The following is a 144179-nucleotide window of genomic DNA, read 5'->3' on the forward strand; positions in this document are numbered from 1 at the left end:
ATTGCTTGAGTGTAGAAGTCTTGGTGTTAAACTTGACATCTTCAGGTAATCAGATGAACTTGATGGAATAAGTGTCTTTGATTGGCATTTATTGTTCTGGGATATTTGATAGTACTGCCTTACCTTTCCTTTTAACTGAAACATTTGATCTGTTTCTGAGTAGAATATAGAGAAACAGACTCCATGCGTAAGCAGTTTCCAGTAAACCACAGATGAGCTGGAAAGGGCTGCTGATAAGAATATGTTGCACAAATTACACAGTGTATCCAAATGCTCTGCAGTTTATCTAACCCATTGAACCTGTGTGATATTTCCATGTGGTTTAAGCAAGCTCTTGCCAAAGGTTTATCCTTGCTCATGTGTACAAGGGGATGACATTCACTTCAGTGCAGTAGTAACTACTGTTAACCAAGCAGAGGGAGGTGCCTCCTGAAGTGTCCCTGTGAAGTGGAAACAGACCTCTTTAGAGTCTCTTAGTAGCAGCAGTAGCTTCCTTGGTAGCTCAGTTGGTAAAGAATCCGCCTGCAATGCAAGAGACCCCGGTTTGATTCCTGGGTCAGGAAGATCCCCTGGAAAAGGGATAATCTACAAAACTCCAGTATTTTGGGCTTTCCTCGTGGCTCAGATGGTAAAGAATCTGCCTGCAATGCCGGATTCAATCCCTGTGTTGGGAAGATGCCCTGGAGGAGGGAATGGCAACCCATTCTAGTATTCTTGTCTGGAGAATCCCCATGGACAGAGCAGCCTAGTGGGCTACAGTCCATGGGGTTGCAGAGAGTCAGACACGATGGAGTGACTAAGCACAGCACAGTAGCAGTGGTGTTTACACCTGGAAGCCGGGAATTCAACTTTTACGGTAAAACTGTTATCCTTGGGAGAGGGTTTCATTGAAGCATCACATAAATCTAAGCTAAAAGCTGAACTCTAACAGCCAATGTGCCTTCCAATCTCTCACACATAAGTGATACAAAGAGAGAAGGTATTAATTTTCTCAAAATAATCTTGCATTTGTGAAGTACTTTACCACTTACACAATATAACTTCATTCTCTTGCCACTGTAATTCAGCAAGATGGGATCTATTACTGTTCCAGCTCATCTGAGAATGGCATTGTGCTTTAAAATGGCTACAATCTGCTTCAATTCTTTAAGTGAGTGGTTTCCATGGTATATTACTGTAAAACTGTGTCTTAACTACCTTTACTATAGAAGTCGGTAAAGCTGAAAGCTTGATCTCCCAGCCTCACTTGTTCCTAGCAGTGGTCACCTGACCATATTCTGGCTATTGAGGTCTTATTCAGCTATATAGGGAGATCTTTTCAGTCAGTGGTTTCAAATTCCTCCATCAAAGTATTAGCACTGTGTCTCAAGAACCAGAGTGTGATTCTGTGTCTTTCCTGTGCTGACAGCAGGGAGGGGAAAGAATAGAGGATGTAGCTAACTCAGGCATTTGGTTGACCCTGCAATAAACTGATGAGTGAGGACTCTGACCCGTATTCCTGGAATGGGTTCAATATGAAGTCTCCTAGTGAAAGACAAGAGCTCCCCAACAGTCCTTGGTAAATATTTAAGCTATTGTAACCTTTGCAGGAGATTGCTAAATAATAAAATGCTAGATTATTGCTGGGAAATGTTATATTTTAACAAACTCCCTTCTGTTAAAAACAACTAAGTCTCACGTTCTAAGTTGTTATGCCAGTTGTGGACACACACAGGCTGTGGTGGCAGCAGCCCTCTTAGTGGGTCCTAATACAGTAGTGCTGATGAACAAGGCTCAGCCTGTATCCTCTCACTCAGTGAGGGACTTAGCCCCTCATTCGCTCTTGCTTCTCTGAATGTGCTTAATTACTAGACCTCTGCTGCTGCTGCTAAGTCGCTTCAGTCGTGTCCGACTCTGTGCGACCCCAAAGACGGCAGCCCACCAGGCTCCCTTGTCCCTGGGATTCTCCAGGCAAGAATACTGGAGTGGGTTGCCATTGCCTTCTCCAACCTCTACCATGTGCTAAAGATCATACAAGTACCAGTCTCCAGGGAGACAACCGTGGTGGCTACTCAGTGGCAAAGAAACCAGGCTTCTGTCATGACCAAAGATGACGTGGTTATACAAGAAAAGAAAAAAAACAACTCACCTTTGAAAGTCTTCATGACTGAGTTTTCCCTAACATTGGTTGTGGAGTTTTCTGTCAATTCATTTTTATTTGCTTGACTTCAGTTCAGTTAATTTCAGTGCAGTTGCTCAGTCATGTCCAACTTTTTGCAACCCCATGGACTGCAGCACGCAAGGTTTCCCAGTCCATCATCAACTCCCGGAGCCTACTCAAACTCATGTCCATTGGGTTGGTGATCCCATCCAACCATCTCATCCTCTGTCGTCCCCTTCTCCTCCCACCTTCAATCTTTCCCAGCATCAGGGTCTTTTCCCGTCAGATGGCCAAAATATTGGAGTTTCAGCTTCAGCATTAGTCCTTCCAATAAATATTCAGGACTGATTTCCTTTACAATGGACTGGTTGGATCTCCTTGCTGTCCAAGGGACTCTCAAGAGTCTTCTCCAACACCACAGTTCAAAAGCATCAATTCTTCAGCACTCAGCTTTCTTTATAGTCCAACTCTCACATCCATACATGACTACTGCAAAAACCATAGCTTGAACTAGACAGACAAAGGTCCATCTTGTCAAAGCTATGGTGGGAAAGATTCTTTTCTTGTATAACCACATCATCTTTGGTCATGACAGAAGCCCGGTTTCTTTGCCACTGAGTAGCCACCACGACCAGTGAACCTGGTTCACTGAGTCTTGATGGTGGAAACAAGAGGGCTAAAAACATGAGGAACTGCCTCTTTCTGATGAAAGACCTTGGGCAAGGCAGGCAGTTTATGGTCCTTATGTCCACTCATAATGAACAGACAATAGTAATGGAAAGGCTCATAGTGGCTAAAGTTAATAGGGGTTATTTTTTTCCTATAAAAGTCTAGACTGATGGCTGCTGATGCTGCCTCAGCAACTCAACACGACCCTCAAGGACACAGACTCTTAACTTTTCACTCCAACTTTTGTAGCTTTGGCTTTCTGTTCTTCAGTTTGTTTCTTAATGGTCACAAGATGACTGTGTAGCTCTTGAGTGGGATGTTAGCCATTCAAGGAGAGCAAAAGTGAAAAGGTGGTGCAGTCAATATCTGCTCCTCATACCAAGCATTTCAGTTTTCCCCAAGGCTTTCTAGTGGACGGCAACTATGGCTCATTGGTCAGAATGTGGTCACATGGTCACTGTGAGGTGCAAGGGAGGCTGGGAAACCATGTTTTTAGCTCTACCAGAATGGCAAACCACTCCAGTATTCGTGCCTGGAGAATCTTACGGACAGAGGAGCCTGGAGGGGGCTACAGTCCATGGGGTTGCAAAGAGTCAGATATGACTGAACAACTGAGCGCAGAACATGGTAAAGGGAGTTAAGGAAGAGGCAGCGCTGGCTGTTTCATTCGTGAGCCCCAGGGCAAAATACAAATGGAGGAATCTCCATTGTTCAAAGCAGGGTAAAAGCGCTATTAAAGGCAGTAAAATATAAAGCTCTCTCCTTTCTTATGAAATCTCTCTCTTAATATGATGTATTTTGTTTGCCATTTAATGTTGTTCTAAGTAAAGAAAAATTAAAATGTTAAAATATTAGTATGAATTTTACCTATAATCTTTAATTCATATGTGGAATCACTGAAATTATACAATTTATATTTCATAAGTCATATATGCACATGTTGCTATTGGTCAGTCCCTCAGTCATGTCCAACTCTTTGTGACCCCATGGACTGCAGCACGCCCAGCTTCCCGTCCTTCACTATCTCCTGGAATTTGCTCAAACTCATGTCCATTGAGTCAGTGATGCCATCCAATCGTCTCATCCTCTGTTGCCCCTTCTCCTGCCCTCTTTTGCATCCATTTCATTCCTACCAGAACCATTAGAAACACTGCACAAAATTAGCTCGATTGTCTTTAATTCACTTCTTGATACATGTATATCTCACCAGCATATCTCGCTTATGAGTAAAACAGACAGAAGAAAAGAAACCAAGTGTTGCCCTATCTTTTTCCTTCCTTCTATATTGTTGCTTTCAGTGTTCAGTTCAGTTCAGTCATGCAGTTGTGTCTGACTCTGCGGCCTCATGGACTGCAGCATGCCAGGCTTCCCTGTCCATCACCAGCTCCCGGAACTTACTCAAACTCTTGTCAATAGAGTCGGTGATGCCATCCAACCATCACTTGCAGCGTTACATGGATGCTAATGCACAGAAGGAACACTAGTAATAAAGTGTTCCTTTATTGATGTTTCCTGGTCATTTGTGGAGTTTTGTGTGTGGAAAATCCCATAGACAGAGAAGTCCATAGGGTTGCAGAGTCAGACATGACTGAGCACGCATGCAGGTGTGTGTTGGAAGCAAGTTCTGGTTCAGAGTGTGACCTCTCAGGGCTGTCAGTGTCACCTAGCCCCCACCCTCACTTAACCCCCCACTTACTCAGTCTTAAACATAATGTGTGTTATGTCTCACCTTATACTCACTTTTACTTTGATTCACTGAACTCCACACATCATAAATCCACTTGAATCCTTGAATCCTATGCTCACAGGGCAACATAAACACTGTGCAAATGGGGCGCCATGGAAGGAGGAGTGCACAGTGCATATTTCTTCTGCTTGTGCACATGTTCCACTTTACATCAAACTTAACTTTCAACACAAGAGTCCCAACATAAAATTCAGAATTTCAAGATGGCAGCCGCCGGAGCATTAAACCAAGCCTGAGGCCTGCCCGAGTGCTGAGCCCTGGGCTAGCTCACATGGTCTTGAAGCCAGTCCTGGCCAGAGAGCTTAGAAATGGATGATGGATTAGCTAATGTGCTTCCCACAAGCCTGGGTCATTGTTTAACCCCAAGTTGGCTGACCTCCCAAGGCAGGTGGTGGCAGTCTTTGACTCCACAACACCCTAAGGGCAGAAGAGAAGCACTTTCAGAGAGCATATTCAGCAAAGTTAATGGTGAGGCACTTTAACTAGCAACTAGAAGCTAAAGAATGCAGAGGACTAGTCTCTGTGAGTTAATACCAGGAGGTTACCAAACAGAATCAAATAGAAGGGGGCGGGGAACTACAAGTCTCTGCGTGGGAGGCTTTAATGCTAATACAAACCTAATTTGAACTCAAAGGGATGTGCCATTTCAGTTGAAGTGATCCTGAGGGGAGGACTGTGAAAATCCTGAGTAATTACTTTCTAAACGGCTTTACAATTCTTCATTTTACTTCACTGCAAGCACAACACTGCCAGACTTGAAAAGCAAGAGGAGTGGATTCAGGGATGGTCCACAGAAGTCATGGAATGATAACAGCAAACACCTACCCAGCATTTATCACAGGCAGAAGCTCTTCTGAGAGTATAACAATAAACAATTTAATTTCATGTTAATTCTATGACGTGGGCTGCTGCTACTGACTGCAAACATTTCCTAGAAAAGGACACTGAGGCACAAAGAACTTGAGTCATTGCCCAAAGTCACATAGCCAGTAAGTGGCTGAAGTGGAAACCCAACCCTGGGCCGAGTGTCCTTGCACTGAACCTCGAGTTAAACACTCCACTCCCTCCAAAAACTGGTGTCATTGTCTTTAGACTGGTGTGTCTTATGTTTACCCAGACCGTATTCTTTCTCCAGTATTTCTCTCCTCTTCCATGTCGTATAACCAAGATGTTTACAAAATTGAATGAAAAAAAAATTTTTTTTCATTCCATTTTTTCCTTTGGCTCTTTCAGAGCTCATTTTTGGGATAAAATAAATTATCACTTCAAAGTGTAAATTTTCTGGCTGTTACAAATGCAACAACCATCTTAACCTCATGCTCAGTTTATTCTAATTCAGATATTTCCCATCAGCATGTTGAAGTATTTTTAATCAGACTGCTCACAGTGAATGATGAGTTATGAGTAATATTCTTCCAATTTCTTCTACATTGAAAATAGCAAACTCTCCTGCATCATCTCATGGTCAGACCAGGTGCATGGTTCACAGTCAGTTAAGAAAGCTGTTCACACAAGTTCACACATTTTATAATAGGACTACTGTTATAAAATTGCACAACTGTTTTACAACCCAGCGTCCAGTTAATGTATCATGTTGTTCGTGAAGTGGATCAAAGCTATGGGTTGATGACAGGTGGTTTAATTATTCTTTCTTTACAGTGCTTTCTTATTCTCTCCTCCTCAGTTCTTCAGTGGTGGCAACTTTCTTCATCTTCTAATTTGATAAACACAAACTCTAGACTTATAGAGAATGGAAACTAACCAGGTGAACTCAAAGCAGGGAGATTTCTTACAGTCCATCAACGAGTCATACAAAACCCCAAGACAAGGAAAAGTCAGTAGAGAGGGAAAAAATGAAGACAATGCTGGACCAGAAACAAGATGAAGTTCCTGACTTAAATCATCTATAGCTATGGACTAGCCCCATCCCTAGAGAAGAAGGATTAGTAAAACATGTCTAGACAAGACAAAATTTTGCTTACACTATATTTAGGTGCTTCCCTGGTGGCTCAGATGGTAAAGACTCTGCGTGCAATGCAGAAACCTGGGTGGGATCCCTGGATTGGTAAGATCCCCTGGAGAAGGAAAAAGCAACCCACTCTTGTATTCTTGCCTGGAAAATTCCATGGACAGAGAAGCTGAGGGGCTACAGTGCCTGGGGTCGCAAAGAGTCAGACATGATTGAGGGACTAACACTTTCAGTCAAGTGCAGAAAGAAAAATGTATCCACATTCTTTTGTCTCTTCTTTCCTTCCTTTCTTTCTCCTTCCCTCCGTTCCTTCCCTCCTTCCTTTATTCCTATGAATCTGGTCTTCCTTACAAGTCTCCACTCTCCTGGATGCAGAGTCGGGTCCTAGAACCTCAATCCAGTCCTTAGGGTTTCTGTGCTAGGTAACACTATCTCTTTCTCATACGTACACAGTGTTTTAGATTTCTTCCCCTTCTTCCTGCTCCTCTCCATGATGCTGTTTAGTTTTCTGGGAGGTGTGAAAGGAGGTGTTGAGAAAGAAGTTTAGACCCTCAGGTAGGTCCTTAAACAATCTTCCTTCCAATATTCACAGCATTTATCTCATCTACCTCGGCACTAACATCTTGGTATCTGTAGCTAGAATTTTTGACTGAAGAATGTCGGATCTGTTCTTCTTCATGAAATTGGGGGAGTCTACAGGACCTGGTGGACCACCCTGCTGCCTGGACCCTCACCTTGGCCCTCACTGATGCTGACTCCTGAGATCTGACTGTAAATGCCTTCCTAACCCTTCTCTCAGCTCCAGAGTCACTCTGTCCTTGACACAGCAAGCCTGACACTACCCACCTCATCCCTCCTCAGGACATGCATGCATGCATGTGAAGTCACTTCAGTCGTGTCCGACTCTGTGCGACCCTATGGACTGACTGTAGCCCCCCAGGCTCCTCTGCCCATGTGGATTCTCCAGGCAAGAATACTGGAGTGGATTGCCATGCCCTCCTCCAGGGGCTCCTCCTCAGGACAAAGGGGAACAAATATCCACTGTGACACATGGCAGTCAAAGAAATTTAGGAAGCCAGATCTGTCACTCCTTCTCTGCTCAAACATACAGCACAAATACTTTTATTTCAAGTTAGCTTTTTGCCTCAAACTGAGAAAGTCTGGAAGTTGTTCTCCAGAGTTCAAAATGGCAAGGACTGAAGCATCTGTCTTTGACCTCAACCTGCTTAACATATTGGCCTCATTGTGGTCTGAAATAGTGACTCAGATCTCACATCTCCAAGCCTGCTCCTCTCACTTCTAGTTCTTTCCTTCTTATAATCTTTGAGGAACAGCATTCTCTGTACTATCGGCTGTGCTGTCCACAGTGCTTTGATATTCACAGGTAATCAATTGCTTCTGTATTTCACCATCCTCCCTGGGCATGCCTCGGTGTTCAGTCCTGAAATTGTGAAGTGTCAAGAAAGCATACTTTTATTTATTTATTTATTTTTAAGAAAGCATACTTTTAAAATAGAAAATGAAAGAGAATTTAAGATTTGCAAAGCATCATCCCTTATTCTATTTACCTGGGTTTACATACTGTTAACTAATGAGTCTGTATATAGTTTGGTCCTCAAATACAAGTTCCTTTTTGTCAAAGTCTCAGGTTCCAAAGCCAAATATATAAATACCTGAAACAAATGAAATCAACTGATCATTAAGTAACTATAAAATAACTATGAAGTAACTGCTTAACATTTCATATACTATCAGAATAGTAAGGCAATAAAAGACAAAGATGACTTTGAGATATAGAAACAGAAAAGCAGGGGAATGGTGACTCATTAATGAAATAGGGAATATAAGAAGAACTTCCTTGACAGGGACAGGGCAAGAAGTATGCATTTGACTTTAGACATGACAAGTTCAACTTAACACAAATTAAAATCCTTTTCTTAGAAGTACTTGTTAAGCTGGAAAGTAACACAATACATTTTACGTCTTTTAAAATGGTCGCTTCCAGATATCTATACTTTCAAAACAAGAACCCAGAAGATTTTGGTAAAGGAGCTTCAACAGACCACCTTTTGAGACTTCTGGTTCCAACAGACCACCTCTGGAAACTGCTGGTTCTAAATGATGGGTATAACCTTAAGAGTAGATAAGAAAAGTAGGTGGAGATTGAGGAAAGAAGGAGAATCGTAGCATCTGCTGGATGGATAAGGAGCATCTGATAGTAGCATCTGATGGACGAGGGAGTTGCTGTTCAGTCACTAATTCGTGTCTGACTCTTTGTGACCCCAAGGACGGTAGCTCGCCAGACTTCCCTGACCTTCAAGGCAGAGGAGTTAACAAATGAAAAGTGGAAGAACAGGAAATGCTGTATCATAAAAGCCAAAGAAACAGAGAACTTTCAGGCATAAGAGCAGCCAGTAGGGTCAAATGCTTCTATGAGACAAAGACAGGGCCAAAAAAATGTACCTCAGATTCAGCAATATGGAGGTCTTTAGTGGAGTAAAAGGCAGGCTGCAACAAATTGAAGGTAAAGGAAGACCATGTGGTAAAAAGACACAGGTTCAATCCCTGGGTCGGAAAGATCTCCTGGAGGAGGAAATGGCAACCCACTCCAGTATTCTTGCCTGGGAAATCTCATGTACCTTGAGGACCAAGAAGATCTTGGCAGGCTACAGTCCAGGGAATTGCAAAGATCTGGACCCAACTGAGCACAAGACCAGACGAATTAGAATAGTACCAACAGAACTGATGAGGTGGTAGGAAAAGCCTAAGATTCACCAAGTTCAAATTCCAACTACTCAGCACTGAGGGTGGGTGATGCTGGACAAATGAGGTTATCTCAGTGAAGCTCAGCTTCCTCAACTGTAAAATGGGTTATCTTGAGGATTACATGAGATGACACATACACAACCTGGCACATTAGAGAAGTTTCATAAACATTTATTCATCCTGTTCTTTGGAAGCCACCAAGTGTTACCAAATTTAAAATGTTATCATTTTCATTTCTCTGGTCCAATGCATCACGATGCCTCATTTCCTTGAGATTCACATGGGAACACAAATCTCATTTCAAAAAATGTCTGATACATGATAGCTGTTAAGGGCAAAGAAGAGTTAAAAATGCTACAGAAATGTAAGACACACTATATTTTTATAATTATTATTAATACAGTACGTTATTATTATACTTTGCCACTCCCATTACTTTGCTTCATTACATTTTTCCTGAACCATAGGGGAAAAAATAGCTTCTACAGAGCAATTCAATATTTAAACCAGTCAGCTAAGAAATACCCCTATCCATTTCCACCTCCAGTGAGTCAGTCTCCAAGGAGAGAGGTGACTTTTCAGTCTCCTGCGGCTGCTTAGTCACTTCAGTCATGTCTGACTCTGTGCAACCCTATGGACTGTAGCCTGCCAGGCTACTCTGTCCATGGATTCTTTAGTCAGGAGTACTGGAGCGGGTTGCTATGCCCTCCTCCAGGGGATCTTCCCAACCCAGGGATCGAACCAGCATCTCTTAGGTCTCAAGAATTGGCAGGTGGATTCTTTACCAATAGCACCACCTGGGAATCCCTTTCAATCTCCAGTTACATCTAATTGATCAGTCAATTATCGCAAAGTCTAATCAATTAGCTTTAAGTCTAATTAGCATAAAGCATCATTCTACAATGCCTGCTTCCAAGACCTTCTTTCCACAAATATCCTGGCAGGGTTCAGAGAGGCCATGTAAGAGAGGGGGCTCAGCACTCCTCCATTATATCTGAAAGATTTACACTATATCTACATACAGCCCACTTGTCATTAGCAAGTATTCCCAAGCAGAGTCCTTTGGGCAAAATTTATTCATCAATGTAGTTACAAGCGTCATCACACACGTTCGAATTGCCTCATTACTTAGCAATTCTACAAGATCTACATATTGACCATGTAAATTATCTACACAGCAGACTCGGGAACTGATGAAATTAATCCCATTAGAAAGCTCTTGCTCTGTATAAAAAAGAAAATAAAATTTTTAAAAGAGGGGGCAGGAAATGGTGATGAAAGTAGTTAACTCTTACGCTAGATAAGATAATAGAGAAGATGCAAAAGGTAGGCAGTACTGGAAAACCAGCTCCCCAACTCTACTCTCTGTTTTGCCAGCCTTGGTATGTACTAATGTTTGAAATTTGCCTATTTTTAATTAATGAATACTTATGAAGTCCCTTTGTTCTGTGCTGTGCTTAGTTGCTCAGTCATGTCTGACTCTTTGTAACCCCATGAACTGTAGCCCACCAGGGTCCTCTGTCCATGGAGGTTCTCCAGGTAAGAATACTGGAGTGGGTTGCCATGCCCTCCTCTAGGGGATCTTCCCAACCCAGGAGTCAAACTGGGGTCTCCTGCATTGCAGGCGGATTCTTTATCAGCTGAGCTACCAGGGAAACCCATGAAGTCCCCTTAAGTGTCAGCAAAATTTTTAAACATCAATAACATATTGTACCTCCTGTGTTTTTTCTCAAGGTGATCATTCAAAATCTCAACACTGGTCACACATTTGAATGACCCAGCAAAATTTAAAAAATACTGATGAAAGACAACCCCAGTGGCACAGTGGATAAGAATCCACCTGGCAATGCAGAGGACATGGGTTCAATCCCTGGTCCAGGAAGATTCCACATGTCATGGAACAACTAAGCCTGCGTGCCACAACTCCTGAGCCTGTGCTCTAGAGCCTGTGCTCTCAGCAAGAGAAGCCCGAGCACCAGAATGAAGAGTAGCCCCCTCTCGCCACAACTAGAGAAAGCCCAAGCAAAGCAACAAAGACCTAGCACAGCCAAATATAAATAAAATTTTAAAAAATACTGATGCAGGGTCCCATCCTGGATCAATTATTAGTATCAGGTGGGAGTGGGCTGCCATCAGTGTTTATTCACAGGTCCCCCAAGTCATTCTCTTATGCAACCAGTGTTTTAAAAGCAACTGTGATATCCCCCTTCTCCAGTACTTCCAAAATAGCCTGCCCTTTTCACAAGTTCTGAAGAATGTGAAAATGAGGGGAAAAAATTCTTTCTGATGGGTTGGAGCAAGTAATTCCATCTTAGAATCTATCTTGCTGACAGGTGTGCTTCTTAGATAAAGACACCATGTCCTTCTGAAAGACACTGGAAAGGCCTTAGGGAACGTACCTGGATTCTTCAAAATGACTCAGTTCACTTATAAAAAGATGTCGGTTTGTAAGTGCATTTTACGATCTGTCCATGTGGAAATACCATACAGTTCATCCTCAGAGGGCAACAGCTATGTCTGTAACTGTTTCTAGTCAGTGCAATTCTTTTACTAATTTTGAGTTTCTGCCTCTATAAGAATTATCCACAGACCTTTTTCCTCCAAATTACAGTCCCCCATGATCCCTCCCAGAGTCTCTGAAAATGCGAACCACTGGAGTTGTCTGTTGGGTTTTTGTTTTCAACACATCTCAGCCATTTAGCAGTCATGGGCTTCTCGCTTGAATATACAATTGATAAATATACTCTTGGCCAAAACGGTAGGCCCCAGGTTACGAAATGACTCTCCTTTGATTGGACTTTGGCACCCAGGAAGCCCAATTCTAAAGAAATCCTGAGCAAAAGCAAACAATAATTGTTCCCCAGTCCTTTGCAAATTAGTGTCTTCCAGGAACTGTCTGGGCATTCCACTCCGGGAGCTAGCTCGCTAGTGCAAATGTCTGCCGGCCAGAGGTTCGCCTTTGCAATATGCATTCTAGAAATAAGTCTCCTGAGAGCGGGGCCCACTCCCAGGTGAGTCACTTTTCTCTCTGTCTCTGGAATTTCCCTGCGGGCTTTGCCATTTCAGAGTCTGCTTCTATAGCAGTGAAGTAGGTAAAATTTTTCACTCACATTAAGGTATGGAACCAGAGAATCTAAACTTTGAAAAAGAAAGAGAAAAAGCTCAGGTATGTCTTTCAGAGTTTTTCCAGGAAACCTGCTGCCATTTCCAGGGATTTCTTTTAAACAAGGTATTTAAATGTTAAGGCTGAGATATTCTTCAAATACTGGACTTAAGAAACAAAGCTGGTTTTCACTAGGATATAATAAACCTGGGTTTATCAGTTTCTAGGGGGCTTCCCTGGTGGCTCAGCGGTAAAGAATCCGCCTGCAAAGCAGGAAATGCAGGTTTGATCCCTTGGTTGGGAAAATCCCCTGGAGGAGGGCATGGCAACCCACTCCAGTATCCTTGCCTGGAGAATTCCATGGACAGAGGAGCCTGGTGGTCTAGTCCACTGGGTCGCAAATGACTGCCACATATGCACACATCAGTATCTAGGGTCTGAGAAGTTTAAGCAAATAAATCTCTCCCTCACTCTGCCTCCATGTCTGCTGCTGCTGCTGCTAAGTCGCTTCAGTTGTGTCCGACTCTGTGCGGCCCCATAGACGGCAGCCCACCAGGCTCTCCCATCCCTGGGATTCTCCAGGCAAGAATATTGGAGTGGGTTGCTGTTTCCTTCTCCAATGCATGAAAGTGAAAAGTGAAAGGGAAGTCGCTCAGTCGTGTCCGACTCTTAGCCACCCCATGGACTTCAGCCCACCAGGCTCCTCCATCCATGGGATTTTCCAGGCAAGAGTACTGGAGTGGGGTGCCACTGCCTTCTCTGGCCTCCATGTCTAACACTCTCAATAATTGGCTACATCCTGCCTTTGCCTCCACACCAGGCAGAGGTTGGCCAATTTCCTTCTCTTCCTTGACATCCCAAGAGGTATCCAGAGGCATACATTTTGTCCTTAGGTTTAGGGGAGTGTTTTCTTCCATTCAGGAAGAATCACCATGGTGCAGACCTGTAAGCCAGGCTTCCAGCAAAGACACTTCTCTTCTTTTGCTCTGACCCTAATTGGGAACAGGAAGCCCGTTCCAAGCCAATCCAGAAAATAAACCAACCGAACAAGATGTGCTTATTGACCATCTATGTTGTAATTCAGAATGGTTAGAGAACACACAGTCCTGTGTCATCTGATACAGCATGATCCCACCTGGTGACAGTATTAAAATATCCCACCCTTTGACAATACAGCCTGGGGAAATCAACTACACTGTCCCTCTGCCCGATGTGACTGTGACCTGTATTCAATTTCCCTTCAGTCATATGGCTCAGTGGTGGTGTTCAGACGCTCAGTCATGTCCAACTTTTTGCCACCCCATGAACTATATAGCTCTATCCATAGGATTCTCCAGGCAAGGATACTGGAATGGGTTGCCAGTTCCTTCTCCAGGGGATCTTCCTGACCCTGGAGGGAATGAACTCAGGTCCCCTGCATTGGCAAGTGGATTCTTTACCACTGAGCCACCTGGGAAGCCCATTTGACTCTCAGGTTCACCAATCTGGGTGCTGGTGCCCATCTCAAGCACATCACTGCCTCTCTCCCAGCTGCCGTGGAGACTACAATTCTGTTTGGGGCCCATCAGACATGTGGAGCTTGCTCACACGGCTGCATCTTCCAGGAGGGGACACACAGACATGCTACACAGACCAGCCCATGCTTGGGGGGAATGCTTCACCAGGCTTTCCTTTATCCCATCACTACCTCTTCTCATATTATCTAAGAAGCATTATTTGCATTTACTAGACATCAGGTACAAAGGGGTTTGAGGAAGCCAGTTACTGAAAGTTGTTTTAGCCCTCTTGTGCTTACCCTGACCCTTTCTTAAGTTAAAAAATAATTTAAACAACCCACATTCTTAGATCATGACTCCTACTGATCAAGAATGAGAGGCCTTTGGGAAGGCTTCCATGGCTTTGAAGTTTGGATCCCGTAGGTTCTGGTCATGCCCTGCAGTTTCAGAGAGGACCAGAGAGGACCAGAAAAGTCCCTTGGCTGCCCCCCAGCTCTAAGCAGCTGCACTGGCTGGGGTTGGGCTGCAGTGACTCTCATTGCCATGCCCTCAGGAGGCTGGTAAGGCTGCCCCGTTCCGAACACTGTGCTCAGCCCTTTGATACAGGGTTGAAGTCAAACAGAGTGTTCAGACGAGTCATGGAGTGAGACACATAGTTCAGCCAAATAAATGTGTTTGCAAACAATTTTAAAATACAAATTTGATCAGAACAGAGCAGTCCTCTGGAGCCAGACTTTTCAAGCTCAAATTGAGGTGCCATTATTTACTTACTAACAATATAACTCTGGGCAACCTTTCTGAACTGTTACTCAACCTCTCCGTACCTTGGTTCCTTCATCTGTAAGATGGGGTGTGTGTGTGTGTGTGTGTGCACGTGTGCGCGTGCACACACGTGTGTGTGTGTGCTTAGTTGTTCAGTCATGTCTGACTCTGCAACCACATGGATTTTAGCCCACCAGGATCCTCTGTCCATGGGGATTTCCCAGGCAAGAATATTGGAGTAGGTTGCCATGCTCTCCTCCAGAGGATCTTCCTGACCCAGGGACCGAACTCACATCTCTTATGTCTTTTGCATTGGCAGGCAGGTTCTTTACCACTAGCACCACCAGGGAAGCCCCAGTGAAAATAGTGGTTCTTATCTAAGAAGGTTCGATGTAGACATTAAATCTCTATTCCTGTAATTGACTTACAGTATCTGTGCCCAGCATGCTATAAGAACTCAATAATTGTGAAGTGTTCCTTCAAGTAATAACCTTGGTATTCCTTTCACTTTGATATGCTTTCTGGTTTAGGAGAGGAAGGGAGGGACTTACTGCCAGTCTTCAGGGGAGAGACACTGCAGACACTTTATCTGAAGCGATTGCTATTGCAACTGGTGAACCATTGGGGATTTTCAGTGATCATTTGTTTGCAAACACAATCGTGCCTATGAGACCAGCTCATGGCACATCATCTCTTGTGAATCCCAAGGTAGACTAGAAATATTAAAAAAAGCAAAACAACAAAAAACATCATACAAGTAGAATAACAGCTCATACTGTAGGTTCCAGAGCCAGGCAGCTTGAGTTTGGGGTTTACAGTTTACTAGCTATGTGACCCTCGGCAAATTCCTTAACTTCTCTAAACCTGTTCCTAGCACCTGCATAAGGGAAACGCCAACGTGACCTGCTGGGAGAAAGCCGAGATAACAAATGCAACGTGCCCAGCAAAGTGATTACTAGACATCAGGTACAAAGGGGTTTGAGGAAGCCAGAGTATGGCTATTGTTAGTTTCTTCCTTTTCGTTTGTAAATACCAAAACGTGTACATGGTTCAAAGATCAAAAAAATAGCAAATAAACACTGAGAAGTGTTGACTTGTCATGAGGTTTGTGTTACATATAAAGTACTTAGAACACACCCTGCCTCACCTCACACCTTCCCAACAGGGACCCACCTTTTCAGCTTCCCGTGTGTCCTGCCAGTATGTCTTTATGTGGATTAAAGCATAGAGCCGACTATAATCCTACTCTCTCCCTTTCTTTCATAAAAGGTATCATATCATATACACTATCTTGTACTTTGCTTTTCTTCTCTTACATTTTGCAATATATCCTGGAAACTTTTCTACATCAGTCGAAAGGAACTTCCTCCTCTCACAAATGATTGATTTTCCATTGTAGGTATATACAGTTCAGAGAACTTGTCTTTTATTGACCAACACTTGGGTTGTTTCCAACATTGTATTATTAATATAAGCCATGTTGCAATGAATATCCTCATTCATAGAGCATTTTGAAAATGGATAATTGTACCTGAGGATTAATTCCCAGAAGTGACATTAATATATCACTGGGTCAAAAGGTTTTGCTTCGAGATTTTGCTGAAATTGCCGCACAGTCCCACAGGTGGGTATTATTTCGCACTTCTGTCAGCCGAGTATAAAAGTGCTTGTTTCTCTGAAGCTTTGCTGTAGGCCAAGTTTTGTATCTGCAGAACTCATAGGTAAAAAATAGTATCTTGAATAGAATTAATTTGCCTTTCTCTTCATCAGGCTATACATCTTTTCATATGTTTAAAGGCTATATGTATGGATTGTTTTGTTTTTCATTAACTGTATTCTTCGCCCATTTTTCAATTGAGTCCCTTAGAGATTTCTATGATGACTTTATATATTAGTCGTCCTTTATTTCTGGTATGAATAATAAACATCTTTCCCAGTTTTGTCATTCACCTTTTGGCTGTATATGTGGCATGTTTCTAGTTGGCATATTTACTTTATTCTTCATTTTTCTAACAGTTAAGAAATTCTAGACTGGGAGTTAGGAATCCAGAGAGTAGCTGGGTATGGCAGTTCTGGAGATGAATTGCCTGGGATTGAATCCCAGCTCTGCCACCAAGAAGCTTCTATGTAACCTGAGAATAATTACTCATTGTTACTGTGGCTTAGTTTATTATCTTTCAAGTATGATGATACTAGCAGAAGATACCTCATAAGGCTGATGTAAAAATTAAATGAGATAATAAATATAAAACTTAGAAGAGATTTTGACATAAACTAAGCACTCACAAAAGTTAGCAATTATCATTCAATTCATTTTCATTAAACCTAGCAATCTGGAAAAATACCCAAACACTCATTAATAGAAAATTTAGGCCTGACTATTAAACTGAAAATATCTGGGGAATTCCCCTGTAGTCCAGGGGGTAGGTCTCCGTGCTTTCACTGCAGGGGATGTGGGGTTAATCACTGGTTAGGAAACTAAGATCCCATAGACCATGCAGCACAGCCGAAAAAAAAAAAAAATATATATATATATATATATATATAAAATATCCAAAATCTCCTTGTTTGGCTGTATCCATCTGTGTTTTTAATATCCACATTTAATACAAGTTAATAGATATTTATTTATGAACTATTCTTGGCCAAGTATGGTCTTTTATTTATTCACTCATTTAATACAGGAGTTATTTTTTGACTTTGCAACATGGGCCGGGTGTTGCTTCAGGAGATATAGTGTAATACAGAGCCTGTTACTGAGGTCTCTGCCCTCAGTGGGCTTACAGTCTAGTGAGGAATATCAACAAGTAAATGGCTAGAGCAATTCAGCCAAATTCTCTGAGGCCCACAATGCTAAAGGCGACACGTTCCCTGAGCCTAACCAGTCACTTGTGCACTGGCTTCATCTGCTTCAGCCTCACTAAAAACTGCTCCTTTTTTTTTTTTTTTTTTTTTAACTGCTCCTTTAATTCTACCCCCTCTTGGACATCAACAGTATCTCTCTTTGTACCAAATCGTTCCCATCAGCTTTCAGACATGTTGTAACATTTCCTTTAAATGTTGTCTCAGTCCTCAGCCTTACTCCAGATGCACCACCCACTTCTAGTCTCATGGTGAGAAATGTCACCTAACCTATATTCTCACAATTCTCAGGTTTATATCTAGGATACAGATCTATTTCCTGAGCCCAGTCTCCAATTACTTAGTCAACATCTTTTCTTGAAAATATCACAAGCATCCCAAACCTAACATGTCCAGAACAGACTTACTGATTTCTCCACCCATCCCCACCCAGCCTGCACCACTGGTCACGGAGTCATGTTGTCTGTGTTGTGTGAGCTCAGTCACTCAATCATGCCCTACGCTTTGCAACCTCATGGACTAGATAGCCCACCAGGCTCCTCTGTCCATGGAATTTTCCAGGCAAGAATATTGAAGTGGGCTGCCATTTCCTACTCTAAGGGACCTTCCCAACCCAGGGATCGAACTTTCATCTCTTGTGTCTCCTGCATTGTCAAGTAGAGTCTTTACCTCTCTGCCACCAGGGAAGCCCTACTACCGAGTTACTAAGTCAAAACCTGGGAACCATATTTGATTCCTCTATTAGTGTCATTGCTACATGCAATGTAACTGCATGTCTGGTTGGTATTACCTTTAAAATATGCCTCAAATCTGCCCAATTCTCACTGTCTCTACTGTGACTACATTAGCCCAAATCACTATCCTTTCTGCCCTGCATCCACTCTCGTCCACTCTGCAATAGTCAATTACCCATCCAACAATCAGGGAAATCTTTTGAAAACGCAAATCTGAGTGTTGCTACTGTTCTCATATTCCTCTAAGGATTCCCATCAAGCTTAGGATCAAATGCAACCTCCTCGTCATAGGCAACAAGCCATGAGCTGCTCCTGCCTGTTCCTCCAGATGCATCTCACTCTCCTTTGTGGCCACTCTGCTCCATTTGCCGTACCTCCAACATGCCATCTCAGGCCCTTTGCACTTACTCCTTTAGCATAGAACACTCTTCTTCCAGACCCTCACATACCTTCTCTCTGAATTCATTCAGGTATCGAAACAAATAGCAGACCCTGTTCTCATCATTTTTTTCCTTTACTGTGTAACAAATCATTACAAAACAAGAGCTTAAAACAATACCAATTACTTCTTTGACTCGAATTCGGCATTGACGTGGCTCAGTTGAGTGGTTGTCGTGGATCTCTCATATGGATGCAGGCAAATGTGGTTGGGGCTGGGGTCATCATGACAATTTCACTCATGTTTGTCACTTGAGCTGGGAAGACCCAAGCAGCTGGGGGACTGGAGCAATTGATTCTCCTTAGGAATCTCTTGTGTATGTGTGTGTGTGTGGGTGTGTGTGTGTACTTTCCACATGGTGGGCTTAGGATAGCTGGCTTCATACATATTGGTAAAAGGTTTCCAGGGCCAGTGTCTTTAGATAAACCAGCAGACCTTGCATGGGCTTCTCTAACCTAGCCTTAAAAGTCATACAGGCTCACTTCCCCTGTGTTCTACTCATCAAAGGCATTGACAAAGACACCACCAGCTTCAAAAGGGGTCACATAGATCCCATCTTGATAGTCTTAACATGAAAAAATTTGTGAACGCATTTGTAAAGCACGACCATGGACAGAGGAGCCTGGCGGGCTATAGTCCATGGGGTCACAAAGAGTCAGACATGACTGAGTGACTGAGCACACACACACCCCTTCTCTGAGAGGGTTCAGTCACCACCCTCTGCAAAAAACCCCACCTCCACCCCAGCCTATGGCACTTTTTGTCCTCTTACCCTGGTTTATTTTCCTTCACAGCTCGCATCTCAACTGACACTGCATATTGCATTTTTAGGATACTCTTTTATTGTATCTCACCCACTGGAACATAGGCTCCATGATGGTCAAGATGTTATCTTGTGGCCCCAGTCACCAGGACAATTCCTGACCCAGAGCAGATCCTCCATAAATATTACTGAATGTTGGCTCATTGGGAGTACATGAGAGAAGCTCTTAACTAAGACTTGGGGAACCAGGAGATGATCTGAAATTTTCGAGTAGTGACCACAGCCGTTATATTTTTTTTTCGTCCTGATGAACCACAGGAACTAAACAAGCTGGAGGATCCATGGGTTAAGAATGCAATCCTGTGTTAGTTTATATTTCTTCACTCAAAGGAGCCACACTGTCTTATTTATTGACAAAAGGATTCCTTGCTACAGCAGGCGTTTTCTTGCCTGGGCCCACCACAAAGTGTCCTGGGTGTGAACTACTCTCCTGAGGTTTTCATTTTCTGAAGCTGGAAACCTCTCTTCATGGCAGGGAGATGCGACCAGGTGTACCTCAGTGGTTCTTCATTTACTGCATTTCTGGTCCAGATTTAGACCCCCTGCCAAGTTGATGTACATCTCTTTGATCTAGGAAATGACTTTCAAGCTGAGATTGAAACACTTGGAAGTAGGCTTTACTTGATAAACACATTTCATCTAAGAATCCAGAAAGTGCATTATAAATACTTCTCCACTCAGCCTAATAGCTCAGCAGGGTGAAAGGCAGGTGGTAGACTTTGTACAGACACAGTCTTTGTGCTACAAAAGATTGTCTGTCTAGTGAGTTAAAGGGTCTGAGGAGGGGGTACTGGGCACAAAAGGAGCTATCCAAGATTACTCACCTTCTTTCTTAATATTTATGGAGTGCTTTCATTTCAATAACACATTCCTCTTGCATAATCTGTTATTTCCTCCTAATAATTCCCTCAAGCCCTACCTTTATTTTGCCTCTAAATATCCAGGTATCTGGTGCAATGAAGGCAAAACATTCAGGTGTTCACACACTTTTCAGTAATTTTCAGTTTTGTTTAATTTGACAACATTTATATATTGGGTTGGCCAAAAAGTTCATTTGGGTGTGAACTTCATGGCTAACCTGAATATAAGCTTTAAAAATACATTCAGGCAAGAACTAGATTGCCTAATTGCTGACCTTTACATAGAGCTGCTATATTTAAAAAATAAATATATCCTTATTAACTTAATGTGTCTCTAAATGTCTAACAATCATCAGACTATTACATCCATAAACTGTGGAATAAGCTATGATTCTTTAGATTATTTCAAAGAGGATTTGAGATGGGGAGAAAAGATAGCATAAGAGAGGAAGCGAAAGTGTAGCTTTGGCTCAGTGGCAAAGAATACACTTGCCAATGCAGGAGACCAGGGTTCGATCCCTGGGTGGGAAAAATCCTCTGGAGAAGGAAATGGCAACCCACTCCAGTATTCTTGCCTGGAGAATTTCACAGACAGAGGAGCCTGGGGAGCTATAGTTCATGGGGTCACAAAAGAGCTGGACATGACTTAGCAATTAAATAGCAGCAAGAAAGAGTGGCGAGACAGAAATTCTTAACCCAGTTTTGCTACTAACTGTCAAACTTTGAATAAGCAGAATAATTTTCTGTTTTTAGGTTCCTGTCTGTAAAATATAACTAATAACACCTGTAGAATTTACCCTCAGTGGTAAAATAAAGGTTTTTTGAGAAAATAAGCTTTGGAAATGGTCTAGAAAAAGTAGCGGAAAACATAAGACACTGCTTAATCAAAAAACTTTTATTGAGTGTTATGGACTGAATTGTGTCCCTCTAAAATTTATATGTTGACAGTCTAACTCCCAGTACCTCAGAATGTGACGGTACTGGGGGGTCGTTAGGGCAGGCCCTAATCCATTATAATTGGTGTCCTTATAAGAGGAGTGACTGTGATCACACAAAGGTACCAAGGAAAGATCAAATGAAGACACAGGAAGAAGACCTTCACCTACAAAGCAAGGAGAGAGGCCTCAGAAGAATTCAACACTGCAGACACCTATACATTTCTGAGGTTTAAGCCTGTGTACTTTGTTATGGCAGTCCTAGCAAATGAAAAAATATGCTGAGCCTGACATTTAGAGGGGTGTAAGTCCTTCTGAGGCAAGAGTGGGATCTGTGAAGAACTACCCATGGGACCAGGTTGGATCATTCAGAGGATGAACTGAAATCACAGTCTAGGAGGGCAATAAAAAATCAAAGGCAAAGATCTGGTGCCCTGTTCTAAGTCCAATGTGAGTCAATTAGTGTGCACATTGTTAATGCGGGGCTACCATTAATGTGAAGGATTTTAGAGAAACTTCTATGATCAATGCCAGTGTCACGGGAGCAGGGTCCTAGTCACTGATGTGTGACATCAAGAACAGTCTTTCTGGTTGGTCCCCAGTACTGACTGCACTCTAGGCTTGCCAAACAAAGGACTGTAAGTCACTCTACAGTATTTGCAGTGAGTTTTACCTTCCATTCATAATCCCCAAGTCTGTACCATACTCTCTGAACTAGTTATTCACTGAAGCTGGTCTCAATGGCAGGTGAGAAAGATTAAGGTATCATGTTGTTCAGTCTCCCAGTTGTGTCCAAATCTTTGTGCCCCATGGATTGCAGCACACCAGGCCTCCCTGTCCCTCACCATCCCCTGAAATTTGCCCAAGTTCATGTCCATTTTATCTGTGATGCCGTCCAGCCATCTCATCCTCTGATGACCTCTTTTCCTTCTGCCCTCAATCTTTCCCAGCATCAGGGACTTTTCCAATGAGTCAGCTGTTCACATCAGATGACCAAAATACTGGAGCTTCAGCTTCAGCATCAGCCCTTCCAACAAGTATTCAGGGTTGATTTCCCTTAAGATTGACTTGTTGGGTCTCCTTTTTGTCCAAAGGACTTTCAGGAGTCTTCTCCAGCACCACAGTTTGAAGGCATCAATTCTTTGGCGCTCTGTCTTCTTTACAGTACAGCTCTCACACTGTACATGACCACTGGGAAGACCATAGCCTTGACTATATGGACCTTTGTCAGCAGAATAATGTCTCTGCTTTTCAACACACTATCTAGGTTTGTCGTAGCTTTCCTGTCAAGAAGCAATAGCCTTTGATTTCATGGCTCCAGTCACCATCTGCAGTGATTTTAGAGCCCAAGAGGAGGAAATTTGTCACAACTTCCCCCTTGTCCCCTTCTATTTGCCATGAAGTAATAGGGATGGATGCCATGATCTTAGTTTTTTCGATATTTAGTTTTAAGCTGACTCTTTCACTCTCTTCCTTCACCCTCATCAAGAGGCTCTTTAGTTCCTCTTCGCTTTCTGCCATTAGAGTGGTACCATCCACGTATCTGAGACTGTTGATGTTTCTCCCGCCTATCTTGTTTCCAGCTTGTAACTCATCCAGCCTGGCATTTCTCATGATGTGCTCAACATATAGGTTAAACAAACAGGGTGACAGCAGACAGCCCTGTTGTACTCCTTTCACAATCTTGAACCAATCAGTCGTTCCACACAGGGTTCTAACCGTTGCTTCTTGACCCACACACAGGTTTCTCAGGAGACAGGTGAGACAGTCTGGTATTCCCATCTCTTTAAGAGCTTTCCACCATTTGTTATGATCCACACAGTCAAAAACTTTAGCATAGTGGATGAAAAAGAGGTGGATGTTTTTCTGGAATTCCCTTGCTTTCTCTATGATCCAGCAAATGTTGGCAACTTGATCTCTGGTTCCTCTGCCTTTTCTAAACCCAGTTTGGACATCTGGAAGTTCTTGATTCACATAATGCTGAAGCCTAGCATGCCAGATTTTAAGCAAGACCTTACTAGCATGGAAGATGAGTGCAATTGTCTAATTGCAGTTAGAACTTTCTTTAGTAATACCCTTCTTAGGAATTGGGATGAGGATTGACCTTTTCCAGTACTGTGGCCATTGCTGGGTCTTCCAGATTTGTTGACATATTGGGTGCATAATGTGTCATACCACTGGTATATTTAGGGTGTTATTTCTAAAACCAAGGAATTAATCTCTTTGGGAAAGACACTGAAACAAAATGCTAACATGATATTATAAGTGATAAATACAAAAAAGATAGGAACAAATAATCCAGTTGAATGCACCAGGCCTAACTAATACTAGAAAAGCTAGATTTGTAGATTACAAAGATCCGTAAGTACATTAGTAGGTAAAGCCTAGAGTGATTCCTAAAACCAGTGATAAACCAATGCAGTGACTCGGGTCAGTGGTGATCTCAAGCTTGGGTTATGCAATGTAATGGACACCCCCTTACACCCCAAATTTTATAGATATCCTCTAGATAGTGCCAAGCTGTTTTTCTCAACTTCATGTGAATGTGAGAATAATCTGGGATACTTTTAAAAAACATTGGTGCCTGAAGCCCATCCTTAGAAAGCTTGATTTAATTAGTGTGGAATGGGGGATTATAACTTTACAATTCCTATTTTCACTATTGGAGGATTATGATATGTAATCAATAGTGAGACCTTCCTGTTTCTCTAGGTCATAAAGGTGCATCCACCATTGCCTCTTGATTAGGGCTGGTCAGTTCCAGACAAGGATTTAGTTTAATGGAAAAGTTCTCGAAGAGAATTTTTCAGCCACGTGATCTTAAATAGATGTAAATATTCAAACTTCCATGAAATCAGGTTCTTTAAGGAGTTTTGGCAGCTTGTCTTAAATGTTTTTAACCTGTACTTTTAGAATACTGAAGTTTATCAAGTGTCCTGATTTTCTGAATGATATAGGCAAAGGTCAGACTTACAAAAATGGTATCTTCAGTCATGAAGGTTGCTGAATGACAAGCAAGTCTTGTAAGAATATAATATAAGTGGTTCACCAGATCAGAGCCTAGAGAAACACAGACCTGAGTCTGTCCTAGACCAAAGATCAAGAACTTTCTTCATCTTCATGTACTTATTCATTTATTCATTCATAAAACATTTGCTGAGTACCTATTATGTTCCAGACACTTGATATGCAAGCTGAGCAAGATTGAGAATTTCCTTAGCTCACTGATGTTTTTATCTAGGACATAAGTTCTGTTAGTTGGAAGATCATGGTTTCTATTTTTGGTTGTTTTGCATACCATTGTATCCTTAAAGCCTAGAAAACAGTTGACAATAAATATTTGATGAATGAATAAAAAAGTGAATATATAAATTGATTAAATGAAATATGTTATTGCAGAGGCACTTATGATATAGGGAAGAATAAGATGCTATAAGAATATGTACATGGAAAAGTAAACTACATGAAGGGTTAGGGGAAGTTCTCTGAGGAAAAAATCTATGTTGAAAATAAGATCAGTGTGGTGAATAGGAAACAGTAGATTTAAAAGCCTAAGATGGGAGAAAATGTGCTTATCTTGGGCCTTTCAAGCTCAGTGTAGCTAGAGGGAAAAGTGGAGTTGAAGAATTAGAAAGAAGATGGGCCATGTAGAGTGCTCTAAACCACATGTCTTAGTTTCCTATTACAATTATAGCAAGTGAACACATATTAGTGGCCTAAAACAACACAGATTTATTATCTTACAGTTGTATAGGTCAGACGTCTGAATCGGGTCTCACTGGGCTAAAATCAAGGCTCTGGTGGGGCTAGAATCCTCTCTAGAGGCTCTAGGGGAGAATCTATTTCCCTGCGTCTTCCAGCTTCCAGGGGCTGCCTGCATTCCTTGGTGAAACTCCTATCTTCAGACCCAGAAACAGTGGGTGGAGTCCTTCTTCATGCTTTGAATTTTTCCTGCCACTCAGACTGCTTATCCCTCTGAACCACTCTTCTGCTTTTAAGACTCACATGATTGGAATGGGCTCATCCAGATTAAATACAGAATAATCTCCTCTTAATCACATGCTCAGAGTATCTTTGTGAAGTAACATAGTCACTGATTCTGGGGATTAAGACACAGATGTCTTTGGGGGTTGTTACTCTGCCTACTGTATCATGTCAAGAAATTCAGACTTTATTTTCAAAACAGAGAGAAACTACTAAAGAATTTCAGTAAGGGAATGAATGATCAGCTTTGCATTTTAAACATTTCTCTCCGGATGATTTCTGGAAACCAGATTAGAAAGAAATTGTTGTCATCTAGGAGAGATAAAATGTTTTTGTAGACCAGAGAAATGTCTGGAAAAGATGAAGGGTAGAAGGATTTGAGAGTCATTTAGAGTGATAAAGAAAATGTTTTAGTGGTTGATTCTATTTGGGGGATGAGGTTCAATAACACAAATACCACTCTAGTCTCTGGTTAGGGTGATTGTATAAATGAAGGCACTGTTTACCAAGGCAATAAATACAGGAGGAACAACCTTGAGAGAAGGGGTACTAGGTTTGTTTGGAGAAACATTAAGTTCATGGAATCTTCCATGTAACTCAGATGGTAAAGAATCTGCTTTCAATGAAGGAGACCTGGGTTGGATCCCTGGGTAGGGAAGATCATCTGGAGAAGGGAATGGCAATACACTCCAGTATTCTTGCCTGGAGAATCCCATGGACAGAGGAGCCTGGTGGGCTACAGTCCGTGGGGTCGCAAAATGTTGAACACATAGAAAACATACACTCTTAAGTTCATGAGCCATGAAGACATTCACACGTAGATGTCCAATTAGGGGTTATATCCAAGGGTTTAAAATTCAGAAGAGATTTCTGGGCTGCAGACTTATCTCTGGGTGTCCTTAACATATACAAGGACACCAAAACCTTGGAGAAAATGTAGAGAGAAAAAGAAATCCAAGGATGGCAACTTGAGAACAAACAGCATTTCTGAGACTGTCAAAAGACAAGGAACCTGCCCAGGAGAGTAGGAGCAAAGGACAGAGGGGAAAGAAGCAATGAAAGGGGCCTGGTGTCATTCAGTCCAAGGAAAGAGACTATCTTAAACAGCAAGAGTGGTCAACCTCATTGATGGCTGTGACGTGGTCAGTGAGGTAAGGACTGAAGGGGACCAAGGGAGAAGGCCTCTTGGAGTCACTGTTGACTTTGGCAAGAGCAATGATCTTAGGACAGGGGAGTTGAGCTGTGATTGGGTGGTAAGGAACAAAACACCAGAGTGCAAACTACGTTTTCCGGAAAGCGGGCCTAAAAATGATGAGAGAATTTGGGAAGTGGTTAAAAGGAGGAACTGAGACGTATTATTATTTTGGAACAGAGAGAAACAAAAATATATCTCTAGGAATTCCTTAAAGTGTCATTGTGAAGACCGGGGGGAAGTGGGGGCAGCTGGAAGGAAAAGTAAAGTTCAGAAAGAGTGTTCTATTTGTTCATTCACTTGTTTATGTTCATGTCAAGGACTTGAATACATTCAACTACAAATGGAAAGGAGCTGGTAGTGAAGGAGAATTTTTAATGGAAGAAATACTCAGTTAACAAGGGTTCAAAGAGATGCTGACAACTAGAGCTTTGGAGGAGGGATTGGCCTTACCATCCCTCCAAAATAAAAATTAAAAGCTGCATTATGAAAAGGACAGGTGCCACTTCAGGAAAATGGGGCAGGAAGTTTATAGGATTATTGTTTCATACCTTCTGTTCTTGGTTTTCTTTCGGCCATTGAATAAGATAGCAATTCAAGGTGGTGTTTCAACCGGAAGAGCCTGGAATGGAGAACCAAGACAGAAAGAAAAGTTCAAAGCCAGAAAAGCACAGCTAGGGGTGCGAGGGAAGGTTAAAAGTGCCAAAAAGTATACATTGAAATTCAAAAAGGATGAGGAATGAGTCCTGATGTGGAGTGTGATGCTGTAGGTTCAGGACATACAAATCACAGGGGTGGGGAAGCTTGATTTATGAAGTGCTTGCCACAGGAATGGCTGGGTGGACTGGCTGAAATTTGCAAGGAAATAGGACAACTTGAAATTTTGCCAGACTCTCTGAGGGGCACAGAGTGAAAGATTGTTCCTAGCTTCAGTGAGTCTGTACACTTTTTGAAAAAATAAGACTAATCAGTGAGAAATTCCTGAGTTGGACGACTTACTAGTTTTCTTCAACTTAGGCCGAAGGTTAAATTATAATGCAATAGAAGAATTAAACAAAAAAGTTGAGTTGAAAATAAAATACAACTTGTGATCAAGTGTCAAATGAGAGGTGGAGTAAAAGAATAAGTACTGAGGTTCAAAAGAGAGAAAGAAGTAAATAAATTAATCTGGTTTGTGAAGACTTCTTGGAAACAAGCACACATAATGGTCATTATTAACGGATATGTTTTATTATCATAGCTACGACCCGGCAGAAAGACAAGGCACACCATTGCCCATAGACTGCAGGATGAGCTCCTGGAGTGAGTGGTCGAAATGTGACCCTTGCCTCAAACAAATGGTAAGTATTCTTTTCCATTCCCCACGGGTGTCCCCAGATGGCAACTGTATTGCCAGGAAAATGACAAAGAGATAGGAGCCTCACCTCCCCACCCCACCACCACCAACTGTGTTCTGAACTCAGAATGAAAGGAAAATATCTAAATGGATTAGGCTAACCTTACTGGGAAACCTGAATGCTGCCCAGTTGGCTGAACAAATGTCATGAGGAACCATATTCTATACAAGAGCCTGCCAACCTCACCACATGAGGTGTTCCTCCAAGTGAGGTCAGGGACTACGTTTCAGGCTTCCATCCTAAAACCTTTGACTCAACCAGAGGTTGGAGGTTTGCAGTGGTGTGGATCCAGTTTTAGATCAGAAGCCCTTTTTGGCCTTAGAAACGCTAACATTTCCGCTGTTTCTGTGCAGTTTCGTTCAAGGAGTATTGAGATCTTTGGACAATTTAATGGGCGAAAGTGTGTGGATGCCGTGGGAGACCGACAGCAGTGTGTACCCACAGAGGCCTGCGAAGACCCCGAGGAGGGCTGTGGCAACGATTTCCAGTGCAGTACAGGTAATTCTCCCGTGGCTGGTGAGGGCTTCTGCGTGCCTTTATAAGCGAAAAGAAGGAAATGTGCTTCCTGACCCTCATACTTCCAAGTGTGGATACAAAAAAATCCAAATATAATGTGTGATCACTCCTTTCTAACTTTAAAGGATGTTTGATAACTTCAGAAAGAAAGAAAATTTGGCGTGAGATACACAGTGTCTTTCTGTCTTTCCTGATTTTGATTGCAGGCAGATGCATAAAGAATCGACTTCTGTGTAATGAAGACAATGACTGCGGAGACTATTCAGATGAGGATAACTGTGAACAGGATCCTCGTCCCCCTTGCCGCAACCGAGTGGTGGAAGAGTCAGAGCTGGCACGGACGGCAGGATTTGGGTCTGTACTCCACTTGTATACTTGCAGATGAGGATGAGTGAAAATGATCCCCACCTCTCTTGCCATACTGGAGTGGTACATGATTGAGCTAGTACAAAGAGTGGACTCTGGCTCTGTATTCTGTCTGAATTATATTTGAGCTTGAAAGAAGTTAAGTGCTGAATCAGCATCTCAAGATAATTTGGACAAACTGCCTGGCTTCAGTAGGTGTCTACGGAATAGATTAGACTATCAGGATAATAGGTGATTACTTATGAGGTCAATAGGAGAGGAGATCCCTTGGTTATCAACCTCTAGAAGATGATAGCAAGATTGAAATGACACATTAACTTTTGAAGTTGAATTGCCAGTGTTAGGTCTGGTAATTCGATTCAAATATTTGAATGCCCAGGAAGACTGGAAAAGTTCTGTTGGAACTTGTCTTGGATCTCTACCTGGGTGTAAGTTCTCACGGCATCCCAGCATTCTGGAGTTTGCCCAAGAGGTAATGATCAGAGGGAGCAGTTCTGATGCCATGTGAGGCTGGTGTTGAGACTCTGCTTCTCATTACAGAGCTGAAGTTTCACTCGTTTCCATGCAATTACTGCTTTATGTGGAATCTAAGGAAGTTTTCTCTCTGAACTGAACAAACAGACTCCAAGCAGGGCATTACTTGTGTTACGGATTCTCGTTTGATGCAGATCTACATCTGATTTTATAGGAAAAGGATACAGAAATTGTAGCCCTCTTGGCTGAAAAACAATCATTTGCAATCTGAAGGTTTATTTTGTACATGAAGAGAAAATTCATTCTATGATATCTGCCAGGGAGTTTCCCAATGAGGCATCCCAGAGAGCAGCCAAGACTCCTTAAATACCTCCCGCCTTACCTTGATCAGGGCTGGTGATGACATCACAGAGCTGAGCCTGCAGGACTAAGTGAGAGGGTGGGGCCCAAGCTGTGTGGAAAGTTGGCTAAGATGTGGAAAATGAGGTAGGCTCTGATAGAATCAGCCCACCAACCGTTTTAAGATCCCATTACCATGAGCAATCACCCGTAATTAGTCTTCATAAAGCTATTGTTCTCTGACAGCTTTCATTTGCATAATACTTTAAATTTTCCCAAATCTTTTTGCGAATTCCCTCTCTTAGCTATTCATAATAATCCTGTGAGATAGTTAGGGGCGGCGTTATATTCACTTTATAGATAAGAACTAAGTAAAATCAACAAGGCCTTTTGGCATATTAGTTGCTGCTGCTGCTAAGTCACTTCAGTCGTGTCTGACTCTGTGCGACCCCATAGACGGCAGCCCACCAGGCTCCCCCGTCCCTGGGATTCTCCAAGCAAGAATACTGGAGTGGGCTGCCATTTCCTTTCCAGTGCATGAAAGTGAAAAGTGAAAGTGAAGTCGCTCAGTCGTGCCCAACTCTTAGCGACCCACAGACTGCAGCCCACCAGGCTCCTCTGTCCATGGGATTTTCCAGGCAAGAGTACTGGAGTGGGGTGCCATTGCCTTCTCCAATATTAGTTGCTAGCAGAACTAAAACCCAAGTTTCCCTGACAGATAGAAAACTATGTGTTTTTTTTTTCACCATGTAACCTAACCCTCTTTCTTCCCACATTCCCCTCACTACCCACATCATTCCTCCCACATCACTACAAAGCCCATAAGTCAACTCCCTAACTTCAAAGCATAACTAATCTTAGAAAATGAAACTCCTTAAGTAGTTATTTATTACCCAAATATTTGAATTAAGACTGTAGAGAGTAGTATAAATCAGTAATTAATATTTAACAATCGATTTCAAAATAGCATGCTTTGTTATATCAATAATGATGGTATTCTTCAATACCATTGATGTTACATATTTATGTATCAATACTATATATCTCCATTATGCTTATATGGGGCTATGGGACTATACTGAAATAGAGATAATAGGAATAAACAAACTAATCATAGCTACATGCTTATAAACTCTCCAGTTTGGAAAACCTCACCAAGTCATATCAGTCATATACAGTCAGATTCTTTTACACATGAAAGTCACAAGCACTCATAAATTAATTAAATTTATAGTTGTTTTCATTTGAAGGACTCTCATTTAAATTCTCATGCCAGGAGAATTCACTTGTATCACAAATATTGCAGCCTCTTGGTATCTGAGATTCTTCAGAAGTGTTTAAGGGAAATCCCCAACCCATCTTGCAACCATTGGAAAAAAAAAATTCAAACCAGCTGTAAATGATGTGCTATACACAAGGAGTTACTTCTGTGTGTGATCTAAGCATAACACCACTTCTGTGGAGCGAGCCTGCTCTTCGGCTCACCTGGTAAATTGGAACTGCCTTGGGTTTTAGGTGCAGGTGTAAAAACAGCCATCTCCAAGTGCTGCCAAAGAACACATGCTTTTTATTTCCCAAGCGATGACATTCCATCCATGAGAAGTTTTCATGTTTCTTGGCAGAAAGAAAATTGGCTCATTCTAGACTAGACTGTCTGTCTCTGTAGTGGTGGAGCCAAGTCAAAAGTTTTGAAACATTTCTTCCCTAGCAGTCCTTTAGTCTGTGGATCAGCTTCATTGTAACTTTCCAAATGGATCCAGCCAACTGGGCAATTTGCTGTTCCATAGAACAAAACCCTTCAAACTGGGATAATCTTACTGTGGGGTGCAAAAAGACTTTTCGGGGGGGGGGTGGCGATAGGTGAGTTTTACAATAACAGTTTCCCCAACTATTAGTTACTTAACGAATGTAACTAATAATAAATCTTAAATTCCTTACATACAGATTTTTAACTGATAAGCTTGAAGATTCAGGATCATTCATTTAGTTGTCAAATCCATTCTCCTGTCTCACCTCTTCTTTTACAATCTAACTCCCACTTCCTAAAAGAAGAGTACATCCCTCACCCATCTCATATTTCCCTATGAGATAGAAAAACCAAGAAACAATTCCAAATTTTGTACTCAGTTGTACTTAGACTCTAAGGCCTTGTAAATCAAGTGGTCTCCAATTCTTTTTACCAACAGCATTTAAAGGTCCTAATCAATTGTCAGGTAATGGACTATAAAAATAACAGTTAACTAAAGACTAGTCTGTGTTCTTTTTTTGGCATAAAACTCAGAAGATTGAGTAATTGAGTGACATTGCTATGACAAAATTCCTTCTATTCTTATCTACTTATTTATGTGCATAAAGTTTCTCAGCAGTTACATCTATAAAAATGAAGAGTAGAAATGAAGTCAACACTGCTATGTTTTTTCTAGCAGTAAGTAATATTCTAACATGGGTACAGTTCAGTTCAGTCACTCAGTCATGTCCAACTCTTTGCGACCCCATGAATCACAGCACGCCAGGCCTCCCTGTCCCTCACCAATTCCCGGAGTTCACTCAGACTCACGTCCATCGAGTCAGTGATGCCATCCAGCCATCTCATCCTCTGTCATCCCCTTCTCCTCCTGCCCCCAATCCCTCCCAGCATCAGAGTCTCTTCCAATGAGTCAACTCTTCGCATGAGGTGGCCAAATAGTAACTAATCAACTAATTAAAAAGAAGCCCCATTCATTTCACTGAGAGATGCTTTTCCAATAAAAATTTTATGTTTATTAAATATTGCTAAATTTTAATTTGTTTAAATGTACTACTAAAAATGGTAACTCAATCCAGAGAATTTATTAAACACTTAGGCCTTATGGTCAAAGAATATTTAATGTTTTTAAAACTTCAATTAGTATCTTTTGAGTACATGAAAGTGTGAAAAAGTGATCAATTAAAACTTCCATGCATAAAAATCCATTACATTAGGTTAAAATGCTATAGCAGAAATGAAATAGAAATATAGATTAAAGCATAAAATGGAGTGAGGGAATATGGGAACTCTATTGTCTACTTATTTTGCCATGAACCTAAAAATGCTCTAAGAAATAAAGTTTATTTTTTAAAAAAGAAGAATCAAAAGAATACCATAAAACAACCAGCTGTTAAAGAAATATAAACATTGTCATTACTTAATATCTGCTATCACTACAGAATTTATATGCCATTTGTTTTTAAAAGAAGCACAATAATTATATTTTAAAGTGTAAATATTTACAGCATGCTGGGAAACGTATCCTTTAGTTCAGTTCAGTCACTCAGTTGTGTCCGAATCTCTGTGACCCCCTGTGCTGCAGCACACCAGCTTCCCTGTCCATCACCAACTCCCAGAGCTTGCTCAAACTCATGTCCATTGAGTCAGTGATGCCATCCAGCCATCTCATCCTCTGTCATCCCCTTCTTCTCCTGCCTTCAATCTTTCCCAGCATCAGGGTCTTTTCCAGTGAGTCAGTTCTTCACATCAGGTGGCCAAAGTATTGGAGTTTCAGTCTCAGCATCAGTCTTTCCAATGAACACCCAGGACTGATCTCCTTTAGAATGGACTGGTTGGATCTCCTTGCAGTCCAAGGGACTCTCAAGAGTCTTCTCCAACACCACAGTTCAAAAGCATCAATTCTTCGGTGCTCAGCTTTCTTTATAGTCCAACTCTTGCATCCATACGTGACTACTGGAAAAACCATAGCCTTGACCAGACAGACCTTTGTTGGCAAAGTAATGTCTCTGCTTTTCAATATGCCAACCTTTTCACTCTCCTCTTTCACTTTCATCAATTTATCCTTTGCAACTACTTAAAAGGAAATATTTTAGATGTCAAACTAAAACCACACAAGGAGGCATGATTTATTAGAGTAGACAACCAAAAAATCTGAAGACCACCACCCCAAAATATGCTATATATATTTCTACCTACAGAACATTTTTAATATTTTAAATGTACTTGGCTGCAGTAGGTCTTAGTTGCAGCACTCTGAGATCTTTAGTTGTGGCACAAGAACTCTGAGTTGCAGAATGTGAAATCTAGTTCCCTGACCAGGGTTCAAACCGGGAACCTCTGCGTTGAGAGTGAAGAATCTTAGCCACTGGACCACCAGAGCAGTCCCTCCACTTACAGTATTTTGTACACTCATTCCTTCTGCCCTCCAGACCCCATCTTCAAAACTCAAATAAAATCCTGATACTCCTTCTAAAACCATTTTTACGACCCTGCCATGGAGACCTCTTCCTCTTGGGAACTTTGTACATCACTTACCTGTACTACCCATTTGGTACATGCACATTCATCCTTGGACTATTGTTTGAAATTGGTAATTGTATCTAAACCCTACCTTGAATATAATGTTAATGAAATCAAAGACTATATTAACTATCTTAATATTACCCATTGTTTATTACAAACACTACACTACTCATAGATACACAGTCACCTAGGAGTTCATCACCATTGTTGTTGTTCAGTTGCTAAATCATGTCCTACTGTTTATGAACTGCATGAACTTTGTGAACTCCATGAACTTCAGCATACCAGACTTCTCTGTTCTTTACTGGCTCCTAGAGTTTGCTCAGAGTCGGACACGACTGAAGCGACTTAGCAGCAGCAGCAGAGTTTGCTCAAGTTCATGTCCATTGAGTCGGTGATGCTATCTAACCATCTCATCTCCTGCTGCCCTCTTCTTTTGTCTTCAATATTTCCCAGCATCAGGGTCTTTTCCAATGAGTTGACTCTTTGCATCATTATAAGCCAATTCAATGTCATTATTCATTAAATACAAAGAGGTACAGGGTCATTGTTAATAAGATACATGGGAGACAAGTTCACGACAGAATAAAGTACTTGAGGTCTTGTTTAAGAAACAAACACAGATCACTTATTTCCAGTATTCTATGTATTTGTATCTAAACCTTAGCAATATTTTTTAAAATATTTATTGTTCACATGTCTGTGAATACAGGGATGGGTGAAAAGCTGAAGACAAAATTTAATCTCCCATCCAGCATAAGATGTTTAAGAATGTAAACTAGATATATAGAGTTTCTTTTTTCCTCTCTTCCTTGTTCAACTGACTAAGTCTACTGTTTGGCCCTTTATTAGAAATTTAGGGCCATAAGTACTTTTCATGAAAAGTACTTTTGGTGGGGCAAATAGTGAGAAGGAGTTAATTCTAACTATACAATCAGCCTTGAGAAAGATATTACTAAATCATTTCCTTAACTTGCCTTTCATTAAGTTGAGCTATAATGTTCATCTTCTTTGTAGATTCAAAGTTTATTAAGAATGTGCTGTTTATATAAAGATGTTGTTGTTAACTAACCCATTGGAAATAGGATACTTTTCCAATTATTTTTCTTGCATTAGCAATGGGTTTGCTATCCAAACCCTTTGACAAATTGCTTTTGAAACCAACATTCAGATTTGTAATCCAGCTCATTGGACTCAGGGATGTGGTCCAGAGCAATAGCTTTTGCTTAGAGTTTTGCTTAGAGCATATTTATGCTTTTGTGCCAAGCTACATTATGGATATGAGAAGCAAACCTCTATTTTGGCCTCTCTGCCCTGGGGCCATTTATTCCAGATACAGTCTAGACAGCAAGGACTGTTTCACCAATTAGCACTTCACAAAGAATGAACTGTTTCTTGTTCATATATTGATTTTTGGCCTACAAATCAAAGTCAATATTTTTTAGGCTAAACAAGATTCTTATTTCTGAATTAAAGTTTGCCAAATAACAATATTTTGCTAGGAGAAAAAAGGAGAACTTTTGAGAATGCCTTGCCGGATGATGACACTTTTGTGTTCCTCTTGGAAAGGGTAATAAGAGTAAAATAAGTCTGGAGGGAACAAGGTTTGTGACAAACAATGAGACAGCTGGAGGAAAATGTTTAAAGAGAATGGGGAGAGAAAGAGGCCCCATGTTGATTCACAGATTAAAAATCATATGCATATGTTATACTCCCCCCTGAGATGCTCTGTTCTCAGATCATTTTAAGAGGTGATATTGTAGCATTGGCTTATAGTTCACCAAGGGAGGTTAGCTAAGAGTTACATCAGTGAGAATTCAACTTTAACAGCCAGATGGCCCCTTGCTTCCTACTTACTGAATTTCTTTCTTTGGGCTCAACAGTGGCCTAATTGCCTATAAGAGTTTATAAGACCTTCCTAAGGTGTACTTCCCACCCCGGACACAGAGTAGAGGTGACCAGGCCCTTGCTTCTGTTCCTGATTCTATCACACCATCACACGGGTTTTGGGGACACGGTGAGCTGAAGCTCTCCTCTCCCAGTTCCTGAGGGCTGCCTGGCATTCGCTCCAGGTATCTCCATGCCTGATGCTACTCTGTTCACTCTCAGGATCAACATCTTAGGCATGGATCCGCTCAGCACCCCTTTTGACAACCAGTACTACAATGGACTCTGTGACCGAGTTTGGGACGGCAACACCTTGACGTACTACCGCAGGCCCTGGAACGTGGCTTCGCTGACCTATGACGTAAGTCTTCTTAGAAGAAAATACACTGTTCAGCTTTAGCTGACCAATTGTTTCCATAAGTTTCATTCTAAATGATGTGAAAAATTCAGTAGAATGAAAATTCAATGTGAACATAAGATTGACTTAAAGAAGAGGTGTAGCTTGAGTCTCTTTAGATAATATACAGCAGTCTATGATCAATCCTCAGCAGCATGCAGTTAGTGGTAGAGTTTTGACAAATACCTCATCTCTGAAAAGAATCATCTAAGATTCTGATGAAACTAAAAATTAAATTAGTGCTGACTTAAGGACTGAGTACCCTGCTGCCACGCTCTTGAGGGTAAGTTTTGGCTAACCTACCAAGAACATCTCTAGATTCATTTTCTTTCATCTCCCCTTTGTAACACCTGCTTGACTAATGTGAGTTTTGACCTCAAAACCCCCATCCTCAGTTCTAGTGAAATTATTTCCTAGAGTGATTTTTACTCTACAAAATGCCAGCTCAAGCCTACTGCCTTTCTGTAAGTCACCTAAATTCTCTAAAACAATCCACAAACTGTGCCTGCCTCCCTTCAAAGGAACAACATTTATCACTTTTAGAGATTAGTTTTTGTTTTAAACAAGATATAGTAAAGAATAATAAATAACTTACTCTGATCCAGTAACTACAATAATCTGTTTCTTTAAATGGTTCTGTTCAGTTCAGTTCAGTTCAGTCGCTCAGTCATGTCCAACTCTTTGCGACTCCATGAATCGCAGCACGCCAGGCCTCCCTGTCCCTCACCAACTCCCGGAGTTCACTGAGACTCATGTCCATCGAGTCAGTGATGCCGTCCAGCCATCTCATCCTCTGTCATCCCCTTCTCCTCCTGCCCCCAATCCCTCCCAGCATCAGAGTCTTTTCCATTGAGTTAACTCTTCACATGAGGTGGCCAAAGTACTGGAGTTTCAGCTTCAGCATTATTCCCTCCAAAGAAATCCCAGGGCTGATCTCCTTTAGAATGGACTGATTGGATCTCCTTGCAGTCCAAGGGACTCTCAGGAGTCTTCTCCAACACCACAGTTCAAAAGCATCAATTCTCTGGCGCTCAGCCTTCTTCACAGTCCAATTCTCACATCCATACATGACCACAGGAAAAACCATAGCCTTGACTAGACGAACCTTTGTTGGCAAGGTAATGTTTCTGCTTTTCAATATGCTGTCTAGGTTGGTCATAACTTTCCTTCCAAGGAGTAAGCATCTTTTAATTTCATGGCTGCAGTCACCATCTGCAGTGATTTTGGAGCCCAAAAAATAAAGTTTGACACTGTTTCCACTGTTTCCCCATCTATTTCCCATGAAGTGATGGGACCGGATGCCATGATCTTTGTTTTCTGATCCATAAAATTTACTTTATTTAGTCATGACAATGTCCTTTATTATTGCTGTCAATCCCATCAGTTTGAGAAACATATTACTTTTCCATAATTGTAGTTAGTATTCCTTTTATTTCTATGTTGTAAATCAGTCCCTACCCATTGCAGCCTGAAGTGATCATCCTGTCTTGTGAATGTTCAAGATGTTTAATGTCTCAAATATTTGACTGACATTCTTTCCCCCATGTGCACACTGTCATATTTCTGGTACCCGTAAGTCCAGAAAAAAATCAGTTTTCCACAAAATGTTCAGGGAACATTCTGGATTATTGATGTTTCCCATCATGCCAGGTTAACCTTCGTTAAGCATATTTTTTGAAGAGAAGTTTTCGTCTTTCTAAGAAGTATTACACATGTTCTACTTTCTTTGAAAGAGTATACCAAAGAAGGGAAATTTTGTCATTGCTGTTGCAAGAAGTTTTATTGTGTTGTTTTATTTTATTTTTTTTTTAGTTCTCAGGTCTGTGCTGTTCAGTTTTTCTTTGTCGCTGTCACCAGCCTGTTAGCTTCTCTGTAAGGTTAGTAACAGGTGTGAACCAAGAGATGAGGGCTAGAGGGTTGCTCAGGACAGATCTTGAAGCTACATTTGGAAAGTAAGCAAACTGCTGTCCCTTATCTACAACTCTGGAAACAGATGTGTTTCCTAATTTGGAAGGTTTTGAATTTTACAAGGATGATGTGGTACTTATCCTGTATATTACTTACACCCCAGGTGGAATTGGGAACAGCATCATAGAATCAAATGCATTCACATATCTATGGCAAAATGAACTGATATTTACAAAAGGTGGGAGAAATGAAGGCCATAAATAACTTTTCATCAGTTCAGATCAGATTAATGCCTCCAAATGAGTTTTGGCATCAAGCTTATAAGAAAGTTGATAGGGATTGTGGACCTGAGTGTTTATTTTGTGCCACCTGAGGAAGGATGTTGGAGTTGGCTGGCAGCCTGTTAAAAAGTCCCCAAATCATCCCCCGCCCTTGGTGCTAGTAATGCTAATGCTCCCAGTATCCTAATCTGTTCAGGTCCACGACTAGCTCAACATTAAAGAACTTGAGTTTATTGAATGAAAATCTCTATTTTTACTTTTTAGGAAAGGGTTATTTTCTACGCCTTCTAATCCTCTTTGGCATATTTTACCTACTTTTTCATGTATATTCTTATTATAGTGCCTAAAGGCAGAGAATGCGCATTTCACTTCCTTATAACCTATTACCAGTTGTCACTCAATATATGTGTAAGATAGGTGCTCAACAAAATTGTACTGGATGACAATTTTTAAAATCTTGGTTTAGTTACTTACGGGCAATAATTTACTATCTTTCATTTTTTGAAAGAATTCTATCAACCTATCATTCCATGGGGACGATTCCTTAATAATGACATCTTACTCTGACACATTCACTTTCCCTCAGTGCTGCTGCTAAGTTGCTTCAGTCGTGTCCGACTCTGTGTGACCCCATAGACAGCAGCCCACCAGGCTCCCCCGTCCCTGGGATTCTCCAGTCTTGTCTCAAATGCAGCTTTGGCTCCAGAGCACACTGCAGAGTTTGAAATCCTAGCCTTTGGGAAGATTACTTCTCCTCATCATGGCTCAGTTTCCTCATCTGTAAAATAGAAATAATAATGCCTACCCTGTAAAGATAAATGAGTCTAAATAGGTGAAACATTCATGTTACTGACACACAGCAAACACTCAATAAATATTTGCTATTCTTTTTAAAAGTATAAACAGAAAAAGACTTAGTTCTGATTAAATGCAGTTCTGGTTAATTAGCAGTTACCTTCTCACTCAAGGTTTATTGGTTACCGTAAATCAGAAGTGATGACCAAGAACAACTGAAGCCTGCAATTATAGAAGGGAAAAAAAAGTGATGATTACATGTATGAATTAGTTCCTTTTCACTTGTTTATCTTTAGTCATCTCTACTTTTGTTTGTTGAAAGTAACAATTTGTAAATCAGGTTTCAGGTTTTCATTACAATTCTTTTGAAATCTGAATCTCCTTGAGAATGTAAGATTTTGGAGGTTAGCAAAGGTTTGGAAAGTGCACCTGGATTATAAGCATCCTTTCCACCCCAAATCCTAACAAAATACTGAGTGATTTTACATCATGTGCATTGCCAGGAATTTCTTGTTGCCTCTTAACTTCCTATATCTACTCTAGTAGAGTCACTAATTTTCTAGACACATCCTTAACCTTGTATTCACCAGAACTATGCTGCCTCTGAAATCTGAAACTTACGTTTTGCCTCATCACAACTATCCAGTCGCTCAGTTCTCATCCTCCCTTGTGACCGCTAATCTAGTCTTAAACCCCATCTAGACTTGTGACCACTAATCTAGTCTTAAACCCCATTTAGACCCAGTTTTGGGAGAAGGAAATGGCAACCCACACTGGTGTTCTTGCCTGGAGAACCCCAGGGACGGGGAGCCTGGTGGGCTGCAGTCCATGGCGTCGCTAAGAGTCAGACAAGACTGAGTGACTTCACTTTCACTTTTCACTTTCATGCATTGAAGAAGGAAATGGCAACCCACTCCAGTGTTCTTGCCTGGAGAATCCCAGGGATGGGGGAGCCTGGTGAGCTGCCGTCTGTGGGGTTGCACAGAGTCGGACACGACTGAAGCAACTTAGCAGTGGCAGCAGCAGACCCAGTTTGGGGTCATCTGTTTTCCTTCCAGTCTGTTTTGCTCCTCCTATGTCCAGTTTTTTTCCTCTAATCAATCTATATCCATTTTTGACCACTCTTGATAGTATTATCATTGTTCTTGCTTTCTAGTCCTTCAAGAAAAGCTCCATCTTTGGATGAACCCTATTATTTTTCTACATAAACTTACCTTGCTGGGCACCATAGAGAAAATCATGCTAATAATTCAGGAATGGGTAGCGTTATAACCACACCCAGGTCTTCCACCCTTCTCAACAGGTCCACACACCTCCCCACTCTCCACAGGGTAATTTAAAATGTTAGACAACCTCCTCCAGCTCTTTACCTTATATTTCTGCCTACCTTATTAGATGGCAGGAGCTCCAGCTGGACAGAGAAGATCCAAGCCACAGATAAGAATCTTCTCAGGTTTGTTTTTTTTTTTTTCTTCAAGGTTGTACTTATGTACAAACTTGTTTGATGCTCAGTTCAACCTCTGTCTCCCTCATTTTCCACCCGGTCCTTAATACTCAAATATCTTTAAGAGTCCCATTTAAAAAACAAAAACACAGAAAGGATGCCCTCATCTCTACATACTCTTCTCATCTACATCTGCTACCTCAATTTTTGTACTTCCCATGAATTCCCCAATTGGATTTGTTTCCTAGGGCTACCATCACAAAGTACAAGTTGGATGGTTTAAACAGCAAACATTTATTTTCTCACAGTTCTGGAGGCTGAAAGTCTAAGATCAAGATGTCAGTAGGGTTGGTTCCCCTTAGGTCCCTCTCTTTGGCAGTAGGGAGCTATCTCCTGTATCTCCACGTGGTCTTCCCTCCATGCTGGACTGATTCTAATATCCCCTTCTTATAAGGTCACCGGTCATACTGGATTACAGCCCACCTAACGACCTCATTTTAACTTAATAACCTTTTTGAAGATTCTTTCTCAAAATGCCATCACATTTTGGGGTAATTGAAATCAGGAATTTTAGCATGTGGATTTTGGGGGATCACAGTTCAGCCCATAACACCAAACGTCTGTTATCTTGTTACCCAAACTGTTTTCACCAAAGTTCATCTTAAACTTCATTGAGTTCTCTTTACTTGAAACAGCCCTTAAATATTGCTGCTACCAGAGTTGCTATCTTATTTCACAGTCTCTCTCTATAGCGATTTCATTCCCTCCTGTGGGTTTAGATTTCCCCTCCATCCTGATGGCTTACAAATACTGCATTTACAGCCCAGGTCTCCCTCTGAACTAGGTATCTGTGTAACTCAGTTCAGTTGCTCAGTCGTGTCCGACTCTGTGACCCCATGGACTGCAGCACGCCAGGCTTCCCTGTCCATCACCAACTCCTGGAGCTTACTCAAACTCATGTCCATCGAGTCGGTGATGCCATCCAACCATCTCATCCTCTGTCATCCCCTTCTCCTCCTGCCTTCAATCTTTCCCAACATCAGGGTCTTTTCCAAAGAGTTAGTTCTCCACACCAGGTAGCCAAAGTATTGGAGTTTCAACTTCAGCATCAGCCCTTTCAATGAATATTCAGGACTGATTTCCTTTAGGATTGACTGGTTTGATCTCCTTGCAGTCCAAGGGACTCTCAAGAGTCTTCTCCAACACCACAGTTCAAAAGCATCAATTCTTCAGCACTCAGCTTTCTTTATGGTCCAACTCTCACATCCATACATGACTACTGGAAAAACCATAGCCTTGACTAGACCTTTGTAGGCAAAGTAGTGTCTCTGCTTTTGAATATGCTGTCTAGGTTGGTCTGTGTTGTGGCTCAGCTAGTAAAGAATCCGCCTACAATGTGGGAGACCTGGGTTCGATCCCTGGGTTGAGAAGATCCCCTGGAAAAGGGAAAGGTTACCCACTCCAGTATTCTGGCCTGGAGAATTCCATGGACTGTATAGTCCATGGGGTCACAAAGAGTCAGACAGGGCTGAGCGACTTTGACTTTCACTTTCAGGTTGGTCTGTGTAGCTAGTTGACTGCAAACATCACACAGTTCACATATCCAAACCTTATATCCCATCTTATTCCTAATCCTCTGTTTCTTGCTCTTGAATTCTCTACTTGGGAAATGAAACAATATATTCCTAATCATTAAACTCAGAAGTCTGGAAATCTTCCTAAAGACCTCTACAGGTGCATCTCCCTCAAAGCCCACAACATCCAATCAGTCAGCAAGTTCCATTATTTTATAAAGTCTGTTATCTCTGTTTCTTCTTCTCCATTCCCACTGCCTTGCCCACTGCCTTGGGCTCTCATCATTTCCATCTGGGCTACTATCAGTCCTCCCATAAGTCTGAGACCCCTAGTTTTGCTCAGTTTCAATTCATTCCACTCACTTCAGTATGAAGATATATGATAAATCTGACCTTATCACTCTGTTGCTTACATTTGGTGTTGTCTCCCTATAGCCTTCCAGATAATGATCAATGTCCTTGGCAGGGAGGAAAAGGTCATTCTTCATCTGGCTTTTAATGGCCACACCACTCTCAGCTTTCTCCTCTGAATCTTTTGTTTTGAATAGATGCCTTTTCTGCAAATTATGCAATAGCCTTTGCTTTTTCTTTCTGTTCAGGTGTTGATTTTGCTGTATCCTATCTAGCTTTAGCTGAGTTTCTAGTCATTTTATTTACCATGGAATCCTGAGAAACTAACATCATATATCATATATCATGCTAAATAAATAATTGTGTGTTCAGTCATTCAGTCATGTCTGACTCTTTGCAACCCCATGGACTATAGCCCACAAGGCTCCTCTGAACATGAGATTTTCCAGATAAGAGTAGTTTAGTGGGTTGCATTTCCTCCTCCAGGGAAATAAATGATTACTGAATTAGTAAATAAATGCATGCAGAATACTGACACTCTTGCTTTAGAAAGCAAATGCTTTTTTTTAATGGAGGAAACAACCCATATTCAAGTGAACATATAATTGGAATTGCCATCAAAGTTGACAGGAAATGAAAACAGGCTTAATAAACATTCCAACTACTCTCTCTACAGGCAGTTTGAACCCATTTAGAAAACTTGGCAGTGAACAAATAAAATTTATTATATACTTACATGCTAGTTTATTTGTTATGTATTGATATTCTTGGGAAGCAAGTAAAACTATGCCTATAGAAGCTTCTATCTTGAAAGAAACTATAGTCTACAATGAACTTATTATGGATTCAAATTTGGAGTCATAGGTAGGAGTCAAATTATGAAGATACTCATATGCCATACTAAGTAACTTGGGCATAATCCTGAGGATGAAAGGAACCACTGAGGAGCGTCACACGGTCAGAGTTCCATTTCAAATCTTTGTGTTTTGTGGAGACGAATTTTGAGGAGACAACAACAGAGATAATAACTGAAGAAGGTTATTTTACGGTCCAAGGAGATGATGAAAAACTGAACTGCATCTGTAATACTAGAGGCAGAGAAGGAGATATGAGACGCAGCTCAGTCTTAAGAACTAACGGTTCAGTAATGAATTGGAGACAGTAGAGCATAAGGTCAAGTGCTCAGTTCTGAATAAGACTCCTTGGGTTTGAATTCTGATAAATTCCTTCACTTAGCATCCACATGACTCCAGGCAACTTAATTATCTTTCCTGAATCTTAGTTTCTTATCATAAAGTGGGGTAACAATAATACATACTTCATAGGAATTTGGAAAAGGTTAAATGTGTTAATAAATGCAAAGTGCTTAGAACAGGGTCCAGCACAAAGTAAACTCACCATAGATGAAAAATATGGAGACAGAAAGTCAAAGGAGACCTCCAGTGGATGGTAGCCCATCAGAGAAGATCTGAGATATATGTGTGTGTGTGTTGGAAGGGGAGATGGGGAATCTTCCCAAAGAAGAGTTAATTCCAAGAAGATAACGATTGACTTCTGGGTAGAGTTATCTTGTCCAAAATAGATTATATAAAATATGTTAATGTGAGGGTGGAGTTTGAACTGGAGACAGAAATTTAGGTACCATCAGCATATACCAGAGCATCACTGAAGTCTTGAGAGTCCTTAAGGCCAATCCAGGAGGTGTATAATGAGAGAGGAAAGAAGAGAGAGAATGGAATCCTAGAACATACCAATATTGAAGACCTAGGCAGAGAAGACCTTATGACTATACAGTGGAAGTGAGAAATAGATTTAAGGGACTAGATCTGATAGACAGAGTGCCTGATGAACTATGAATGGAAGTTCGTGACATTGTACAGGAGACAGGAATCAAGACAATCCCCAAGAAAAAGAAATGCAAAAAAGCAAATGGCTGTCTGAGGAGGCCTTACAAATAGCTGTGAAAAGAAGGGAAGTGAAAAGCAAAGGAGAAAAGGAAAGATATAAACATCTGAATGCAGAGTTCCAAAGAATAGCAAGGAAAGATAAGAAAGCCTTCCTCAGCAATCAATGCAAAGAAATAGAGGAAAACAACAGAATGGGAAAGACTAGAGATCTCTTCAAGAAAATTAGAGATACCAAGGGAACATTTCATGCAAAGATGGGCTCAATAAAGGACAGAAATGGTATGGACCTAACAGAAGCAGAAGATATTAAGAAGAGATGGCAAGAATACACAGAAGAACTGTACAAAAAATATCTTCAAGACCCAGGTAATCACGATGGTGTGATCACTCACCTAGAGCCAGACATCCTGGAATGTGAAGTCAAGTGGGCCTTAGGAAGCATCACTATGAACAAAGCTAGTGGAGGTGATGGGATTCCAGTTGAGCTATTTCAAATCCTGAAAGATGACGGTGTGAAAGTGCTGCACTCAATACACCAGCAAATTTGGAAAACTCAGCAGTGGCCACAGCACTGGAAAAGGTCAGTTTTCATTCCAATCCCAAAGAAAGGCAATGCCAAAGAATGCTCAAACTACCGCACAATTGCACTCATCTCACACGCTAGTAAAGTAATGCTGAAAATTCTCCAAGCCAGGCTTCAGCAATTCATGAACCATGAACTACCAGATGTTCAAGCTGGTTTTAGAAAAGGCAGAGGAACCAGAGATCAAATTGCCAACATCTGCTGGATCATGAAAAAAGCAAGAGAGTTCCAGAAAAACATCTATTTCTGCTTTATTGTCTATGCCAAAGCCTTTGACTGTGTGGATCACGGCAAACTGTGGAAAATTCTGAAAGAGATGGAATACCAGACCACCTGACCTGCCTCTTGAGAAATCTGTATGCAGGTCAGGAAACAACAGTTAGAACTGGACATGGACCAACAGACTGGTTTCAAATAGGAAAAGGAGTACGTCAAGGCTGTATATTGTCACCCTGCTTATTTAACTTCTATGCAGAGTACATCATGAGAAATGCTGGACTGGAAGAAGCACAAGCTGGAATCAAGACTGCCAGGAGAAATATCAATAACCTCAGATATGCAGATGATACCATCCTTATGGCAGAAAGTGAATTACTAAAGAGCCTCTTGATGAAAGTGAAAGAGGAGAGTGAAAAAGTTGGCTTAAATCTCAACATTCAGAAAACTAAGATCATGGCATCCGGTCCCATCACTTCATGGGAAATACATGGGGAAACAGTGGAAACAGTGGCTAACTTTATTTTGGGGAGCTCCAAAATCACTGCAGATGGCAATTGCAGCAATGAAATTAAAAGATGCTTACTCCTTGAAAGGAAAGTTATGACCAATCTAAACAGCATATTAAAAAGCAGAGACATTACTTTGCCAACAAAGGTCCATCTAGTCAAGGCTGTGGTTTTTCCAGCAGTCATGTATGGATGTGAGAGTTGGACTATAAAGAAAGCTGAGCGCCAAAGAATTGATGCTTTTGAACTGTGGTGTTGGAGAAGACTCTTGAGAGTCCCCTGGACTGCAAGGAGATCCAACCAGTCCATCCCGAAGGAGATCAGTCTTGGATGTTTATCGGAAGGACTGGTGAAGCTGAAATTCCAATGCTTTGGCCACCTGATGCAAAGAGCTAACTCATTTGAAAAGATCCTGATGCAGGGAAAGATTGAGGGCAGGAGGAGAAGGGGATGACAGAGGATGAGATGGTTGGATGGCATCACTGACTCGATGGACATGGGTTTGAGTGAACTCCGAGAGTTGGTGATGGACAGGGAGGCGTGGCGTGCTGCGATTCATGGGGTCCCAAAGAGTCAGACATGACTGAGCAACTGAACTGAACTGAAGGCAGAGAAGATGATCTTTTGAAGATAATAGAGAGCTATATTCATTATCTACTGTTACCTTTCAAATTATCCTGAAATTTAACAGTTAAAAGGGGATGTGGTTTGGCTAGGTACCTTAGTTGAGGATGACTCATGAGGTTTCAGGCAATCTGCTCTTTCCAGGTTCCTTTTGTCAATTAGTGAGAGATCCCCTTAATAATAATAGTAAGTAATGTATGGTTTTATTCTTTATTTGTACATACAAACTTTTAGTGAAACTTTTAATAATCTTTTCTCTTTAGTTTTTATTTCCACTCTCTCTCCAAACCTCCTTAGTTTGAACTATGGAGTATTTTCTGAGGTGTTCTATCTCTTCCATTCCCAGAGCCAGAAGTAATGTTTATTTCTATTCAGGAAGCATCAGTTGATAAGTTTTTAAACAGGATAGATTTCTCTAACCCCTACAAAGACCTTCTGGAAGACACAGCCACACTTGCCTCCTCTCTGATTTCAGCTTCTCCAACATCTGTTTATTTGATTCTCATAAAGAAACTTACTTCCATTTTTGTGTCTTCCTACTTTCTGTAATCTTGCCTCTTGACCTCTATTCAAAGGCTTTTGTCCTCTTCAGAATGATCCCACTTATTGGTCCATCTCTGAATGCCTATCATTGGGCTCAGACTTATTTTTGAATGGATGGATTTGGGGCTTTTCAATCTAGCTCTTGTCTCTAGGCTTTCTGGGAGGTGACCCAACCCTCACTATTTCAGGCTTTACTCACTACTACCATCCTAGCATAGTGAAACAGGACCATTCAACAGCATTCTAACTGACACCCTGACTAATATTCCTTTATACCAGCAAGCAGTCCTTCACACTGCTAAGTTGATCCTTATCGCAGGGCTAGTCCCTTTCTAGCCAATTCAGATGTAAGCACAAGAGCCTACAAATTATGCCACTCTAATCCTACAACCAGTTAGAAGACAATGAACTAGGAAGACCTTACCTTCTAGAAGAGTTAGGGAGAGAGAGTTTTCTGGTGCCATTTTGTTCAGCTTTGGCACTTCTCAGCATGGAAAACTGAGTGGAATTGTCTTCAATTGCTTCTACCAGCCTTAGATTTCAAGGCAATAGAAATTTATTCATTTCTCTTTTTGTTAATTGAAGTATAGTTGATTAACCATGCTGGGTTAGTTTCTGGTGTACAGTAAAGTGATTCAGTTTAATATAACATATAATATTATAGCATAATATATATATGCATTAATATTTCAAGGCCAAATGTTCAAGAAAATCTTTTCCATGAATCTTTTCTTCATTTACCACAGAGGATTTGTCAAGCCCTCTTTGGCAGTGTAAAATAAAAATGAACAATTCTGCCCTGAAATCAGACTTCCTGGGTTTCATTGCTGACTGGGCCACTCCCTAGCTGTGTGATCTTGGACGCATTTTTTTTAACCTTTATCTTCTTATCTGTAAAATGGGGATAATTTGAGAAATTAAAAGATAGGAAATTAAACATTTATGTAAAATACTTTTAGCAACTACTGACACAGAGTAAGCACTCAATACATATGTTATGTTAGCTATATTGGAACTGCATATTAAATTTAATAAATTTTTTCTTGTCATCCACTATTCACCAGGCAATTTACTAAATGGTGAAACTATAGTCGCATGTGGGTAAGATGGGTATGGTCCCTGAATTCTAGGAGTTTACCATCTGAAGGTCTATTAAATAAGCAATTATAAAAGGGAAGAGTTTTTCATTTTGTAAGAAGAACCATGAGAGCTTATAGGAAACAGATTTGTTAGTCGGTGGGATGAGGAAACATCTCCCTAAAGAAGTGATGTTTAAGCTCAGACTTGAAATAGTAGTGGGGATTCACCAGACCAAGGGATACATAGTACATATTTGTGTATGAGTGTGTGTAATGTTTGTGTAATGGGAAGGTGGAGGAGGCAGGGGAAGTACAGAAGTTTCCAGAAAGTAAACACAACATAAAAGAGCCCTGTGATGGGAGGAAACATAGGCGGTGGAAATGGAAAGGAGATCAGCGGGCTGGAGTATAGACAGGGAGAAACTAACTTGGAACAAGACTTTATCTCAAAGGCAGGGAAGACAAAGATTTTAAGCAGGGAAGTGACATGGTTAGGTTACTCTTCCCCTTTGCATTGAGCACTTTCCTTTAAAGAAAATTATATACATTTCAATCTTTCCCATTAGATGATAACTTTGAGTTTCTTGTCTTAGTCTTCTTGGATTGCTATAATGAAATACCAGGGACCAGGTAGCTTTGAAACAACAGAAATTTACTGCTCACAGTCCTGGAGGCTGGGCATCTGAGATCAAAGTGCTAGCAGGGTCAGGTGAGGGCCCTCTTCTGGGTTATAGACTTCTTGCTGTATCCTGACATGGTTTCCAGGGACTAGGGAGTTCTGTGGAGTCACTTTTATAAAAGCACTAATCTTTTCATGAAGGCTCCTTCCACAGGCCCCACCTTCTATTAATAACACCATCCCATTGGGCATTAGGATTTTAACATATGAATTTAAGGGGAGACATACACGATCAGACCTCACCATTCACCGTGCATAAAAGTCACTCAATGTATGCTACTAAGTCCCCTCTGTGTCAATGACTGAAGAGATGAGTGTCTTTTTCCAGACAAGAGTTGCGGCCTGCTTCAGGGGACCTCTGGAAAGAGAGTTTAATTGTCGAGATTAACAGCTCTCCCACTGCTGCCTGACAGTAACCAAGTTGGCAAAGAAAGTTCTGTTTTATTGAAGTATAGTCAAATTACAGTGTTATGTTAATTTCTGGTGAACAGAAAGCTGATTCAGATAGATATATATATATATTCTTTTTAAAATTCTTTTCTATTATAGATTACAAGATATTAAATATAGTTTCTTGTGCTATACAGTAAAATCTTGTTGATTACCTATTTTACATATAGTAGTGTGTTATCTGTTAAACCCAAGCTCCTAATTTATCCCTCTCCCATCCTTTCCTCTTTGGTAGCCATAAGTTTGTTTTCTATGTCTGTGAGTCTGTTTTGTAAATAAGTTTATGTGTTTAAATTGAAAGTTTTAATTAAACAGCTAACTAAACATCTAGGTTGTTTTAGCTAAACTAGTTTTAACTAAACAACAAGGCTGTTTTAACTAAACAACTAGGTTGTTTAGTTCAGTCTTTTTCGTGCAAAAATGAGCGCAGTTAAAAAAATCAAAATGTCCAAACAACATAAAAGATAATGCAAGAAAAAAAGCAAGCCTGCCACTACTCCAGAGATCTATCTATTCACAGTTCCCCTTCTCAAGGGTGAACAATCTGTGGGTTGTCTATTTTTCCAGTAATTTTCTATGCACATAGAAGTTTGTTTTGGGGTTTTTTTTTTTTTCCTATTAGGCAGTGGAGTGAAAAGGTTAAGAGGCAGAACAGGGCTCAAGTCTTGAAACTTCTACTTAAATTAATTAACGTGTAAAATGCTCAAAACAGTGCCTGGTATATAAGGCTTCTAAAGCGTTAGCTTTATCATTTCTTTTCTTTCTTTTTTTAACACAAATGGGAATATATTGTACATCTGATCTGTTATGCAACTTGCTTTTTAATTATTGATATGTTAACTTTTGAAAGCTTGCTATGTTCTAAGCCCTTCGTATGCTTTATTTCATTGATTTCTCATAACAACCTTTGGGCCAGGTGTGGTGAGTATCCCTATTTTATAGACTAGGAATCAGACTGGGCACAGAGAGGTTATTGTGTAATGATCTCAAGATTATCGAATCTGTATTTAAATACTGGCAGTCTCACTTTTGTGCCTTCACTCTTAACTTCTTTGCTCTACTCTCTTTCAAATAAATTGCCTGATTTTTGTCTTTTCCTATTTATTGTGGGTGGGTTTTTTTGTATATTTTCTCTTAGACCAAAGCTGACAAGAATTTCAGAACTGAAAATCATGAAGAAAGCATTCAGATACTCAGAACTATTATCGAAGAGAAGAAATTAAATTTTAATGCAGGTTTATCTGTAAAATATACACCTGTTGAAGCAATTGAAAAGAATAAATGTGTAGATTTAGAACATTCTGACAAAGGAAGCACCTCAAGTCCTTCCAAGTTGGCTGCTGAGGCTAAATTTCGATTTGCATATTCCAAAGATGATATTTACAGACTGTTGTCGTCATATTCTGCTAAGCAGGTAAGATCAAACTTTAGTATAGAAAATATAATGGAATATTTTGAAAACTAACCAAGCATGCTTTTTTAAGTTTAATTGTTTAGAAAAGATAGTGCTCATAAGATAAAGAAAAATAATACTCAACAAATCTTCAAATGCGTAGGTAGCTAGAGGGTCCAGAGGAAGAAAGTTAACTGGAGAAAAATCCCTTCAATTCAGTTGTAATGTGAGTGTTTGTGGTTACAAACAGAACAAGCATATTAAGAATTCAGAGCACACTTTTGGGGACTCCCCTGGCGATACAGTGGTTAAGACTTTGTGTTTCTGCTATAATGGGCACGGGTTCGATTCCTAGTTAGGGGTAGCCAAGATCCCACATGGCTGTGTGCAGCCAAAAAAAGAGAGAAGAATTCAGAACTTTCTTTTTGACTGAGATTGTGGTAGCAGACTATTTAATCTGTATTCTCATCAGAATTAACTCATGCTCAGGAGTTTTTTGGTAATTCGTTGCAACATCTTAGAATGATGACTACTTACTGTAAAGTGTATTTCTAAAGTAACAATGCCATGAAATTATATGCATTGCATATGAAATTGTCTGCTTACTTTGTAATCATACATTTAATTTGAGACTTTGAAAATGTGTTTGTTTTTTAATATTTAATCCAGATTTAGTGGTTTGTTTCATCTTTGGACGGCTTCCCTGGTGGCTCAGACGGTAAAGCATCTGCCTGCAATGCGGGAGACCCGGGTTCAATTCCTGGGTCAGGAAGATCCTCTGGAGAAGGAAATGGCAATCCACTCCAGCACTCTTGCCTGGAAAATCCCATGGATGGAGGAGCCTGATAGGCTACAGTCCATGGGGTCACAAAGAGTTGGACACGACTGAGCGACTTCACTTTCAATTTTCACTTTTCACTTTCAGGCATTGGAGAAGGAAATGGCAACCCACTCCAGTGTTCTTGCCTGGAGAATCCCAGGGACAGGGGAGCCTGGTGGGCTGCCGTCTATGGGGTCGCACAGAGTCGGACATGACTGAAGCGACTTAGCAGCAGCAGCAGCAGCATAGCCTATTAACAATGTTGTGACAGTTTCAAGTGAACAGCAAGGGACTCAACCAAATATATATACATGTATCCATTCTCCCCCAAACTCCCCTGCCACATAACACTGAACAGAGTTCCCTGTCCTATACACTAGGTCCTTGTTGATTATCCGTTTTAAATATAGCAGTGTATACCTGTCCATCCCAAACTCCCTAACTATCCCTTCCTTCCATCTGCCCCCAGTCCCCAGCAACAATATAACTGTTTTTTATAGGTCTGTACATTGCTTCTATTCACATGCACACTCACTCAAAGAGTGCAGTTGGAAAATCCTTGAAGTCATTCAACAACTATTTAATTGTGGACTTACTACGCGGCTAGGCACTGTTCTGGGTGCTTAGAATACATTTGTGAACCAAACTAACAAAGATTCTTATTGTCATGGAGTTGAAAGTTTAGCAGGAAAGATAGATTAAAAATAAGCATAACAGCAAAAAAGGGAAGCTATAGACTATTTAAAAAATGACAGATGCTATAGAATAAAATGAAGAGAGAGTAGAGTAGCATAAGGCAATCAGGAGTCCTGGGCAGATGGCAGTATTTAAAAAGAAACTTAGGGGACTCCACTGGCAGTTCAGTGATTAAGCATCTGCCTTCTAATGCAAAGAACTTGGGTTCAATACCTGGTCAAGAAAATAAAATCCACATGCCACTTGGCAGCTAAGTTTGCATACTACAACTACTGATCCTGTGCACCACAACTAGAGAAGCACACTTACTGCAATGAAAACCCAGCTCAGCACAAAAAATTAAAATAAAAAATTAATAAGAAGTTTAGGATAGGCTTCACTGAGAAGATAAGATCCGAATAAAGATTTGAAGGAGAGGAAATTGTCAAATATAACTGGCAGAAGGATCTATTAAAGACAAGTCCCTAAGATGGGAACATACTTGCACATTCAGTTCAGTTCAGTTCAGTTCAGTCGCTCAGTCGTGTCTGACTCTTTGCGACCCCATGAATCGCAGCACACCAGGCCTCCCTGTCCATCATCAACTCCTGGAGTTCACTCAGACTCATGTCCATTGAGTCAGTGATGCCATCCAGCCATCTCATCCTCTGTCATCCCCTTCTCCTCCTGCCCCCAATCCCTCACAGCATCAGAGTCTTTTCCAATGAGTCAACTCTTCACACGAGGTGGCCAAAGTACTGGAGTTTCAGCTTCAGCATCATTCCTTCCAAAGAAATCCCAGGGCTGATCTCCTTTAGAATGGACTGGTTGGATCTCCTTGCAGTCCAAGGGACTCTCAAGAGTCTTCTCCAACACCACAGTTCAAAAGCATCAATTCTCTGGCGCTCAGCCTTCTTCACAGTCCAACTCTCACATCCATACATGACCACAGGAAAAACCATAGCCTTGACTAGACAGACCTTTGTTGGCCAAGTAATGTCTCTGCTTTTGAATATGCTGTCTAGGTTGGTCATAACTTTCCTTCCAAGGAGTAAGCGTCTTTAATTTCATGGCTGCAGTCACCATCTGCAGTGATTTTGGAGCCCAAAAAAATAAACCAGAAGGAGAAAAAGTTAGTGAGGTTACCTTGAATCAGATAATAAAGGGCCTCACAGCCTGTGATAAGAGTTTGACTTTTTTCAATGAGTGACATGAGGGACCATTGGAATGTTTTGAATAGAAGATTGACATACTTTAATATATTTTAAATGACTACTCTGGATATGGTTGGGACAAGATTATGAAAGTTAGTAGCAAAAGGAAAAAGATTTGTTAAAACCTATTGCAAGAATCTAGGTGAGAGATGATGGCATTTCAGAAAAGGACAGTTGTAGAGTCAAACATGACTCTGTTTTTGCTCTGAGCAACCAGAAGAACGGAGTTGCTATCAGCTGAGATGGAGAAAACTTCAGGTAGAGCAGGTTTGGAGAAGACCAGTAGTTAAGTTTTAGATTATGTTTGAGATGTCTATTTGGCATTCCATTGGAGACATAAAGTAGTAAGTTGATGTTATGAGTCTGACATTTGGGAAGGAGGTCTGGAATTAAGTTTTAAGTTTGAGAAAGTATGAAAGTCGCTCAGTCATGTCTGACTCTTTGAGACCCCATGGACTATGCTGCTGCCGCTGCTAAGTCGCTTCAGTCGTGTCCGACTCCGCATGACCCCATAGACGGCAGCCCACCAGGCTCCCCTGTCCCTGGGATTCTCCAGGCAAGAACACTGGAGTGGGTTGCCATTTCCTTCTCCAATGCATGAAAGTGAAAAAATAAAGTGAAGTCGCTCAGCGGTGTCCTACTCCTAGCGACCCCATGGACTGCAGCCTACCAGGCCCCTCCGTCCATGCGATTTTCCAGGCAAGAGTACTGGAGTGGGGTGCCATTGCCTTCTGCGCCATGGACTATACAGTCCATGAAATTCTCCAGGCCAGAATACTAGAGTGGGTAGCCTTTCCCTTCTCCAGGGGATCTTCCCAACACAGGGATTGAATCCAGGTCTCCCACATTGCAGGCAGATTCTTCACCAGCTGAGTCACAAGCTGTTAATAAATATATGGTGCCTAAAGTCATATGATTTAATATTGCATAAGGATGAGGAATGTTAGGTCCAATGAATCAAGGTAAATTGGACGTGGTCAAACAGAAGAGGACGAGACTGAACTTTGACATCTTAGGAATCAGTGAACTAAAATGGATGGGAATGGGCAAGTTTAATTCAGATGACCATTATATATACTACTGTGGACAAGAAGCTCTTTGTAGAAATGAAGCAGACCAAATAGTCAACAAAAGAGTCTGAAATGCAGTAATTGGGTACAATCTCAAAAACAATAGAATAATCTCAGTTTGTTTCAAAGGCAAACTATTCAGCCTCACAGTAATCCAAGTCTGTGCCCCAACCATTAATGCCTAAGAAACTGAAGATGACTGGTTCTATGAAGACTTACAATGCCTTCTTAGAACTGACACTTAATTTCAGATGTCCTTTTCATCATCAGTTCAGTTGCTCAGTCATGTCCAACTCTTTGCAACCCCATGGACTGCAGCACGACAGGCTTCCCTGTCCATCACCAACTCCTGGAACTTGCTCAAATTCATGTCCACTGAGTCAGTGATGCCATCCAACCATCTCATCCTCTATCATCCCCTTCTCCTCCTGCCTTCAATCTGTCCCGCTTCAGGGTCTTTTCTAATAAGTCAGTTCTTTGCATCAGTTGGCCAAAGTATCGGAGCTTCAGCTTCAGCATCAGTCTGTCCAATGAATAATCAGGACTGATTTCCTTTAGGATTGTTTGGTTTGATCTCCTTTTCATCATAGGGGTTTAGAAGGCAAAAGTAGGAAGTCAAGAGACATCCAGAATAACAGGCAAGTTTGGCCTTGGAGTACAAAATGAAGCAGGGCAAAGGCTAACAGAGTTTTGTCAAGAGAACACACTGGTCATAGCAAACACCCTTTTCCAGCAACTCAAGAGATGACTCTACACATGGACATCACCAGATGGTCAGTAACAGAATCAGATTAATTAAGTTCTTTGCAACCAAAGATAGAGAAGCTCTATGCAGTCAGCAAAAACAAGACCTGGAGCTGATTGTGACTCAAATCATGAGTTCCTTATTGCAAAATTCAGGTTTAAAAAGAAGAAAGTAGAGAAAACCACTAGGCCATTCAGGTATGACCTGAATCAAATCCCTTATGATTATACAGTGGAGGTGATGCATAGATTCAAGGGATTAGATCTGATAGAGTACCTGAAGAACTATGGATGGAGGCTCATAACATTGTACAGGAGGCAGTGACCCAAACCATTCCAAAGAAAATAAATGCAAGAAGGTGAGCTGTTTGTCTGAGGAGGCTTTACAATGCTGAGGAAGGAAGGGAAGATAAAGGCAAAGGAGAAGGGGAAAGATATATCCAACTGAATGCAGAGTTCCAGAGAATAGTAAGGTGAGATAAGAAGGCCTTAAATGAACAATGCAAAGAAAGAGAAGAAAACAATAGAATGGGAAAAACTAGAGATCTATTCAGGAAAATTGGAGAAATCAAGGGAACATTTCATGCAAGGGTGGACACAATAAAGGACAGAAATGGTAAGGACTTAACAGAAGCAGAAGAGATTAAGAAGAGGTGGCAAGAATACAGAAAAGAACTATCCAAAAAAAGGCCTTAATAACCCAGATAACCATGATGGTGTTGTCACTCACCCAAGGCTGGTCATCTTGGACTGTGAAGTCAAGTAAGATTTAGGAAGCATTACTACAAAAAAGCTAGTGGAGGTGACGTAATTCCAGCTGAGCTATTTCAAGTCCTAAAAGATGTGGCTGTTAAAGTGCTGCACTCAGTATGTCAGCAAATTCAGGAAACTCAGCAGTGGCCACAGTACTGGAAAATGTCATTTTTCATTCCAATCCCAAAGAAGGACAATGCAAAAGAATGTTCAAACTACTGTAAAATTGCACTCATTTCACATGCTAGCAAGGTTATACTAAAAACCCTTCAAGCTCGGCTTCAGCAGTCCATGAACTGAGAAATTCTAGATGAACATGCTGTGTTTCAAAGAGGCAGAGGAGATTTTACCCTGAAGGGTGTTTGCTGATTTCTGTTAAGAAAGAGCTGCTTTTAATACCAGGTGGATCCTGAGACAGCAGGCAGCCCATCTGTCTGATAAGACATCAATCAAAACAGGAGTTATCTGCTGACTCTTCCTTAACTCTGCCCTCCCAAGTGGCCCTGGGAAGCCTGGTGAACTCAAGACTCCTCTTCAGTCCACTCAGCTAAAATTCATCATGATCCCAGCTTTTCCAGCTAACAGTCAGTGGACCTGGTTTCAAAGAATCTCGCAAGAAGAGGTCTCGCGTAGATGCTGGTTGTGCTTCTATTTGTTCTACGCTGTGACGTTAGCACTGCTACTCGGTGGTGTTTCATCCCTTTGTCCTCTGATCATCCGCCCTTCGCCCTGGTAACAACAATGATTGCTACCGGCATTGTGTTTTTCATCCTCACTGGACTGATGTACTTGTGTGACGCAAACAAGGTATCAGCTTTCACACAAGAAAAATTTTCAAGGAGGAGAATTGCTCAGGATCCTTGTAAGGCTTTAGAAAGAAAAACAACCAACGGTTGCCACCTGACTATAATATCATCTTAAACCTGGAAATCCTTGGGACTTGGATATTTTAATGATTTAAATAGAAATAAACTCTGGCCTTTTAAAAAAAAAAAAAACAAAAAAAAACAAAGAGGCAGAGGAACCAGAGATCAAATTGCCAGCATCCATTGGATCATGGAGAAAGCAAGGGAGTTCTAGAAAAATGTCTATTTCTCCTTCACTGACTATGCGAAAGCCTTTGACTGTGTAGATCACAGCAAACTGTGGGAAATTCTTATATAGTTGGAAGTAGCAGACCACCCTACCCATCTCCTGGGAAACCTGTACATGTGTCAAGCAGCAAGAGTTAGAACTTTACATGGAACAACTGACTGGTTCAAAATTGGGAAAGGAGTACAAAAAGGCTATATATTGTCACCCTGCTTATTTAACTTATATGCAGAGTACCTCATGTGAAATGCTAGGCTAGAGGACTCACAAGCTGGACTTAAGATTGCTGGGAGAAATATCCACAACCTCAGATACACAGACGATACCACTGTAAGAACAGGAAGTGAAGAGGAAATAAAGAGCTTCTTGATGGGGATGAAAAACAGAGTAAAAAAGCTAGCTTGAAACTCGACATGAAAAAGCTAAGATCATGGCATCTGGTCCCATCACTGCATGGCAAGTAGAAGGGGAAAAGAAGGAGAAGAGATTATCTTTCCTTGGGCTCCAAAATCACTGCAGAAGGTGACTGCAGCCATGAAATTAAAAGATGCTTGCTCCTTGGGAAGAAAACTATGACAAACTTAGACAGCATAGAAACATCATTGTGCTGACAAAGATCCATATAGTCAAAGCTATGATTTTTCCAGTAGTCATGTATGGATGTGAGAGTTCAACCATAGAGGAGGCTGAGAGCCAAAGAATTGATATTTTGGAATTGTGGTGCTGCAGATGACTCTTGAGACAGCAAGAAGATCAAACCAGTCAATCCTAAAAGAAATCAATCCTGAACATACCTTGGAAGGACAGTTAGTAAAGTTGAAGCTGCAATACTTTGGCCACCTGATGCGAAGAACCCACTCATTTCCCTGATGCTGGGAAAGACTGAGTGCAATAGGAGAAGTAGGTGGCAGAGGATGAGATGGTTAGATAGCATCCCCAACTCAATGCTCATGAATTTGAGCTAACTGTGGGAGATGGTGGAAGACAGAGGAGTCTGGTGTGCTACAATCCATGGGTCCCATAGAGTGAGACACAATTAAGCAACTGAACAACAAAATATATAGATGGTGCTTCAAGTTGTAGGTGTTGGTGAGACCACTAAAAAATTAGTGTGGTTAGAAAAGGGAAGATCAAAGACTAAACTCGAAACTTCAATGGAAACTTGTCTGGGGAACAAGGAGTGAAGGAAGGAAGAATGTAGCCAGGGTGACATAGAACCTAATTACTCAAAGTGTGTTCTGTGACCAGTAGAAGCAATGTCTCACTGGGAAGTTTAGGATCTCAGACTCTACAACAAACCTACTGAGTCAGAACTGCATTTTGACAAGATTCTCTAGATGTTTATATTGTATGGTTTGAGAAGCACTATCCTAGATGACAAAAAAGAAAAGAGTGATGAACTGTCAAATGTACTAATATATGCAAGAGGATATATAGACGTGACCACTGGCTTTAGCATTGTGAAGATTACTGGCACCTTCAGAAGAGGTTTTGAATAAAAGAGAAGTTTTGTTGGGAGTTGAGAGGGCAGCAGCACGACTAGGTTAGATTTAAGAGAAAATGGAAAGAGAAGAATTGGAAACAACCAGACTAGAAAACTCTTTAAAGGAATTTTGCTTCTAATTGGGCTTCCCTGGTAGCTCAGCTGGTAAGGAATCCACCTGCAATGCAGGAGACTCCCGCATTCAGGTCTGAATGCAGGTTCAATTACTGGGTTGGGGAGATTTCCTGGAGAAGGTAGAATACTACCCACTGCAGTATTCTTGAGCTTCCCTGGTGGCTCAGATGGTAAAGAATCCACCCACAATGCGGGAGACCTGGGTTCAATATCTGGGTTGAGAAGATCCCCGGAAGAGAGCATTGCAGCCACTCCATAATTTTTGCCTGGAGAATCCTCATGGACAGAGGAGCCTGGTGGGCTACAGTCCATGGGGTCACTAAGAGTCGGACATGACTAAGAGACTAAACACAATGAGGGCAAAGAAATGGATGGCAAGTGGTCAGACAAGTAAAACCAAGAAATTACTTTTATTCCCTTAAGATGGAAGAAACAAGGATGGATTTGGATGGGAATGATCTAAGATCTATCTCTAAAATAAGCTGAACCAAAGAATATAATGTCTTTCTGACAAGATACACCTCTCAATTTTAGCAAATGAAAAGAAATTCAAATACGTTTTGTGCATCTTTGAGATTCTGTTAAGAATGATTATGCAATTCACCAAATGGAAAACATATAAATATGGAATAAGTTTCTTTAAGATTCTTGTTAGATACTGAATCACCCAGCATCAGTTGAAGTTAAGTCCCACAGTGTAAACAGTTGTGCTTCTAAAACATAAAAAATTTGCTGTGATGTTCATACATACCAAGATTCACCTTTAAAAAAATCATAAAATGTTTTAAACTCCTATGCAATTAACACGTGTCCACCACAACTACAGCAGGAAAATTTTAAAAGAACCTGCCACAAAATCATGGGATCTCAATTGTGGTTTAGTTTTGCCTGGGACAGTCTATAGCATTGAATCGCATAGCTCTTTGTCACTGCCCCTGTTTCCCTTGGGAAATGTAAGCCACCATCCCTGGAAACATTTAAGTGCTGAGGTGTTTAGATTGACTTTGAAAACTACTTCTTCAAATATTGTCTGTCTTTCCCTGTTATCAAAGATTCGGAGGACTTAGGAGAAGACATAGAAAGGCCTGAGACCCAGGTTTTCAGTATCAATCTTTGCCACAGATTTGGGGAAAATAATTTGATACCTTTGTATCCCAGTTTCCTCGTATGTAAAATAAGATTGGGCTTCATATATAATGCCTACATATCCTTCCATTGTTAACATTTTAAGTCACCTTAGTGAAGTATAATTTACATAAAATAAAATGAAAATATTTTAGCATATAGTTCCATGAGTTTTGACTGTTATATCCACCTCCTCAAACAAATGCAAAATATTTCCATCACCTCAAGAAAATTCCCTCATGCCCTTTGAATCAATCCCCTACTGCCTAGGAGGCAACCACCTAGGAGACCAGATTTCTCTGACCACAGCTTAGTTTCACCTGTTCTAGAACTTTATATAAACACAGCAGAGTCATATAGTATGTGGGCTTCCCAGGTGTCACTGGTGGTAAAGAACTCTCCTGCCAACGCAGGAGCATAAGAGACAGGTTCAATACCTCGGTTGGGAAGATCCCCTGGAGGAGGGTATGACAACCCACTGCAGTATTCTTGCCTGGAGAATCCCATGGACAGAGGAGCCTGGTGGGCTTTAGTCCATAGGGTTGCAAAGAGCTGGACATGACTGAAGCAACCATACACACACGCATACCGTATAAACTCTTTGGTGTATATTTCACTCAGGAAAATGTTATTGAGATTTATTTGTGTTGTTGCCTGTATCAGTAGTTCATTCCCTTTTATTGCTAACTAGTATTCTTTTGTGTGAATAGACTACAATTTGTCTATTAATTCTCCTGTCAGTGGACATTTGTCATTTTCCATTTTAAGCTATTCTGCCCAAAGTTGCTATAAAAGCCTCTCACAGGTCTTTGTGTGAACTGCTCTTACTGATTTTATGTAGAAATGAATTTGCTGGCCATGGGAGTGTGGACTTTTTTAAGACACTGCCAAACAGTTCTCCAAAGTGATTGTACCATTTTATCCTTCCAGCAGCAATGTGTGAGAGTTCCATTTGTGTACATCTTCATCAACACTTTTGATAGGATTTTAAGTTTCTCATTCAAATGGGTTTTCTAAATTTTTTGTGAGTTTTAAATTTGAAATAAGGGTGATAAAATTCATGTTTCTTTTCTTCTGCTCTGCAATAAAGGAAAAAATGTTTCTGCATGTAAAAGGGAAAGTTCACCTGGGAAGATTTGTGATGAGAAGTCGGGATGTCATGCTGCAAACAACTTTCTTGGATTCTATAAATACTCTGCCGACTACTTACGAAAAGGGGGAATATTTTGCATTTTTGGAAACCTATGGAACCCACTACAGTAGCTCTGGGTCTCTTGGAGGACTCTATGAACTAATATATGTTTTGGATAAAAAGTCCATGGAGCAGAAAGGTATACTGAGAAATAGAGCTCTAGCTTCCAATGTTGTTTGAATCAACCACTATTTCTAGCACTAACCTCTTCCAGTGGTTAGCACTAAAAACAGTGGTAGAGTTCTATAACCTGCTTCTTTGAAAAAATTCATTCCCTGCCTTTTGGCCTCAAAAATCCTATCAAACAGCAAGTTGACTTCCACCTCAAACAAGATAACTTGGCCATGTACTACTCATCAAGGCTACTGAGAAATGCACAAATTCATATTGCAATATAATGTTATTTGGTGATGCTGCTTTTAGTGAAGCACTATTTACAAAGGGCTTCCCAGGTGGGGCTAGTGGTAAAGTACCCACCCACCAATGCAGGAGACCTAAGAGATGCAGGTTCTATCCCTGGGTTGGGAATAGACCCAAGGAAGGCATGGCAACCCACTCCAGTATTCTTGTCTAGAGAATCCCAAGAACAGAGGAGCCTGGTGGGCTACAGTCCATTGGGTCACAAAGAGTTGGACCTGACTGAAGCGACTTAGCACAGTCCACAGCACTATTTACAAGGTGAAAGAAAGTACAAGAGACATCATTTATATAACCCCTTGCTTAATCTGTAGACTGGTTCAATTATATGTGTGCCAATTATCTTCAAAGTATTCTTGAGAATTGAAAAGGAAATGTCATAAAGTTTCTCCCAGAGTGGAAGGAAAAAGCAGTGGTAACAACATATAAGTCTAAAGCAAGAGTGGAAAATTAGTTTTACCTCATATGATGACAGTTCTAACCATAGAGTGGTAGTTGAATTGGGTCCATATTGAGTAGGCTTCTGACCACAGTTGAAATCATAGAAAAGACTCTTATTGATCATCAACGTCTGCCATATGTACAGAATAGTGTCATGTATTTAAATCATCTGCCCAAAACAGGTTCCTTAACTGTTTCATGATTCTGTACCCTCATCTGTAAAATGAGGATAAGGATAAAGCTTACCTCAAGAGGTTAATGTGAGGTTTAAGTTAGTTAATTCCACAAAATACTTAGAATGATGCTGGGCACATCATCATTCAGTACATGTTAGACATTGTCTCCTTTTTGAGTTCAGTAATAATGTCTAGGAATCTAAGTCAGTATGTTTCTTACAAAATAACAAAATTGGAATTTATTGATGATATTGACAGATATTATCGAATAATTTCCAACTAAATATATTAAACAGATATTGAACTGAGGGACGTACAGAGATGCCTCGGGTTTGATCTGGATTTGTCTCTGAAGGTTGGAGTTGAAGTTACGGGAAATTTTGATTCAAAACTTTGCTCAAAGAAGGGTATGGGTCAAACAGGTAAGTATGACTTAACTTACCAGGGTAAAAAGAAGGAAGAAATGTCCATGAGAACGGCCCTGTCACTATGAGTCTTCTTTATTGTCTCTCTTCTTTATGTAAAAACAAAGCAAAAAAATAAAAGTGTTTAAAGCTATTTTACTTTTTTTTTTTTTTGGCTGAGCCACACCAGCTTGTAGGATCTTAGTTCTCTGGCCAGGGATCGAACGTGGGCCCTTGGTGGTAAAAGCATATAGTCCTCACCACTGGACTACCAGGAAATTCCCCAAAACTATTTTATCTTTATAGTGTTTCCCAAATGGCTATAAACACAAGTAACCTGGGGACATATATTCAATGGCTGAGCCCTGAAGTGCACAGCTCTGGTGGTGGTCACTGTAGATTTGTATATTTACCATGACAATGGTAGAATACCCACAGTAGAAAAATATCTTGAGGAAAGTTTTCTTTATTTTCCCCTAATTTTAACAAAGCTTCTGAATGGCCTAAAGGAGGTGCTGTCTGTGTCCATCAAGAGAGGAGAAGGCCAAAGCCATCTCCTTAACACCCTAATTTTCCACCTGACTCAAAATCCCTAATTCATCCTCACCCAACTGGTCAAAAAGTACAAACTTCCAGTTATAAGATAAACACATACTGTGGATGTAATATACAACATGATGACTCTAGTTAACACTGCTGTGTGATATGTTTGAAAGTTGCTAAGAGAATAGATCCTAAAAGGTCCCATCATAAGGAAAAAATCATTTTTGTAACCATATGAGGTGATGTGTGTTAACTAAACTTTGTGACAATCATTTTGTAATATATATATATGTATGTATGTCAAGTCATTATGTTGTCCACCTTAAACTTACACAGTGTTGTATGTCAATTATATCTCAATAAAACTGGGTGAAAACGGAAAAATCCCTACTCCATCCTTAACATTAAGTCAGTACATAACTTTTTAAAGAAATGTAAATTGCTTGGTATAAATATTACTTCTGTTGCTAATCATTGGCAGATTTATAATCAAGAGTGGTGCTGGAGTTCTCAATTTTTCATTCTGACCAGAAATACTTGAGAGCATTCTCAGAAATACAAATGCCTACGATTCACCTTTAAAGAGTCAGCTGATAGTGGAGAAGTAGAGGAGAGGAAAACCTAATATTTTTAAAAGCATACCAGTCACGAACATGTGGTCATGAATGGAAACTACTGCTGAAGTGAAAAGAAAGCTGACCTTGCCATCAAATGTCCTAATTTCAAAATTTGACCCTGAAGCTTACTATGTGGTCTTGGGCTAGTCACTCCACCCCTCTGAGGTTCAGTTTTCTTATCTATAAAAATAAGGAAGCATAAAAATATCATCTTGAAATTAGATTTTTAGTTCAAAAAATTCACAATTCTAAATGATTCACCCAAATCTTTTTAAAGTGGTTTGGTCTGGGAGAGACTGAGGGAGAAATATGCAAAAAAAATGTGGTGGAAAAAACTGTGCTTTTTATTTTATTCTTTTTTCATATTCTTTGATATTTTATAATATTAGAATAGTCAATGCAAATGTATACAAAATATAAAATATGATTATGAAGGTAAGTCTTCAACAAAAAATGCATGCAATCAAGTTTCATGTTGGACTTCCCTGGTGGTCCAGTAGTTAAGAATCCACCTCCAGTGCAGGGGATATGGGTTTGATTCCTGGTCTGGGAAGACTTCACATGCTGTGGGGCGACTAAACCTATGCACCACAACTCCTGAAGCCCATGTGCTCTAGAGCCCATGCTCCGCAACAAGATAAGCCACTGCAATCAGAAGCCCATGCGTTGCAACTGGACATTAGCCTCTGCTCACCACAACTAGGGAACGCCCATACAGCAACGAAGACCCAGGGCAGCCAGAAATGAATAAATTTATTTTCTTTAATAAAAAAGTCATGTCCCCATGTGTGCCCATGCTTAGGTGATGAACTTTAAATTATTGTGTTGCGTGTGTTCATCTAGTCACGTCCAACTCTTTGTGACTCCGTGGACTACAGCACAGCAGGCTTCCCTGTCCCTCACCGTCTCCTGGAGTTTGCCCAAGTTCATGTTCATTTAAATTCTTAATGTATCTTAAATATCATTCCATTTATATTTTCTTTTAAAAGATTGAAATCTATAATTGTCTACTAATAAAAATTATCCTTGGATCTCTTCTTGGCCTTTTGGCTAAAATCAAGTGTAAAAATTACCCTTGGAGATTTGGGGTGAAAAAATTACCTAAGTAATATCTATAAGTAAAATTCAATAAATGTACTAGAACTATACCTTGTGAAAGGGTTCAATAAATATTTATCAAGTATCACACAACTATACACACTTTACTTATGTCTTCTTTCTCTTCTCAGAAACGAACCCAGAGGCTGACCTCTTCGATGATGTTATTACCTTCATAAGAGGAGGAACCAGAAAATACGCAACTGAACTGAAAGAGAAACTTCTCAGAGGAGCCAGAATGATCAATGTGACTGACTTTGTAAATTGGGCCGCTTCCTTAAATCATGCTCCGGTGCTCATAAGCCAAAAAGTAAGAAATACTTATTTTCAAATAGAAGATTTTGTCATTTTTCTGACTAAATGTAACTTCATCTGAAAGGCATGTGAATATCAAAGTCACTCACTCACACCCCATCCCTGAAAGCAGCATGGCATAGAAGAAAGGTGGGGAAAGGGCATCAGACCCTCGCAGTCTCTGTTCCTCACTAGATGTGTCATATTTTCTGACTTCTGCAATGCTGAGTTCTACAGGGCTCCATGTGTACTTTAAGACTTAGTATGATTGCTTATATAGAGACTATAGCACAGATTGGTACAAAATAGTTGCCCAGAAATTGTCAGTTCCCTTCCAACTGAGCTGGTTGTTCCTTGCCTTGAAGTGACATCATACCACCCTTTTCAACATAGGAGAATCATATTTATCAAGGGCCTGTGTGAAAAAAAGTTCATAAGTCCTCAGAAAGTAAGACCAAGGATGAGAAATTCTCATGGTTAGGAAATCCTTTCCTTTTTGTTTCTTGATCATAATAGTCTTCAGTTTATAAACCTTTTGGGACTTTACAGTCTGGTGCATATTCCTAAGGGGGGAAAAATGGCATTATAACTATTAATAAAAAATATAACTGTCAATGTTATTTAGCCTCATCATTCTCTCCCCAAACTAACTAAAAAAGTATATGTTTTCCTTTACTGCTTATTTTCTTCCTGATATTGTTAGAAAGTATTTTTCCTACTTTCTTCTATGAAAGTGAAAAGTAAAAGTTGTAGTTGCTCAGTCCTGACTCTTTGCAGCCCCATGGACTGTAACCCACTAGTCTTCTCTGTCCATGGAATTCTCCAGGTAAGAATACTTGTGTGGCTAGCCATTCCCTTCTCCAGGGAATCTTCCCAACCCAGGAATCAAACCCAGGTCTCCTGCTTTGAAGGCGGATTCTTTACTGTCTGAGCGCTTTTTCCCTGTCAGTTTCACAATTGTCTTCCCTCGGGTCAAATTTATCTTTGATTGACCCATACTTCCATTTTATTAACTCGAGCTACAAACATGTTGACATTTTTGATAGGACTAGTTATTGGAGAATTGGGTTTCTTCATTCTTCATTACTGTCTTTAAAGGGAGTTAAACCACCAAAGCTACCTCATTTATGTGATTGAGAAACTCAGAAACTGCAAAATTATGATGGAAATCTATGAAAATCTAGCCAGTTGTAAATGTGCAAACACATCCATGAAAGACTTCAAATATTTTGTTCAAAAGCTAGGATAAAGAGAAGAAAAAAGCTAACCAAAATTAAAATCAGAAGAGTTCACTCTTATTTTGTCATATTTAAATAATATTTATACTCATTATCTTGAACTCAGTGAAATAAATCTGTCAGAAGATCTTAAACAGGAAAATAATTGGTTGAGAATTCTCTGGTGGTCTAGTAGGTTAGAATGCTGTACTCTCACTGCCAAGGGTCTACATCTGATCTCTGGTGTGGGAACTAAGATCCCACAAGCCGAGTGGCCAAACAAACAAAAGAATTGATTTAAGTAGAAGTTTACATTCAGTTCATGCATTCATTCGTGCTCAGTCATGTCTGACTCTGTGACCCTATGGACTGTAGTCCACCAGACTCCACTGTCCATGGAATTATCCAGGCAAGAATACTGCAACAAGTTGCCATTTCCTCCTCCAGGGGATCTTCCCAACCCAGGGATCAAACCTGTCTCTTGTGTCTCCTACATTGGCAGATCAAGTCTTTCCCACTGTGCTACCTGTGAAGCCCTTACATTCAGATGGACATCTAAAGTGACTTGTCTTCTCATCTCTACAAAAAAAGTTCAACTGTTCTTGTATGGATCCAAGATTGTTCTCTGAGGAGGTCTTAATAATAATTTATCATATTCTGTTACTGTTGTTGTTCAGTCACTAAGTCATGTCCAATTCTTTGCAACCCCATGGACTGCAGCATACCACGCTCCCCTGTCCTCCATTATCTCCCGGAATTTGCTCAGTTTCATGTCCATTGAGTCAGTGATGCTATCCAACCATCTCATCTTCTACCACTCGCTTCTCCTTCTACTTTCAATCTTTTCTAGCATCAGGATCTTTCCCAATGAGTTGGCTGATCACATTAGATGTCCAAAGTATTAGAGTTACAACATCAGTCCTTCCAGTGAATATTCAGGACTGATTTCCTTCAGGATTGACTGGTTTGATTTCCTTGCTCTCCAAGGGAGTTTCAAGAGTCTTGTCCAGCACCACAGTTCAAAAGCATCAATTTTTCAACACTCAGCCTTCTTTATGGTCCAGCTCTCATATCCATACATGACTGCTGGAAAAACCATAGCTTTGACTCTATGGACATTTTTTGGTAAAGTGATGTCTCTGCTTTTTAATATGCTGTCTAGGTTTGTCATAGCTTTCCTTCCAAAGAGCAAGTGTCTTTTAATTTCATGGCTGCAGTCACCATCTGCAGTGATTTTGGAGCCCGAGAAAAGAAAATCTGTCACTGCTTCCACTTTTCTCCCTTCTACTTGCCATTAAGTGACAGGACCAGATGCCATAATCTTAGTTTTTTTCATATTGAGTTTCAAGCCAGCTTTCTTACTCTCCGTTTTCACTCTCATCAAGAGACTCTTTTAATTCCTCTTCACATTCTGCCATTAGAGTGGTATCATCTGTATATCTGAGGTTGCTGATATTCCCTCTGGCAGTCTTGATTCCAGCTTGTGAGTCATCCAGTCTGGTATTTTACAACATGTACTCTGCATATAAGTTAAATAAGCAGGGTGACACTATACAGTCTTGTCATACTCCTTTACAATATTGAACCAGTCCATTGTTCCATGTCCACTTCTAACTGTTGCTTCTTGACAGGCATACGGGTTTCTCAGGAGACAGGTAAGGTGGTCTGGTACTGCCAGTTCTTTAAGAATTTTCCAGTTTGTTGTGATCCACACAAAGGCTTTACATAGTCAAAGAAGCAGAAGGAGATGTTTTTCTGGAACTCCCTTGCTTTCTACATGATCAAACAAGTGTTAGCAATTTGATCTCTGGTTCCTCTGCCTCTTTGAAATCCAACTTGCACATCTGGAAGTTCTCACTCCATGTACTACTGAAGCCTGGCTTGAAGGATTTTGAGCATAGCCTTGCTAGCATGTGAGATGAGAGCAATTGCACAGTAGTTTGAACATTTTTTTGTACTACCCTTCTTTGGGTTTGAAATGAAAACTGACCTTTTCTACTCCTGTGGCCACTGCTGTGTTTTCCAATTTTGCTGACATATTGAGTGCAGCACTTTAACAGCATCATCTTTGGGATTTTAAATAGTTCAGCTGGAATTCCATCATCTCCAATGGCTTTGTTCGTAGTAATGCTTCCTAAGGCCTACTTGACATCACACTCCAGAATGTCCTAGAGCTGCTGCTTTTTTTAAATCTCAAGTCAATAAAGTACCTGCTGAAGACTTACTACTGAATTTACTAGAATTATTCAAAGACCTTCATCAGCTCTGTCAGCTCAGTACTACTGGCTGGATGCAAAATACAGTTTATTCTATTTTTAAGGACAACTATTGACTCCCATATTTTTAGACTAGTAGGCATTTCATCTTCCTGATGGCTCAGTTGGTAAAGAATCCACCTGCAATGTGGGAGACCTGGATTCGATCCCTGGGTTGGGAAGATCCCCTGGAGAAGAGAAAAGCTACCCACTCTGGTATTCTGGCCTGGAATATTCCATGGACTGTATAGTTCATGGGGTCGCAAAGAGTCAGACATGACTGAGTGACTTTCACTTTCACTCAGGCATTGTATCTAAAATATCTGTATGTTTCTTTCTTCAAGAATTGGAAGCTTGGATTTTTCATATTAATGTTCTCCCTGAGAAAAAGTCAACCATAGTGAGTCCACCATGAAACATTTCTTAAATTCATCTTATTATAGAAGAAATTCAGAAAATAGTAAAATAATATGAACTCTTTGACTCTATATGGCTTTTAAACCTCTAAAGAGACTTGAGATAAAGCTTAATTTAATCTTGAAATAGATTCCAAGTTATTTTGCTCTTATAAATGTAAGGTCCTTTGGTTAACTGGCATTTCCATGAGATAATTGAACAATCTATAGTCATGGATTTATTCTTTGGTAATTGAAGCATTCTATTGTCTGTGTATTATGACATGTCCAACTACTGGGATGACCATAATAAAACAATTGGCCTTTCTAGTCAATTATGAAAAAAATGGAAAAACCCCTCCCTACCCATATTAAACTGGTTTATATTTAATTCACTGTAGCAATCTACATCAATTATCTAGGTATTTATGTTGCAAATAGTTTCTCTTGGAGAAAACATGAGAAAGTTACATCAGTCTAAATTAAAAGCTGCTTAAATATATTGCTGAGATTTTCTAAGCAAAGCACTTGGTTTTATTTATATTTATTTTCCACACTAAAGTAACTATGACCATGCTATATTGGGTATAATACTGTGACTTTGATTACCCTTTTGTTTGTGTGTGCTTCAGCAGACCCCAGATCACTTCTTGAGGAGTGTCTTGGCCCAGCCCAAGAATTGTCCTTCAGCCCTTCTCTGAGGAGGAGATAAGCTAGGTCACCCTTCCAGTACTGGTTTTGTCATAGTCTTCAGCTTTCATGAAAATATACTATTCCCATTTCCCGCTTACCTGAATGTTAACATAAATGGCCCTACATTTTGCCTCAATAGAATACCTGAATTTTGGTTTCTTTAGCTTATTGACACAAACTAGTTATTAAAATGTCAGCTGAGTGAAATTACATTTAGTAAGGATTGCCTGAGAGATATAAAGTTTATGATTTCCTCTAGAGCAGTAGTAGTAGAGATGAATCAGTATAGGTAGCATATAGCATATTGACTTCCTGCAGAGTTTTATTTTTGCATTATAAAAACGAATTTATGCTTGCTTTATTTACTGAAAGGATATTAGATAATACAACATCCTCTTTATGAGAAATCATGGGAGATATTACTCTTCATTCTCAGTGTCAAGGATCATTTTGTTTCTCTTGAGAATCAAGTGAGCTTTTCTTACATGCATGTAATTTAAAATTCAGTTGTCTTATTCAACTTGCTAGAATTTATGACTCACTTCATGCACTGATGGGTCCTCCTGCATGACTTTTGTGCATTTTTGTTGCTTTTGCCTTCATCTTGCCTTCGCCATGCATTCTCAATTCTCCTTTCCCTCATTTCCCTCAGCAGCTCTTATCCACCCGCATATCAAGTTCTATCAAGCTCTTTCTGGAGCAACTTTGAGTAAGAATGAATTAATTGATCTACCATTTTTATCATGCAACTCTTAGAACGATGCACCAGATGTTAAAAAAACATCAGAAGAATTTTAAAGAGCTGTGGTACCAGCGTTCTACACTATAGTCATTACAGTTATAGTGACGTCATCCCTAACTCCCTTGTATAGCAGTTTAAAACAACACTTTTTCAACACACTACATTTGGTTCATATAGTTGCATTAAGTGGACATCAAGAAACTTAAGTGTAGTTAATATCAAACTGTGTTGTGAATTCATTGTATTTTAGCATGTCACATGATAGATTACATCTACTGAAAATTCATAAATTTTATGAATTAGCAGTAGGATTCAGATTTTCACTATGACATCTTTACTTGGGAGAAAGAAACTTCTACTGAAAATGGTAGAAAGAGAACAGTTAGCCAGTATGAGAGAACAATGAAAACTGTTTTTTTACTTAACAGAAGGCCAAAGTTCATCAAGGGGGAAAAAGTGTGGCTCTTAAAGCAAACTTCAAGAAGTGCATTTTCACTGTTTTTTGTCTTCTTTTGGGATTCTTGACTCCAGGGGTTCCTCTAAAACTATTTACCATTGCATGTCCTTCCTTTTTATCTCTTTGAACACTGTTTATGAATTTCATCCAAACTGTATTTTGGATGTGCCCCTCTAATCCTGTATCTTCAGTTATCTGGCCTTGACTTTCCTTTGAAGGGTAAAAACAAGATGGATTTCTTTTCTTGAAAATCAAAATAACGCCACCACATACTTATGCTGTTTGTGCTAATGTGGCAACACTGTTAAGAGGTTTCTTTCTTCCAACTGAATATGTCAGAGTTGGAATCTGAATCCTATGTGCTAATTCATAGAAGACTCTACTGAGGGACAGTTGTGGGGACTTTGTAGGAGTTCTTGATGTGTTCAGGATATGAGCCTATTCTAACAGTGTTACAGACGTCTTCTTTCACTGCAGGACTCTCACCCTCCAGTGGCATTCTTTTTTGTTAGTTTGTTTTTATTGGCTGTGCCATGTGGCATGTGGGGATCTTTGTTCCCCCATCAGGGATCAAACCTGCATTTCCTGCAGTAGAAGTTCAGACCACCAGGGAAGTCCCTTTTTTAGTTTTTTATTTTATTTTTTATTAACTTATTTTGGGCTGTGTCAAGTCTCAGTTGCAGCATGCAGGAACTTTCATTCTGGCATTCGGGCTTCTCTGTAACTGAGGCACAAAAGCCCCATGGCATGTGGAATCTTAGTTCCCTGACCAGATATCCAACTCATATCTTCCACATTACCAGGGATTCTGTCAGAGTAGCTTGAGGCTTGAGGTGATTTTATTTTCTTCCAAAGAAAATACATATTTATATTTAAAAAGCTTCTGGGGTACTGACCCAGGATTATGTTTAAACTGGCTGCAGTCTTTGCCAGGGCTTCCTCAGTTCCAATTCCTGCTTACTTCTGGGGCTCTAGTCCTTGAGTCTCAACCGAAAACACAATTTGTTTACTTTTGTTGTTTCTGAATTCCAATCTTTTTCCCAGCCCAGTAACATACTGCCCTACCTCTTAGCTCCTCTTCCTGATTTAGGAAATGTATCAAGGGGACTGTTAACCCAAAAGTACTGATCTCACCTCACTGAATTTCCACCACCTCCCTGGTCTTAGCTTAGTCATTTTTTGTTATCTTGTTAGTTCTCTGGGGTCTTCAAGTGGATTTTTAAACTTCACTTTTATTTACTTGTTCAGCTTTTCTCATTGTCCTCAGAAAAAGGATTGGTTAACATTATTTAATCTATCATTACTCTTCTGCAGGAATTTGTGATATATTTTTTAATCTCATCTTTCTTGAGTCTTTAGATTCTAATTTCTTCTAAATTTTGCTATCTCATTTCAAAGTACTAAGCCACCAAAGGGTCTCATTTGCGACCCTATGGACTGTAGCCTGACAGGCTCCTCAGTCCATGGGATTCTCCAGGCAAGATTACTGGAGTGGGTTGCCATGCCCTCCTCCAGGGAATCTTCCAAATCCAGGGATTGAACCCAAGTCTCATGTCTCCTGCATTGGCAGGTGGGTTCTTTACCTCTAGTGCCACCTGGGAAGCCTATATATGGTTTATATAGATTTATAAAACATAACTCTATATATTCCATATGTGTTATATATGTAACAGTACTGTAAGAATTTTTTTTTAATTCTGCACTATATTACTAAAGTAGTCTTTTTGTCTTTACACCCTCAAATCTCAACTTCATAGTCATTTTCTCAGGAAAGCTTTTCCAAACTTCCCTGATTCAATTGTGGCAACTGTGTATCTTACTTCAGGAATTTAAGGGTACAAAATAAATCACTTTGCTTCATTTATTTAAGTAGAATTAAATTTGACATTTCCACCCTTCCTTGCTGCTGGAAAATTCATCCGTCATTCATTTGCTGGATGGGTTCAGGGTGGTTCTTGTTTGTCCAGATGTTTCGCTTTGGTAAATAAGGATAGGATATATAAGTATTTAGTCCATTGTGGTCACCCTGATGACCTCATGGTTCAAGTTTACAAGTTTACTTGACATCAATGGTTTCAAACGTTCCATGCCAAGATTGTGCATTGGAGACATTGACAAATCTGTAGCCTGGTCCCTGATAGCCACCTTCCCTAGGGGCCCTTCAAAGATTTCACTTGCCAAAACAGCTGTTAGAGATCTAGTTATGGTTCCTGCTACTTGAAGTATATGCTAACTCTATCCCCTTCCTGGACTGGAGGCAAGCTCTCCCTCAAAGGTAATAAGAAATTTGTTTTTAGAGACATTCTGGACTTGGCTTCACACATAAACCTCTTCTTAGACAAGAGATCGCAAGCACTTGTCTACCTTCTGGAAAGGGGAGACAGACAAAGAGCAGCAAAAAGGATTCACAATAAATATGTCACTAAATTATCCTGCAGTATCAGTCTCCTTTCCTCAGTAATGGGCTTCCCTGGTGGCTCAGACAGTAAAGAATCCACCTGCAATGCAGAAGACCCAGGTTTGATCCATGGGTCGGGAAGACCCCCCCAGAGAAGAAAATGGCAACCCACTCCAGTATTCTTGCCTGGACAGAGGAGCCTGGCAGGCTACAGTCCATGGGGGTCACACAGAGTCGGACATGACTGAGTGACTAACACACTTTATCTCTATAATGGGATCTCCATGGTTACAGAGATCATGGCTACTTTTGATCACTAGTATAGGCTTAAAAACTAACATCATGTTGTTGTCAGTCACTCAGTTGTGTCCAACTCTTTGCGACCCCATCGACCATTGCCTGTCATGCTCCTCCATCCATGGGATTTTCCAGGCAAGAATACTGGAGTGGGTTGCCATTTACTTCTCCAGGGGATCTACCCAACCAGGGATTGAACCCAGGTTTCCCGCATTGCAGGCAGGCTCTTTACCATCTGAGCCACCAGGTCTTAAAAGCTAACATTATAGCTGACAATAGTAATCATTCAATAAGCCTTTGTTGAATTAATGAATCAAAGAATAAATAATTTAGTCAAAAATATTACATAAACTAAAATATTAGTCAGTAGGAAAAGACCTAAAATTAAACGTTTTTCTCTCTTGCAGCTAGTTCCGATATATGATCTGATTCCAGTGAAAATGAAAGATGCACACCTCAAGAAACAAAATTTGGAAAGAGCCATTGAAGACTACATCAATGAATTCAGTGTAAGAAAATGCCAACCGTGCCAAAATGGAGGGACTGTGGTTCTGCTGGACGGAGAATGTGTGTGTTCCTGCCCAAAAGAGTTCAAGGGAGTTGCCTGTGAAATAAAAAAAATAGAAAATTTATAAAGGTGAGAACAACCTCTTAAACATCATTAAGGACAAAAATATGCATTTGGGAACTATTTAATTTGAAAGCTAGTTCTTCAGTTAATTTGCACTAAGCTTCTAGATTAGCCATATAAACAAAGGATAAAAATGGAATGAATAGTGGAAATGGACAAATCAGCCTTTATGTGTCATTTAGCACACAGTTAACCTCTACCTCTTCCTCTAAATAGAGCTATAGACAATAAATTGTAATGATCGCGTTACTTTTTTAGTTATAAAAATTTTACATAAAGGGAAAAGTTTACAGAAGTCTAACAAACATCCAGAAACTCACCATGTGAATATATGTGTGTGTATATGTAAATATATATATACAATAAATACTTCAGAACCCCTTTATAAGAAAAATAATCACAGATACAATAGAGTACTTTGTACCACATCATCTCCCTGCAAAAAGCCCAAGTTGATTCTTGTCTCCCACACAACTCAGATACAGTTACTGTCTTCTTCTTCCTGTTTTATTGATATAGAATTGATGTACAGCACTGTATGAATTTGAGTATAGCATAATTATTTGACTTACATTTCACTTACCAGATTATCACAGTAAGTTAGGTGAACACCCATCATCTCATCTATTAATACAAGATTAAAGAATTAGAAAAAAAATATGTTTTCCTTATGATGAGAACTCAGGATTTTCTCCATTAACAACTTGCATATAATGTGTAGCAGTATTAATTATATTTACCATGTTGTACCTTATATCCCGAGGTCCTCCCTGTAGCTCAAAAGGTAAAGAAGCTGCCTGCAATGCAGGAGACCTGGATTCGATCCATGGGTCAGGAAGATCCCCTGGAGAAGGAAATGGAAACCCAAAGTAGTTATTTATCTTCTAATCGGAAATTTTTACCTTTTTGACCATCTTCATTCAATTTCCCCTCTTCTTATCCCCATCTTCTGGTCACCACAAATGTGATCTCTTTCCCTATGTGTTTGTTTGTTTATTTGGTTGGTTTTGAAGTGTGCTGCTGCTGCTAAGTCGCTTCAGTTGTGTCCGACTCTGTGCAACCCCATAGAGAGCAGCCCACCAGGCCCCGCCGTCCCTGGGATTCTCTAGGCAAGAACACTGGAGTGGGTTGCCATTTCCTCCTCCAATGGTTTTGAAGTATAATCAACCTATAACGCTATGTTAGTTCTTGTTACACAACATAGTTATTCGATATTTCTATAAGTTTCAAAAGAATCACCATGATACGTCTAGTTATCATCAGTCACCATACAAAGATTAAATAGTTATTGACTGCATCCCTTACACTGTACATTCTGTACCCCTGACTCATGCTTTGTACTCCTTAATCTCCCTCACCTATTCCTCGCCTTCTTTTACCCTCCTCCCCTTACAGTCACTTTCATTAAGTTAGGAGTATTTCCTTCTGGTCCATATTTTTCACTTTTTCCAAATACATCTGTGCCAATGGGAAAATATCCAATGTTGTTTGGGATGGTTTTTTAATTTATATACATGGTGTTCACTGAATTTTAATTTTTTAATTTTAACTTTCCTATCCTCCCTGGTGGCTCAGATGGTAGAGTTGGCCTGCAATGCAGGAGACTCAGGTTCGATCCCTGGGTTGGGAAGATTCCCCTGGAGAAGGAAATGTCAACCACTCCAGTAATCTTGCCTGGAGAATCCCATGGAAAGAGAAGTCTGGAGGGCTCCAGATGAAGAAAACTGAGATTCTTCACTTTTTACAGCTAATCATCTGAAATTATATTTCAATATTTTGCTTTCTTCAAGGAGGAACGACTTTAGCCATCTTTCTAAAACTGAGGATTTACTAGGTCTTTCATTCTGGTAGAATTAATTAGAATCCTAATAGATAAGTAAGATTTAGCTCAACTGTTAATTATCACAAGATTAGCTAGTTAGATTAATTTCTTTTGAAAATCATAACTTACTTTTTTATTGAACAAGCAGTTCCCTACAACAAAATGTCTGAAACAATTATTCAGTTTCCTCAAAGATTTCACGGCCTCAAGTTTATCATTCAACCATACTTTCAACCAAGGTCCATCTAGTCAAAGCTACGGTTTTTCCAGTAGTCATGTATGGATGCGAGAGTTGGACTATAAAGAAAGCTGAGCACCAAAGAATTGATGCTTTTGAACTGTGGTGTTGGAGAAGACTCTTGAGAATCCCTTGGACTACAGGGAGAACCCACCAGTCCATCCTAAAGGAAATCAGTCCTGAATATTCATTGGAAGGACTGATGCTGAAGTTGAAACTCCAATACTTTTGGCCACCTGATGCAAAGAACTGACTCATTTGAAAAGATCCTGATGATGGGAAAGATTGAAAGTGGGAGGAGAAGGGGATGAAAGAGGATAAGATAGTTGGATGGCATCACTGACTCAATAGACATGAGTTTGAGTAAGCTCCGAGAGTTGGTGATGGACAGGGAGGCTGGCGTGCTGCAGTCCATGGAGTCACAAAGAGTCGGACACGACTGAACTGACAGAAATTTTTTTTTGTATTTACAAAGAAAATTTAAAAATTGTCATATTACAAGTGTCTTTTGCCCTTCTTAGCAAACACAGAAACTCAGGAATATGCTAACAATATACATGTTAATATTTCTCAGAAATTTTAGTATAACTGATTTACCCTATGTACTAACTCTGTCTCTCACCTATCTAAAGTGTCAATCCTATGTTCTGTATTCCAAGCAGCATTTGTAGCAAAAAATTCATACTCAGGACCTCTGTTTTCTACCTGTTTCTCTATATGTGGAATATTCTTCAGCTTTCTGTAATTTCTTCAGCTCCATCTTCTAATTTTTCAGTTATTTTTTTTCAGCTGCATATAGACTATATCCTATAACCAATGAGCATTTTCTCAAATTTATTTTAATTATAAACTAATTATAATTAATTATAAATAAATTTAATTTCTATTTTTTTTTTTAAGTCTGTTTTTTTCTTTCCTGGCCTACTGGATGTTTCCCATTTCTATTTCTTTGAACATGCTGGAGGTGGTTTAGTCACTAAACTGTGTCCAACTCTTGTGACCCCATAGCCTGCCAGGCTCCTCTGTCCATAGGATTTTCCAAGAATACTGGAGTGGGTTGTCATTTCCTTCTCCAGAGGATCTTCCCGACCCAGGGCTCAAACCTGGATCTCCTGCATTGCAAGCAGAATCTTTACCTACTGAGCTATCAGGGAAGCCCTTTGAACATGCTAAACATGTTCATATAAAAGTCTCTCTCAGATTGACCTAGGATATATAGTTTCTACACGTACTCATTCTCATGGCATTTTTTTCTTCCTTGAGTATTAATAGTTTTTTTATCTCAGGCCTAGTCTTCAGTGAAATTTGTTTCCTGTGGGAACCTTGTATATTCTGGCTAGAGATGGTAATCCTAGGGTTGTTTGTCTCTCGGGATATCCTGTTGTTTTTATCACTTTGCGCCAGTTTTTCATGTAAATTTCTTGATTTGGATTCTACATTTTGTATTCATGGACAATGACAATCAAGGTCCCTCCTCCTATATAAATCACATGCTTGAAAACACTAGTGTCTTCTGGCTGACTTTTCACACCTGACCATGAGTTCCTCACTGAGACTCTAGACCACAGGGAAACCTTTCTTGCTGACTCTTTCCTTCATGGAAGCGCTTCTCGGCATCCAGTTTTCCACAGAACGTTCCGTTCCACATTTCCACATACACTGAACTGACCCCCACCATGAGGCTGAAAACCTTAGGACGCCATCTTTCTTTTTGCATACTATTTTCTTAGGGTGGAAGACTCTGCAATTTTATCCTCCTTAAACTAATCCAACCTCCCTCTCCTTATGTGTTTCTACTTCTCCCAGACCAATGGCTCTCAATCTAGTTGTTAATTGTATCAATATTAACCTGATATTAACCTATTAGCTTTTTTAAAGGGCAAAATAGAAATATAACAAAACAGATATCCACCCCCAAACCAGTTAAACTGGAACCTGTGTGGTGGATCCTGGGTTGCCATGGTTCTTTTTTTCTTCTTTCTCCCCCTCTCTACCTTTGCTTTTCTTTCTCTCTTCTTTTAAATCCTCTGGTTATTCTAATCTATTTAGCCAAGGTTAAAAACCTCTATTCTGGACCCAGGTCAATTAACACCTCTGATGAGATCTCCTCCAGCATCTCCAGGCATCCGTTCTCTATCTATGTGCTGAGCACATCCCCCCTGCTCTTTTAGCACTAATCACATTTACTCTCCCAACACCAGATGAACATCCCCTCTAGTTTGGAAATGCATCTTATATCTTAAACCTCACTGTCTTCCCAGCACCTGAACAGTATCTGGTATATCATAGTTCAACAGGATAAAAGGATGAGTAAATGGATGGGTGGATTGACCCAACACTGAAGCTCTATTAATCATTAAGATTTGATAATCCTTTTGTTTTTCTCTAGGATTGCAGTTGAAAAAAAAAGTAGAGTTGTTGGTTTCCCTGGGATCATATGGAAAGAAAAACACCAGCACCTTCCAGAGATAGTTCTTGCTGCCAAATGAAAAGCAACATGCTTCATGAAAATCCTACCAACCTCTGAAGTCTCTCTCTTAAATCCACAATGCTTCTTTTTCTCCTTCAATTCCCATGATGTTTCCATTTGTTATTCCCTAATGAGGAGAGTCAGCAGTGAGGTACGCCAGGACTTCTTTCCCACACAGCTAATGCCAATCTCTGGCTAGCAAAACAAAATTGAATTAAAAAGAGAATGTTGGTTTAAAAGACTTTAAAGTAATTGTCACAGTTCTTCATATGATGAGTATGTTCTGCCAGTTCCATTACCATGAGTCTGAACCATGCAATTTTGCTCTTGTGTACATTCCTGTGTCTTGTTCAGTCATTCGTGAATACGAGCACGCATTCATTCTGCAAATACTTGCCGAACACCTACCACAAGCACCGAACTCTGCTTTTTAAGTCTTAGCTTTGTGATTTAACTCTACACCTCCAGAGGAAAACATGTATTTGTAACCAAAAACCATTAACTTAAATCATATGAAATTGTCTCTATTCAGTCATATTTTACCAAAAACAAAACAAAACCCAGGAATTTCATATGGCCAAACTTAATATGTAGCCTTACATAATTCTATGTAAGATAAGTCAACCTACATAATAAGCTAATCAACAGAGCTGATTGTACACTTTTATTCATTAGATAGCATGGTGCTTAAGATCTGAGAGTTTTTGAAAAGGTCTGACAATCCTTAAATAAAAAGAAAGAGGAGAAGAAGGAAAAGGAGGAGCAGAAGGAGAAAAAAAGAAGAGGGCTCAAACTACAAGGGAAAAATGCAAACTCAAAATTGATAAATTTTTAATTAAATGTCAAGAATTAAATGTCAATTTAATTATTAAAATGCTAATTTATAATTAATAAATAAATTTAATTAAATGTCAATTCTCATGTATTCACTAATTTTTATTCTTTTTATTAATAAACTTTTCACACTTTTGTAAATAAATTTAAGTTCGTTTTTCTCACTTAACAGAAATTTTCAAGAATGTACATGATTGTTGAGAGATCACAATACAAATAATTTTAAAAGCAAATTTTTTCACTGCTTCATTTATTGTTTAATTGGAGGATAATCAACACAATGTTGTGTTCATTTCTGCCATACATCGACATGAATCAGCCATTGATATACATACGCCCCTTCCCTCTTGAACCTCCCTCCCACCCCTCTAGGTTGTCACACAGCACCAAATTGAGCTCCCTGCATTATATAGCAAATTCCCACTGACTATCTATTTTCCATATGGTAATGTCTATGTTTCAATGCTACTCTCTCAATTTGTCCACCCTCTCCTTCCCGCACTTTGACCAAAGCCTGTTCTCTATGTGTGTCTCTCTATTGCTATTCTGCAAATAGGTTCGTCAGTACTATTTTCCTAGATCCCATATATATGCATTAATATAAGATATTTGTCTTTCTCTTTTTGACTTACTTCACTCTGTGTAACAGGCTCTAGATTCACCCACCTCACTAGAACTGACTCAAAGTCATCCTTCTCTACGGCTGAGTAATATTCCATTGTATATGTTTACAACTTCTTTGTCCATTTGTCTCTCAAGGGACATCTAGGTTGTTTCCATGTCCTGGCTATTGTAAACAGTGCTGCAATGAACATTGCAGTACATGTGTCTTTTAGTATTGTGGTTTTCTCAAGGTATATGCCCAGTAGTGGGATTGCTGGGTCCTATGGTAGTTTAATTCCTAGTTTTTAAAGAAATCTCTGCACTGTTCTCCACAGTGGCTGTATCATTTTCATTCCCACCAACAGTTCAAGAGGGTCTTATTTTCTCCACATCCTCTCCAGAATTTATTGTCTGTGGAGTTTTTTGATGATGGCCGTTCTCACCAGTGTGAGGTGATACCTCATTGCATCTCTCTAATAATAAGCTATATTGAGCATTTTGTCATGTGTTCATTGGCCATCTGTATGCCTTCTTTGGATGTCTGTTTAGGTTTTCTGTCCATTTTTTGATTGAGTTGTTTGGTTTTTTGATATTGAACTGCATGAGCTGTTTGTATATTTTGGAGATTAATACTTTGTCAGCGGCTTTATTTGCAATTAATTTCTCCCATTCTGAGAGTTGTCTTTTCATCTCAATTATGGTTTCTTTTGCTATGCAAAAGCTTTTAAATTTAATTAGGTCCCATTTGTTTATTCTCATTTTTATTTCCATTACTTGTAGGAGGCAAGTCATAGAGGATCTTGCTGTGATTTGTGTCAGAGGTTCTGTCTATGTTTTCCTCTAAGATTTTTATATTTTCTGGTCTTATATTTAGGTCTTTAATCCATTTTGAGTTCATTTTTATGTATGGTGTTAGGAATTGTTTTAATTTCTTTCTTTTACATGTAGAAGTCCAGTTTTCCCAGAACCACTTATTGAAGAGGCTGTCCTTTCTCCATTATGTATTCTTGCATCTTTTGTCAAAGATTAGGTGCCCATAGGGGCATGGGTTTTTCTCTGGGCTTTCTATCTTATTCCATTGGTCTATATTTTTGCTTTGTGTCAGTACCATACTATCTTAATGACTGCAGCTTTGTAGTTAAACTGAAGACAGGAAGATTGACTCCTCCAACTCCATTTTTCTCTCTCAGGATTTTTTTTTTTTTTTTGAGATCTTTAGTGTTTCCACGGAGAAGGCAATGGCACCCCATTCCAGTACTCTTGCCTGGAAAACCCCATGGATGGAGGAGCCTGGTAGGCTGCAGTCCATGGGGTCGCTAAGAGTCTGACACGACTGAGCGACTTCACTTTCACTTTTCACTTTCATGCATTGGAGAAGGAAATGGCAACCCACTCCAGTGTTCTTGCCTGGAGAATCCCAGGGACAGGGGAGCCTGGTGGGCTGCCGTCTATGGGGTCGCACAGAGTCGGACACGACTGAATCGACTTAGCAGCAGCAGCAGCAGTGTTTCCACACAAATTGTGATTTTTTAAATTCTGTGAAAAAATGCCATTGGTAATTTGATAGGGATTGCACTGAATCTGTAGATTATTTGGGTAGTGTAGTCATTTTCACAATATTAATTCTTCCAATCCAAGAACATGGTATATCTCTCCATCTAATTATGTTTTCTTTAATTTCTTTCATCAGTGTCATAGTTTTGTGTATACAGGTCTTTTGTCTTCTTAGGTAGGTTTATTCCTAGGTATTTTATTCTTTTAGTTGCAATGATGACTTGAATTGATTTTTTAATTTCTCTGACTTCTTATTGTTACTGTACAGAAGTGCAAGGGATTTCTGTGTATTGATTTTGTATCCTGAAACATTACTAAATTCACTGATAAGCTCTAGTAATGTTTATAGCATCTTTAAAATTTTCTATGTTTAGTATCATGTTGTCTGCAAACAGTGAGAATTTTACTTCATTATCAATCTGAATTCCGCCTATTTCTTTTTCTTCTCTGATTGCCATCATTAGGACTTCCAAAACTATGTTGAATAATAGTGGCAAGAGTGAGCACCCTTATCTTACTCCTGATCTCAGAGGAAATGTTTTCAGTTTTTCACCATTGAGAAAATGTTTGTTGTGGGTTTGTTATATATGCCCTTTATTATGTTGAGGGGAGAAGGCAATGGCACCCCACTCCAGTACTCTTGCCTGGAAAATCCCATGGGCGGAGGAGCCTGGTAGGCTGCAGTCAGTCCATGGGGTCCCTAAGAGTCGAACACGACTGAGCGACTTCACTTTCACTTTTCACTGTCATGCAGTGGAGAAGGAAATGGCAACCCACTCCATTGTTCTTGCCTGGAGAATCCCAGGGACACGGGAGCCTGGTGGGCTGCCGCCTATGGGGTCGCCCAGAGTCGGACACGACTGAAGCGACTTAGCAGCAGCAGCATGTTGAAGTAGGTTCCTTCTATGCCTATTTTCTGAAGAGGTTTTTTTTTTTTTTTCATAAATGGGTGTTGAATTTTGTTGAGAGCTTTTTCTGCATCTATTGAGATTTTCATATGATTTTTATCTTTCAATTTGTTAATATGAAGTATCACACCATTTGTGATTGATCTGCAAATATTGAAAAGTCCTTGCATCCCTGGGATAAGCTCAACTTGAACATGGTGTATGATCCTCTTAATGTGTTGTTGGATTCTGTTTGCTAGAATTTTGTGGAGGATTTTTGCATTTATTTTCATCAGCGATATTGGCCTATAATTTTCTTTTGTGTGTGTGATGTCTTTAGCTTTGGTATTGGGGTGATTGTGGCCTTGTAGAATGAATTTGGAAGGGTTCCTGCATCTGCAATTCTTTTGGAAGTGTTTGAGAAGAACAGACATTGGCTCTTCTCTAAGGATTCTTTCACAGAATTCTATCAAAAATTGTTTGATGTAATTCACCTGTGAAGCCCTGGGCTTTTGCTTTACTACTACTACTACTAAGTCACTTCAGTCGTGTCAGACTCTGTGTGACCCCAGAGACGGCAGCCCACCAGGCTCCCCTGTCCCTGGGATTCTCCAGGCAAGAACACTGGAGTGGGTTGCCATTTCCTTCTCCAATGCATGAAAGTGAAAAGGGAAAGTGAAGTCGCTCAGTCGTGTCTGACCCTCAGCGACCCCATGGACTGCAGCCTTCCAGGCTCCCCGTCCATGGGATTTTCCAGGTAAGAGTACTGGAGTGGGGTGCCATTGCCTTCTCCAGGCTTTTGCTTTAAGGGAGACTTTTTTCCTATCACAGTTTTGATTTCAGTGATTGTGATTGGTCTGTTCAAAATTTCTATTTCTTCCTGATTCAGTCTTGGAAGGTTGAACTTTTCTAGGAATCTGTCCATTTCTTTCAGGTTGTCCATTTTATTGGCATATAGCTGCTCATAATAGTCTCTTATTTTGTATTTCTTTATTGTCTATTGTAACTTCTCCTTTTGCATTTCTAATTTTGTTTGAGTCTTCTCTCTTTTCTTCTTCATGAGTCTGGCTAATGGTTTGTCAATTTTTTTTTTATCTTCTCGGAGAACCAGCTTTTAGATTTATTGATCATTACTCTTGTTTCTTTGATTTCTTTTTCATTTATTTCTGATTTGATTTTTATGATTTCTTTCCTTCTACTGACTTTGGGGCTTTTTTGTTCTTTTTTCAGTTGATTTAGGTGTAAGGTTAGATTGTCTTTCCAATGTCTTTATTGTATCTGGAGATAGGATTGTATTACTATAAACTTCCCTCTTAGAACTGCATCCAATAGGTTTTCAGTCATCACACTTCATTGTCATTTATTCTAGGTATTTTTCATCTCCTCTTTGATTTCTTCAGTAACCTGCTGGTTATTTAGGAGTATATTATTTAATCTCCATGTGTTTGTGTTTTTTACAGTTTTTTTTTCCTATAATTGATATCTAGTCTTATAACATTATGGTCAGAAAAGATGCTTGATATGATTTCAGTTTTCTTAAATTTACTGAGGCTTGATTTGTGACCCAAGATGTGATCTATCATGGAGAATGTTCCATGTGTACATGAGAAAAAAAGTGTATTCTTCTGCATTTGGATGTACTATCCTGAAGATATCAACTGGTCCATCTAAGGCAATGTGTCACTTAAGGCTTGTGTTCCCTTATTAACGTCCTGTCTTGATGCTCTGTCCATTGGTGTTAGTGGAGTGTTAAAGCCCCTACTATTATTGTGTTACTGTCAATTTCCCCTTCTGTGTCTGGTGGGGTTTGCCCTGTGTACTGAGGTGCCCCAATGTACATAAATATTTACAATTGTTATGTCTTCCTCTTGGATGAGGCTTCCCTGGTGGTTCAGTGGTAAAGAATCCACCTGCAATGCAGAGGACACAGGAGACACGGGTTCAATCCCTGGGGCAGGAAGATGCCCTGGAGTAGGAAATAGCAACCCATTTCCATATTCCTGCTCGGAAAATCCCATGGACAGAGGAGCCTGGCAGGCTACAGTCCGTGGGATCGCAGAGCCAGACACATGTAAGCATGCATATGACACAAATTGGTTCTGCTCACTTCTTTCAATTTTCCCTCTTATTTCTGCTAGTGGTCACCTTATTTGTTGAGGTGCCCCTATGTTGGGTGCATAAATATTTACAATTGTCATGTCTTCTTGTATTGATCCCTTGATTACTATGTAGTGTCCTTCCTTATCTCTTGTAAGTCTCTATTTTTAAGGTCTATTTTGTCTGACATGAGAATTGCTTCTCCAACTTTCTTTGGATTTCTATTTGCATGGAATTTCTTTTCCCATCTTCTCAGTTTCAGTGTGTATGTGTCTCTAGATATGAACTGGGTCTCTTGTAGACAGCATAAATATAGGTCTTACTTTTGTATCCATTCAGCCAGTCTCTGTTTTTTGGTTAGAGCATTTAACCCATTTACGTTAAAAACAATTACTCACATATATGTTCCTATTGGCATTTTCTTAATTATTTTGGATTTTTTTTTTTTTGTTAGTCTTTTCCTTCTCTTATGTTTCCTACTTAAAGAAATTCCTTTAGCATTTGTTCTAAAGCTGATTTGATGGTGCTGAATTCTGTTAACTTTTACTTGTCTGTAAAGCTTTTGATTCTGCCATCAATTTTGAATGAGATCCTTGCTGAGTGGTAGATTTTTGGTTTGTTGTTGTTATTGTTCAGTCACTAAGTCATGTCTGCCTCTTTGTGACTCCCTGCAGCACATCCTGCCACTCCTTTCTGGCCTGTAGAGTTTCTACTGAAAGATCAGCCGTTAAGCTTACGGGGTTTCCCTTGAATGTTACTTGCTGCTTTCCTCTTGCTGCTTTTAATATTTTTTTCTTTGTGTTTAATTTTTGTTAGTTTGATTAATATGTGTCTTGGTTTGTTTCTCCTTGGTTTTATTCTGATGGGACTCTCTGAGCTTCTTGGACTTGATTGACTACTTTCCCATGTTAGGAAAGTTTTCAACTATAATCTCTTCAAATATTTTCTCAGACCCTATCTTTTTCTCTCCTTCTGAGCCCCCTATAATTCTCATGTTGGTGTACTTAATGTTATCCTAGAGGTGTCTGAAACTATCCTCAATATTTTAAATTCATTTTTCTTTATTCTGCTCTTCAGCAGTTATTTTCATCATTCTATCCTCCAGCTCACTTATCCATTCCTCTGCCTCAGTTATTCTGCTCTTGATTCCATCCACAGTATTTTTAATTTCAGTCATTGTGTTGTTCATCACTGTTTGCTTTTTTCTTTATTTCTTCTTGGTCCTTGTTAAATGTGTTAAGTATTCTTGCATTTTCTCCATTCTGTTTTCAAGATTTTGGATCTTTACTATTATTACTTTGTGTTCTTTCTCGGGTGGCTTGCCTATTTCATTTATTGATCTTGTGGATTTTTACCTTGTTCCTTCACTTGCACAATACTTCTCTGTCTTTCAATTTTCTTAACTTACTGTCTTTGAAGTCTCTTTCCCCAGGCTATAGGGTCATAGTTCCCTTTGTTTTTGGTTTCTGCCCTCAGTGAGTGAGGTTGGTCCAGTGGCTTAAGAAGGCTTCATGTTGGGAGGGACTTGTGTCTGCGTTCTGGTGGGAGGAAGTGAATTTATCCCCCTCTGATGGGCAGGGTTGTGTGAGGCGGTGTGTTTTGGGAAAGCTGTTGATGATTGATTAAGTTTGTGTTCTTATATTGCTTGTTGTTTGGGTGAGGCATCTTAAGATGGGTGCTGCCAGCAATTGGAGTGGTGCCAGGTCTTGGATCAGAGAAGGCAATGGCACCCCACTCCAGTACTCTTGCCTGGAAAATCCCATGGATGGAGGAGCCTGGTAGGCTGCAGTCTATGGGGTTGCTGAGGGTGGGATACAACTGAGCACCTTCACTTTCAATTTTCACTTTCATGCATTGGAGAAGGAAATGGCAACCCACTCCAGTGTTCTTGCCTGGAGAACCCCAGGGACGGGGGAGCCTGGTGGGCTGCCGTCTGTGGGGTCACACAGAGTCAGACACAACTGAAGTGACTTAGCAGCAGCAGCAGCAGCAGCAGCAGGTCTTGGATACAGATGAAAGTCTTTGTGGGAGTTCTCACTGATTAATACTCCTTGAGGTCAGTATTTCTTCAGAAGCCTAGTGTCCTGAACTCAGTGCTCCCATCCCAGAATCTCAAGCCCAACCTCTGGTCAGAGAATGAAGACCCAACAAGCCATTTGTTATGGCAATAAAGGGTGTTAAAACAAACAAAAAACTAATAAACAAAATAACAAGAAACAAAAAACAAACCCCAGACAAATGGTGAAAGCAAATTCAGACAAATAACAACAAAAACAAAGGAACATACACACACACACACACACACACACACAAAACCAAAACAGACCAAAGAAAACAAAGTACAAGAGAGTGACCCAGTAAACAAAGGAAACCAAAGATATCAGACAATTAAAAACGAGCTAAAACAGAAAAAAAGACCAGAGCAGAATGCCAGGTAAGGAATAAAGCAAAGGAAAGAAAAGAAACAAACACAGTGAAAAAAAGAAAAGTGGAAAAGCAAAGTTAAATAAAAATATATTAAAAAAGATCTATCTATCTATCTATATATATATACATATATATATATATATATGTATAAAATAACAAGGAAAGAACAGGAATAAAATAAAAAGAAACATAAAAATGCACAACTGTAGAAAGCCAAAGTTGAAGTAGAAATATAAAAGGGAAATAAAAAGTGTGCTTAAAAAAAAAAAAAAAAAAAAAACAAGAAAAAGCTCTCAAATGCACAAATAGAGATAACAGTAATAAATCAGCAATCGCAGGAACAGAGAAAAAAATCCAGAACTACAGGACAAATCAAAAGATAAGAATACTAATAACTGTCTTTTACGTGTTCCATAAAAGGACAGTCCATGTCCTTTTCCCAGCTGTGAGCCATAGCGCTCTGCCATCTAGGAAGCCCTCCAATATGGCATTGGAGGTCTGGTCTTTGAACCTGCTGTGGGACTAATTAGCTCAAACTAATCTGACCCTACTCCTTCGTGTTCTAGCCTCCAATGTCCACAGCTGCCAGAGCTAGGATACTTTCTTCTCTGGGAATGCTCATTATCCTTATTTATATGACATAGACACAGTCTGCTTAGGTGATTGCCTGGATTTAATCTTCAGCTTGTACAGCTGGTGGAAAGGTTTTCAAACCTCTTCCTTAGCCATTCTATCCCTGGATCTCAATCGTGGGGGTGCTTCCTTCATGGATCATATAGTAACGAATCTGTCTGCAATGCAGGAGACTCAGGTTTAATCCCTGGGTTATCAAAGTACCTGGAGAAGAGAATGGCAACCCACACCATTATTCTAACCTGGAAAATTCCATGGAAAGAGGAGGCTGGAGGGCTACAGTCCATGAGGTTACAAAGACTCAGACCAACTGGGCAACTAACACTTTTACTTTCCCTTTCTATATGTGGGTCATGCACAGAAGTTTGCTCCTGAGGCTGCCCTGGAGGACTTGGGTCTGCTCCAGTGAGGACCGTTTGTGAAGGTGGTGTGGCTGCTTGTATAGTGGGGATCCTAGTGGCACCAAGTGCTCAGGGAGGCGAGCAACCACAGGCACAGGAGATATGGTGCTATAAGGATTCTTTTCTAGCCTCCGGCAGCTCTGCCCCAGTGAAGACCTAGCGTGGAGGTGGTGCCACTGCTTGTATTGCAGGGATCCCAGTAGCTCTAGGTGTATAGGGAAGCCATCAGTAACAAGTGCAGAAGATATAACACTATTAGAATTCTCTTCTAGTCTCTGGTAGGCGGTGTTTAAAGGGCCTCCCTGACTGGTCCTTCTCTATTGCTCAGCGTGTTAGGCATTCAAATGGCCACCCTTGCTGAGGTCTTTCTCTATTGGTCACTAGTGTGTGGGGAGAGAGAGGTGACCATGATGGCTCCACCCCTTGCGATGACTCAACACCCTGCCTCCATAGCTGCCCAGCACTCCTCCAAAGGCACTCCTCACCACGGACTTCCTCACTCCCATCCCCTCTGGTCATCTTCCCACAGTCAACAGCTGTCCTTGCCTTGGGATTGCTCTCCAATCCCCATGCTCCTGCTCTCAGCCACGGTGCATTTCAGTGGACTTGCCTCCCTGTTCAGGGTACGTAGGACCACAGCATGAATTGTTTCTGTGATTCTCAATCCATTCAGACTGTCACAGATCAGCTGCTTCACTCTCTGACAGCCTCAAATGCTTCCCTTTCTGTCCCAACTGGTTGACCTGCATGCAAGTGTCTCTCCTGCTTCAGCTCACCCACCCCCCAGGTACAGATCAGGTGCTACTCACTCTTCTGCTCCCCCCACCCCCACTTCCTTCTTTCATCCTACCAAGTTTTGCATGAAACTATATTTTCCTTTCTGATGGTCAGGGACTCCTGCCCAGTACTCAGCTGGTTCTCTGTGAGATCCTCCGCATCTGAAGATATATTCCTGACATCTTTGTGGAGAGACATGTACTCAGTTTCTACCTACTGCTCTGTCATCTTGTCTCCCCTCAAAAGAAAAATTTAAGAAGAAATTTTCAAGTGTTTTTTTTTTTCCTAGCAAAGGAAAAACCTGTTGGATATGACATGTATTTTAATATTAGGTAGGACACAGGGATGGTATTCTAAAAATAACAATGTCCAACCCTTTAGGGTATAAAATAGCATTGGCACTCAAGAGAGTACCTATTTCCTTCCCCCAGAAGTCTGAGTCAATCAGAAAGAATTAGGATGTTCAATGCATAGAAATACTACACTCTATTCCTAGACAATCCACTGTTGAAAGAATTTCTAATGTAGAACCTTTGAATCAAGGAAGAGTTACCATACTAACTACTGAGAATTCCTTGCATCCTTGTGAATTGTAAATGTCAAACAAGAAAAGAACTGAGCCTTGATGAGATTCCCTGAGGGTCAGCATAATGATTTATCAGAGTCCCTTTACTGGAAATGGGGGGAACAGTGTAGGTTGACTGACTGTTGACAATGAGACTCTCCAACTTCCTCCAGAGGTGGCGTTTCTGGTAGAGCATTTCCAGCAGGGTGCACCATTGAGACACCAGAAACTGCCCAACAGCAATCAGCACAGAGGATGAATCACTAGAAACTGGGGGAGAGGAAGACCTCTGGAGGCTAAGGCTTACGTGGTTCAGCTTGGATTGAGGTTTCCTAAGAAGGGAAGTCCTCACTTTTCCTGCCAGACTGAGCACAGTATAACCGGCCCTCTGAGAGGCCACCCCACAAATTCAAAGAGACGGATGTGTGGGGGGAATAGTCCTCTGACACTCAGGCTTTACACTCAGTTCATTTTACTGAGCTCCAGCCATTACCAAAGGACCTGGGGAAGTTGGATGGGAATTCATGTTTCCTTGCCTAATGGGCAAGAAAGCTTCAGAGAATCACTACATTTTTACTGTTTTCCTTTTTCATACTTAAAACTTCGGTTGCTTATTTACTCTACTTATGACACAATAGACATATACCTGTATCACTGCCAAGAGATATCTTGTTTTACATCATTATCTCCCCAAGGCCTTTTGAGTGTGTATTTGATTGTAAACACAGCAGAATACTGCATCCAAAACCCCACAAGAGCAGCTCCTGAGTTAGTGTCTCAATATTTATGAAAAACTGTCCCAAATGGTGAATAAAGACTAGACTCAGCTTAAGTTTAGTTTAAAAGAAAATAAAACTTTTTGTCTCTCTGTCTCTGTTTGTGGATGTGTCTCTCTCTCATACACAAACACACACAAGTAATTTATAGAACAACCATCTATCCTTCTGTTCACCAGTCCCCCTCCCAGCCCCTCCACCCTCACCTCATGTTCAGTTCAGTTCAGTTCAGTCGCTCAGTCGTGTCCGACTCCTTGCGACCCCATGAATCGCAGCACGCCAGGCCTCCCTGTCCATCACCATCTCCCAGAGTTCACTCAAACTCACATCCATTGAGTCAGTGATGCCATCCAGCCATCTCATCCTCTGTCATCCCCTTCTCCTCCTGCCCCCAATCCCTCCCAGCATCAGAGTCTTTTCCAATGAGTCAACTCATAGCATGAGGTGGCCAAAGTACTGGAGTTTCATTACTAACTACTATACTGAGAGTAGTGAAATGGTTCAAGAGAATGGAATGGTGTGGCTTTTTAATAGTAGATAAGTTACTGAACTCTTAAACCCCAAGACACACCCAGAGATAATAATATCTCCTTCATAGAATTGTTAGGTTGATTCATTGAGATAATGCATATAAAGACCTTGGCACCAAAGAACAATAAGTGGTTGCTGTTGTTATGTTATCATGCAAGGCTATTGATATAAATCTTTTCAAATTTGTCTCTAATGTATATGACATTAGGCAGCCAAGAGGATTAAACCTGAAAATGGAGGATAACAATATATGGCAGAGTGGCTTAGTACTCTCCTTTATCTAATTGGTGGATTCAGTGATTTTTTTTTTTTTTAAGGGAGGCTTTTTTGTGTGTGTGAGGCAAAATACACATTATATAAGATTTACCATTTGATCAATTTTTAACAATACAGTTTAGTGGCATTAAGTACATTCATATTGTGCAACCATCACCACTATTCATCTGCAAACATTTTTCATCATCCCAAACTGAAACTCTCATTAAACAGTAACTTTCCATTCCTTGCCACCCCAACAATGGTAGCCACTATTTTACTTTCTATCTCTGTGACTTTGACTTTGTTTTAAAATAATAGCCATCCTAATAGGGTATGAAGTGGTATCTCATTGTGGTTTCAATTTACATGTCCCTAATTAATTATTAATGATGTCGAGCATCTCTTCGTGAGGTTATTGATCTTTAGTATATTTTCTTTGGAGAAGTTTCTGTTTAAGTCCTTTGCCTGTTTGCTGTTATCATCGCTGTTGAGTTGTATGCATTCTTTATATACTCTGGAAAGTAATTCCTTATCAGATACATGATTTTCAGGAAGCTTTTAAAGTTGAAGTCTAAGTCACCTACTTTTCCTTTTGCTGCCTGTGCTTTTGGTGTCATTGAATCCAAAGTCAATGTCACATGAAGCTTTCCCCTATGTTTTCTTCTGAGAGTCTTATACTTAAGTTTAGGTCTTTGATTCATTTTGAGTTAATTTTTGTATATGGTATAAGGTAAGGTTCCAATCTTATTCTTTTGCAATGTGAATATCCCAGTATCATTTGTTGATCAATGATTTTTTTTAACCATGTGCTAGCCTACTAAAGTCAATCTACTTGGAAAGGATAAGAGAAAAGAGGATCAGGATGACACTGAATCATGTCACAGATTGTGTTTTGTTTGTCTTCATAGCTATATTATAGATATTCCTACATCCTCCATATAGCATTATGAAGTAGTAGTATTTTGTTCCAAAAAGTACTATAGAGTTGAAAATAGAAATATTACTATCCTTCTGACCAAAAAGAACATTGTTACTAGTTTACCTCAGGTATGGCCAATTTTGAATTAAGTCATAAATAATTTTGTATTTAGGAAGATTTCTTGTCTGACAAATCTTGATTTGAGCAATAGGGTGCAAAAAAGATTAAGGTTGTATAATCTTTCAAATGGAGAGAATAGAGTAATTTTAAAGTTAAAAAAAGGAGAAAAGAAAGAAATTCAAGTAAAAAAAGTATAAACTGGAGATGCTATTAAATCAACTATTATAATATATAAATATATATAATATATATATTTGTGTACACACATATAGTATATATATGTGTGTACACTCTTAGAATATATATTTGAAATATATTCTAAGAGTGTACACACACAAAAAAGCTGTATGGCTTCATCATTATTTATCCCATACTAAAATGGAAATATTTCTGTTTTAAAATTGAACAGGGAGGATGCGAGGGAGGCTCAAAAGGGAGGGGATAAATGTATACTTATGGCTGATTCATGTTGTTATATGGTAGAAATCAACACAATATTGTAAAGCAATTATCCTCCAATTAAAAATAAATTTTAAAAGTTAAACAACAGACTAAGAAAATGAGAATATTCACACCTGCAGTTAATCGACAGTGGGACAGGATAACAACTCTAGAATGGGATAGTGATCCATTTTCCCCTGTGTCATCATCTCAGTCTATTCATTCCTGAAGCCCATCAACTTATTTTCCAAATCTTTCTGCCTTCACTTTTCTGTTTGGAAGGAAAATGGGAACAAATGAATGAATGGAGAAGGACAAAAAGGAAAACAGATCTATTTTCATGTAGGACCTTTTCTTTCTTTTATTCATTAAACTGCAATAGTCATTAACACATTTTCAAAGGTAATGATCAACCCAATGAAGGTGTATATTTTGATGGTGCCAGTTAAATGTTTCCTTAGAGACCCAGTGAGATAAAAGGATTACAAAACTCAGCAGAATCCTACAGAGCTGTGTATCTGTTAGTCGCTTAGTTGTGTCCAACTCTTTGTGACCCCACGGACTGTAGCCCACCAGACTCCTCTGTCCACGGAATTCTCCTGACAAGAACCCTAGAGTGGGTTGCCATTTCCTTTTCCAGGGGATCTTCCCGACCCAGGGATCAAACCCGGGTGTCTCACATTGCAGGCAGATTCTTTACCATCTGAGCCACCAAGGAAGCCCCTGCAAAACTTAAGGAGTTCCCAAATCTCAAGAGAGGGTAAGATACAAATTATACACAAAATAGGAAAGTTGTAAGTAAATTAATATATAACATAGAATTCTTCCAGGGGCTTCCCAGGTGGCACTAGTGGTAAAGAACCCACCTGCCAATGAAGGAGAGCTAAGAGGTGCAAGTTCCACCCTGGGTTGGGAAGTTCCCTGGAGGAGGGCATGGCAACACACTCTAGGATTCTAGTCTGGAGAATCCCATGGACAGAGAAGCCTGGAAGGACAGGAAGCTGCAGTCCATGGGTTCACACAGAGTCAGACACGACTGAAGCGACTTTGCACGCTGTATGACTTTCTTGACACAAGAGAAATCATTTTCTGCCTTAACCATTTTGTGCTCTAAGCTTGGCCACAATGTTTGTCCTTGAACAGGTCTCAGTAATTAATGATCTTAAGAGAACAAAATAATGCAGTTCAGTGGGAGTCTTTCACTGGGAGTGGTAAAGATTAGCCTGAAGCCCTCAACCACCAGATCATCTAAGGGGGACTCTTGAGAGTCCCTTAGACTGCAAGGAGATCAAACAAGTCAATCCCAAAGAAAATCAACCCTGAATATTCATTGGAAGGACTGATGCTGCAGCTCCAATACTTTGGCCAACTGATACAGAGTCAACTCATCAGTAAAGACTCTGATGCTGGGAAAGATTCAAGGCAGGAGAAGAGGGGGATGACAGAGGATGAGATAGTTGGATGGCATCACCGATTCAATGGACATGAGTTTGAACAAACTCCAAGAGGTTGTGAAGGACAGGGAAGCCTGGCGTGCTGCAGTCCTTGGGGTTGCAAAGAATTGGACATGACTGAGCAACTGAACAACAAGAGATGATGATGTTGACCTTTGATGACTCTCGTGACTTCAGCCAACTAAAGCTTGGACTGTTAACTGTCCAAGCTGCTTCATGAATATATATTAACCCTTAACTTAAAACTTCCCCAGCATTGTTGTTCTAGCTGATACTGCTTTAGGAAAGATCCCCAGTGTTCTCCTTGTTGCAAGTAAAAAAATCTTCTTTCTCCTATGCTTTGGCTTGGTATGTCTTTTGGCTCGACACTTACCAAGAAGCTAACCCAGTTTTCAGGTAATGATCCTATTGAAATATAGGATTTCTCTTTCTATAGAAAGAGAAATTGATTTTTCACTGGTGTAACAAGTTATTTCTTCCCAGTGCATGGATATTCTGAAAGGGTTAAGGCCTCCTTTCATCAAAAATAGAAAGTACAAGAGTGAAAAAAAAAATTTGTTTTCAAAACGAAAAGTGAAAGAGAAATAAGCCAAATCAAGGAGCTACCCATTTCCTCCTGCACAATTTTTTAAAGCGTGCCTGTTCTTATCCTGCTTTTTTCCTGTTACTTTTCATTTGGCTACTCCATATCTCCATACACAGGGAGACTAGAACTTCCTTGAATTTCTATGAATCTATTTTGTGAGTTTGAGTTGTTCTTTCCTGGCAAAGTTCAAATGCATGTTGATAAAAGAAGACAAGTTTACAAAATAATGAAGTTTCAGCTGACCAGTTCCCTAATTTGGAAACTTAAAGGATCACTGAACATTTCTGTGCTTTCATTTCATCATCGAAAAGCACCAGTATAGTGATTATCTCCTAGCATTTGAAGATACTTTAGCCAAGAGTTCTCCTACAGCTTCCCAGAAATGATGGGCTTCAAGGAAGGCTGTGCACATGCATAATTAGTATGCAAACTATATACTGCTTTTATCAGATTCTGAAAGGAACCCATAAGCCAAAAAAAAGCTTTAAAAAGAGTAAAAGCTACTCTATGCTCTTAGGGTGACAGAAGGAAGTACAAAATTTAATTCACACTGGAGGAATTTCAGATCTGGTTAGGGAGCCAAACTTGATGCAGCCAATACAATGGGAGCACCATAAAAGGCAAACATATCAAAGAGCTTCATTTCCAGGTTCACTCTGCAGGAGTCCAGGAAAAGGGGGAGATGAATGAGCCAGCAGCAGAGAAAGCTTCCTGGAAGAGGTGAGACTCAACATCCTCTTGTTCTCCTATCTCAGGGGTCTTGTCCAGTCCTGTGAATGTTGAGCACGTAAAGTAGATGATCATTTGTTTCTTTTCTAAAATGTTAGCCATTCAGGTTACAAAGCTGAAATCAATCATGTAAGAGTTTCTAAGTATTTCTAACCCTCTATGCTAACAACTGCAACCATGCTCCTTTTAAAATCTGATAGATACAACAACGCCAGTGTTTTCAAATAAGGAGCATAAGCAGTGTGACTTACATTGTTATTAGTGGTCCCTGCCTCCATCTTGTAAACTGACTTAAAAAAAATGAAGCTGGATTTGCCAGCCCCTCCACCCCCAACTTTGAGTCTCACAGTCTCCATCTAGCTGTCACTTTGTACCAGGGACACAGCTTAATTTTACCACTGCCTGAACGTAAATAGTTCTCCAGAATGCAAATTTATGAAAAGAGATTTGAAGAATTATAACCACATTTGCATTCTCTAAGGTACTTCACCCTTCTGCTAGCAGGAATAATTTCAGTGCCTATACCACACACACACAAAAAAAAAACTTATCTTCTTCAGATGGTATCATTATATTGTGTCAGCTTTCTTGCATTTCCTGTTTCATCTTCCTGCTCAAGGATTTGCATACTTAATTGACTTCACAGGAAATGTACTCACGTAAGTGATAATTGAAATACATGTTTTTTGAAGTGAAATGATTATGCTCCAAAAACTAAACACTTATTGGTGGATTATGAGTTATGGATGGGAGCTTTAGCCTGTTTTTTCTTAGCCAAAATACCTCTCTTAAATATACTACATTTAGAAATATTAAACACAAACTGAAATGGAACTCGAATAAATTGAAACTCAGTGTTCATTTAACCAGAGACTTGTACTACATTGTGAACAGAAATTTCTCAGATTTTGTTTATCATGTGATTTTTGTACAACTGACTGGCCCAGAGAGGAAAGTCATGGAATGATCAAGAAAAAGTAATTATTATGTAGTGCATGGTGAAAATATGTTGATAAACTTAATAGTAAACAGTGTCAGAACACCAGGATTATTTCCACTGGCAAATCTTGCCTGCTAATCTGTTTGTCATCTCCCTAGTATGTCACTTGCTCCTCCTTTTAGAGCCCAGGCTTGCCTGTACCTTGAAACTACCTGGGGAGCTGTATTAAAAAACACTGATGCCTGGGGCTCAAAACTAGAGATCTTTATTTAATGGTCTCAGGTTAAACCTGAAAACTTGGATTTTTTAAAACTTCCCAGGTGATTTTAATGGGCTGCCAGGTGAAAAGCTTCTGCCTTAGAACCTAATTTGTATTATTGTTTCAACAGTGGATGAGAGGCTTTCTGGTTATGCTAAAGAATGTCTCCCTTTCCAGGTCTTCTGGCAATGTCTTATTGTCTAAAAGAAATGCCTAGTTTTCTCATGCCTGCCTTGCCTTGATCTTCCTCCTCCATTCATTCATTGAGTACTTATGATGTGCCAGAGACAGTATAATTTCTGACTACTCTTCTAGCTCCAGAGTATCCTCAAGCCCCTTTTTAAAAATACCTACAGTCTCAAGGCAATCTCAAATTCCTTTCTACCTCTGGGAACTAACCCCTGCTCTGCCTTTCTGTCTTGTCCTGGCAATGGTTCTATCCATATTTCTAACCACATCTCAATTTTGAAAAACATTTTGTTTAAGAAATAAATAAAAGGAAACATCCACTTACTAAAGAATTTTTATTGTCATGATAGTAATTAGTATTAGTTCAGGATCAAACAAAAAAAACTGATGCCCCTCTACTAGGTTAATGTGGTAATACACACAAGATTTAGAAATTTGCAACCCCAAATTAAGATGTCAGTTGCTAACAAATATTACCAAAAAATTAACGCATGAACCTAGACTGTTATGTACTTTATATTTTTAATTAAATGAATAACATCCTATGATAAGGTTAAAACATGTCCTGCATTTAAATATTGATGAGATAGATTTAAATGCATTGAACTTGATGATTAAAATTATTGTTATCACTTTATTCTTTTTAAGATTATAGTTCTGTTTTAAACAAGTATTATATACTCAAAATTGAAAAGTCAAAAAGTCAGCAAAGTACAAAACAAGGATTATTTATAATAATGTCGCCACCGAAGTCAATCACTGTTAACATGTTAATATGAATCCTCTACAAACTCATTTTATATATAAAATGGGTTAATAACATACACAGAATTTACTATTCAGACACTTTTTAAAACTTCTGTGTCAATCTTTAAGCTCTACCTGTAGCTGTTTTCATATCAGTGAGGCATAGTAACTGGATAAACCTGGCCAGTTACACAAATGTTCTGAGGGCTGAGATAATATGCAAATAAACCTTATATATCAATGTGTGAAAACTGGACAGACCACAGGGTTCAAAAAAGGAAGTACTGTCTGCATAGCTAACTTGCACATTCACTGTCCAAGTTACAGCATCTTCGGAGTCGCCGTGTGCCACGCACATCAACTCTTTCATAAAAAAATGGTAAGTAAGAGATTTTATGACTCTCCTTGGTCTCCTAGCAAACATCTGATCTTTTCTACATAGAGCAGAGAGGGCCAGGTGTGCCTCACGGGCAGGTCCTCCAAGCCTCTGGAATTTTTTGCTTATCTCATCGTCGTTCCCTTTGTTAAAAAAGTTGCTAAGGCGTTATACCAGTTGAGAGACTGTGGCTGCAGGAGTTCCCTTTTCTGATTCTAGCTTCCGAACAGAGGAAGAGTTATGCCTTAAAGAAAGAAAAGCTACGTTCTTTGTCTTTGCTTCTTAAGATGGTTGGTTTAGAGACACAGTGCAGTCAAGTTTCCTTTCATGAGCACTTTGGAAACCTGAAGAAAACTCCGGTGATACACATTGGGCAATATTGCTGAAGATGAGTGTCGTTTTGACAACATAGTGAAGTTTTACAAGAGGAGTTCTTTTGTTTAGAAAAATGCAGTTTAGGGGCTTTCCCTGGTGGTCCGGGTGTAAAGACTAGGCACTCCAAGGCGCACGTTCAATCCCTGTTCTGGGAACGAAGAGCCCACATGCTCCTACAACATGGTCAAAAAACAAAATTTAAAAAAAGAAAGAGAAAAAAATAAATTTGGTTATTTTAATTAAGAGAAGCAAACAAAATCCAAATAGTCCAAATCTTAGGGACAGTTTGTGTTCTAAATTTAATAGAAAGTCCTAATGTGGAGCACACTTAAAATCATGACTGGGTTGCTAGTGTACCATAAAAACTAACTTACCCCATAAGGAACCTAAACTACAGCATTAATATTCTGCTAGTTTCCTATTATTTCTCTGTATAATTGACTGTGTTCTCATACATGTGGTGTTCTTAGGCTCCCAAAGTCCAGAAGAGAGATAACTTTTTAATTCCACACAACTTTCCCCAACTCTCCAGCTCACACAAGACGAAACGGAGAAGGAAACGGCAACCCACTCCAGTATTCTTGCCTAGAGAATTCCATGGACAGAGGAGCCTGGTGGGCTACAGCCCATGGGATCACAGAGTCGAACACAACTTTGTGACTGAAAAATCTCTCCGTATGGAGAAGATGACAGCCTTTGCCACCTCCCAGTGGGAAAATGGGGACGAGGCGATGATCCCTATAGGTACTCTGTTGGGGTCAAGAGTGCACTCTGTAGGCACTGGAATGAACAGGGTAAAGAATTCACAGGTTTGTAGTCTGAAATCTTGTGAGCCAAAATGGGGAAAGTGCAGAGGTGGCTCAGATGGTAAAGAATCTGCCTGCAATGCAAGAGACCTGGGTTTGACCCCTGGGGAGGGAAGATCCTCTGGAAAAGAGAATGGCCACCCACTCCAGTATTCTTGCCTGGGAAATGCTATGGACAGAGGAGCCTGGTGGGCTTCAGTCCATGGGGTTGCAATGAGTCAGATACTACTGAGCGACTACCACTTTCACTAATGCTTCCAAACTCCGTCAGCAGATCTAGTATTCTTAGAAAAGATCTTGACCTTAATTGCCATATTCTCTTCAAAAATAAGTGAAGGCCTTGTGGTTTACAGGGTTATTTGAATTTTCTTAGGGAACACAAGATGGTAATAGAAGAAAAAAAGAAAGGTTTAATTGGATAGTGTGTTTGATGTCTTACATAATGTTTTCTTAAGAGAGTATAATCTTATTGTAAAAGTAACACATTATTAAAGAAAATTTCTTAGAAATATAGACATGCAGAAATGACACAATACATATTTTCTATAGTTCTATCACCTGGGGCAATCATTGTTAAATTAGTATAGATCCTTCTGAAAGTGAAAGGAAAGTGAAGTCACTCAGTCATGTCCGACTCTTTGTGACCCCATGGACTGTAGCTCACCAGGCTTCTCCATCCATGGAATTTTCCAGGCACGAGTACTGGGAGTGGGTTGCCATTTCCTTCTCCAGAGGATCTTCCCTACCCAGGGATTGAACCCGGGTCTCATGCATTGCAGGCAGACGCTTTACCATCCTTCTAGAATTTTGTCATTTAAAATGTATCTTATAAATTTTCTATAAGTACTATCATACTTTATAAACCATTCCCTTATCTGCTTTTTAATTTAAAATATCTTGAATAATATCTGAGTTATGAAAGCAAAAAAATGAAATAATGAATCATTTTTAATGACTGCACTGTATTCTGTAATTTATTTTAATTGGTTCCACATAGTTGGACATTGAGATTGTTTTTTGTTTTATTTTACTTTCTTTATGGTCATACAGATAAGACTATCATAAACATTCATTTATGTTAGTTGCCTAATTATTTTCCATTGCAAGAAATGCTAAAAGAATAAGTAGATTTTAAAAAACAGATATATTTTGACTTTTAACCAAGTTACCCTCTTGTAAAACAACATATTTTAATTTTACCTCCTATATAGTGAATGCTTCCTTCACTATATAGTGAGGGCTTCCCTAGTGACTCAGTGGTAAAGAATCCACCTGCCAATGCTGGGGATGCAGGTTCAATCCCTGGGTCGGGAAGATCCCCTGTAGAAGGAAATGGCAATCCACTCCAATATTCTTGCCTGGGAAATCCCATGGACAGAGAAACCTGATGGGCTACAGTCCGTGGAGCTACAAAAGAGTTGGACACAATTTAGCAACTAAACAACAAAAACAACAAAACTATATAGTGACATGGTGCACGGATTTCCCAGTTGCAATAATGATATATGATGCCTATCTTTGTAGCTTATCAGTTCAGTTCAGTTCAGTCGCTCAGTCGTGTCTGACTTTTTGCAACCCCGTGAATCGCAGCACACCTGGCCTCCCTGTCCATCACCAACTCCCGGAGTTCACTCAGACTCACGTCCATTGAGTCAGTGATGCCATACAGCCATCTCATCCTCTGTCATCCCCTTCTCCTCCTGCCCCCAATCCCTCCCAGCATCAGAGTCTTTTCCAATGAATCAACTCTTCGCATGAGGTGGCCAAAGTACTGGAGTTTCAGCTTTAGCATCATTCCTTCAAAAGAAATCCCAGGGCTGATCTCCTTCAGAATGGACTTATCAAGGTTATACTTAAAAAGGAAGTAGATTTCCTTTAGTTTCTCTCTCCCCAACATTGCCTCTGACATTCTATAACAAGTTGCAGAAAGACAGGTAGTATATAAAAGGAAGGAAAAAAACTCTACTTTTTCTCCTTGGGAGACATCATAGATCAGTCAAAGGCTGTATTTCTACCTATTTATTCTCCGCTTTCTAGTTGCATGGTTTTTTCATAAGTCACTTAAGCTCTGAGTTTGTTTCCTTATCCAACAATGATGAAGATGATGATGATAGTATCTTGAAGGGTTGTTTCAAAGAGTAAATAAGATTGTAATTATAAAGCACCCATTAAAGTGCAGGCAGCCGCCAGACACTGAATGAATGTTGGTTTCTTTCTTTTCAGCCCCAAATAAATGATTTCCTAAGGAGGTATAAAGACTCCTAGTGAACACAGGAAGATGATAATAATGTCCATTAACATTTGTGAGCCTTGGCATGAAAAAGTAGTGAAAGCGTTAGTCACTCAGTTGTGTCTGACTCTTTGTGACCCCATAGACTATAGCCCACCAGGCTCCTCTGCCCATGGATTTCTCCAGGCAAGCATACTGGAGTTGGTTGCCATTCCCTTCTCCAGGGGATCTTCCCAACCCAGGGATCAAATACAGGTCTCCTGCATTGCAGCTAGATTCTTTACCATTTGAGCCACCAGGGAAGCCCAGGCCTTGGCATCCACCATCTCATTAAATCCCTAACAGTTCAGTTCAGTTCAGTTGCTCAGTTGCGTCCGACTCTTTGTGACCCAATGGACTGCAGCATGCCAGGCCTACCTATCCATCATCATCTCCCGGAGTTTACTCAAACTCATGTCCATTGAGTTGGTGATGCCACCCAACCATCTCATCCTCTGTCCTCCCCTTCTCCCTCCTTCAATCTTTCCCAGCATCAGGGTCTTTTCAGATGAGTCGGTTCTTCATATCAGGTAGCCAAAGTATTGGAGTTTCAGCTTCAGCATCAGTCCTTCCAATGAATATTCAGGACTGATTTCCTTTAGGTTGGACTGGTTTGATCTCCTTGCAGTCCAAGGGTCTCTCAAGAGTCTTCTCCAAAACCACAGTTCAAAAGCATCAATACTTCAGTGCTCAGCTTTCTTTATAGTCCAACTCTCACATCCATACATGACCACTGGAAAAACCATAGCCTTGACTAGACGGACCTTTGATGGCAAAGTAATGTCTCTGCTTTTTAATATGCTGTCTAGGTTGGTCATAACTTTTCTTCCAAGGAGTAAGCGTCTTTTAATTTCATGGCTGCAGTCATCATCTGCAGAGACTTTGGAGCCCCCCAAAATAAAGTCTGCCAGTGTTTCCACTGTTTTCCCATCTGTTTTCCATGAAGTGATGGGACCGGATGCCATGATCTTAGTTTTCTGAATGTTGAGTTTGTTTTTTTTTTTTTAATTTAAATTTATTTATTTTAATTGGAGGCTAGTTACTTTACAATATTGTATTGGTTTTGCCATACATCAACATGAATCTGCCATGGGTGTACATGTGTTCCCCATCCTGAACCCCCCACCCACCTCCCTCCCCGTACCATCCCTCTGGGTCATCCCAGTGCACCGACCTCAAGCATCCTGTATCCTGCGTCGAACCTGGACTGGCAATTCGTTCCTTATATGATACTATACATGTTTCAATGCCATTCTCCCAAATTTAGTTCTTCTTCACTTTCTGCCATAAAATCCCTATCACCTCCTTGCAAACAGTTACTGCTATTGTTCCTGTTCTCTATCTGAGAAAACTGACTCTTGGGAAGGGTGACTCCCTGACTCACAGCCACACAGCTGCTGAATGCTGGGACTGGAATTTGAGCACAATTCTGTCTGCTCTCAAGGCCTGAGCTTTTCTGTATTATGCTGCATCTGAGGAAAAGTAGGTACCAAGGAAGATAGTGGTTTAAGAAAAGCCTGGGACTGGTTTTTAGGAGTGCCAAGGACTTTTCCTGAGGCTGGTGACCACCTCTGTTAGATCTGGGAGGCATTGCTTGTAACTTCTGCTAGTACCATTATGAATTATCCTATTGTCAGAATGATCACTTTACAGAAATCTTCTTGCAGAGCTGTTGGGGTGGGAGACTGAAGGGGTCGCTGGCTTTGTGGCTCTCCACCCCAGGGCTCAGAAAAAGGGTTTCAGTGATCAAATACTTAGCCTTTCTGTAAGCTCTCTGTTACTGGTGTAACTAAGCCCGCCTCTTCCAGGTTAAGTGCCGGAAGCAGGTATTAGAAAGTGGAACCACATGGTGGCCCAAGTGGTTATTGAGAAATTCACCTGTTATCACCCTCTTCCTGTAACTTACTGGTAGAGGAACTGTAGAAACTTGTGGGAATTAGGTGGAAAAGTACATGGGGTTTTGTGAGGACAAGGACATAAGCTATAATGAACAATGGATTTCAGCTACCTGGTGGCAGGGAGTGCTGGCTTTACAGTGGGATCTTGACTCAGTCTTGCCAGCTCTTTCTCAAGTCGCTTAGTAAGGGTAAAGGATTGGCTACGGATTCCTTGATGTTCTTTATAATATGATTCTACATTTTAGAAGCAGAAGGACAAAAAAGTAAGATTCTACTTCTTAAATATCTGATCCTGTGGAAATTAACTTAATTTGAAACTTTAAACAAATTATCTCACTTCACAGCCCGAAATGGAAATAATAGAATGATAACTGTCCACATGACAAATACTTTTAGGCACATTTCAAGTCATAGATTTCCTGAAAAAGAGTAAGAAGAAAATAGTGAATCATGCACAGATTTTTGTAAGTTCATAGTTAGTGAGGGGAAACATCTTTTACCAATAAACCTTAGAATGTTTAAGAAATGAAGTATAAAATTGGTTTGAGGGTTTTATTCATTTGTTTTGCTCCTTTCAGTCAGCTCGCAATTTGCATGTGAGCTACTTACAGAAGAAATGTGTTACCACTCTTTGTTTAATGAAGGTTTATTGAGCCCTTGTTCCTTGTTGGACTCTGCTGGACAAGAATGCAGGGTGAAAAAGATGGTGAGGGCCTGACTTCTTGGAGCTCACACTGAATGTGGTGGGTCTAACTTTAGCACACATCTGAATATCCGGAAGGGTCGGAGATGGAGCCTGAAAATTTGCATTTCTAGGTGATATTTTCAGGTGATGCTGATGCTGCTAGTCCAGGGACCACACTTGGAGGACCACTGTTCCCTGGAAGATGGAAAGCTGATTCAAGTAAAGTCAAGCGAAAGTGTTAGTTGCTCAGTCGTGTCTGACTCTTTGTGACATCATAGGCTGTAGCCTACCAGGCTCCTCTGTCCATGGAATTCTCCAGGCAAGAATACTGGAGTGAGTAGTCATTCCAGGGGATCTTCCCAACTCAGGGATCAAACCCAGGTCTCCTGCATTGCAGGCAGATTCTTTACCATCCAAGCCACCAATTCGAGTAAACATATAAGTAAAATACCAGGTAGTGAGCTCTGAAGGAGGTAAATAAGGAGCTGAGACAGAACATAAGAAGGAAACATCCTCTTTAGATACCAGTCTGGTCTTTGATGAAAGGGAAGGGAAGTCGCTCAGTCGTGTCCAAATCTTCGCGACCCCATGGGCTGCAGCCTACCAGGCTCCTCCGTCCGTGGGATTTTCCAGGCAAGAGTACTGGAGTGGGGTACCATCGCCTTCTCCGGGTCTTTGATACAGTAATGTTTAAACTAAAGCCCTGGTTTTCAACCCTGGTTGCACATTGAAATCAGGTGATTACCTTATAAATCATACCTATTCTCAAGGCCCCAGCCTAGAGTGGTTAAACAGAAACCTTAGTGTATAAAGTGGGGCCTGGTGCAGGTTGAGAATTCTGGCACCAAAGATTGAGAATAAGCTGGGCACAGGGAATGTGGCAGTAAAGACCATTTCAGGCACAGGAAATGGCAGGTACAAAAGACAAGAGGTAGGAGAGAGTTTGGATCTGCAAGAATACATGAGGCAGGAGGAGAGGAGAGGGGCAAAGAGGTGGCTTCTAGAAAGAGGCAACTGTCACAATTTGCTGGATTTCCAGGGCCATGACAAGGAATTTGATCGTATTTTGTTCCCCTCTGGCAGCCACTGGAGACTCCCAAGCAAAGGAGTCTGTGTCATTGTCTGATTCACATTTTTGAGAGGAGGGTTTTTTCTGAACTGATGCACATCCTTTCCGGATGTCCTTGACCATGATAGGGGGCTTCATTAATTCAACTTTTCGAATTGACTTCAAAAAGTCAATACTGACTTTTTCTCCCTCATACTTTAAAACCGTGAGGCTCAGATTTAAACACAGCCAAGAGTTTAAATTGTGAAGGATTTCTGAGGGGAATTAGTTTTTGATCCCATAAATAATTTGAGGGGCTACAATGGAGGCTCAGTTGAGAGCTGGTATCCCAGGCAAATTAGAGTATGAAATCTGAGCTATAAGAATCCCTCTGGGAACTAGGTTTCCTACCCAGTTCTTTCATGGAGGGGGAGACCAGTGGTTCTTGTCTTTATCATGTAAGTTGGAGGGGGTCAGTCACAGTTCTGAATGATAGGCTACTGTTCCCCAAATAGAAGTCCACATACCTCCACACACTCCCTTCTCATGCACACCTACTCTCTACTCTTGATCTGTATATCCTCTGCTTCTGCAAAACGGACTACCTCCCTTTTGCTGCAAGATCTGTACCAACGTGTTTAAAAAAAAAAAAAAAAAAAACTCCTCTGTTATGACAAGCAAGTTTTGAGCCAAGATTGAAAAGTTCAAATTATATGAGATCTCATTCATCACAGGTCAATGCACGGAGGAGGAAATGAGAGGCACTTTAGAGCACATTTGTGTAGACACTAAATGCTCAGCAGCCTTGCTCTTGAAGCAAATGGGTGGGGGCTCCAGCTCCAGGTTTGGTAACTTCAATATAATATCACTTCCCTAATTCTTAGAGATGCATTTCATCTGCCTTTCTTTCCTCCTGTACCCTTCTCTTCTTAAAATACTGTAGCATGTTAGGCAACAGCGTGACAAATGTTCGCATACTCACACCCAGAGTTCATGCATATTATTGTACCATTTTGTCATATTATTGCCATTTTGCCATCTTTTCAAAAAGTAAAAAAGGCAAAGTTGAAGCGCTCATTTTACCCTCCCCAGTTCCATGCCCCTCCCTCTACAGGTAGAGGAATGTCGGCTCTGAGAGTGACACCTCACCTTCCCTAACATGTTTTTATATTTTTATTTAATCTGCCTGTATCCATAAGATACCATATAAGAGTGATGCCCATTTTGCTTTTCTATGATTTCTGCATTTGCATTCTTTTATCTTGACATTGGTATGTTTTCAGTATATAAGCATTTGGACACATGCAGCTCTAGTTCCACCTATTTTATTTCTGTGTAATTATTTATTTAGTCATCCATTATCCGATGTTGAATTTGTTGTCATTATTTTCCATCTCAAACAGTACTAGAATAAATATTCTTTTGCATAAGGAATCTGGGCACCTTTAAATTTACTGAATTCAGCAAATTTTTCTCTGAAATCATTGTAACAATTTATCTCTTGCTCATCTTTTATGAGATTTCCCATTTCTCTACATCATCACTAAAACTTGGTATTGCCAGATTTACTGATAGAGTTTTGAGAATTTATTATTATAGGCAAAACTTTATTCATTAAAAAATTTTTAAATTGAACTGTACTTGATTTACAATACTGTTGTTCCAGGTGTGCAGCACAGTGATATATCTATATATATTCTTTTTCAGATTGTTTTACATTATAGGTCATCTCAAGATACTGAGTATAGTTCCCTGTGCTATATGGTAAATCCTTATTGTCTATCAATTTTATACATCGTGGTGTATATCTGTTCATCCCAAACTCCTGGTTTATTTCTTCCCCTCCTTTCCCCTTATGGTAACCATAAGTTTGCTTTCTATGTAAATAAGTTGATTTGCATTATTTTTTTAGATTTTTTAGATTTCACATGTAAATTACATCACATAATAATTGTCTTTCTTTCGCTGACTTTCTTCACTTATAATAATCTCTAGGTCCATCCATGTTGCTGTAAATGGCATTGTTTAATTCTTTTTTTGTTACTGAGTAATATTCTATTAAATATAAATATAGATACAAATATATCACATCTTCATTGTTGACTCATCTGTCCATGGACATTTATGCTGTTCCCATGTCTTGGCTATTGCAAATAGTGCTACTATGAACGTTGGTTTTTATGCATGCTTTTTTAATTAGAGTTTTTGTCTTTTCTGGATATTTGCCCAGGAATGGGGCTGCTGGACGATATGGTAACTCTATTTTTAGTTTTTAAAGAAAACTCCATACTGTTTTTCATAGTGGCAGCACCAACAGTGTAGGAGGGCTCCCTTTTCTCCACACCCTTTCCAGCATGCTTTCTGTGTAGACACTTTTTCTTTCTGTTTGTTTATGTATCTTGGCTGTGCTCTGTCGTTGTTGCTATGCGCAGGCTTTCTCCAATTGTGGTGCACATACCTCTCTAGCTGTGTCTCTCAGGCTTAGTTGTCCTGTGGTATGGGAGATCTTAGATTCTTGACCAGGGATCAAATTTGTGTCTCCTGCATTAGAAGGTAGATTCTCAACCACTGGACCACCAGAGAACTCCCCTGTAGACTTGATGATGGCCATTCTGATCGGTATTAGGTGATTCCTCATCATAGTTTTGATTTGCATTTCTTTAATAATTATTGATATTGAGCATCTTTTCACATGCTTGTTGATCATCTGAATATCTTCTTTGGAGAAATGTCTGTTTAGGCCTTCTGCTCATTTTTGATTAAATTGTTCATTTTTTTATATTGACTTGTATGAGCTGTCTGTATATTCTGGAAACTAGACTCTTGTTGGCATAGCAAAACTCATTTTTGTTTCAATTTTCCTGATTACTACTAAGATGGAACATGTTTTTGTAAGTTTATTGACCATTCAGGTAACCTATTCTATAAATTCTCCTCATGTGCTTTGTTCATTTCTTATGGATTATCTTTTCATGTTGATTTATAGTAATTCCTTATATATTCTAGGCATTAACTCTATGTCATTTATGACGGGAACGTGTTAGTCACCCAGTCATGTCCAACTCTTTGCAAACCCATTGACTCACTGTAGCCCACCAGGCTCCTCTGTCCATGGAATTTCCCAGGCAAGAATACTGGAGTAGGTTGCCATTTCCTTCTCCAGGAAATCTTCCCAACCCAGGTGTTGGGTCTCCTGTATTGCAGGCAGATTCTTTACCATCTGAGCCACCAGGGAAGCTCATGTCAGTTATATGCATTGCTAATTTTAAGCTTTGAATCTATGGCTTCTTTTTTATTTTATTTTTAGTGTCGCTGTTTTACATGCAAGTTTTAAATCTTAATGCTGTCAAATTTTAAAATAAGTCTATCATTTCTGCTTTGATGTCAGTTTTAAACAGTTATTCCCTACTCTCAAATATTAAAGCTATTTTCCTCACCTTTCCTCTAAATATTTTAAAGATTTTATTTTCACCTTTAGGTCTTTAATAATCAGGTCTTTATAGCTGTGAATGACTGATTGTCAAGTACTATCTAGTTCAGTCTTTTTTTTCACTTACTTCCTTCTGTTGCTTCCTTTGTCGTATGTCCAGTTCCCATATATGTGTGACTCTGTTTCTAAGCTCTTAACTCTCATATATTGTTCCATCTATATACTTCGTAAAACTCCATATATAGCATTATTCCTCACATCTTACTCTTGGGCTCTGGATTCATATATCTTCTTACCCAAGTACACTAGCTCTTACTTATTGTTTAACAATTTCTACTGCTTTTTAGTATTTCTGTTTTTATTCTCTCAAACACAACAAGAATCTTAATACAATGCAATTACCCATTGAATATAAACTTCCAATCCAATTCCTAGTTATTAACACTTTTACTTGGAAGAAATGTACTCCACTTTTATCCACATTTAATCAGCCAGAATAAATCGCGTAGTCATGCCTCAGCTAAAAAGGACATAGATGTAGGGAAGTATAATCTTTATGCATTCAGGGTAATGGCAGAGATGGGTACCCATTTGAAAGAAGAATAATATTATATGCTACAATGTATATTGAGTTTTGTATGACTAAAAACTGTTTCATTTTAATTTCAATCTTAAATGATAGCTTAGCCATATATAAATATTCTAAATTGATATTACTTTTCCTCAACACTTTACACTTACCTCATTGACTTCCAGTGTTGCTGAATCATGTGCTATGTAAGTCTAACCGTCTTACCCTGTAGGTAAAATTCTGTCATTCCTTTCAAAATGTTTCTTTATCTTTATGTTTCACAGCTTTACTGTGCTTCATAGACATGTGAACTGATTTTTATTTATCCTTCTTGATACTCAGAGTTGCAAGTTAAAGCAAAGATCTACAATATTTCTGTGACGAGCCAATAGTAAATATTTTAGGCTTTTTAGGTTTTGTGGTCTCTGTTCCAACTATTCAGCTCTATCATTGTAGCATGAAAGCGGCTGAAGACAATTCATAAACAAATGGCTGTGGCTGCATTCCAATAAAACTTTATTCACAAACACTGGTGGCAGGCTGGCTTTGGTCCATGGGCTATAGTTGTCAACCCCTGATGTAAAGCCTAATGATTTTCTTTAACTCTATAAGATTCTAAGCTATTACTTCTTCAAAAACTATTACTCTATCATTTCCTCCTTCCTAGATTGTTTTTTTCTCTAGCATCCCTGTTACTCTAGTGAAAGCTGGATAGATTCAATCTATCCTATGTGATTATAATGGCTCTTTCACAATTTTTTATCTCGATGCCTCTGTGATCAGTTTATCAACTTCATCTTCCCATTCACTTCATCTATGTCTAGAGTGACCAACAGTCTCAGTTTGCCCAGCACTTTTCCAATTTTAGCACTGAAGTCCCATGTCCCAGAAACTTCTCAGTCCCAGACAGACCAAGATACGTGTTCACCTTACCTGTGTCCAAGCCGTAGTTCATCCCATATACTGAATTTATGTTTCAATGATTAAGTTTTTATTTCTAATTTTTAAAATTGGTTCTTTTTGGTAATCACCTGTTCTTATCTAATGTCTGCCCATTTTTGTTTCAAGTATTGTCATACTCTCCTACAGATATTATTCATTTATTTTTTTACTTGATGTATCCTTAAGGTCACTTTCAGATTGTCCTATTATTTTAGCTTAAGTTGAGGCAAATCCATCTTTCAGTTGTTGATTTTGTTGGGTTTTGATTTGTTTATAGTCTTCTTTCTGTATTTTGGAACTATGTGGTAGCCCATTTGAGATGGTTCTGTTGGTAGATTGCTTAGTTCTTGTTATTTGCTGTCTCCAATGTTGTGCTTACTTCTACTTCCTGAGGTTCCTCCAGCCCAGAAACAGGTCTATATTGATAGCTGATTCAGGCCCCCAATAATTTTGCACATTTAGTATATTCCTTACTAAGTCAACTGGCACCTTGGCCCAGATTCTGGTTCTAGGACTGTGTCTAGCCCAGCATCTCTCCACTTTAGCAATGTTGTACATTGCAGGAGGTTTAGCAGCATCTCCAGTCCCAGCCCTCTAGCCAGTAGCACCTCTGTCCCCCTCATTGTGACAACACAAAGCATTTCCAGATATTACAAAATGTGCTTCCTGCTCCCCTTACCAACTTCACATCCCCAGTTGAGAACTGCTGGTCTATCCTCAGGCAGTTCTTAGCGTTGATCATTTGGTCATCTTTCATGGCACTGAGGATGGGAAAAAGCATATCTGTCCCCTTGGTTTCAGAGATCAGCCATAGCTCAGATTCTCAGATTACCTGTAAGAGATGAATCAATAAATACTTCTGTACCCGAAACCAACAGCCCACCTGACTACCCCTCCAGTCTTGCTCTCACTCAGTTCTGTTCTGTTTCTGATACAGAAAAGAGCATTTCTTCTTGAGGGTTGCTATTGTTGAATTTTCTCATTTCATATTCTGTCATTGACATGTGGTTAGGCCAGTAATTCCTCTTCTCTATCTCATGTCCCTCATTTCCCTTTAGTGTCATATCTTTCCTTTTTCTTTTCTCTCTCATCCTCAATCAATGTTATTGCGTAAATCAACAAACTAGAGGAAATGTGTCAGCATCAGGGTTGATGAGATACTTGAAGAATTAGTCCAGTTTCTTCTAGGTCTCTATTACCACCCTTATCCCTGTCCCAACTTATTAAGACAGTATTTTTCAAAATGTGGTCATTAAACCAGCAACATAACTTCATTGAACTGGATCCTTAACGAAAATTCTTGGGCTCCACCCAAGACTGACTGAATATGTTCTGGGAGTTGGACCCAGCCACTTGTACATTAAACACACCCTCCACGTGATGCTGATGCCTGCTCAAATGTGAGATTCCCTATAATAAGATGGCTAGAAACTTGAACCAGTAGCTCTCAACCTGGTAGCACATTGGAACTGGCTGTTTAACTTTCAAATATACCATTGCCTGAGCCCCACCTCCAGAGATACTGATTCAGCTGGTCTGGTCTGGGGCTCAGGTACTTTTTTCTTGTAAGCTCCCCCAAAAGATTCAAACATCCAAAGTTTGCTTTAGTTATTTGTTTACTGCTTAACCCATTTTGATGATCATGTACACCAAGTCTAACCCAGTATAACAGGAACCCTAAGTGAAAAATGGTAAATTTTTAGTGAATAGAGTTTAAAGTGAATGTGGTTTGGGGTTGGACTTCCTGGATTTGAATCTCAGTGCTGCCCATTTTCAGCCATGCGATTTTGATCAGTTTACCCTCTCTGTGCCTAAGTTTCCCTGTGTGTAAAAAGAGATGAATAACTACCTACTACTTATTAAGGTTGTTATAAGGCTTATGTAGTTTTACATATGAATAGAGTAATGCCTGTTGCATAACAAAAGCTATACAAAATTTTTCTAAAACGATTATCTGTCTCATAAGTAAAATGTACAAAGAACTTGCAAAACAAAATTCAGTCAAAATAAGTGTTTTGAGAATGGGAATTTTAAAAGCATTCAAATTTTTTTCTCCTTTTTTTCATATTAGGATCTTTTACTTTATATGACTAATTTCCCCAAAAAACTACTATATGCTCTTTAAAATATTAATTCAGTAAAAACTAATTTTATTAACATTTTTCAGAATTTTACTATATACCTTTTAAAACCAGCTAGTGGAACTGTAAAACCAGAGCTCAGAATCGCTAGTTTCTAGTCAGATTTTAACTACAAAAACTGATAAGCCAACAATAAATTGAATCCTTATGTAAGTACTGGCAGAGATCAAAAGAAGTTGAAATAAACATCTGCTGAATTTGATCTATGACAGACATTTAGTTGAAAGAATTCATGTGAAATCTAGTAAAAACTCTCTAATGGGAGGTTTAGGAGGCTTAACTTACATTAATACATTTTGGTTTGTCAGTGTACAGGCATACTCCAAAAGAACTACTGGCAATTTTATTCATTATAACTTTGAAAGTAGTTGAGTTGACTTATCACAAAAGGACATTCACCCGAAAGAACCTAATTTTATCACATGTACTCACAACTGCATGAGACAGCATTTCAGGCCTGGGTGGATTCTTTTTTTTTTTTTTTAAATAGCAGAACTAGCTATCCCAACACAGTAAGGCTGAGATACACACTGTCTAATAATTAGTTCCCTAAGGGATTGTGTTGGGGGAGGGGTGAGTTTCCAAACTATCTGTCCTTAATTATCAAGCATACAAAGGAAAGACTGTGAAGGCGGATTTGTTGTACCTTCTGATTTCTAAGCAAAGTCCACCTGTAGCTACTGCACAAATGAAAAGTAGATGGTTTCAATTCTCCATAGATGTAAAAGTTAGCTAACCTGAGCAAACATTGATTGAATTTGATAAGCAGGGCAAGGAGAGAGGAAGTTTCAGAAAGCAAGCGAAATAACCACATCTAGGTGGCTAATGGGCATGAAAAAGCAGACATAATATCTATACATTCTGACCCTCCTACATTCCCTTTTTCTCCCCTTCCACACAGTAACTCCTGCTATTTAATTTGCAAGCCACACAGACCAAAAAGAAAGGGAAAAAGAAATCTGCAGGCACATTCCTGAGAAATGACGCTACATTTACCCTTTGATCAGTGAGAAAACCGGTTGTTCTCTTCTGGTTCATTACGGACACACGGACAGGTAGTTAATCCACCAGAGATGAAGGAATATTCCCTTTTTGGGCAAGCAATGTGGAAAAACTAGAAATATATCACATCTTTACATTTGCAATATGTGTGCTACTGTTTGCACTGTTAAGATCTGTATTTAACTGTAGCTATAAAGTCTGCATCTGTAAGTAATTTTAATTAAAGGAAGATTCTACTTAACAGTGTACCCTTTCAGTTATTCCAACAAATGTGTTTCTTTAAGTGTGCTAGACCCACAGAGGAGACAAAAAGAGCTGTGGTTAAAATGCCCGGCCGTTAGAACCGTAGGCTGAGGCTGGGAGTCTTGCCCCAGGGTCAGTTCTGTTTTCTCAAGCTCCCTGCGTAGTTCTGTTTCTCCTTGTGGCTTCCCCACAGGGAGTCTCCATTACTAAATCCACTGGATTATTTTACAGGAGACACCCACTTTTTAAGCTACCTGCTTAATTCCTGCAAACATTGGAGTTGGTGAGCCCAGATCAGATAGTTTCCTTTCTGGCTTTAATATTCTAGGAGTTGAATAAATTCCATAGTTCTGGGTATATAGAATCAGGGTAAAGTTTGGTAAATGGTCTTCTGGGTAAGCAGCTGATACGGGATGTGTTTGGCTTGGAAGCGGTATCTAGATAAGGGAAGTGCGATCAGATTTCAGTGCATAACAACCAGCTGAAAGTTCTGGACTAGTGTGTGTGTGTGTACAGAGGAAACTGGTGAGTGGTTAAAATTTACTATCAAAGAGGGTATTGATGTCTGCAACTCACTTTGAAATGCATCCAAAAAAAAAAAAGATGAATGGATAAATAAATAGAAAGCAAAAACAAGAGTGGAAAAATGCTAACAAATGTAGACTCTGAGGAGAGGGGGTGTATTTTGGTATTCACTTTCAAAAAACTTTCAGATATGCTTGTAATATTTCATAAGGAAAAGTGGGGTAAAAAGTTTAAGTGTCAAATAGACTGAGCAAACAGAGCTGGGAATTTTAGTACAATACTCCATGTCCTATATTCTTAACCAGTGTGTTTATTTATACAGCTTCCATTTATCTACTGAGATATCAGCAGAAAGTATTTTCCCCTGTAAATGTATATAGCCTTATTGTTCTCCCCTCTTATAAAAATGATATGCATGATGATGAATATTTTTTAAAAATATGAGAAAGTAAAATGTACAGACAGTAATAGTTTCACTATCTGAAGAAAATCACAGTTAACATTTTAGTAATAATTTTTCAAGACATACCACTAGAGAGTGTTTAAGATCTTCTATATATGCCTCTTGTAGCTAAGCTGTTGCTGCTGCTGCTGCTGCTAAGTCACTTCAGTCGTGTCCGACTCTATGCGACCCCATAGACGGCAGCCCACCAGGCTCCTCCGTCCATGGGATTCTCCAGGCAAGAGTGCTGGAGTGGGGTGCCATTGCTGTCTCCATTTTCTTCTCTGCCCACCCAGCTCTGACCCTTCCTTTAATGCATGGCTCTAATTTTTTTCCTTTGAGAAACCTTCCACCTTTCACTCTTGCCCCACTCTTACACCCCCTTGACTTGCCATGTCCTACCTTCAGCATTTCTCTTGTCAATGCCTTGAAATTCTCATCAAGCACCTCTAACATCCAAATGCATTTTCTCCCAATTATTCTGTATCCTACCATGCTATCTTGCATACCCCAAGCTGCCAATACATGTTTGCTGTCAGACTCATAATTTTACTGGAGCTTAATCTGATTAAGGCAAACTGTCCTCCTGATTTAATGAGTAACTTTGTAGTTTAAAACAAAATTCTCACTTGATTCAAAAATAAGGATAACTGTGCCAATCCATTTCAGCTAAATCATGGAAAACACAGAGATTATAACACATAGAATTATTTCAGAAAACATAAGCCAACCTCTCTGCAAGTTTTATCTTAGATTTTGTCATTGACATTTCCCAAGGGCTTAAAATGAATGATTGGTACAGTCTCTAACAGAGCAGGGGAAGGTTCAGGCACCCTAGATGGGTATTGGCAGTTTTTATGGCTATTTTTATTTCATGGAAATAAAACTAGATTTTTGATTCTTTAAGAGCAAAAAGAAATATTCTTTTCTCATATTTGAAAATTGTCTTTAGTAAATCTACTTCAAGGAGTTTCCTTGAGTTCACCTTTTTGCATTGTAAATTTTTAAATGGTTTCCCATTTTATAGAAACATCTTAATCCTATTAAAAACTTTCAGGGAATCTCAAATAATAGATTAATAGGCTAGATAATCTGGGTGATAAAAAGTATACTTTTCTTTAAAACTATAAAAATAGATTTTTTTTCTATCTCCCTCCTTTTCGTATAGCACTGTCCTGAGCTATATGGATATTTGAATCACTTAAGGAACATAATAACAATGGCTAACATTTTACTAAGTGCTTCCTATATACCAGACAGTGGTATGTTTTAAAATATCAGTTCAGTAAATTCTTACAATTCTGTGAGATATACTACTTTACCCCGTTTTATGGATCTGGAAACCAAAGGCTAAATAACTCACAACCAGTAAATGAGTGGTAGAACTAAGGTCCAAACCCAGACTTTTTCCAGAGCCTGTGCTTGAACCATTCCACTTGGCTGACTCTAGACTACAAAGAAATGGCACTAGAACAGCCTAGAGGTAGAGCATGATGGAACTTATTGTTTCATGAATTAAAATGTTTATCTTTCTCTAGGTGGGTGTTACTCGGTTAGTATCAGATTACTAGTTAACTGTGCTAAATGGATGTTGTGAGCCCTTCTTTTAAGACATATGCTTTAACCTTCTATTAAAAAATGCTTTAACCTTTTATGAAAAACATCAAGTTGACTTCTGCTTCCTTCCCTCTTCTGTGCACAACAGATTTTTTTTTCTTTTTGTGTCTGTCAAGCAAAATATATTAAAGGAAATTTGAAAAGAGAAATAATCCACAGTCAAAACTATTTCCCTCATGTTGTATGACCATTCATTCTTTATCTACAAGTAAATATATAAATATTCTAATATAATTCTCATAGCTTTTTTTCACCTAAGGTTAATTCATGAGCATTCTTCCATGCTGTTACCTGCTGCTCATAGTTCTTTTAATGATTTAAGTTAAGATATCAAAATTTACTTAGACATTTTATTTACTGCCGGGATTTTTCCAATTAGAAAACTGTAATAAACCTTTTCTTACATATAATAATGTTGGTTATTTTCTTAATTTGGATGATTTCCTTAAAGTCATAAAGGTAATTTAAAAAATTAATTTTTTGGTAGTTTATGGATATAGAAACACTGAAAGAATAAGAGTCTTAATTTTTTCACGTTAATTACTTAATAGTAAGACAATATTAAAGAACCATTTTAAATAAATTTTCCTTAGTTGCTGTTGAACACTTTCAATTACATTAGATTACTATTTCCTCTCACAGAGGATTTATGGGTGTACAGGGAGTGAGGGGCTATCTATTGACATTTAATGATATCTTCATATTTAAATTTTTAATTTAGAATATATTAAATTTTGATCACATTTGTGCAAATAATTTATATATTTTGTTTTCTATTTATTTTATTGCTGTTGTCCTTTGTCACATGGCAGGTTTATCTCCTTTATGACCTGGTCTCCTCTGCTGTAAATTCTCTAGAAGTCAACAACTTTCTGGATAAAAACTATAATCGATACTCTGCTGATTTTCCTTTTAACTCTACTCTCTATTTTCAATCTACTATGGAGAAGGCAATGGCACCCCACTCCAGTACTCTTGCCTGGAAAATCTCATGGACGGAGGAGCCTAGTGGGCTGTAGTCCATGGGGTCGCTAGGAGTCAGACATGACTGAGCGACTTTACTTTCACTTTTCACTTTCACGCATTGGAGAAGGAAATGGCAACTCACTCCAGTGTTCTTGCCTGGAGAATCCCAGGGACGGGGGAGCCTGGTGGGCTGCCGTCTGTGGGGTCGCACAGAGTCGGACACAACTGAATCGACTTAGCAGCAGCATGACTTAGAGATGAAATTCAGTGTGAAGTTAAAATAATATTTATGTGGATATTCTATTTCCCTGTTTTTGTTATTTTTAGGTATCGCATATTATGGCTTTCTTTTGAGCTATCTATATCTATGCTTGTATTATTATACCTTTTCAATTATTATTGTATAATATATTCTGATATCTAATAGAGCTAATCTCCTTCACACCCTCCATCATTGCTCTTTTGTCACAGTATTCATTGATGTTTATACCCATGTATTTTTCTAAGTAAAGTTTACAATTAAGTTCTTCAAACATTACTGTTGTGATTCTGTCACTCTTTCAGTATCAAAAAAAAAAATAGTGTACAGTATAAAGCTTTCCTTTTCAATGTAGTTCTGTATAGAGTTCAATTTGCTTTTCATATATCACACTTTAGAGATGTTCTTGTCTATTCAAGTAGCCCCACATATTCTCAGAATGACTTTTCAGTTCAGGGCAGAGTCTTGCCAAAGAATAGAGAGCAGTCTGAACAGAGAATAAAGTTAGCCTTCAGTAAAACTCTAGTGCTAGATAAAACTGTACTCCAGGGACTTCCCTGGTGATCCAGTGGTTAGGACTCAGCACTTCCACTGCAGGGGGCATGGGTTCCATCTTTGGTCAAGGAACTAAGATCCTGCAAGCTGCCTAATGCAACCTAAAAAAAATGATGAAACTGTATTTCCGTCTACCCTGTGAGCCAACTAGTCACTGGTGATGAAGAGGCTCCTTCTTTTATTTGTGTTGTTATTGTTATTATTATTGTATTATCGTCATTTCACTTCACTTTTCCCTTGCTGAGAGGTAAAAGTCATTTAAAGCAAAGAGAAATGTGTGTTCCTTAGATTTTCATGCTCTTTAAAGCAATTCCTTCAGGAACAAATACCAACTCTTATTCTCTCATGAAATAGTCTTAAAAACCACAAGCATGTTTTTGTCAGTTTTTCCATATTTTAAGACACAATTTTAAACAACAAATCATGCAAAGCTTGAATGAGTTATATTCATCCACTAGGCATGTAAAATATTTTCCTAATATAAACCTCTTTGAGGTGGCTGTAAATCATCATTTGACACTCCTCCATTGGAGGGGTGACTAATTCTTTGACCATTAAATTGTGAAATGGAGCACTCCCAAATCATATGATTCTGTCTTAAAACTGTTATTTCATTTTTCAATTATTATTATATGTACCAAGTGTTTATTACATAAAACTCCAGGGTCCCTTGTGAACACACACATGCACGCACACACACACGCACACACACACACACACACGAAAACCAAGAACATGAGAAGTCACAGCTATTATCCCACTTAATCATATTTAAAAGGAGTTCCCTTATTATTGGGGGTAATAAGAAATAAGATATATTGGATTGGGATTTTCCCATAACATCTTATGGAAAAACCGAAATGAATTTTTTGGCCAACCTAATATATCTTATTTCTGAAATCTATTCTGGAAAGCACTCGAAAAATGACTCCCTAGTTGCCAAACATAATGGAATCTTTTTAATCTTCTCAATAGCACTTGAAAGTCTTCCCTTGATTTCTGCAATACCATCCTTCCCTGGTTTTCCTCCCTGTGCCAGCAACAATTCCTTCTCAATTCCCTTTGAACATGTCTTCCATTTTGGTAACACTCAAGGTACCATCATTTGCAAGCACTCTGCCTGCCCTACCTCCTGGGTATTTTCTGTCACTTTCAAAGCTTCGGCTACTACCCTCTGCTAATGACTCACATGTGTGGCATCTCAAATGCCACCTGACCCAGTCTGAAGTCATCACCTTTCCCCAAATCTGTTCTTCTTCTTATATTGTATTATTTGGTGCAGCCACGATGATGTACCACCAACTACTTAACCACCCCTGCCTTATATTTCTAAGTTATTTAATATCTCTCCGTTGCCACCTAACTTAAAAGCACATGCACATTCCCTTCTCTCCAACCATAGTCCATAGGCTGCATTCGGAATTCAGGCCCTTATCCTTTTGGACCGGACTATTAGTCTTACATCTCACACTCCTTAAATCCTTCTTTACTCTGCTACTAGAATGGTCGTTCTAAAGCACACATCTAATTATGCAACTCTCTGGCTTCAAACCCTTCAGGGGGTTTCCTAATGCCGTAGTGCAGGGTCAGCAATCTGTGGTCTGTGGGCTGAATACAGCCCATTTTCAGTTTTCACAAATCAAGTGTTATTGGAACATGGTCACACTCGTTCATTTCTCTATTGACTGTGGTTGATCTCAGGCGACAACAGTAGAGTTATACAGTTTCAACAAATACGATGTGGTCCCGGGAGCCAATAATATTTACAATCTGGCACTTTACAGAAAATTTTGCTCATGCCTAACCCAGTGGGTACAGACTGAACTCTGAGATATGACACATGAGACCTCCATCTTTTCCCTGCAATCCCTACCTCCAGGCTTAGCTCTTGCCACACACCCCTTAAAACTGACCCTCCAGCAGTGCCCATCTGCTTTGTTTCCCAGCACTGAAAGTAGACATTTCTGCAGTGATGGAGACATTTCTGCGGTAATGGCAGGTGTGCCTGCACTCTCCAATGTGATAGCCACTAGCCACATGTGGGTATTGAGTGCTTCAAATGTGGCTAGGGAAACTAAAGAACTAAAGGTTACACTGTATTCCACTGTAATCAATGTAAGTTTAAGCAAAGCCACATGTGACTAGTGTCTACTACGTCAGACGGAGTTATTCTAGACAATGTCACCAGCAATATCTTTGTTCACTGTAACGGGAATATTTAAAATACTTAGAATATCCTATCTGGGAGCCACATTTCAACAGTGAATTAAGGCTCACCTTTTCTGAGGAGGCTTTTCTGACTTCTAAGCCCTGGTCTCTTCACAAAGAACTGAGGGTTTGTACTGTGTCCTCATATTTATTCATATGATCAGGAAAAAAAAATTCTTAACTCTAATCTATCTCCCCTAACCAGAGTAACAGTCCCTGAATGCAGAACATGGCCCAACTCATCTTTGTCTGCTTAAAAAGCCCTTAATCCAATGGCTAGTGTGTGCCAGAAACTTAATTAATACGGTCAAATAGATTAATTCCACATTCAAACTTCTTTTTCCACATGCCAGTCTCTTTTCTTCATTGATAGCTCTTTGACAAATGAAGAGTGGCTGCTTGTACAAAGTGCTAAAATATCCTAGTAACCCCTCCCCCCTCCATGACATGTTGACTTCTTTCTGGGAAAAATAGCTGATTACAATCCCCTCAGCCACCTGACTTTGTTTACACATTTTAAAGTTCACTTTCATAATAGCATCTTTGAGACTTAGAGTCAGAAATGCCACATTCTTCTAAAAGTAGTAATGAACAATCCATGACCATTCCGCCAACCTACTTGTTTGACCTCTATGAAATCTGTTCATTGGGCCTTTTTTGAGAACATACTGGTTACTTGTGGCTTCTGTGACCCCTTAGCTACTGTAGCTAACTGGTTTTTTATTTACTCGTAGCAAATTTTAACATGATCTAAACTAAGGATGTCAAGAAACTCTAGAGTTTGAGTTTTCTACCAGTGTGAGCCCAGTGTGCTGAGTTGTGCGTGTGACACAAATGACAATCACATTCAACAGTCCTTAAAAGGAGCAGCCAAAAAATGTCAGTGTCAGTTCTGAGAGTTTTGGAGAAAGTAGCCCAGACAGGTGGATTTCAAAGTCAGCCAAAAATCTACAACTCCACACATTCACAGGGTTCAGAATATCAAAGCAAAGCTTCCATACACTTCCTTTTGAAGCTCCACCATAAATACTGATAATTTTAGGAACTCCTTTTGGCTTGTGTAGAATTAAGAACGCTTTAAGACAAATTACTTCAAGGTGCTTTACACTTTCTCAACACTGACGTGTTTTCATTTGTTGAGTTTTAAAATCAGAAGATTTTAATCCATTTCAAATGGTTTTTAAGGTTCTACTATCTTTTTTATAGTCTAATGTCTTATCCCCGTAGGATCAAGAATATAGGGAAAAAGGATAAAGTAATGCATGATGAGGGCGCGGTTTGTTTAGCAGATCGCTTCTCTTTTTATCCTCTCACCAAGTAGTCAGTGTTGCCCATACGCGCTCCTAGGAATCGTCTGCGTCCTGGATCAGCACAGTGAATGGTCTCCAGGGCCAGACAGTCTGTGTACAAATCCAAGTGTTACCTTCTGCTACCTCCTTCCCCTTTTGCAAACTGCTTCACCCTCAATGGTCCAGTTTCACCTTCTGTAAAATAGTGGCAAGGACAGCCTTCCCTGTGGATGCCAGTGAACATCAAATGAGCCAACACCGCAAAAGCACTTAGCACTGAGCCTACCCCAGAATGGGCGCTTATGGGACGTTTTATATTTTGTCTTGTTTAAAATGCTTCAAACCTCAAATGCAAATACTTTCACAACCTTAAAGTCAGAAAGTTCTTGATTCCCTTCAAAATGGTTTTGCAGGTTCAAAATTCTTATTAAAAAGATCAGTATCATACTTTCTAATAATGCTCAGAAACAGCTGGGATTTCTTGGGCGATGTGGAAGACAGAACCAAATATTATCAGTGAACTTGAGTAGGAGGCTTTGAGTTTTAGAAAATGAATTATTGCCATGGCATGTTTCTACTTGACTCCTGATCTACCCAGCGAGTGGCCACAGAGAAGGGCCCCCCTAAACAGGAACAGTTTTCCTCCTGCTACACAGGAGCTACCCAAGAGGTATGCTTTGGCTACTTCTAAGTTGCCAGACCAAATTCCCAAAACCTCAGAAGAGGGACGATAGTCTCTCTGAAAAAATATGGAAAAGTACACCCAGAGCTTAGAAAAGGACACATTGCTAGTGGATCAAACTTTCAAATGTTTCTAAGTACTCTTTGAGACCCTATGGACTGTAGCGCACCAGGCTTCTCTGTCTATGGGATTTTCCAGGCAAGAATACTGCGGTGGGTCGCCATTTCCTCTCCAGGGGATCTTCCCGACCCAAGGATCAAACTCAGGTCTCCTGCAGGCAGACTCTACTATCTGAGCCACCAGGGAATCCCAAGAACAAACTTTACTAAAAGCACAGTATGACTCTAGCATATGTGATACGTGCTAAGTCACTTCAGTCATGTCCAGCTCTTTGTGACCCTAAGGACTATAACCCTCCAGGCTCCTCTGTCCATGGGATTCTCCAGACAATGGAGAATGGAGTGGGTTTGCCATTCCCTTCTCCAGAGGATCTTTCCAACCCAGGGATTGAACCTGGGTCTCCTGCATTGCAGGCAGATTCTTTACCATCTTAGCCACCAGGGAAACCCCTGTAGCATCTTCTTAATAGACAAATAATATTCCCTTATCTCGATAATACTATATGTTGTTTAACCTTTTCCCTCTATGTGGATTTTGAATTTTATGTTTTTCACTATTTTTAACTCTCAGAACAATTGCTTGTGTGACATAAGAGAGGAAACAAGTGAAAAGAGTATGTGGACAGTGTAACCTGGAGCTCTCCAAGGAGGAAATGATATTTTGTGTGACAGGAACTTAGCAGGGTTAGAATATTGATGTGGAAAAATTGCCTGATCATTTGAAGTTATCATTATGATAAAAATGAAATTGGCAGACAACAGACCTAAGCTGCTTTGTAATTATACAATTATGTTTATTATATACTATATTCCCACACATTTATTTGGTTATCATACAAGGGGAAAGATAGTTCTTATACTTGGGCTTTTACAAATGACAATTTTGGGGAATTCTCTGGTGGTCCAGTGGTTAGGACTCTGTGCTCTCACTGTCAAGGGTCCAGGTTCAATCCCTAGTCAAGGAACTAAGGATCCCACAAGCCACGCAGCACAGCCAGGAAAGAAAGAAAAATAAAAATGACAGCTTTGTGATTTGGAAGACACAGCGACGTGCTCATGGAACAGTTCTGAGGTTAAGGTCTCTCTTTCCCACAGGAATCCTTTTCCATTTGCCTTTAAGCTTCATCCTTTAATTTAGGGTTTTCTCATGCTTATTCTCTGAGCCACCTGTCCACCCCAAAGAGAGGTACACCGCTGTATTTTTTCTCTGTATATTAGGCATGGACAAAACAAAACAGAGGGGAAAAATGTTTTCTTTATCCCTTTGACATACAGAGGAGCTGTGAAATTTCTAAAGAAGAAATTAGAATTCTAGTGGAAGTAAACAAAACGGCCCCCTCTGAGTCTTATATGCAGTGTTCTTTGAAGAAGGATAGTCTAGGAGCTAAGAACCTTGCTTGTCAAGCTCTAGGAAAGCCTGTCCCTCCTCCTCCTGCTGGGACATCCCAGTCAAGGAAGCCTCTTCTCTCAAGTATTCCTAAATGCAACTCCAAGCTCTGCTGTCTCCGGTCCAAGGCGCTGTTGCAGGGGACTTCCCTTGTGGCCCAGTGGTTAAGACCACCAGGGTTTGATCCTTAGTGGTTGGGAAGCTAAGATCCCATAAGCCTTGCAGCACAGCCAAAAAAATAAGGAGCCAGTGGGTCATGTAAGACCATAGAGAATTCTCAGCTAGAACTCTCTCATCTAACCATCATCTTATTCTTGCTTCTTTCTCAAAAAAACCTGATAAATTATGTTTTCCATCTCCTTCACCTCACTCTTCCAAACACACACACATACACACACACATACACACATACACACAAACACTGACAAATATAATTACTAACAACTTTAGTGCAGAAATTTATAGCTATTATGATCACATGTCTCATTTTGAGTTGGGAAAATATTTCTGTACAAATTAGACATATCCCCTCCCTCAATTCATGCACACACATTACCCTTTTTAAAAATTAATTTTTAAGGAAATTAACTCTGGATTCCAGCATTTGACAGCTTTGAGAAAATTGTTGAAGTCTATTGAAAAGAAAAACTTTGAGGCAACCTAGGAGAGTTGGGATTACTTGAACCAGAGTGGGGTGAAAAATCAATAGGGAAATGATTTAACGATTTCTGGAGTACAAAAAACAACCTGAAGGATCTTAGCAGCATAACCTCAGGATGACTAAAAAAGTAGGGGGCTGGGGGTGAATTACAGCCAAAAGGGAGCATAATGCAAAATTCTTGGCCTGATAAAACTTCCTTTGGGGTTTTAATGTAAATTTACAAGAGAATTGCACTTTAAATAACATTCTCTGAACAGAATTATAAACAGATACTCTCCAGCAGTTAAATGTAGAAGAAACAAATCAGATGAGCCAAAATGATAAGTCTCCTTTTCATTCTCACTGGCAAGTACTTCGCTTTGCACACCACACTATGAATGGCGCTCCCTGAGGTTGTGCAGAACACAATCAGCTCAACTGTACCCAGTGCTTTGCCTGCACAGAGCCACCCTTAGAAATGAGAGAAAAAAGGAAATAAGGTGGAAACCCCACCGAACCTCATTCTCCTTCCTTTTTACCACCTCTTTATCACTCTAGCAGCAGCAGTAGCAGCATCATTCTAGGTTTTGAGGAACAAGAGTAAAGGGGAAGTGGAAGAGAAGGAGGTGGAAATAAATGGGAAATTGGAGGGGCATACTGTGAGCTGAGAACACATAACTCCAAAGCCCAGGAGCAAAACTGAAGCCCATGTCCCTTCTACTTTGCTCATCTCCCGACAGCAAGCCTCTGAGAACCCCCAGCTGATGACACTTCCGTTAGAGTAACTCCACTTATGCCCAAGGCTCCGTAAACAAGTTGGGCTGACCAACAAGACACATTGGCATTGCAGAAATCTCCAGCATGATCTAACAGAACAAAGAAGTTTTTACGTGTTAGAGGGGAAGTGGTTTCAAAGCCTAGTTGTTGGAGCAAGAAGTAAACAAAACTCAAAGCCTCATTCTGATATACTCTGACCTTTGCATGTTCTTAATAAAAGTTTCTCAGCTAGGCTCCTTCATTTTTGTTTGTTTATTATCCTGGAGGAGTCGCTAGACATACTTTCTGCCGATTGGATGGAGGCTGCTGTAGACATCGGAGACATCGGAGAAGGCAATTTCAACCCACTCCAGTACTCTCACCTGGAAAATCCCATGGATGGAGGAGCCTGGTGGGCTGCAGTCCATGGGGTCGCTGAGAGTCGGACACGACTGAAGCGACTTAGCAGCAGCAGCAGCAGCTGTAGACATTAAGCACAGATAATTAGAGGGCTTGAGAACTCTTTTTTTTCTCTACCTGAGCCCTGGTAAGAGTTCTGTGTCTGACCACAGAGAGAGCATTGTCCTTGTCCAGTTTTCTGCTAACACAATAGCTGCTGTTTATTGCCCCTTCTTCAGGAGGCAGGTGGACTGGCCCACAGTAGTGATGCAAACAAGTTGCTGCTGCTGCTGCTGCTGCTCATTAGCTTCAGTCATATCTGACTCTGTGATCCCGTGAACTGCAGCCCGCCAGACTCCTCTGTCCATGGGATTCTCTAGGCAAGAACACTGGAGTAGGTTGCATGCCTTCCTCCAGGGTATCCTCCCGACCGGGGATTGAACCCAGGTCTCCTGCATTGCAGGCAGGTTCTTTTACCTCTGAGTCACCAGGGAGGCCCTGCAAACAAATTGATCTTGGCTTAATTAAATATTATGATCTTTGTCAAATTAGGAGTGACTTATTTAAGGGAGATCCAAAGGAAGAAACTAAAATATTTACCTAGCAAAGGGCAAAGCATTCTTATTTTCTTCTAAGGCTTCCTTATGACTTACATTCCCCACCCCACCCCCAACCACAGTAATTTTATATATATACATACAGTTAAGTAGCATCAAGTACATTTGCATTGTTGGGTGTACTTGTTTTATTTTTATCTTCTTAGTTTAGGGTCAACAAATCATTCCAAATCTTGATTATATCAACCACTGTTTTTAGCTAGTTCTCCCATATTTGTATGATTTGTAAATAGCAGAATCCTTCCATATCTGTGCCTAAACATGAAGATTAAAATAAATAATAGAACAAACCTAAAGACAATGGAGATTGAGACAAGTTGATAACAAACTATTAATTCACATCCAATGAGTAGGGTTTTAAACAAATGCAGTTGACTATATGCCATTATCAATTGAATTTGGTTAAAACCCTACTCAGAGGATGTCAATTAATGGTTTGCTATCAACCTGTTTCAATCTCCTTTGTCTTTCAGTTCAGTTGCTGTGTCTTTGAAAGTGAAAGTGAAGTTGCTCAGTTGTGTCTGACTCTTTTTGACCCCGTGGACTGTAGCCTACCAGGCTCCTCCGTCCATGGGATTCTCCAGGCAAGAGTACTGGAGTGGGTTGCCATTTTCCTTCTCCAGGGGATCTTCCTGACCCAGGGATCGAACCCTGGTCTCCCGCATTCCAGGCAGATACTTTAACCTCTGAGCTGTCTTTAGGTCCATTCTATCAATGCAATTGACTATATTCCATTATCAATAGGGGCTTTCCTGGTGGCTCAGTCTTTAAAGAATCTGCCTGCAATTCAGGAGACCTGGGTTTGATCCCTGGGTTGGGAAGATCCTCTGGAGAAGAAAAATGGCAACCCACTCCAATATTCTTGCCTATGGACAGAGCCTAGTGGGCTACAGTCCGTGGGGTCACAAGAGTCAGACACAACTTAGTGACTAGACCACCACCACATTATCAATTCAAATCATTTCTGTCTGTCAGATAGGTCTCAGGACTTCCCTGGGAGTCCAGTGATTAAGATTCTGTACTTCCACTGCAGGGGGCACGAGTTCAATCCTTGGTGGGGGAAATAAGATTCCATATGCTGTGCTGTGTGGCCAAAAAAAAAAAAAAGGATAAGTCTCATCTTTGTTCTAATCCTGTTTTCCCAACAACCTATTCACACAAATGTTTCACAGGCACAGCCCCTGAAATACCCAAAACAAAATTCCCTAAACCAGTTCCCTTCCCTACTTATGCCGTTTTCATCAACACCTCCCCATCTTGTCTTGGAGAATGAGAAGTGCTACAGTCGTTTGAACTCTCTCTTCCCTTCTTTCCCTATATCCTGACTGGCACTAAGCATTTTAGTTCAGAAATGTGTATGTCATGTCCCACATGGGAGATGACAATGCTAGATTGGCTGGGTAAACAAAAGAGGCTGCTTGTGTCTGAAAGTCATTGCCTGCTGATGGATAAGGGGTGCCCCACAGCCCCCAAGGCTTTGTGCACCAGTATCTCAACTGACCTGTAACACCTTGGCACATACAGCTGGGAAGTTCAAATTTAGTCCATCCCTTCGTCAAAATGTCTCATATTTGCCCTTTTACTTCCATTTCTGCAGCTACCATCTTAGTCAATCCAGGTCGTTATCTCGAATTTGGATTATTGTTAACATCCTCTTCGGAGAAGGCAATGGCAACCCACTCCAGTACTCTTGCCTGGAAAATCCCATGGAGGAGGAGCCTGGTAGGCTGCAGTCCATGGGCCGCACAGAGTCGGACACGACTGAGCGACTTCCCTTTCACTTTTCACTTTCATGCATTGGAGAAGGAAATGGCAACCCACTCCAGTGTTCTTGCCTGGAGAATCCCAGGGACAGCGGAGCCTGGTGGGCTGCAGTCTATGGGGTCGCACAGAGTCGGACACGACTGAAGCAACTTAGCAGCAGCAGTAGCAGCTAGGCAATGGCACCCCACTCCAGTACTCTTGCCTGGAGAATCCCATGGACGCAGGGGCCTGGTGGGCTGCAGTCCATGGGGTCGCAAAGGGTCGGACACGACTGAGCGACTTCACTTTCACTTTCACTAACATCCTCTTAACTGCTTTCCTTGTCTTTCCCCCAAGTTTGTCGTTGGTGGTGTCACTGACTAATCTATTTCCCCACTGCGTCTGGCATGAACCTGTAATTGTTTCCCATCACCAATGACAGTCAAACCTAAATTCTTTTGTCAATATTTCATTAAGGAAAAGAAATGATTTAGCCCCATCTTACCTGTTAAACTTAATCTCTTACAAATTCTTCCAACAACCTCAATTCAAGTTAAATTCACATATTCACTGCCTATCGCCAACAGCGTCAGATTTCTTATATTTGTTCTACCTCCAGAAGATCCTGGTGGTAGTAGCGAATTCATAATTCCTTTAGTAGTTTGATAGTCTTGAGGACCTACTATGTGTTAGGCCCTGTGCCGGCTTTCACAGCAGTCTTTCCTGTTAGCTAATATTTTTTCAATTTTTTAAATAAGTTGAAACATAATCAACTTGGTCAAAAAGAAAAAAATGATCATTAAGTGAGGAGCTAAGCCTTCAAATCTCAGCCTAACTTTAGACAACACATTCTTTCCACTGCCTTTGTCCAATGTGAGTTTAGCTTATGCTGAACCCACAACATTTCTTTCCAAACTCCCAACTGGGCAATTAAAATTTTGGTATCATGTGATAATCTTTTGACTGTTTTTTGTTAGTCTCTCATTCTTACAATTTTATGTAGCTGCCTGCCTGTTTGTCTTCTGTCATCTGTGCAACTGTGCTGAGAAACTTTGACTGCAAAACCTGGGTCCCTTATAGATCTTAGGTGTCACTTGTCTCTGTGGATATGACGTCTCAGTTTCTGAATTTTTGCCAAAGCATCATAGTATCTTTGGCCCGCTTGTGCTATGTGACACTGAGTCCAAGTAATTGAATTTACATTAATAGCCTTTATTTTCTGCATTTGCCTTTACTCTTTTGCCCAGTTACTTAATAGCTTAATTTTTCAGTTCATAGATTATAATATCAAAAAGCCCCAATGCTTCCTTTAGCTTATGATAGTCCAGGCTGTCTGGCAGATTTTACAAAAAATTGGTCACTTTAAATGAGAGATCTAGTTCCATAAATCTTCTAGTAATTATTTCCAAATCTATTCTTAACTTCTGAGGAAAGTAAGTAGTAAGCTAAGTTCTCATTAACCCAAATTTGGGCCTTCATAATAATATGACTAATATAATTTCATATAAAAGTATCTTTTAAAATTCCATTACATGCCCAGAATTCATGATGCTGAGAGGTTTAGAAAACAAAGGTATGGTGTGTGATTCTGGCCCTCTAGAATGGCACTACCCAATTATGTAGCCACTAGCCACATGTGGCTCTTTAAATTTTAACTAGTGAGATGTAAATAAAATTTAAAATTCAGTTCCTCATCTGCACTAGCCACATTTTAGTGCTCAGTAGTGGGATATGGTTAACTCACTCCAGTACTCTTGCCTGGAAAATCCCATGGATGGAGGAGCCTGGTGGGCTGCAGTCCATGGGGTCGAGAAGAGTCGGACATGACTGCAACTTTACTTTCACTTTTCGCTTTCATGCTTTGGAGAAGGAAATGGCAACCCACTCCAGTGTTCTTGCCTGGAGAATCCCAGGGACGGGGGAGCCTGGTGGGCTGCTGTCTATGGGGTCGCACAGAGTTGGACATGACTGAAGCGACTTACAGCAGCAGCAGCAGCAGTGGAATATGATTAATGGCTACACATAAGATAGCACAGATATAGAGCATTTCTACATTACAAAAAAAAAAAAAAACCCTATTAGCACTCCTCTAAAAGTTTATAAGTAGTTCTGTTGAAAAATATATGTTTGATGCAATTCATACCAACTGATGATATATTATGGAGAAGGAAATGGCAACCCACTCCAGTATTCTCACCTGGAGAATCCCAGGGATGGGGCAGTCATAGGCTGTCGTCTATGGGGTCGCACAGGGTCGGACACAACTGAAGTGACTTATCAGCAGCAGCAGCAACAAATGATATATTAACTACAAGTTCTGAAAAATAAGCTAATTTAGGGCTTTATTCACCACTTTATTCAACACCTGGTGCTTAATAAGTGCTCAGAAATGTTTAACAAGTGCGTGTAGAATAAAGATGGCAGCTCCTATAGGGACACTCAGTTGTCTGCCACAAAAATATTATATAAAAAAAAAACCTAAATATTTAAGCGGCTTATGAGGAAGCAAGCTTTTCTATACACAAATAATCTACATTTCATGAATTCTACCAAATTCTAAATGCAGATTTGTGGCCAATTGTTGACAATCCCTGTGCCCCTTCTTGGACAGCTGTAAATGACACCTGCATCAAATCACCCAGGAGTTATTTGTTTTCGAAATGTGCACTGACCCACTTCTAAGCCCAAAGGGTAGAAATGTCACCTTTGGTCACTTCTCAAGAAAAATATTTTTAAGATCCAGTGCTGACTGGGAAAGAAAAAGCTGTTCTTTGGGGTCTTATCCATAATTCCCTCTTCATTTCAAGCTTTCTGACAGTCATCACTTCTTGCCTCCATTCCTAGTCGTAAAACAAACAGGAAAGCAATTCCATTGCTTTACCAGCCAATTGGCCTCTTTTCTGCCATAGAATTTAAATTGCTTATTCAATTTGTGTTTATGAACTCTGTGGTTTTGTTATTACTTGTTCATATTTCAAGCACTATGAGCTTCTTGGCACCATAGGACTGTTTGATTCAGTTTTATAATCCCATTTCCTGGGACAAGGCCCCACAGGAGATAACCATTAAGTTCGTTTGTTTATCAATAAATATTTTAAAATACATAAACTAAACTAATAGATGTGCTAATTATCAAATGTATCTAGGATTAATATTTCTCCTTACCTGAAATTAAGTCAAGACAATCATATTAATAATAAAACATAACTAATTAAAAACAAAACAACCTCTATGAGTGACCTTTTTTCAAATTCCTCCTTAGTTCAGTTCAGTTCAGTCGCTGTCACGTCCAACTCTTTGTGACCCCATTGACTGCAGTAAACCAGGCTTCCCTGTCCATCACCAACTCCCACAGCTTACTCAAACTCATGTCCATTGAGTCGATGCTGCCATCCAATCATCTTATCCTCTGTCCTCCCCTTCTCCTCCCACCTTCAATCTTTCCCAGCATCGGGGTATTTTCCAATGAGTCAGTTCTTCGCATCAGGTGGCCAAACTATTGGAGTTTCAGCTTCAGCATCAGTCCTTCCAATGAATATTCAGGACTGATTTCCCTTAGGATGGACTGGCTGGATCTCCTTGCTGTCCAAGGGACTCTCAAGAGTCTTCTCCAATACCACAGTTCAAAAGCATCAATACTTCGGCACTCAGCTTTCTTTATAGTCCAACTCTCACATCCATACATGACTACTGCAAAAACCATAGCCTTGACTAGACGGATCTGTGTTGGCAAAGTAATGTCTCCGCTTTTTAATATGATGTCTAGGTTGGTCAAAGCTTTTCTTCCAAGGAGTAAATGTCTTTTAATTTCATGGCTGCAGTCACCATCTGCAGTGGTTTTGGAGCTCCCAAAAATAAAGTCTCTCACTGTTTCCCCATCTATTTGCCATGAAGTGATAGGACCAGATGCCATGATCTTAGTTATCTGAAAGTTGAGTTTTAAGCCAACTTTTTCACTCTCCTCTTTCACTTTCATCAAAAAGCTCTTTAGTTCTTCTTCACTTTCTGCCATAAGGGTGGTGCCATCTGCATATCTGAGGTAATTGATATTTTTCCCAGCAATCTTGATTCCAGCTTGTGCTTCACTGGATCATTCAATCCTGTCCAGGATTTCTCATGATGTACTCTGCATATAAGTTAAATAAGCAGGATAACAACATACATCCTTCATGTACTCCTTTCTCTATTTGGAACCAGTCTGTTGTTCCATGTCTAGTTCTAACTGTTGCTTCTTGACCTACATACAGATTGCTCAGGAGGAAGGTCAGGTGGTCTGGTATTCCCATCTCTTTTAAAATTTTCAATAGTTTTTCATGATCCACACAGTCAAAGGCTTTGGCATATTCAATAAAGCAGAAGTAGATGTTTTTCTGGAACTCTCTTGCTTTTTCAATGATCCAACAGATGTTGGCAATTTGACCTCTGCCTTTTCTAAATCCAGCTTGAACATCTGGAAGTTCACAGTTCACATACTGTTGAAGCCTGACTTGGAGAATTTTGAGCATTATTTGCTAGCATGTGAGATGTGTGCAATTGTGTGGTAGTTTGAGCATTCTTTGGCATTGCCTTTCTTTGGGATTGGAATGAAAACTGATCTTTTCCAGTCCTGGGACCACTGCTGAGTTTTCCAAATTTGCTGGCATATTGAGTGCAGCACTTTCACAGCATCATCTTTTAGGATTTGAAATAGCTCAACTGGAATCCCATCACCTCCACTAGCTTTGTTCGTAGTGATGCTTCCTAAAGCCCACTTGACTTCACATTCCAGGATGTCTGGCTCTAGGTGAGTGATCACACTGTTGTGATTATCTGGGTCATGAAGATCTTTTTTGTACATTTCTTCCATGTTTTCTTGCCACCTCTTCTTAATATCTTCTGCTTCTGTTAGGTCCATACCATTTCTGTCCTTTATTGTTCCCATCTTTGCATGAAATGTTTCCTTGGTATCTCTAATTTTCTTGAAGAGATCTCTAGTCTTTTCCATTCTATTGTTTTCCTCTATTTCTTTCTTTCTTCCCCTTCTCCAGGGAATCTTCCCAACCCAGGCACCAAACCCAGATCTCCCACATTGTAGGTGGATTCTTTACCAGCTGAGCCACAGGGGAGGCCCATAATTGAAAGTTGTTCAGTCATGTCTGACTCTTTGCAACCCCACAGACTATAGAGTCGATGGAATTCTCTAGGCCAGAACACTGGAGTGGGTAGCCTTTCCCTTCTCCAGGGGATCTTCCCAACCCAAGGATCAAACCCAGGTCTCCCACATTGCAGGCAGATTCTTTACCAGCTGAGCCACAAGGGAAGCCCAAGAATACTGGAATGGATAGCCCATCATTTCTCCAGCGGATCTTCCCAAACCAGGAATTGAACCAGGGTCTGTGGGGTCACACAGAGTCGGACACAACTGAAGCGACTTAGCAGCAGCAGCAGCAGCAGCAGCTCCTACATTGCAGGCAGATTCTTTACCAACTGAGCCATCAGGGAAGCCCAGATTCCTCCTAGCTCCCTGCAAAATCAGACTATCTGACATATGTGTGCTGTGATCATGGGGACTTTATAATGGAACTAGGTAAAAGATTCTGTTAGAATACCTAGAAACAAGCTAGGAAGCCTGAATATCATATATTTGAAGTGTCTATTTAGTTAACCTGAAGAATCATCTATAGATAACAGGAAACCCCACATCCCCTGGAAATACATCTGCCCCACATAAAGCCAGAGAAAGGCTAGAGCAGAGATTCTCAATGTATGGTCTGAAGACCCCTGGGAATCAGCAACTCCTTTTCATGGACTCCACAGGATTGATGCTATCTACATAATACTAAGATGTTATTTGCCTTTTTTTATTCTCATTCTCTCATGAATGTTCAGTGGAATTTTTCAGAGACCCCAAAATTATATGAAAAAGCTAATGTTATACTTCCCTTTTCCAGATACATATCTATATGAGGCCATATTTCACCCCCCAAAAAAAGAATATGTCACCACAGATTGAAAATAGACCAAATAGGAGAATATAGCTGTTTTCTACTACCCCATACATTGAAGACATTTACAAAAATGTAAAACAGTGGTATGCTTCTCATTAAATTTTTTATTTTAGAAAACATATTTTTCATAAAAGTGTTATCCATGCTAATATGTAATAATTTACTATTGTCATTTTAAATGAATTAATAAATGAAAATGTTCTCAGCTACTATCCACATTAGTGAAAACTATTTAGGATCTTCCAATATTTCTTTTTTTTTAAAGTATAGTTGGTTTCCAATGTTGTGTTACTTTCAGGTATATGAGCTCAGTGATTCAGCTGTGTGTGTATATATATATATATTCTTTTTCAGCTTCTTTTCTTTTACAGGTTATTACAAAATATTAAGTATAGTTCTCTGTGCTGTGCAGTAGGTCCTTGTTGGTTATCTATTTCATGTATAGTGTATAGTATGTATGTGTTAGTCCCAAACTCCTAGTTTATCCCTACTCACCCCTTTCCTCTTTGGTAACCATAAGTTTGTCTTCTATGTCCGTGAGTTTATTTCTGTTTTGTAAATAGGTTCATTTGTACATATACATATGTATATATATGTAGATTCCACATACATGTGATATCATATGACAGTTGTCTCATTTGTCTTTCCTGGCTCACTTCACTGAGTATGATAATCTCTGTGTCCATCCATGTTGCTGCAAATGGCATTATTTCATTCTATTTTATGGTTGGATAGTATTCCATTATATATAGGTACCAGATTTTTATCCATTATCCACTCATCTGTTGATGGACATTTAGGTCGCTTCCATGTCTTAAGTATTGTAAATAGTGTTGCAATGAACATTTTTAGGTGTGCAATGTAGTTTTGAAATCAAAAGCTTGAGAATCTTTGTACCAGAATATGGTGAGTATAAACAAAATTAATGGCCTCTGGATAATGATTAACTGAAGAAAGAAAAGAGCAAATTGAACCCTGTTTCTAAGCTGGACTAGAAAACTTTGCTAAAAATGCTGACCACTGTTATATATCCAATCAACTAATTACCCATAGCTCTTTGGAGGTTGCATCTAAGTCTTTACTCTTTTCTCATAAACCAAACCATTTATTTGACAAATAGTTGCCCACTCTTTCCAGTTGCATACAAATTGTTTTATTTCATAAAATATTTAAAATGTCATACCTACAATGGTTTTCAATTACAATTCAGTTTTTAAATTGATTTTTATTGGAATGTAGTTGATTTATAATGAAGTGTTACTTTCTGCTATATAATAAAGTGAATCAGTTTTACATATACATATATTCATTCTTTTTAAAATTCTTTTTCCATGTAAATCATTACAGAGTACTGAGTAGAGTTCCCTGTGCCTTACAGTAGGTAATGACAATTCAATATTAATTTGAGAACATGGCATGTCTGTTGGCAACTTGGGCTGAGTGTGGTCACAGCATATGATTGCTACTTGTGAGACTTGCTGCAAATGTGAGTTATTGCAAAGAGAATGGATAGACTGATGTCCAAATTAACCCTGACTATCTTTCCAATGGCTTACTAGTCTGTTTAGCTTCACAGGATGTACTTTTAGGTAATATAGGCTATTAGGAACATTTATATTAAATTGATCCCTTTTATACAAGAATGCAATGTTCATTTTAATAAAAACTGACTATTGAAGAGCACTGGCATTCATCTACATGTGCCTGTGTGTGCATGTGGGTGCATGCACACATGTGTGTATGTATGTGCATGTTCTCAAATAGATATCTTTCAGACTCCTTCTTTCAATCAGTCTTATCTTAGGCTCAGAGAAGGTTTGCCACTGCTAATTGCTCTACACTAATCCATGTCCCAAGATTCCAGACTAAGTCAAACTGTTTAATGATGTACTTCTCTGCTTCCTGAAGCTTGTCTTCTGGCTTGTCTCCTGCTTATAACCACTTTTAAAGTCTCATCACCTAAGTAAAAAATCTGTTATTATTTTGGTGATCCAACCTTGCCTTACCCGCCTTCAAAGACCACACCGACAGTCATGTGGTCTAATGACTGTCACCCAGCCGGACAGGGTGCAGCTGGGAGTTGCTGACTCTGTGAGACTATAGACTTCTCTGTCTCAGTTCCCCACTCAGTGAAGAGAAATACTTACCTGTTTGTCTGCTCATCTCCCAGAATTATGTAGCCTCTGAGATCCTCCTTATTAGCATGCTTTCTCCCGTTGTTTCCACCATTCTCAACTTTCACCCCACCAAACCCTGCCCGCTCCTCAGGCAGTATTTCAGGATCACTCCAAGTGCACAATAATTTTTCTTGTCTGGACTTCTTATTTGGTGCTTGAAATACACTGCCTGTAACAATCATTATACTACAAATTTCAAAAAATGTGTTGTTGTTCCCCAAATAGCCTTGAGTTTCTTGAGAGTGGAGATTTTGCCTTATTCATCTTTGATTATAAATTCCTTGTAGCCTAAAAGTACTCAGTACAGATGCAAAAGACTGGCCCAACATTTAGTCCATACATTCCATGTGCCAAGTACCGTGCTCAGTGCCTTTGCAAAAAATCATCTAATTTAATCCTTGAACCTGAGGCTCAAAATTAAGAAAGGACACATCCAAGATAACACAGAAATCCAAGAGCAACAACAGTTGTGGCTGGAAACTAGAGCTGTTTGGCTCTGAGCCAAACTCTATTGTCTATTTCATCACACTGTCTCCCTTAGTAAATATTTCTTGATTAATAGCTCTCACTCCTCCTCATCTTTATCTTCCTCCTCTCCCTAGTCAATATCGATCAATATCATGATATAAAATGAGTATATTTTCCTCTTAAAATGAAAATATATTTGTACAAGATTATGTTGCATTCTTAGTATGGCTAGCCTGGGGCAAGCAGGAATCCCTGTCCTCCCACTAACACTATAGCAAAGTAATTTCAGATTGCTCTGAGGAGTCTTGGGAATTTCAAGGAGATGAATCCATAGGTTGGAGTAGGAGAAATGAGTTTCTGACACCCCAGTTTCTACTAGAGTGATTTTAACTTATGTCTACTATTAACACAAATTTCATTTAAAAGAAAGTCTTCTACAGCTTTTAAAACTTTTAAAATCAGCTATAGTCCAATCTTGGGCTTCCCTGGTGGCTCAGACAGTAAAGCATCTGCCTGCAACGCTGGAGACCCTGATTCGATTCCTGGGTCGGGAAGATCCCCTGGAGAAGGAAATGGCAATCCACTCCAGCACTGTTGCCTGGAAAATCCCATGGATGGAGGAGCCTGATAGGCTACAGTCCATGGGGTCACAAAGAGTCGGACACGACTGAGAGACTTCACTTTTACTTTCATAGTCCAATCTCAGACCTTGGGTGCTGTGCTGTTACAGGCACCAGTCTCAGAAAGTGGTCAAAATATGGCCTAATCATTGCTAGGTGTCCCATGCTGTAGAGGTCGGAGCAAACACTGATCTAGGCAGGACTACCCCAGAGCCAGCCATATAGCTGTGAAGGGCAAATTCACTTCACCAACTTTATAACTTGAAAGATGCTACAGAAATTGACATGCGCCAAAATATTTCTGCTTTAGATCAGCGATGCCCGTATCTGAATGCTTATCCACAGGGCTTGAAAGTGAAAGTCACTCAGTTGTGTCTGACTCTGCAAACCCATGGACTATACAGTCCATGGAATTCTCCAGGCCAGATTACTGGAATAGGTGGCCTTTCCCTTCTCCAGGGGATCTTCCCAACCCAGGGATTGAACCCAGGTCTCCCACATTGCAGGCGGATTCTTTGCCAGTTGAGCCACAAGGGAAGCCCTTGAGATATTACCTTGAGGTATTACCCATATACCTGTTTGGAGAGTATCTCTTCAGCCCTTAGATCACTCACTTTGTATTTCTAAACCTGAGTGCTCTTATCTATAAGATCGACATGATAATCATTCTTGCACTCATGCTCAGTCGTGTCTTGACTCTGTGCAACCCTATGAACTATAGCCCACAAGGCTCCTCTGTCCATGGGATTCTCCAGGCAAGAATACCTGGAGTGGGTTGCCATTTCCTTCTCCAAGGTATCATCCCGACCTGGGGATCTAACCCATGTCTCCTGCATTGCAGGTGGATTCTTTACCTGCTAAGCCATCAGGGAAGACATAGCAGTCATATAAGGACTAAATTAGATAATATATAGGAAGTCTCATCTGCCTTGCCTGAAACATGTTAATCCTTCAATAAAACATCACCATAATTATCAATTTTACAAAGCAGGCCAAACATAAATTTAAAAAGTGCATCTCCAAGAATATACCTCAAACTCACTCCTCTTCGTCAGACTTTAAAGAGTTAAGGGTTCCAGCTGATTCTGCTGAGATTGCCGGTAAACTGATAGGAGAGTTCATAGTTTCTGGTGTCCTTTCATTGGGTTCTGGGTGATGGCTGGTTCCTCCTTGGGCTTTCTCCATTCACACTGCAGAGCCTGCGGGATAAATCAGCTTAGCATCTTGTGCACACATCCAGCCATCCCACGTGGGAAAGCATAAACTCAGGCCCATCCCAATAAGGCTCATTGTCCTGCTAGTGTTTTAAGTTCTGCCATTAGTAAAAGAGTATCAGTCCTCATCTTCTAAAAGACTCAGCTCCCCATGCCTGAGATCCTAAACCCCAGATTATTTCCATCAGCCCCAGCTGCATACGAGCCCATGAAGCAGGATATTCAGTCCAAACTGAGCCCAGTCTTGTGTGGCAGCCATACCCTTTCTCACAGAGAGATGAGACCCTCTGCATGATGTCACCACAAGATAAAACCTCTTTACTATCCTGCTTTATTTTCATGCATTACTAAGGATTAGAATGGGCCAAAAGAACCCACCTAATTTCATAGTGAGAAAAGGCTGTGTTTAGCTAAAATCCCCAAAGACTCATCAATTGTAGTACTAGAACTGTGTTTTAAAATTTTATTAGCTTCCAAAATCAAAAAAAGAGGGAACATTACATCATAAGGGAGGGATCTTGCTTTATGAGCTTCCAGAGTCAGAAAAAAGAAAAGGGAAATTATATCATACATAAGAAAGATCTCACACATTTTCTGCCTTGTATTTTCCTTTCATAACCTCTTTATTTAACTACTGGGAAATTAAGGGGAAACTCACCATATCAAAAAACATTGACTCTAGTGACTTAAAATTAAAATCTGTGGTTTTTCATCTTCAGGAAAATGAGAGCTTATACTTCTACTTCTGCTTTCTTCAGTTCTGTAGGCAACAACAATTCCAAAGTTTTCATGTCCAGTACATGAAACACTTTCGAGAGGTAGAAGTAATATTTTGCTTTGTTTATTTTTGAGAAATGTTTAAAATAGGGGGAGGGGGGAAGCACAAAGAAGTATACAACAAACACCAATGGATCCATAACCAAGACTTTTGTTACATTTGCTTGAAGCCTTTTTTAATATGTAAAGAGTAAACTGTATACAGAAAGTTGAAATCAGTCATCATTCCTCCTCAGGCCAATTTCCCACTATGGCTTCCCAAAGACAGTCTCCATCATGATTTCACTGTGATTCTCTACCCACCAAGGTCAGTGCTGGCTTGTCCTGACTTGTGTGGCCAGGATCCCAAATCCCAGAAGATGGAGATGATAATTCCTCCAGTTAAGAGTCACCCACTGCTGCTCACTGGATCTTTCACCTCATATCCTGATCTGGTCACTCTAGGCTCTGTGTGTATCAAGAACAGACACAGCCTACATGGCAAGTCCAAGCCTTCTGTTCCCTACTTCCCATTTGGCCTCCTCAAGGTGAAAAGTGAAAGCTTTCCCCAACAAAAGACACTGTAGGTCAGTCTTGTTGGATTTAAGAGACACAAACCTGCAAGAGAATCCAGGAGAATTTCGAGTTCTTGACCTCCATCTCATGAATTGCAAATAAAATGCCTCCTCTGGCTAGGGAGGTGATTTTAATGATTAAGTATGCATGCCTGCATGGTAAGTCACTTCAGTCATGACTGATTCTTTGTGACCCTATGGTCGGTAGCCTGCCAGGCTCCACAGTCCATGGGATTCTCCAGGCAAGAGTAGTGGAGTGGGTTGCCATGCCCTCCTCCAGGGGAATTTTTCTAACCCGGGGATTGAACCTGTGTCTCTTGTGTCTCCTGCATTGGCAGGTGGGTTTTCTTTACCACTAGCGCTACCTTGGAAGCCCCTTCTAAGTGTAAGCTGTGTGTGCGTGCTCAGTTAGCTTCAGCTGTGGCCGACTCTTTGCAACTATGGACTATAGCTTGCCAGGCTCCTCAGTCCATGAGATTCTCCAGGCAAGAGTTCTGGAGTGGGTTGCCATGCCCTCCTCCAGGGGATCTTCCCAACCCAAGGATAAAGCCTGTATCTCCTGCATTACAGGCAGATTCTTTACCACTGAACTACCAGGGAAGCCTCCTGAGTATAGTTACAGCAAATCACAGAAGCTCAGTGAAACTTCAGTTAATTTTTGAATCAGGTTTTCAGACTTTTCAAGGAAAGCCATAAATCTGAATAATTATGTGAAATCACTCTAGTTTTTACATGTTCCTCTTCAGCTAGGCTCACCCAGTTGTTAACTTTTTGCCACGTTTTATGTATATGTATGCTACCTCCCGTGTAGCTCAGTTGATAAAGCATCTGCCAGCAGTGTGGGAGACTTGGGTTCAATTCTTGGGTCAGGAAGCTCCCCTGGAGAAGGAAATGGCAACCCACTCCAGTATGGGATCGCAAGACTCGGACATGACTTAGCACTATCTTTCTTTCTTTCTATGTATATGTATAAATGATTTCCTGAACCAACGAAAGTAAGTTATGCAAATCATGACAATTCATCTCTAGAAATTTAACCGTGTATCTCCTAAGAATAAGCGCCTTCTCCATTTTTAACTATAATCACACCTAAGAAAAGTAGCAATTTCTTTATCATTTAACTGCCCATATGAAAATTTCTCCAATTACCCCTGCATTATTTTATACATTTTTTTGTTCAAATCAGAATCCAGTCAAGATTTACATATTGTATTTCATTGTTATGTCTCTTTGGTATTTTTAATCTAGAAGAGTTCTCCTACCTTCTTTTTTTTAAAATTTTTATTGGAGCATAGTTGCTTTACAATGTTTTGTTATTTTCTGAACACTCTTGTACGTAAATTGCAGCAAGATCTTTTTTGACTCACCTTCTAGAGTAATGAAAATAAAAACAAAAATAAACAAATGGAACCTAATTAAACCTAAAAGCTTTTACACAGCAAAGGAAACTGTAAACAAGATAAGACAACCCTCTGAACAGGAGAGAATGTATGCAAATGATAAGGGATTCATTTCCAAAATAAACAAACAGCTCATGCAGCTTAATATCAGGAGCTTCCCCGGTGGCTCAGTAGTAAAGACTCTGCCTGTAATGTGGGATACCAGGGTTCAATCCCTGGGTCAGGAAGGTCCCCTGGAGGAGGCCAAACCCATTCCAGTACTCTTGCCTAGAAAATCCCATGGATTGAAGAGCCTAGCAGGCTACAGTCCATAGGGTCATAGGACACGACTGAAGCAACTTAGCATGCACACATGCACAGCTCAATATCAAAAATACAAACAACCCAATCCAAAAAATGGGTGGAAGACCTAAATAGGTACTTCTCCAAATAAGACATAAAGATGGCTAAGAGGCACATGGAAAGATCCTCTTGTGTCCTTTTAAACTATTTTTAATTGTTAGTAACAAATATGATTTATATAAATTTGTGTATGTGTGTGTACACACCCACACACTCACTCATAGGCAACAAAAGCAGGTCCACAGGTCAGCTTCATACTGTGTGTGGGGGGGGTGGGGGAAGGGGGTGCATCTCTGTACCCAGGTGTAGTCTGTCAAAGGTCCCACTTCCAAAAGCAGAGTCAATATGGTCTGTCTTGGCCCATATTATGGGCCTCCCTCGTGGCTCAGTGGTTAAGAATCTGCATGCAATGCAGAAGACTCAGATTTGATCCCTGGGTTGGGAAGAACCCTTGGAGAAGGGAATGGCAACCCACTCCAGCATTCTTGCCTGGAAAATCCCATGGACAGAGGAGCCTGGCGGGCTACAGTCTATGGGCTGCCAAGAGTCAGACACGTCTGAGCAACTAACACTGGTCCATGTTAGTGCATTCGATTATCAGGTACGGAAAGGCAAAAAAAAAGGAAATAGAATTCCTTTTCTCACTGCTATTACTGGAAGGTCTTAGCACTGCCTCTGTGCTAAACTCTAAGGAGGAGGTGGATGAGAAACACTTGGAAGAAGAATCTAGTTACAAATGCCCGTGGCTGGGCTCTACCCCAAACCTACTCAATCTGGAATTTCACTTATTTTAAAAACACCTCCAGCTATTAGTCTGAATATTAAAGTGTGAGGACGACTATTCTATAAACAGATAAATTAAGAATTGGACCCTAGCCCTGGCAAATTCTAGTGAAACTAAACCATAAAATGTTATCACTGACGCAATAAATCCTCTTGAAGCCCAGAGGGAAGATCAGAGAAGGCTTCATTGGGGGACATGGATTCTGAGTGGAGTTCAATGACGATATGGGTTAATCAATGAAGAAGGAGGGGGAAACCTCTGGAAATGAGAGAAGCAGATGCTCTGCCATGTGACGTCCTACAGATTTGGCAAAGAGGATGAAGGAGAGTCTCATCTCATCCATGGTGAAGGGTTTCCATTTTTTTTTTCCTGAAGGATTGGAGAGCCACTGAAGGGCTTTAAGCAACCATGATCCAGTGGATCAAGGAAGAGCATGTTCGACAGGCCTGAGAAGAGAGGATTGGAGGCAGAGAAATTCCATAAGAGGCCACTGAAGCTACAGAGGCAGGAAGTGAGGAAGGCAGTGCACTGGGGCAGGAGCCGAAGGGCTCAGGATAGCGAAGCACCAGGATGCTCTCGGGGAGATGTGGACCTGGGAGTCAGAGAAAGGAGGCTAAAGCTGTTTCTGGGCTCTTGATTCAGTCTCCTGTGAATCGGTGACTGTGGTGCCTGTTGGACATTTAGGTAATAACGTTCCTAATTTAGGTTACCTGGTCAGGAGAGCCGTGGTGAGAGCCTCAGACCCAGGAGAGGCGATGCAGTGAGCTCAGAATGGGGTGAGGAGATGGCTGTGGATCAGACAGAGGGCGTGGCTGGATTTGCCTGTTAAAGAAAGCAAGTGGTTAACCCATTTGAATGGGTGGAACCAACCACAGGGGATGCGGGTTTTGTTGCTGCTCTGGGTCCTTGGCCAACATGCTCTCTCCAGTGGTCTCTTTCCTCTTCTCCAGTGGTCTCCTAAGTGGAGGACCCTCCAAAGGAGGGTTCAAGACAGTTTGTTGAAAATGAAGATAAATTGTTATACATACTATACTTTTTTTTAAAATCTCACCTTTTTTACTTTTGTTTACATTTCGTAATGGATAAAGTGAATTCCCAAAGTAATGTAGATGGATGGATAGATAGATATCACTAATAAATAACCAGATATTAGGAGCACATGCTGAAATATATATTTTTTGCTACCTACAACAGTGAAAAATCTTGAATGACCACTTTTCTGCATGACACAGCTCAGGAAAGGACTCAAGAAGGAGATGAGGGAACACGGGTGAAGGTCTTGCCGGCCCACTGCTCATAGATCACTGGCCTCTTTCCAGTGGTTCTGCTCACTGATAGAAACCCAAATGACAGAAAAACTTGGAAGGTGTTCAAGTCCCCTGCCTTTTCCTGTTTTGAATATATGTTTAGAATCTTAGACACTCAGTGTTGGAAGAATCTTTGAGGTTGATTAACTCGTTTTCTGCTTCCCTGAGAAGCAAAAAGAAAAAGGCAGGTTTGAGAAGAAATTTGGGGTCTGAGGGAGAAAAAGGAGAAGAAAGTGGAGAAAAGCCCCCCTTTCTTCACACATTAACCTAGAACTGGTCCTGACTCTTGCAGGTTATATTGTTTTTCTGGTTCTCTGACTTGTGTGCAGGCATTTTGGGGGGCGGGGAGGAAGGATGGGGTTGGGAGTTAGCTGTTAAAGTCAAGAAAAATAAGCAGAACCTGTTTCTTGACTTGCCTGCTACGTGATCCACTCTCATCCTAACTGCCAGTGTGTCTGGGAGTAGAGTGGTTTCTGACGGCAGGCGATGAACTCACTCCAGGAATACCCAGCTTTGACCACCTGTGATCGTACGTCATTGGCTCAGGGACAGAACTCCTGGTGCCCAGGCGTATGTTGTCAGCAGGGCAGCCCCGAGCTTTGGATTCATTTGTGCCTCATCTTGTGCTCCTCAGTGTGGAGCAGAGCGAGGCTCGGATTCTCCTGCCAAAGGCACTCATGTGCTAAGCAAGCAGAAGGTAGAAGCCTGGGCCATCTGTCTTCACACTACACCCAGACCCTCCTGGGAAAGGAAGCCTTGGGACTGTGTGAAAGCCCAGCTTCAGGCCAAATCGTTTTCACTCCCAAACACGTTCTGACTTGTGTTCTGAGTAAATCTCAAGAGGCTTTAAAAGACACAGCAGAGTCAACACAGACACCAGAACCAGAATACCTCTCCTTGAGACACAGCAGGACTGGCCCTTGGCTTTGTGTCACTCACTCTTCTCAGAACTAGACTGTGGAGTTCATCATTTTTTATTTATTTTTATTTATTTTTAATTGGAGGATAATTGCTTTATAATGTTGCATTGGTTTCTATTGAGAAAAGTGAAAGTGTTAGTCATTCAGTCATGTCCGATTCTTTGCAATACCATGGACTGTACCTCTGTCCATGGGATTCTCTGGGCAAGAATACTGGAGTGGGTTGCCACTTCATTCTCCAGAGAATCTTCCTGACCCAGGGATCGAACCCAGGTCGAATCTGCAGGCAGATTCTTTACTGTCTGAGCCATTTTTATTAATTCTGCACAAAAACATGAATCAGCCATAACTATATATATTTATATATGCCCTCTCTCTGTAGCCTCCCACCCTCCTCCCATCCCACCCCTCTAGGTCATCACAGAGCATCAGGCTGGGCTCCCTATGTTAAATAGCAGATTCCCACTGGCTACCTATTTCACACATGATAATGTATATATGTCAATGCTACTCTCTCAATTAGTCCTAACCTCTCTTTCCC

General features: G+C 40.1%; 2 protein-coding genes across 5 annotated transcripts in view; both read left to right on the forward strand.

Moving 5' to 3' along the window:
* The first annotated feature begins 12113 nt into the window (after positions 1 to 12113).
* Positions 12114 to 79281, forward strand: C9 (complement C9). Its single transcript, XM_061393663.1, has 11 exons — positions 12114 to 12302; positions 27722 to 27821; positions 28232 to 28376; positions 28601 to 28748; positions 35953 to 36091; positions 50209 to 50484; positions 60665 to 60905; positions 62097 to 62222; positions 64594 to 64772; positions 73618 to 73847; positions 78291 to 79281. Exons 1-10 carry the CDS (start codon positions 12226 to 12228, stop codon positions 73843 to 73845), a joined length of 1659 nt encoding a protein of 552 aa, XP_061249647.1. The 5' UTR covers positions 12114 to 12225; the 3' UTR covers positions 73846 to 73847; positions 78291 to 79281.
* Positions 79282 to 97373: 18092 nt separating this feature from the next.
* FYB1 (FYN binding protein 1) overlaps positions 97374 to 144179 on the forward strand; it is a 170797-nt gene continuing 123991 nt past the window's right edge. For 2 of the 4 annotated variants that reach the window (XM_061393664.1, XM_061393666.1), the window contains exon 1: positions 97374 to 97477. In XM_061393664.1, coding sequence (XP_061249648.1) covers positions 97475 to 97477 — 3 coding nt within the window. In that variant the 5' untranslated portion in view covers positions 97374 to 97474. Of the gene's footprint in view, positions 97478 to 98460; positions 98594 to 144179 lie in introns of those variants that run through there. The other 2 variants (XM_061393668.1, XM_061393669.1) reach the window with 2 other exon arrangements.

Source organism: Bos javanicus, chromosome 20, assembly GCF_032452875.1.
Source record: "Bos javanicus breed banteng chromosome 20, ARS-OSU_banteng_1.0, whole genome shotgun sequence".
NCBI lineage: Eukaryota > Metazoa > Chordata > Mammalia > Artiodactyla > Bovidae > Bos > Bos javanicus.

Coding starts and splice junctions, on each gene's coding strand:
- C9 (XM_061393663.1), top strand. CDS start 12,226: ATGTCTGCCGGCCAGAGGTTCGCCTTTGCAATATGCATTCTAGAAATA. Junction 12,303..27,721: donor AGAGCGGGGCCCACTCCCAG/GTGAGTCACTTT, acceptor TTATTATCATAG/CTACGACCCGGCAGAAAGAC. Junction 36,092..50,208: donor TGGCTTCGCTGACCTATGAC/GTAAGTCTTCTT, acceptor ATTTTCTCTTAG/ACCAAAGCTGACAAGAATTT.